This window comes from Odontesthes bonariensis, chromosome 18 (assembly GCF_027942865.1).
Source record: "Odontesthes bonariensis isolate fOdoBon6 chromosome 18, fOdoBon6.hap1, whole genome shotgun sequence".
Classification (NCBI taxonomy): Eukaryota; Metazoa; Chordata; class Actinopteri; order Atheriniformes; family Atherinopsidae; genus Odontesthes; species Odontesthes bonariensis.
The window spans coordinates 31,472,222-31,616,400 of record NC_134523.1 but is presented as its reverse complement, the minus strand read 5'-3'; the positions used below and the strand labels follow the sequence as shown (position 1 = coordinate 31,616,400).

At 43.8% G+C, this 144,179-nt stretch overlaps 4 protein-coding genes across 7 annotated transcripts; 3 read left to right on the top strand and 1 right to left on the bottom strand.

Moving 5' to 3' along the window:
• The first annotated feature begins 13,203 nt into the window (after positions 1–13,203).
• polr1h (RNA polymerase I subunit H) lies at positions 13,204–23,209 on the top strand. Of its 2 annotated transcripts, XM_075449632.1 has the most exons (5): positions 13,204–13,236; positions 13,414–13,547; positions 22,432–22,535; positions 22,651–22,760; positions 22,834–23,209. In XM_075449632.1, exons 2-5 carry the CDS (start codon positions 13,430–13,432, stop codon positions 22,856–22,858), a joined length of 357 nt encoding a protein of 118 aa, XP_075305747.1. In that variant the 5' UTR covers positions 13,204–13,236; positions 13,414–13,429; the 3' UTR covers positions 22,859–23,209. The 2 variants fall into 2 exon arrangements, with proteins under 2 accessions (XP_075305747.1, XP_075305746.1); XM_075449631.1 differs by lacking the exon at positions 13,204–13,236 and having other exon boundaries at positions 13,243–13,547.
• Positions 23,210–30,206: 6,997 nt separating this feature from the next.
• Positions 30,207–57,751, top strand: gtf2h4 (general transcription factor IIH, polypeptide 4). The gene is made up of 13 exons (XM_075449358.1): positions 30,207–30,409; positions 30,487–30,591; positions 31,320–31,451; positions 32,937–33,119; positions 36,799–36,907; positions 43,829–43,897; positions 44,003–44,086; positions 44,653–44,809; positions 47,130–47,260; positions 49,123–49,170; positions 49,267–49,345; positions 51,236–51,297; positions 57,486–57,751. Exons 1-13 carry the CDS (start codon positions 30,294–30,296, stop codon positions 57,594–57,596), a joined length of 1,386 nt encoding a protein of 461 aa, XP_075305473.1. The 5' UTR covers positions 30,207–30,293; the 3' UTR covers positions 57,597–57,751.
• Positions 57,752–59,368: 1,617 nt separating this feature from the next.
• On the top strand, positions 59,369–119,395 carry sh3bp5lb (SH3-binding domain protein 5-like, b). Of its 3 annotated transcripts, none has more exons than XM_075450471.1 (7): positions 59,369–59,457; positions 59,628–59,938; positions 60,239–60,301; positions 86,504–86,632; positions 88,835–88,996; positions 110,936–111,109; positions 117,894–119,395. In XM_075450471.1, the coding sequence occupies exons 2-7, from the start codon at positions 59,693–59,695 to the stop codon at positions 118,527–118,529; spliced, it is 1,410 nt and encodes a 469-aa protein (XP_075306586.1). In that variant the 5' UTR covers positions 59,369–59,457; positions 59,628–59,692; the 3' UTR covers positions 118,530–119,395. The 3 variants fall into 3 exon arrangements, with proteins under 3 accessions (XP_075306586.1, XP_075306585.1, XP_075306584.1); XM_075450470.1 differs by having other exon boundaries at positions 59,369–59,531; XM_075450469.1 differs by having other exon boundaries at positions 59,369–59,938.
• A 20,861-nt stretch (positions 119,396–140,256) lies between these two features.
• On the bottom strand, positions 140,257–141,835 carry tnfa (tumor necrosis factor a (TNF superfamily, member 2)). Its single transcript, XM_075449531.1, has 4 exons — positions 141,619–141,835; positions 141,482–141,512; positions 141,254–141,310; positions 140,257–140,851 (listed from the first exon to the last, which is right to left on the bottom strand). Exons 1-4 carry the CDS (start codon positions 141,793–141,795, stop codon positions 140,379–140,381), a joined length of 738 nt encoding a protein of 245 aa, XP_075305646.1. The 5' UTR covers positions 141,796–141,835; the 3' UTR covers positions 140,257–140,378.
• Between the last annotated feature and the right edge of the window lie 2,344 nt (positions 141,836–144,179).

Here is a 144,179-nt window from a genome sequence, read left to right as displayed (position 1 = left end):
CCATGGTACATCAAATTCCCATACACCGCTGTCCAACAAGTACAAATTATGAGGGACTTTCATGCCGTGGCTGGACTGCCAATCATAATTGGACCACTAGACTGCACAAATATATGCATCAGAGCACCCGTGCTGTGGTGGAGTGCACTGAGCTGAAGGCCAGGTGGGTGTGTCTCCATACAGCGGGGGGCAAACTGCTCTATACCCCAGAGAAGGCATGCCAGATTTGCACAATATTGCGCCATGAACGAGGGTCTCCACCTGAACCAGCCCAGGCAGACCAGAAGGTGTGGTACCAGAAGACCCCCCCTCATGGACCGCCCCATCAAAGAGCCATCATGATGAGGCAACAACTGATTGCACGGCTTTAGTTGCAGTCATCGAGTGCATTTTTAAGCCATTTTCATATCAAACCATTTCTTCTTTATTTCGGTGACATTACGAACTACAGGTGACACAGAATTAACAGCACTCGTAATTGCTTCCCATTTCTTAGCTTTAGAAGGTCCCGTAATTCCACTGCTGACACTGCTAAATGACAGATTTTCCTTTTTGGATCTCTGAAAGCAGAACTTCAGTCTCAGAACCCCTAAAGTTGTTCTTTTTGCGCCTTGATGCCGTTCTCAAACTCAACACTCAACACTTCCTGGCACAGCAGAGAGGAAGCACAGCCTTATATGGTATTATTTTGGGAGTGGAGTATGCAAATCTACTATCCTCGTGCACGTGCACTTAAATACGCACGAGTGGCATTCATCCTTTACGCAGGTCGTTTACACACTTTTTCCCAAGTTAAGAGCGTTTGTTGAATCTGACATGGCGTGTTCGTACGAGGCCTTACGAAAAAAGTGAGAGAAATTTAGAATAAAAATACGAAAATGTTCTTGCATGAGGCCCATTGTGTTGAAACACAGAGTGTGAGGCTTCTTCAGCTCCGCTGTAACATGAAGGGATACAGGAGGTCATGCCTGCCAGCAGTTCTGCAACAATATAATTCCCCTTTGAGACAAAAAAGCTTTTTTTTTATTCAATTTCATAACAAATGATAAGTAAAAGACATGATGTACAATTAATTCCTCATTATGACCACAGTGTTGTTTTTGACAACCATCTTAGATTTAGTCTTAGTCTTTTGGACTAAAATGCTTATTAGTTTTAGTCACATTTTAGTCACTTCTATATGTGATAGTTTTAGTCCAGTTTTAGTCGACGAAAAGTCAAAAAGGTTTTAGTCTAGTTTTAGTCAAAAAAAAAGAAAAAATAAGTATAGTCTACCGTGTTAAGAAAATAGTATTGTTATAAACTGGCTTTATTCTTAGACTTTATGTATTCATATTCTGTAGTTCTCTAGATAATCTATGTTCCTAGTTTGTACGTTACACTCTGATCATACAACGCAAATGTATGTCCAACACTTTAAGATGACGTAGCGGGATAAAATAACTGGGTCAGATAAAGCGTCTCTTAGGACAGATAGGTCTGGTGCAGTAGATGCACACCTGAAACAACACTCACACACACACATCGCTTATCACATCCAAAGAACATGACGAAGACGGTGGATGGCCTGCTCACAGCATGAGTAAATATTCAATGGCTGTGTTCGAAACCGCCTACTTCTCCTACTATTCCTACTAGTCCTACTTTTTTAAGTTCCCGGATGTACACTAGATGCATACTAGATTCGCCGAAATGTTGAGTATTCATCATGAGGTTACTTGTCACACTCAAACTACCCAAGATGCAACGTAACGTGACGTCGCCCATCGCCATTTGAACGGTCAAATTCCGTTAACGGGACGAGAGTAGTCAAAACGGCATAACCGGAAGTGCGTTGCTCACTGCGGCTAGCTTTAGCGCCGAATTCGTGGGAACAAAATTGTAAATAGCCGGTATTTTGTCAGATTTTCAACACCTTGGGGGTCTAAATGACTACTTTCTCGTCTGAAAATGTTTCAAATGTTGCTAAAGTTATATATTTACAGAGTTTATAGCTTAAGCGAAATCAGCTTTTCAGGCCGGCTGATTTCGGCTTGGGCAGGAGTGAAGTGCACTGTGTGTAAACGCTCTGCATACTGTCTGATAGATGAGAATGCCGTTTTCAAGTATGTAGTATGTAGTAGGCGGTTTCGAACACAGCCAATGATGCGTCGTCAAATGTAGGTACAACCTCTGAGATAAGGGTGAACATAAATATGAAATGTTTCCGGATCTCGGGGCTTGGCCAGACGGATTTCATGCGAGAACTCTGTCTCTCCAAGTCCAGCGCTGATACTTGACCTGTGACCTCCAATAAATACTTTGTTTAACTTAAGACTGCTCCAACTGGTTCTTGGGCTTCCAATATAAAGAATCGGATCTAACAGTATGGTCTTAACTATCAAACAAGCAGAACAAAAATACATAGCTTATTAACTGACCCTGTACTAAAGCTTTCTGATTTTTCATTCTGTACTGTGCGTGTGTCCCAACTTTACTGTAAGCGCACTAAACGCACAGGTCCTGGTTAGGGCTGCACAACGTCACTTGTGGCTTTTAGGCTAAAGCTAGCAGACTCTACGTATAACAGGAACTCGACCTGTTTAACATATCAAGTTACGTGATGACAGAACTGTAGTGTTCTTATAATAAAAGTAACCTATCGCGAGATTAGGTAGTGACACTCGCGAGATCATAACTACTGACTAGAATGATAGAGAGGCAACCATGTTGAACATGTATGTGTGCCGAGTTGAATGTGTTTAATAAAAGACCATCAAACGGATACTACTCGTGTGTGTGATCCCTAACACACCACAACTGGCGACGAGGATGGTCCCGACAGCATAGAAGGACGGAATTACAAGCCCTCTCAGCTGTTGACGGACCCGGAGGAAAAAAAAAATCTGCAAGTCACGACCTCGCATGGACATTGCAACAAACGTCGGAGCTACAATTCCGGATCCTCACTGGAAATTCGACGACACTCTTTCAGGGAAGTGAAATAAGTTTTCTGTGTGATGCCAAAACGTTTAATACCGTAAATCCTCTAATATAGGCCGGGGCCTTTATTCACTCACGTGCATCTTGGTCCCGGCCATTATTGGAAGGAGGCCAGAATTAGAGACAGGCCTCTATTTCTATTTGACCAAAACAGACTACCAGTGGAATGAATAAAAACGAGATTTTGTGTCTATTTGAACCTATAAAATAGACAAATACCGGCAATTCAGGCTAAATTCCAGTGTAGTACCGGTAATATGGTAACAGAAACGTAGCAAACATACCGGTACCAGTAGACTGCGGTCAAGTGAGCCGCCACTCGTTCATCCGCGGCTCACTTGACCGCAGTTACCAGTAGTGCATTGTCACTTAACCATGGTGATAATTAGGCTACCGGTATTTCATCTCCTCTTCATCTCTCCCCGTAATCTCCTCATCACTCGCGCCAGTCTCTACAACAAGTTCATTATTGTACAGTTCTTCTTCGTCCTCCTCATGTTCTGCTGCCTGTCTGTTCTCTTCCTCGTGCAGACGGGCAGCAGCGCAGGGCTGTAAAAAACGATATCGGTAGTTTGGCCATTATTGCAAGTCACAGTGGACAGGCTCACTCACGATCGTGATCGCATTCGAATGCGATAGTGATAGAAGTGAATGCTAATTTCAACATACCATATATCCTACTTATTTATTTTTTATTTTACTTAATTTTGCTTTAACTTTGTTGTTACCGGTAATCTGACTGTAAAGCGCATTGAGCTGCAAGTGTTGTATGTTACGATCACAAGTACCGGTATAATGTTGAGGCTGCCCAGAGAAATCGTTGGTTCTAATTATAGACCCGGCCTGTATAAGAGTCCGGCCAGTATTTACCTGCTCCGACAGCGAGACCGGCCAATATTAGAATCCCGGCCAGTAATGGAATACAGGCCAATATTAGAGGATTTACGGTAACCGGAATTGAGCGTGCATATGACAGAATTACTGCTCACGAAGCCTGTTAGAAGCCACGTTTGAAAACGAAAGTAAAGATGGCTCATGTTGCGCTGGGTGGACTCACGCCACCGAAACCGTTAGACACTGTTGGAGAGCCTGAAACTTTACATCAACGATGGGAAATGTGGAAGAGTGAGCTAGAAATATACATCATTGCGTCAGGAGTTGTAAATGCTGCACAAAAGCGAGCTGTCTTATTGCTAACAGGGGGAGAGGGACTGCGTGAGATATGGAAAAATTTCACTGACGAGCAGATAGCCCACCAACCCGCTGTTGATCAGCAACCTGCACGAGATGTGTTTCAAGTAGCCATCCGACTCTTCGACAACACTTTTGCATTAAGGGAGAATATACCAAAAGCCCGTACAAAATTCTGGGAAACAGAGCCCAATGCTGGTGAAACAATAAATAATTTCATCACTCGCCTTAAAGTACTAGTGAAAACATGCAACTTCAATGCTGAAGCTGATAACCATGTAAGAGATAAAGTACTACTGCACATTAAAAATTCAGAGTTAAAAGCCAAACTATACAGAGAAGATAATCTCACACTGGATCGCCTTATCCAAGTGATTGGCTCATACCACCACAAGGAGGCGTTAATTCTCAGTTCTCCATCCAATACAAACCAAGTCTCTGGCAGAGCAAGGCCCAAACCAAAGCCCAAATCAGCATCACAGTCAGGGTGCTACAAGTGTGGTGCACAAGGACACATGGCTCGCGAATGCATCCGATCCAAGAATCACAAGTGCAGCCACTGTGGCAAAAAGGGTCACTTCGATGATCTCTGCTTCCACAAAGACAAATACAAGCCAAACCAAGACGACACGCCGAGCTCACAGGGTCGCAGCAGAGCCTCAGGTCGCAGCAGGGATGATCCAAAGCAAAGCAAGGGTCGAAACAAAAAAGGCCAACATAGGGTAGAAGAAGGAGAAAGCAATGACTCACGGAGTGATTCTGAAGATCTCTACCTATTCAGAATATCTAAAACAGAGGACACCTTAGACCTGCGCCTGAACGGTTTCACCTTACCCATGGTGATAGACTCTGGTGCTCACCACAACACGCTGTCCGTGCATGATTTTAAAGGGTTACAGAAGGCCAGGCCTGAAGTCAGTCTGCAGCCTGCCTCTACAAAACTGTATCCTTATGCCAGCAAGCAAGCCCTCACGCTCCTAGGCAAATGCACACTTGAAGTTGAAGTCCCAAACACAACACGGCGTGCCACTGCTTCGTTCTTCGTGGTGCCACAAGCATCACTCCTGAGTAGCAGAACCAGCAAAGAGCTAGGACTGTGGAGAGTTGGCATCGACGCAAACATCCTGAGCTGTTCTGGAGCCGACTTGTGGTCAAGTCTACGCATCAAGTACCCACAAGTCTTCACTGGGCTGGGGAAACTCAAGAACTACCAGCTCAGACTGAAAATTGACCCAGACGTCACCCCAGTCATTCAGCCAGTGCGGAGAATTCCATTCAATAGACGGCAGCGCGTCATCGAGAAACTACAAGAGCTAGTGGACCTAGACGTCATTGAGGGAGTGTCAGAACCAGCTCATTGGGTGAATCCACTAGTCTCTGTGGAGAAAAGGCCGGAAAATGATCGCAAACATGGAGATGTGCGGATCTGCATTGACATGCGAAGAGCCAATGCGGCCATCGTCCGTGAGCGTCATCCGGTGCCTACCATCGACGAGACCATCCAGGAAATGGCCGGAGGGAAATACTTTTCCAAAATTGACCTCAACATGGCGTATCACCAAGTAGAGCTCCACCCTGATTCCAGAGAAATCACAACATTCGCTGCACCAGGAGGACTCTACAGATACAAAAGGCTCTTGTTCGGAGTGAACATGGCCTCAGAAAAATTCCAACAGATAATCAGCCAAGTTATCAAAGACTGCCCAGGTGCATACAACATGTCTGACGACATAGTCGTAGTTGGCAGCACAGAAGCTGAACATGACACAAGGCTGGCTACCGTGGTGCAACGGCTAGCTGAAAGAGGACTGACAATCAATGAGAAGAAATGCCAGATCAAACTGACCTCAATCAAGTACATGGGTCATGTCCTATCACAAGATGGCCTGAAAGTGTCAGACGAAAAGGTCAAAGCCATTGCGCATGCTCCCCCACCAATTGACGCGTCACAAATGCGTAGCTTCCTCGGATTGGCCCAGTTCTGTGCAAAGTTCGTCCCACAGTTCGCCACAATAACTGCGCCTCTCTGGGAACTCACTAAGCAAGATGCTGAGTGGAAATTGGAGAAGGAGGAACAGTGTGCGTTTGACCAGCTCAAAGACGCTTTGATCGAAGCCCCTGTCATGGCGTACTACTCAGTTGGAAGACCAACCAGAATCACCTGTGACGCTTCCCCCTTCGGCGTAGGCGCCATCTTAGAGCAACAACAGACAGACGGAGTCTGGAAGCCAGTTTACTACGCCAGCAGGAAGCTCACACCCACTGAGACACGCTACTCTTAGTTTGAAAGAGAAGCTCTCGGAGTATTCTGGGCCTGTCGAAAATTCAGCTTGTATCTCATCGGATGTGAATTCAAGATCCTCACAGATCACAAGGCGCTTGTGAAAGTGCTATCACCCAACTCGCTCCCTCCATCAGCCAGAGTGGAACGGTGGTTGCTGTACCTGCAACAGTTTACCTACCAAGTAGTCCACATCCCCGGCAAAACCAACAAGGCCGACCCCCTGAGTCGCCAACCCGTTGGTCATTGTGACAAATCTGAGGAGAGAGAAACAGATGAGTACATCTACAGCATCATCAAAGATTCCACACCTCATGCTCTAACCCCCCGTGAGATCGAGCAAGCTTCAAAGGATGATCCGACTATCTCCAAGCTACGTCAAGCCATACAGAAAAATGACTGGACCTACTTCAAAGGCACAGCATTCCAGGCGGTCAAAGATGAACTTTGGACGGCTGGACTGATGGTCATGCGAGGAAACAGGATCGTGATTCCCGAAGCCCTGCAAGAGCACGTGCTACAGTTAGGACATGAAGGACATCAAGGGATTGTGCGAACAAAGAACCGACTGCGAGCCAAAGTCTGGTGGCCTGAAATTGACAAAATGGTGGAAAAGCAAATCAAGCAATGCTACCCATGTCAAGTGATTGGCAAGAACGCTCCACCAGAAGAGTTAGAGCGCACGCCATTGCCAGACCAGCCCTGGACTTACCTGGCAGTTGACCTACTGAGCATCTCTGAAGGTAACTATCTGCTTGCTGTAGTTGACTACTACTCCAGGTGGCCCGAAGTTGCCTACATGAAGGTCACAAATGCAACCAATGTGATTAATGCTCTCGAAATGATGTTCCAAATTCATGGCTATCCCAAGTATCTGAGAAGCGACAACGGACAACCGTTTGCATCCAGAGAGTTCCATGATTACCTCACCGCGCATGGCATCATGCAACTGAAAGGAGTACCATATTGGCCTCAGTCAAACGGAGAAGTGGAAAGATTTAACAGAACAATTCTGAAATCAGTCAAAATAGCCAAGATTGAAAAGAAGGATTGGAAAGTTGCACTGAAAAGTTTTCTGTTCCACTACCGGACCACTCCTCATGCAGTCACAGGAGTGTCCCCGGCAAAGCTGTTGATGAACAGAGATCTCCGCGACAAACTGCCCAGCTTCACCAGTATGCCTGCTGACAGTGATGAACCCCATGCAGCTGCTTCAGAGGAAATTCATGACAAGGACGCTTTGCACAAGTTGAAACGCAACATTGCTGCTAATCAGAGAAGAGGAGCCAAGGATCAGGAAATACAACCAGGAGACACCATTCTTTGCAAGAACCTACACAAGTCCAACAAGCTAGACCCCAACTTCGAGTCACAGCCATATGAAGTCATCAGTAAACAAGGAAATGCAGTCATAATTCAACAACCCAACAGCCCACCCAAAATGAGAAATGCCGCTCATGTGAAGAGGTTCAGTGGTGATGCCAGTCTCAGCGCCCCCTCCATTCCAAACCCAGTTCTCACACCAGCTGAGTCTGTCCCTGTCACCATTCCCATAACCACCCATTCCTCCCCTTCCATAGGTCCAGGGCCCATGACAGCAGCACCTGATGTTCCTGTGAAGTCGACTCGTGTCAGGTCTCCACCTGCATGGCAGAAGGACTATGTGATGTCTACCTGAACTTTAACTTTGCTTAAAAAAAAAAAAAAAAAAAAAAAAAAAAAATGATTTTGTTGTTTAAAAAGAGGGAGGGGTGAAATACTCTTAAGTTTAGTTTAAAACAGAAGTTTATTTTTTCATTCTGATCTAAAGAAAGAACACTTATGTTAACAGTATAGCTACATTGAAGTAGATCTGATTTATTTTTTGTTTAAGTCTACCACCAGAAAGTTCATTATTAAAAAAAGAGGGAAGATGTAGTGTTCTTATAATAAAAGTAACCTATCGCGAGATTAGGTAGTGACACTCGCGAGATCATAACTACTGACTAGAATGATAGAGAGGCAACCATGTTGAACATGTATGTGTGCCGAGTTGAATGTGTTTAATAAAAGACCATCAAACGGATACTACTCGTGTGTGTGATCCCTAACACACCACAAGAACGTACACACAAAGAGATAACCACACCGTCACTGAATGTAAACATGGCTAAACATGCTGCTAAAGTAACACACACATAATGAATTGACGTTAGCGTAACAAAAGCTAACTTTAGCCGGAAGTTAGCAGCCCATTTGCGCCAGGAGTATGTGGAAAACGTACTATTGTATTAGCTTACTATGAAATTTATCGATTATGTTAACAGCATTTGTAACTTACCTTTGAAAAAATATCCCTGTGGCGAGCCTTAAGGTGCCGCAGCAGATACTTTTTAGGTTTTAATTGACACACACAATAAGCAGAAATGTCATGCATTTTAAACGTCTGACAGATCACCCACTAACATTTCGTTGACACCCATTCCCAACATCAACTCATTAGACATGTCAACTTTTGCATTAATCCAACTGGTTACAGTTGACTCCCCTCTCCCTCCCTCCTCCCTCACCCACTGCCTCTCTGAGATTAAATCCTGGTTCACCTCAAACTTCCTTAAACTCAACAGTGATAAAACGGAACTCCTCCTTGTTGGCACCAAATCCACCCTTTCCAAAGGTGACAGTTTGTCCCTCACCATAGACAGCTCCACCGTGTCCCCCTCCCCTCAGGTTCAGAGTCTGGGTGTCATCCTCGACAGCACACTTTCTTTCCACATCAGTAACTGGTCTGCATGTTTCCATCTACGTAACATTAATGGTCTCCGCCCCGCTTTCCCTCCTCACACCACTGCTGTCCTGGTCCACAGCCTCGTCACCTCCCCACATAGATTATTGTACTTTCCCTCACAAATCCCTTCATAAGCTCCAACTGGTCCCAAACTCTGCAGCCCGAAACTTCTCTTCAATCCCATCTCCATTATGGAATATCCAGTATCCATTGTGGAACATACCTGTGAGTTAACTCATACCATCTGCTCAGAATTCGTGAGGGGGATGAATTGAAGACAGCCTTCAACACACCATTAGGGCACATTGAGTATCGGGTCATGCCTTTCGGCCTCACAAATGCCCCTACAGTCTTCCAGGCCCTCATCACTGACATTCTCAGAGACTACCTAAATCTGTTTGTTTGTGTACCTTGATGACGTTTTTTTTTTCTAAATTCCCCCACAGAACACGTGCAACATGTCCGTAAGATTCTCCAGAGACTCCTGTGGAATCGCCTCCACGTTAAGGCTGAAAAGTGTGAATTCCACAGATCCTCAGTCCCAGAACTTAACCTCCAGTACACACCTGGTCAGCAGGTTTGGCCGGCAGCCAAGTCAATTCCTCTGTAATACACCTCTAAGAAACTGGCTCCGAAGTTCATTGGCCCCTTCAAAGTGGAGTCCATAATCAACCCCGCCGTCCGCCTCAAGCTTCTGGCCTCCCTGCGCCTCCGTCCTACTTTCCATGTTTAACTGGTTAAACCTGTTTCTTCCAGCCGTGATAGAAATGTTACGTAAACGTAATTTCAGTGATCATAATGTGCTTTTTGTGAAATAACAGAGTTGTTTTAAAATCTATATTCATTGACAACTGGTTGGAAAAAATTACAATAACAAAATTCCTAAAAAACCCAATTCCACCCAAACATGAAAAGAATCATTTCAAAGCTATTGATTACATCTATCAAATGAATGAATTCTGAAGTAAATTGAAACTTGTGGTTGATAACTGACTCCTATGCAGCGACAGCATGAACCAGCAGGGTGTCGGATGATTCCATACCAGTTCCAACATGACTGGCTGCGTTCAAACTCCATGAATGTAGACTTTTTTTAGACTAATCTCACTTCATTGGCATATTTCTTTATTTGATTTATGTCATTTTGATGTTCAGTACTTAGCCTACTTCTTCTTTTTTGTGGTGTTAGTGTGGACTCCTTTGTACGGATTCAGAGTTGCATGATGGTGAAATGTTTCTGGTGGGAAGGAGTGAATGTGAAGAATAATGACCTTGTTGGAATATATAATGTGAACAATGTGTGTATAATGAATGATTAGATAAGATCGATTCTTTCATTGGAAGTTCAAGAACAAGCCGGAGGAATCTCAAGTTAAATAAAGTCTTTATTGGTGCGCTGGGCTCAGTGGAACAGAGCTCCCGCAGGAACTCCGTCACACTGAGCCTCCACTTCCGGGTCTCTTTTGTATTTATAGCCTCATTATTTCACATAGGTTGGACTCACACTCGACCGAGTATGATTGGACATGAGTAGGTTCAACATGCTTCGTCATATTCTCTGGATCAGCCAAACAATGTGTGTGAATCTGCACCTGCTTTCCCAGGCTAATTGTTGTGTCTCCTCATTCCTGGATCACTTTAGGTCATCGTGGAAAAGTACAGAGACTATTTCCTTCCTAATGTCTAAGAACAAAGCCAATTTTAACAATATCATGCATCAGTATACCGTTGCTCTTTTGTTATAAAGTTTATTGAAAAAATGAATGAATATGCAGGAGCAGCATGTGTCATCACAGGAAGAGCTGCCGCCATTATCAGCTTCTTCAACTCTTTCTGCTATGTTGGCTCCTCAACATGCACACGCATGGTTGGCTCCACGGTCAACAAGCAAGTTATCTGATTTAAACATGTTCAATGCATGTTCAAATGCACAGTGGTGTGGTGGTCAGCATCGTCCCCTCACAGCACAGGGTTCCTGGTTCAACTCCCAGCTGGGGCCTTTCTGTGTGGAGTCTGCATGTTGGATGCGTGGGTTCTCTCTATTCTGAGGTCACTTAGCATTAATGGTGTCCACTTAAACAACATACTGTTCACAAACAGATTCATTGGAGAGGAGTTAACAGCTCATTACTCTCCTTATCAACTGAAAAGAAAACGCAGTCCTCAAAAAGAAGAGAAGACGAGGCTTGGACAAGGAGGAAATGATACTTGTCTTTTCCAGTTCCCTAAAACCAAAGCTATGTCATTTAAAATCCTGAATAAAATTGATCGATCTTATGACTTCATACATGAGAGATTCAGTTTATCAATAAATCATGTGACTCTGAAAGGGAGGTGCAACAACTGAACCCATGTTCTTTCAATGTGAATGTGTGTGTGCCTTTTGGACAGCACTTCACTGTGTTCACACCATTTTAAAAACTGAGAAAGCGAGTGTCATGTTGAAAGAGAGTGACTTGGATTTTCTTGTGAATAACTTTGATTCTGCTGGTCAAACATCTTATTCATGAAAAACTAAGTCCCATATCAGAGGATGGAAGAATAATTCCCTTAGACTTTTTCCCTGGTGGACTTCTGTGTGATTCTGGACTGACAGCCCTGCTTTGTTCGAATTATTTTCTAACTTTTATTTAATTATTTAATTTCTATTTTCTAACTTTGGTTCTGGTTACGAAGTTACCTCAACATTTGGAGAACATTCCGACTCTGATTACTCTGTTCAGATATATCCAGAGCGGCTCAGGATATATCTGAACAGATGAGGCTCAGCTCTGGCAGAGCCTCATCACAAATGTTACACCACAGATTCTATAATAGTATATTGGCTGTGGTTACACAACTCTGGATATACCTTTCTGTTGTACATTCATATGGACCAATAAAGTTATTTAAAAACACCAGCTACTGACTCATAATGACGTCTTAGCATGCGACAGTGGGACGTTATGCTTCGGACCCCACAGAGTGCACCGCTGCGGGTGTGTTAGGACCGGAAGTAACATTAAAACAGAAGACGGCTGTTTGTGGGTCTCCGTAACAGACGACGCTGAAGTTGGCCTCCGATTCGTAAATTAAAGGGGTGGGCATAAAGGGCCATTTCACTGCTTTTTTTGCATTTTGATCGACTAAAACAAGGTCCTGTATGGAAACTACATTACTTAGACTGCTCAAATCTGGATAGAATTATTCTAAAGAGGGTACAGAGTCTTTAAAACACATTTTATTTTTTGTGAAAACTTTATTTGGTCATTGAAAATTCAAAAAGTTCCTCTGAGCTTTCTTTCTTCTTTTCATTTGGACCATCCAAAACCAGAATAATCCAAATCCAAATAATTAAATATGGGTTTAATCATTCATCACATGATATAAATTATATCAAACACACTTTAGAATTTGTGAAACCTTTCTTTGTCACAAAATTCACAGAAGTCCTCGCCTCTCCATGTTCATTTTAATTTCCATGAGGATCTCCTGTCTATCACTACATAGGAAAAACATAAAGTTTTTATGCATTTTACGTCACTAACTACTTACGAGAGTCTTCTTCACTTGTTGACTTTATTGGGTCCAAATGAAAAGAAGAAAGAAAGCTCAGAGGAACTTTTCCTCTGATCAATTTTCAATGACCAAATAAAGTTTTCACAAAAAATAAAATGTGTTTTAAAGATTCTGTACCCTGTTTAGAATAATTATATCCAGATCTGAGCAGTCTAAGTAATGTAGTTTCTATACAGGACCCAGTTCAGGGTGATCGGAATACCAAAAATGCAGTGAAATGGCCCTGTTCTGCATTTTCACAAATCAGAAAAAGGTTTCACAAATCCCAGACAAGGTTTTAATGAATCTACAGCCTCTTTAGAATAATTCTATCCAGATTTGAGCAGTGTAACTAATGTAGTTTCCATACAGGACCCAGTTTTGGTCGATCAAAATGCAAAAAAAGCAGTGAAATGGCCCTTTATGCACACCCCTTTAATTCGCAAATCGGATGCCAACTTCAGCGTCGTCACAACAGGTAATAACTGAGGTCCGATGTTTGGCACGCGGCTGAAACCTGCTAGCTAAATGTATCTCTCACATGTTGAAGGGATTCTCTCTTAAATGTTAAACACGCTGCAAGTTTTAAGAAGGTGTTGGTGTAGAAAGTCTGATCCTAAATGGGAAAGCTGACACCGTGTGCTTATGCTAACAGATCATTTGAAGCAAAGATGTCGTGTTTTGGTGGGGACCCGAACTTCTGCCCTGAATGTGGGAACGTCCTCCCGCTCCCGGGAGCGTCCGACACCGTCCGCTGCCCTCGCTGCTCCTTCTGCATCCCTGTAACAGGTAACCGGGCAGGAACAGCCTCATGGTGGGGTGTAGCTTAGCGGACTGCGGCCATGTTAGCCCTCGCTTTATTTTGTTGTGCGCGCTGACGTTAGGAATTACGGTATTCACGGTTAGCAACTTTCAAAGTAAAAATAAGATTCCTCTGCAAGGTGTCTGACATTTGGTCAGTAGTTTTCACATTAAAACATGTTATGAATTGTAAAAAGTTTCCACACACCAGTTTAATTTCAGAGTACACATCCTCAAAGCCAATCAAACAATATCATCTCAATCTGGTGAAATATTTCAAAATGAAACTGAACTGTAGGCTCTCCTACTGGAGTACACCAGCTCCTCAGAGACCCTTCTATAGGCGTCGATTACGGTGGGGACATGTCCCCCCCACTATTTATGATTTGAATTTTGTCCCCACGACTTTTAAAAATGTGCTCTGATGCGACTGAAAAAAAATCCCCACATACTCAACCGAAATCGTCGAGTCTAAATCATGCGATAGGCGCGCACGAACATGTGAAAACCCCATTTTGGTATTTAGTCGTTTGATTTGCCGACTGTGAGCCACTGTAGAAACATGAAGTTGTAAAATGACAGCGGAGTCGGTGCATTCCAATGACGTCACACCAGAGGTCTCTCTCTCTCTCTCTCTCTTTCGGATTTTATATTGGCGGTTGGCAAACAACTTTTAGTAGCATTACCGCCACCTACTGATATGGAGTGTGGATCACATGACATTTATCTATATCCCTATATTTATATATACCCGTTCAATATATATATATATATATATATATATTCACACACCTATATATATATATATATATATATATATATATATATATATATATATATATATATATATATACATATATATTCACACACCTATATATATATATATATACCTATACGTCAACACTCATCTATACACCCATATATCTATTTATGCCTACACTTTTACATACTCCCTACTCATATACCCTCATTTATATACTTTATCTATACTATATTCTATTATATAACCTACACCGTTTTAAATAATAAAAAATTACCTGATAACATCTGTTTCCTGATTCTTTTTGCAATAAATCTACTATATCTAATTTCATTTTCATCCTACTAAGCTTTCTAATTAAATTATTTCTCTGAACCTGATAATTCCTACAATATATCATAACATGTTCTATTGTCTCATCTTCCCCACACTCACATTTCCCTGATTGATGTTTTCCTATCATATATAAGTTTTTATTTAATCCATTATGTCCAATTCTAAGTCTTGTTATAATGATCTCCTCTCTCCTACTTCTTTCTGTTCTTCTCATTTTCCCTATTTTCCTTTGTATTTTAAACAACCAACGTCCTTTTCTTTCTTCCTCCCATAACTTTTGCCATCTCTCTTCCATTTTTTGTTTTATAATACCCTTTACCTCTTTTACACTCATTCTTACATTAATATCAATCATTACTCTTTTTACACTCTGTTTTGCCATTCTATCTGCCATTTCATTTCCCTCAACTCCATAATGCGCTGGTACCCATATAAAATGAACTATAAGCCCCATCATATTAATTCTATATAGTGTTTGTTCTATTTCTATTAATACATCTGGTCTACTTTCTGACTTACTATTTTGAATACTAACTAATGAAGAACTTGAATCTGAACATATAATTGACTTTAATGGTTTAACCTCTTCTATCCATTGAACTGCTAAAAGTACCGCAATCATTTCTCCAGTATATACTGATACTCCATCACTTACCCTTTTCCCCACTTTAATTTTAAATTGCGGTACAATCATACCTATCCCTATCCTATCATCTAAAGTTTTTGATGCATCAGTATATATATGTACATAATTATAATATTGATTTATATGTTCCTGTACAATATATTTATTCAAACTAAAATTATTTCTATTCTTCTTTTCTAATAATGATAAATCTACTTTTGCTTCAGGTATTATCCATGGTGGAACTGTCTGTAATGGAATCGTTTGACTTATATCTATTTTATCTAAATATTTTTCCCTACTTTTAGCATTTACTATTGTTCCATAACTTTTAATTTTTCCTTTTTCCCACCCTGTTTCTAACACTTTTACTGTTGGATTATCTTTTTTCTGACCTTGTAATTTTGACCAGTAGTTTAAGGATAATTGTTCCCTTCTCATTTTTAGAGGCATTTCACCCATTTCCACCTGTATTGCTGCTATAGGAGATGTTTTAAAGGCACCTGTACATATTCTTAAAGCCTGATATTGTATAGTATTTAACTTTTTTAGATTTGTATCTGCAGCTGAATTATACACTATACTCCCATAATCCAATACTGACCTAATTAAACCTGTATAAATAGCTTTCAATGACCTTCTATCAGCCCCCCACTCAGTACCAACTAAACATCTCATTATATTCAAAACCTTCCTACATTTATCTATTATTTTCTTAATGTGTACACCCCAAGTCATTCTTTCATCCAACCATAACCCAAGAAATTTAAATTGCTTAACTCTTTCCAATTCCTGACCATATATTTTCAACTTAATTTCTCCATCCACTCTTTTCCTTGTAAAAAACATTATTTTAGTTTTTTCCACAGAAAACCTAAATCCCCATTTATATGACCACTTTTCCACCATTGAAATTGCTTCCTGTAGCTTCTTTACAATAAATTTTAAATTCCTTCCTCTTTTCCACATTGCTCCATCATCAGCAAACAGTGAACAACCCATTCCTCCTTCTGATTCCTTAAACATATCATTTACTATCACAGAAAATAATACTGGACTTACTATGCTTCCTTGTGGTGTCCCATTTTCTATATTAAAATTTTCAGAATATTCCTTCCCTATTCTCACTTGTATTTTTCTTTCTTCTAAAAATGTTTTAATCCATTTAAACATGTTACCACTTATACCCATTCTTCTAATTTTAACTAATAACCCTTCCCTCCACATCATATCATACGCTCTTTCAATATCAAAAAATACTGCTACTACACTCTCTTTATTTACTTGAGCCTTCCTAATTTCATGCTCTAAACCTATTATTGGATCCATTGTACTCCTCCCTTTTCTAAATCCACTTTGAACCTCTGTTATAAGTCCTTTACTTTCTATATAATATATCAATCTTTCATTTATCATTCTCTCCATTATTTTGCATATATTGGATGTTAACGCTATTGGTCTATAATTTTCTGGTTTTGATTCATCTTTCCCTGGCTTTCTAATTGGTATAACCACAGCTTCTTTCCAACTTTTTGGTATTTCTCCCTCCTCCCAAATTCGATTATACAATTCCAATAATATGTTTTTAGAAAATTCACTTAAATTACTTACCATTACATAACAAATCTGATCTTTCCCTGGTGCTGTTAATTTACATTTTTTAAGTGCCCTATTTAATTCCATTATTGTAAATGCCATATTCAATACATCATCCGATTCTACCATTTTTTCCAATAGCTCCTTATTTTCCAGAATTGTTTTTTCTCGCCCTTTTTTCCCGTCTACACTGATATTTTCAGAACTATGAATTTTAACAAACACTTTTGCTAACATCTCTGCCTTATCTTTATCTGTCACTGCTGCTATTTCTCCATTATTTAATACTGGATATCCATTCACTCTTTTAATTCCTTTCATTCTTTTAATCATTGTCCATACCTTAGATATTTCTGTCTCCCTCCCTATTGAGTTACAAAAACTCCTCCAATAATCTCTTTTTACATTTTTAACAGTTCTTCTTACCATCGCCTGTAATTTTTTGTATTCATTCAAATTCTGAGGGTTATGATTTTTCTTTAATACTTTAAACGCTTTATTTCGTTTCTTAATAGCTGCAGTACATTCTATTGTCCACCATGGTACCAACTTCCTTTCCTTTTTCCCTCCTTTTATCCTTATAGTTTGATGAGCCGCTTCTACTATAGCATTACATATATTAAAATTCAAATCCTCAATACTACTATTTACATCCACTTTTCGTATTTTTAATTCACTATTATTCCTAAAAATTTTCCAATTTGCAGATCTAAAACACCATTTTTTCATCTCATTTATACAATATTTCTCTATATGCATTTTAACTTCTATCATAATAGGGTAATGATCACTTCCTATAGTTGTTTTATTAAGTACTTTCCATAAACTTTTACCTGCTAAAGAATTTGACACTATTGTCAAATCAATGGCTGACTCTGTATTATTTCTAAAATTAATTCTTGTTCCACTCCCATCATTTAATACTACCAAATTTTTAACATCCATTATTTCTTCAATTACTTCCCCATTATAATCATTATAACTACCCCATAATGAGTTATGCCCATTAAAGTCCCCACACCAAATCACTTTACCCTCTAAATACTTCCCAAATTCCTCCATTACCTCTAAAGATAGTTTTTTACATGGATTATAAAAATTTATTATTTTAATGTTCCCATTTATTGTCCAAATTTCAATAATAATATATTCTAATTCTTTTCCTTTAGCTATTACTCTAAATTGAACTCCATTTTTTATAAATATTATACATCCTCCTCCAGCCCCTCCCTCTCTATCTCTTCTAACACTTTCATATCCTTTAATAACAAAATCTAAACTTGGTTTAAGCCAAGTTTCCTGAATACATATAATATCCAACTCTTTTTTAAATTCTTTAATAAATCCCTTAAACTCCTGTCCATTAGCAATTAAACTCCTGGCATTCCACTGCAGGATGAACATTATATTCTATCTTCCTGTCCTCCTGTCTTCCCTTCTCCCCCCAACTTTTTATTTATGTGCTCCCAAGATATGTCCTTTATCCCAAAGAATTTCTCTGCTCCTTTCACTATTATTTTGATTTTTTCTGTTTTATATTTTACTTGCTCTGTACAGTTAATTACATATGCAATGAACAACATAATCTTCTCAGCTGTCATCACTGTATCTGTTCTCATCTGTCTTTGTTCTGATGTTGTATTCCTCTCAGCTGTCATCACTGTATCTGTTCTCATCTGTCTTTGTTCTGATGTTGTATTCCTCTCAGCTGTCATCACTGTATCTGTTCTCATCTGTCTTTGTTCTGATGTTGTATTCCTCTCAGCTGTCATCACTGTATCTGTTCTCATCTGTCTTTGTTCTGATGTTGTATTTATAATAGTTTCCCCTGACACCTGTCTTGGCTTCTTCATTCTCTTTGCAGCTTCTGCATAGCTTATATTTTGAGTAACTTTAACCTGTTCTATTTCCACTGCTTTTCTTCTAACTTCGCATCCTCCATAAGTCACCCTGTGTTGCCCTCCACAGTTACAGCAAATATCCTTTTCATTTTTACACTCTTCATATCCATGCTCCCCTCCACACTTTGGACATCTTTGTTTCCCCTTGCATGCTGCTGCTACATGTCCATATCTCTGACATTTATAACATCTTAGCGGAGGAGAATTGTATGGCCTAACAGGAAAGACCATACATCCAACTCTTATCTTTTCTGGAAGAACTTCTCCTTGAAATTCTAACATCACTGACAGGCTTTCCTCTCTTTCCTTCCACTGTTCTCATTAATCTTTTAATGTTGCTTATCTCATTTCCACTAATACTACGTTTTAACTTTTCAAGATCTTCATCCACCGGTATTCCATAAATTACTCCTCTAGCTATTTTAGCTTCTCCCAAAATCTTTATCTCATTCACCATTTTTTTGCAAATGTTCTGACTATTCATCACTTTGTTTTTCTGCTCTTCACTCCCCACTATAATCAACAGATTTCCATCTCTTAGAATCTTAGCCAGAATCAACTCACCAAACTTCTTTTTTAGTTCCCTCGATAAATTTATTGGACTTAGTTGAATACCCTCATCTTCTTTCCTGAATTTTATAATTATTTTGGTTTCCTCCCTGACAACCTTCTTACACACTATTATTATTTTCGTCTGAGCTATTTCCTTCGAGACTTCGCTTACTACTTTGCGTTCCCCTCATATTATCTTCCTTTGTCCTTCTCTCTTTTCCTGACCTACCACTACCACATACATGACTCCAATCTCCATTATCCATTTCATCATCTCCCTCGTCTTCACCCTGAGACGCCATACAATCCAGTCACAAATCAGTTTATGCCAACCGCCACGTCACTCCAAACCTCCAACTCCTCCGAACTACGAATTCAAATCCCCACCACGTCACGTCCGTCGACCAGCTAGCTAGCTCTCCACACCAGAGGTCCGTTTCACGAAGCAGGTTTAGTGAAAACTCTGAGTTGATTAACCCTGAAATGAGGGAAACCTTTACTCAGTGAACCTGGAGTTTCTCTCTGTCTCCGCCCTCTTTCAGCCATTTGATTTCCTCATTCATTCAGTCAGCAGAGCGAGTTCTTCTACTTCTAGAAGTCCATCAGGCACAGCAGGAGGCGACTGTTTCCACCAACATGTCCTTTTGACAACGATCCCGTGGATGAAGGTGCAGCAATATTGTGCAGAGAATTAAATATTCATCAGGAGATGGTTATCAGACCGTGCATAGATTTTTGCATTTGCAGATAATTATCTTTTTGAGCGGCACCATCAGAATGTGTTGGGACAAAAGAAAAAAAGACATAAAAGACAAATAAATATTTGTATGAATAGGCTTAAAAAAAGAATTATATAGGCCTATTATATTTTATAAAGACACTCGTGTCCTGGGGGTGCACTCCCTCAGCCACTGCCCTCCCCAGCGGTGCTGGGCACCACCCGTTTTACGGGCATCTGCCTTCTTTCTGTTGGCTCAGTAGAAGTCTGTGTTAGTTTAAATAGGCATAAGTATTTAACAGAACATGATATAGATGAGAAGACATAGTTTATGTGTGTGAAAACAGCATTATGTTGGGAATAAAATAACTGCACAGTCAAATAGCCACTTAATATTTAAATATAGCACATTGAGTTGCCTGTAGTATGAAATGCGCTATATAAATAGATGCCTTGCCTTGCATTGCCTATTTACTTTACAGTGTAAAACATGATCAGAATGAGGTACCTCCATGCCGAGGTCTCACCTGTTTGAACAATGTTTTTATATTTCATCTTAAGCTGCTGCCAAGTGCGCTTCTCCCCTGCGGGATTGCACCTAAATGAAATAAATGAATGGGTTACCATTCAAGCAGTTTCCCTGTAATATTGTTGTGATTGCAAAGGACTACATTTAAACTTACACTTTTGCAGCAGCAGCGGTGTTGCACTTATTTCTAAAAACGTATTGAAACTCGCCGTATGAGCGCATTAAGATTTCCAATTCGAGGTTGGTGAAAAACGTAGCCCCTCCTCTTCCCCGTTGCCATGGTGACTCGTCAAATCGGGGCTCCATTGATGCTGGCTTTTTAAAGTTGTGGTGCTCACGCTAAACTCAAGATGAACCTACTCAGAGTTGATTAACCTCACTCAAATCAGCGTTTCTGGAACCGAAAAGTCAGAGTTTTCTATCTCAGAGTAGATCAACTCAGAGTTCAGGAACAGACTCAGAGTTTGTTGAACCTGCTTTGTGAAATGGACCCCTGGTAAACCGCTTTCCCGGCGAAACTCATTTAGCGCTACTTCTACACAAACAAAAATGCAGCGTTTCTTCGCAACTTCGCTGGAGGTTCTTCCAAGGATAACTTTTGAGGATATACAGGATCGTGGAGTCACACTCACCAACACCACAGTCCAGGCTGAGGAAAGGGTACAAGTTCTTTGTGGAGACTAGTATATACACAGTTATCAAGGTAAATTGTCTAACGTTTTATTTTTATCAGTAGGCTACTCAATAGCCTTGCACATTCATGTTTTGTAATGATAAGCAAATATACGATCCATAGAAATCATCTGAAATATTGTCTGTGTGTGAAATGTGTGTAAAATATTTGTTATTATGTGTAGACTATAATATTATGAATATAATTTGCCATGGTGGCTATGAAGTCTCCGTGTGCAGCGTTAGCATTTTAGGTTATCCAAGGAAACGTTAAGCTAGTTATTTGCTTGTTTTTTTTTTAGCAACTCCTGAAAATAACATTCTGTATATGCTCAGTGTCAAATGTAGTTGATGGAAAGGTGGTAGTGAGAGGCTCGATGAGGAGGAATGAGGAGCCCCACAGACTACAGGTTTCTGCTCAGTTATAGGGCCCGTTGGCCGAAGTCTGTGTTTGTTTTGATAGTCTGTCCGGACTAACAACTGCAGTTGCACTTTTCCCCTTTTTCTGTTGTTCAGATCATTTTCACTGTTCTTTCTTACAAACAGTACAGTAGCGTAATTAATTAACAGTAATTAATTCATGAATAAATACATAATTTCGAATCATATAATGATATGGAAACATGAAATTAAAGGATATATTTTATAAACTCTGTATGCGTTCATCAAAAAAAAGGGCCGCTTATTAAACATGACGCTGGAATAGATCTAGAATGCGTTACTTTTTAATGTGCTGGATGGTGGGTGGTCCGTGGGGGGCATAGAATGCATTACGTTTTTTTGTCCCCACCACTTCTAAAACCAAACTGACGCCCTTGCCCTTAACAAGGCCCTTTAACTTTGAAATCCAACAGGAGAATTGGGGTAACGCTTTTTGAGGGTCTCTCTGAGGAGGTCTGCTCTCAGTTTTTTTTCTAACTATGGCTCTGAAGATGAAAAATGGAGGTGAGATGTGACAATTCTGTTGGAGATTTGATGCTTTGTCTCAGAGACTTGATTCTAATTACAAAAGGTCCAATAAGGTCAGCAGGCCACAGTTGTCATGACAACTTAGTGTGAAAAGTTGGTAGCCTTAGACTTGGGATGAATATTGTTGTTTGTTTGGGAGCGGAACGCATCACAGATCATAGTGAGGCCTCTCTTCAACGTTTGGCTCGTGTTTTACTATCTTTTTACCTTCCAGAGTTTTCTGGCCAGGAGATCCGGTCAGCAGTCGTCTTCAACTCTGTGGAGCAGTCGTCCATGGCTGCTGAGGAGGAGGAGGGCTCTGAGCTGAAGGGGCCCGTGGTAAGACCGGCCGCCCGCTCGCCGCCCGCTCGCCGCCCGCTCGCCGCCCGCTCGCCGCCCGCTGCCTGCGGCGCTAACAGCTGATAACCAGCTCTTCTTCTTCTGCTTCCTCCAGATCGACAGGCGTTGCTCTCGCTGCAATAAAGAGGGGATGATTTACCACACCCGGCAGATGAGGTCTGCAGATGAAGGGCAGACGGTCTTCTTCACCTGTACACACTGCAGGTAGCTGACGGAGCGCTTCCCTTCTGGGCCGTGCCGCCGACTCTTTGCTGATGACTTCATCTTGTTGTTGTAGGTACCAAGAAAAGGAGGACTCCTGAGAGCCATTTTAGACCTGACAGTCCCAGGCCCCCTCCTCCTCCAGTGGGGCGTTCTGAACGTCTCAGTGACTGCTGTCTGAGATACGCCAGGACCACCACGCTGCCAGGACCACCACGCTGCCAGGACCACCACGCTGCCAGGACCACCACGCTGCCAGGACCACCACGCTGCCAGGACCACCACGCTGCCCTCCTGTTCTGGCAGTTTCCCTGGTTGCTGATGAGAGGAAAAGCTTGCAGATAAATCGGCTTCACTTGAATTAAACTGCTGAATGAACCTGAGCTTCATTGAAGCTTTTCTTTGTAAAGCTGAAGTTGTTTCTAATAAAAAAGAATAGATCTGAATATTTACAGTTTTGTAGTTGAACATCCTTCAGAACAGTTTGGGTTCCTGCAGCGCTGCGATGTCATCGGGCTTCTTTTCAGAGCAACTCCAGCAAGCTGGAAGCCTGTCCACGGTGTGCACGTGTGAGTGTGCATGTGTGTCGGCCTGTCCACGGTGTGCACGTGTGAGTGTGCACGTGTGTCTGACTGCTGTCGGCCTGTCCACGGTGTGCACGTGCAAGTGTGCACGTGCGTCTGACTGCTGTCGGCCTGTCCACGGTGTGCACGTGTGTCGGCCTGTCCAAGGTGTGCACGTGTGAGTGCACGTGTGTCTGGCTGCTGTCGGCCTGTCCACGGTGTGCACGTGTGAGTGCACGTGTGAGTGTGCACGTGTGTCGGCCTGTCCACGGTGTGCACGTATGAGTGCACGTGTGTCTGACTGCTGTTGGCCTGTGCACGTGTGAGTGTGCACGTGTGAGTGTGCACGTGTGTCGGCCTGTCCACGGTGTGAACGTGTGAGTGTGCACGTGTGTCTGGCTGCTGTCGGCCTGTCCACGGTGTGCACGTGTGAGTGTGCACGTGCGTCTGACTGCTGTCGGCCTGTACACGGTGTGCACGTGTGAGTGTGCACGTGTGTCGGCCTGTACACGGTGTGCACGTGTGAGTGTGCACGTGTGTCGGCCTGTACACGGTGTGCACGTGTGAGTGTGCACGTGCGTCTGACTGCTGGAAAAAGATCTTTGTTGTCACACAATAAAATCAAAAAGAAAGCAGCAACTTGTGCAGAAGTTTACAGCGTAGCTAACATGATGATGTTAGTTTGCATCGAACGGAAAACAGCCAAACACCAGACCTCTGCAGACAGAAGCTGCACTGGCTGATCCACTCAATGTTTTTACAAACATTCCATATAACACATGCCCCGGTGTCCCCTTTGTGCCATTAAAAAGCTTTTGGCTCATCTTATCTTAGTATTTAAGCATAAAGTGGACAGAGCTCATGTTGCTTCATCAGAGTGGACGTTAGTCATCAGGAAGGCCCAGTGTGTCATGGTAAGGCTAATACCATGCTTTCATTCTTTTTTTAGATCTCTGGGTCGGTTCCAGCATGTATCTGATATGTTGCCTCCTGAGGCCCCCCACCCTTCAGTCCTGACCTCTCACTCTGGGGGGTTTATAGCCCCCCCTCAGTGATACCAGCAGGACAGAAAAATACTATCAGCTCCCATTAGTGGAACACTCATAGGCAGCGTGTGAGCCCGACATTTGACACGGCACCAACGTTTTTAAAAAAAATACATTTTATTTTAAACCAAAAATGAGTTATTTAGCATAATTAATGACAACAACACAAGGATTCTGTTTAAAAATAATCAAAAAGGGGGACATGACGGTGACGGTGTGGAATTAATGTCCAAGACTAACAAGTGTCCTGACCATCTGTCAGCATTTAAGGATTTCTTTCTTTTTTCCACAACACAAGCCCATACATTCCACACACCCACAAGGCTGCGGCCAGCCACAACCACGCATCTCTCATTTAATAGGCTACCTGGCCTGTGCAAATTAAGCGTTCAAATGAAGGCATCCAATATGGCTCATCGCCTGTTCTTTCTGCCGATAAACAGTGTTGTGTTATCACCTGACCTGACTGCCACCAGGGGGCTGCAGCGACAACACCCCCACACACAATATAACAGCCTATATAACTTTCGCACATTTTATATATAATTTGCAAAATTCCCAGCATAACATTTGGGAAGGCACAGCCTACCCGAGCCTTCATCAGCCGCCGCCCATGCTAACACTCAGCTGTTCAGTACCTGCAGCAAGATGACCAGCGACTGCAGCACGGGACGTTTAAAACATTTGCAATATTAAGCTATTTGAAAGTTGTTTTTCAGTCTGTCTGGACTCCAAACTTTGTACGACCAATGGTGGTACTGCTGTTATGCAAGAACATGAATGACAAGAGCAAAAGAAGAACAAGATTTGTGTCACATGATCTTTCTGATTTCATTGAATTGTATCAAAACTTGTGAGGCAGTAAGAGCGATCCGGGTTCTGAGGATGTGCTATGATAAAATGTTCCCATGAAACATTCTCAAGATAAAGTCGCATGTTGAATGGTCCTCAGTGCTTGGGACAGGAGTGGGGAGCAAGTAGAACATCTCTCTAAAACATGTCCTGGGTCCTCATGAGATCCATTCCTAACTCTGGATGCTCTGCTCTTCCCTTTAACCTTTAATGTGCTGCCAGCTCAGAGCCGGAGCATTCAGAACATCTGAAGTATCTGCAGCGCAGGTAGAAATGGGAGAAATGGCATTTCTGATGGGAAGAGAAAAGACGATGCTTATATAGTGGGTAATCAGCAGGGTGATACTGTGATACGCATCCTGCCAGGAGCACTCCAACAGATCCAGACAGTGGCAGCAGCATGCGTTGCTGAGGCTGAGACTCAGTTCATTTCATGCATCCATCTGTACTTTACAGCTGTTCCATAGAAGTCAGAGGGATACGTAACACTTTCATCACTTCCAAGTATAAGAGCAGGCAGATCTTTTAAAACAGATGCTCTCCATAAAGTATACAATAGAATGTACAGAGCGCAAGTCCAGCATGGTCTGTTTGGGTTCCTGCTCATATTGGTGATGTAGGTTATGAAAAAAACTGCTAAGAGACAAAACAAACAGCAACAAAGTTCAGCCAAAGCAGAGGCATTCATCAGGATATGTGTGGCACAGCATCCAAAGACGGCGGGCCAGAAAACACTCAACGGGTCACACGGGTCACACGGGTCTCAGCCTTACTTCACATGAAACAGGCAAGCATCCAATCAGGAGGCGTGTGTGTCGTCAGCCAGAAGCTGTGGACTGCGTGGCATTTTGTTCCGGCGCTAAAGAAGGCACAGCAGCTTCCAACCAATGAGATCGCTTTCTATTAGACACTGGGGTGACCACATTTGAGTTTGTGAAAAAGACGACGCCTCGCTGGCGAGGGCTGGGACTGTAGTGTGTGCCATGTGGCATCGTGACCACGTGGTCATGGGAAGCTCGGTGCGCGGGTAAGAGGGGACATGTCCGGGTAAGACATGTCCGGGTAAGAGGGGACATGTCCGGGTAAGACATGTCCGGGTAAGACATGTCCGGGTAAGAGGGGACATGTCCGGGTAAAACATGTCCGGGTAAGAGGGGACATGTCCGGGTAAGAGGGGACATGTCCGGGTAAGACATGTCCGGGTAAGAGGGGACATGTCCGGGTAAGAGGGGACATGTCCGGGTAAGAGGGGACATGTCCGGGTAAGACATGTCCGGGTAAGACATGTCCGGGTAAGACATGTTCGGGTAAGAGGGGACATGTCCGGGTAAGACATGTCCGGGTAAGACATGTCCGGGTAAGAGGGGACATGTCCGGGTAAAACATGTCCGGGTAAGAGGGGACATGTCCGGGTAAGACATGTCCGGGTAAGAGGGGACATGTTCGGGTAAGAGGGGACATGTCCGGGTAAGACATGTCCGGGAGACATGTCCGGGTAAGAGGGGACATGTCCGGGTAAGACATGTTCGGGTAAGAGGGGACATGTCCAGGTAAGACATGTCCGGGTAAGAGGGGACATGTCCGGGTAAAACATGTCCGGGTAAAACATGTCCGGGTAAGAGGGGACATGTCCGGGTAAGACATGTTCGGGTAAGAGGGGACATGTCCGGGTAAGACATGTCCGGGTAAGAGGGGACATGTCCGGGTAAGAGGGGACATGTCCGGGTAAAACATGTCCGGGTAAGAGGGGACATGTCCGGGTAAGACATGTCTGGGTAAGACATGTCCGGGTAAGAGGGGACATGTCCGGGTAAGACATGTCTGGGTAAGAGGGGACATGTTCGGGTAAGAGGGGACATGTCCGGGTAAGAGGGGACATGTCCGGGTAAAACATGTCCGGGTAAGACATGTCCGGGTAAGACATGTTCGGGTAAGAGGGGACATGTCCGGGTAAGACATGTCCGGGTAAGAGGGGACATGTCCGGGTAAGACATGTCCGGGTAAAACATGTCCGGGTAAGAGGGGACATGTCCGGGTAAGACATGTCCGGGTAAGAGGGGACATGTCCGGGTAAGACATGTCCGGGTAAGAGGGGACATGTCCGGGTAAGAGGGGACATGTCCGGGTAAAACATGTCCGGGTAAGAGGGGACATGTCCGGGTAAGAGGGGACATGTCCGGGTAAGACATGTCCGGGTAAGAGGGGACATGTCCGGGTAAGACATGTCCGGGTAAAACATGTCCGGGTAAGAGGGGACATGTCCGGGTAAGACATGTCCGGGTAAAACATGTCCGGGTAAGAGGGGACATGTCCGGGTAAGAGGGGACATGTCCGGGTAAGACATGTCCGGGTAAGAGGGGACATGTTCGGGTAAGAGGGGACATGTCCGGGTAAGACATGTCCGGGTAAGACATGTCCGGGTAAGAGGGGACATGTCCGGGTAAGACATGTTCGGGTAAGAGGGGACATGTCCGGGTAAGACATGTCCGGGTAAGAGGGGACATGTCCGGGTAAAACATGTCCGGGTAAGAGGGGACATGTCCGGGTAAGACATGTCCGGGTAAGAGGGGACATGTCTGGGTAAGACATGTCCGGGTAAGAGGGGACATGTCCGGGTAAGAGGGGACATGTTCGGGTAAAACATGTCCGGGTAAGAGGGGACATGTCCGGGTAAGACATGTCCGGGTAAGAGGGGACATGTCCGGGTAAGAGGGGACATGTCCGGGTAAAACATGTCCGGGTAAGACATGTTCGGGTAAGAGGGGACATGTCCGGGTAAGACATGTCCGGGTAAGAGGGGACATGTCCGGGTAAGACATGTCCGGGTAAGACAGGGTTGCCACCCGTCCCATGAAATACGGAATCGTCCCTTATTTGGCAACAAAATGTTGCGTCCCGTATTGAACCAATACGGGACGCGATTTGTTCCGTATTTTCACAAATGTCCAATACACTTGTCTGTCCCACACACATCCACACAAAGCCCCGCCTCCCCTTCAGTGCACCTCTGTGAGTCTGAGTCTGGCTCCCTGCGCGCGGTGCTGTCACTCACAGTTGCTTAGAGACACACACACACACACCAGCGCGGCACAAAATCCGCGCATTTTTAATAATGTCCACTACGCCCGACGCTCGACAACAACCTCAAAAGCCAAAACGCTTACAAAAGTACAGGCGTGAATGGGAAGAGGCACATCTATGGCTGGGCAGAGTCAGTGCCGATGAGTATAAAGCCAATTGTAAAACGTGTCGGCGAGTGTTTCCTGTGGCTCACGGTGGGCTGTCTGATATCAGGCAACATGCATCAGGAGAGCAACACTGCAGACACATCAGAATGCAGACCCAAGCCTCAGTGGCACAGTTCTTCATACCCCAATCATCTGCTGAGTCTGATAAGGTCTGGAACAGTAAATAAATATATTTGTTCGGAGAAAACGTGTATGTGTATATATATATATATATTTATATATGAATAAATAAATAAATATATATATTTATATATAGACAAAGAGTCTGCTGCAAGGAGTAACAAAAAGTACACCTGGAAAAAAAAGTAACAGATTCTGATTAAGATGGTTGAGGGAATAAGTAACATTTTGCACTTCCTTTTTTCTAACTGAATGAGCAGAAAAGTTTACAAATGTTTTTTTTTTTTTTTTGTTCTGTTTTTTTTCCTCTATAAGTAAAAATGTCCTAGAGGTTCATATGGTTTTGCACTTAAAAAGTTACATTAAGTTATCAATTAATTTTTTTTATAATTTAAAAGTTCATTGTTCCACACTCCACACGGATTTAATTTAAGATTTAATTAACTGCACTTTATAAGAGAATGTGTTTATTGGTAATAAAGCATTTCAAGCTTTAAGTATCAATCAAGTTGCTTTTTTTTAATCACCACTGTACTAAAGACACTGGCACAAAATAACATATTACTGCTGCGAGCAGTGGCCAAAGAAGTCGGCGGTGGTGGCAGACATCCCAAGTCTCCCGGAAGCTCCGGGAGTCTCCCTGATATTGATAGTTAATCACGGATGCCCGCGAGTCGGATAAAATATCCCGGATTTTAGACCATTCGAGGGAGTTTTTTTTTTTTTTTTCAATGCGAGTGAGAGCGTGCAGGCAATAAAATAACTCGTGCACCATGCGTGTTTCGACTGCGCAGGCACGAGAGAGAGAGAGAGACAGAGTGGTGTGGGGAGAGGTTGCTTGTGAAACCTGTGCGTATCTGTCCAAAGCGACGCTCTGTTCAACGAGCGTCCAGGGCGAGGTAAGAGGGGACATGTCCGGGTAAGACATGTCTGGGTAAAACATGTCCGGGTAAGACATGTCTGGGTAAAACATGTCCGGGTAAGACATGTCTGGGTAAGACATGTCCGGGTAAGACATGTCTGGGTAAGACATGTCCGGGTAAGACATGTCTGGGTAAGACATGTCCGGGTAAGAGGGGACATGTCCGGGTAAGAGGGGACATGTCCGGGTAAAACATGTCCGGGTAAGAGGGGACATGTCCGGGTAAGACATGTCCGGGTAAGAGGGGACATGTCCGGGTAAGACATGTCCGGGTAAGACATGTCCGGGTAAGACATGTCTGGGTAAGACATGTCCGGGTAAGAGGGGACATGTCCGGGTAAGACATGTCCGGGTAAGAGGGGACATGTCCGGGTAAGACATGTCCGGGTAAGACATGTCCGGGTAAGACATGTCCGGGTAAGAGGGGACTGAGTCATCTCCCTGAAATGAGTTTTTGGAACTTGGGATGTCTGTGGTGGTCATAGCCCAGACGAGCCGTGGTGGGCGTCCCTTATTTTCATTTCTGAAAGGTGGCAACCCTAGGGTAAGACATGTCCGGGTAAGACATGGCGTCTGGTCAGCCTATTAAAGTAATTTAGTCAAAGTAACCGGTTTGTTTTTTCCGTCTCCACCCTCCACACCAGCTGGGGGCGGCAATGGGCCTTTGAGTTGGTCTCCTAAGAATAACACGAAGAAGAATATGAGGAAGAAAAAGGTCACGTGATGTCCAACATGGCGGCTTAAACAGCAGCAGAGCCGGGGATGCGCACAGCAGAAGTCAGAGCATGAAGCTGCGCGTGCAGCTGCAGTGTAAGAACCTGCACGAGTACCTGAGAGAGCTGAGTCCGGAGCTGCTGGACCGGCTCTACAACCACCCAGCAACATGTCTGGCAGTTTCCAGGTAGGAGCGCGTCTGACGCCCACACGGACACATGAGTGCGCAGCATGGCGTCATTTCCAGTGTTTCCTCTCCAACAGGGAGCTGCCCTTGCTGGCCAAGAACTACGTGATGCGGATGCTGTTCCTGGAGCAGCCGCTCCCGCAGGCGGCCGTGGCCCTGTGGGTGCGGAAGGACAGCGAGAGGTGAGCCGCCCCCTGAGCTGCTGTGTCAGCGACGGAACCGGGGGGACACCGGGGGGACACCGGGGGGACACCCCCCTGCAGGGCGGCTAACGGGCTTTTCTCAAAGTGTGATTATGTTGGGCTGTTTTAGCTGGCTTCAAGTCAATATTTCCTTTTCTCGTATTTATTTCATGGATTGCTGTTTTGCAAAGCACTTTGGTCACCTTGCTGTTTTTAACCTGGAACAGAAGCCGTGAGATGTGCGGTAGGAGGGGGCTCAGAGGTAATCTGCAGACAACATTGCAGATTACCTCTGAGCCCCCTCTTGTTTGCAGTGGTGATGGGCAGGCGAGCAGATGAGGTCAGGCAGGAGTCTCTGTGGCGTGGGATGTTTGCAGACAACATTAGGATCTGTGGTGAGATGGAAGGTGAAGGTGATGGAGTCAACCATCCAAAGCACAAGAGAAGTGAAGAAGAGAGTGGATGCAGGGTGGAGTGGCTGTAGACGGGTGCCGGGGGGGATTTGTGACAGAAGGATAGCAGCAAGCCTAGTGATCATAAGGGTCAGATGTTACAATGGATCCCATCAGTGACTGGGACAGTGGCTCCATCACAGCTGAATTCTTCACAGCAGAGGCTTGTTGAAAGTAAAGAGGTCACAGAACAGTGAATCTAATCTCAGCAGAAACCTGGTCAGCTGCTCATGTCAGTGCTCACCAGTTCAGCTCACTGTGTTTGTCTCTCTGCAGGGATCACGATGAATGCGTCTCAGTGTTAGCGGGTCTTCGACTGTGGCACAGTCAGCAGCTGCAGGGTGGTCTGCAGGGATACATTTTAAACCCAGTGTTCAAGGACAACCTGAGAACTGCTCTGCTGGGAGGGTAAGTCTGCCCCTGTGAAACGGGCTTCATCACACAGCTTTAGGCTCTCCCCTTTCAGTCCACAATGTCAATGAAGATGTGGGTTCAGCACATAGAAATATACTGAAAATATTCAGCATCTAAGCCCCTCACAAAGGACTAAAAGAAATTTAAAAGAAAAGCATGTGTAAGATGTCACAGACATTTACAAGCTAGCTCCAACATCACACTTAATATCCTATGTTAATCCTATGATCTATTCACCTGCAGTACATATTCTGGAATCTCATTATGATGTTTTATTCCCCTAAAACACACTTCATTAGAAAGATCTGTGAACCTTAAACTATGCTCTTCTGATTCATTCTGAAGTACATTCCTGGGTCTGAAAGTGCCCTGGGATGCCATGGGACGGCGATACTGCGGTCCATGTTGGTTTCTGTACTGCTTTTTGGTCCAACTTAACACACAAACAATGGGATAAGAATATATTACTGCCATAATTAAGTTTTAATAGATGGAAAATACAACGCTGTCAGCGTCTCTTTGTGAGCATGTTTGCAGTCTTGTTAGGGCGTATAACATTCCCCTACTTCTGGAGGTGTTCTGTGAGCCTCTAAAGCATGTCAATAAAATCCCGTGTATAGCTGTGCATGTAGGGTTCAGAATAGAGCCTGGCTCGGGCCGGATTTTTCTGTCCGAGCCCGGCCCTCAACCGACAGAAAAGTTCTCAAATCCGACCCGAGCCCGAGATTAATTAAAATATTTGTGTCCGAGCCCGCCGGAAGCCCGAGACCAGTGACCAACGCAAAACGGCGCACTCTAATCAGTAAATACACATTGGTGACAGCGCACCATTATCCACCATAATCCATTATAGCTTAAAGCGTTTGCACACAGTGGATTTCCCCCTCTCATTTTCCACAACTTTCAGTTCTTCAGAAGCTATTTTTCTTTTAATGTCCTTCATAGCGCTTCCAGCCAACTGAGCTCGGCTGCACTGATCGCACGTGTTTAATGTAAAGTTGTTCGAATGTTCGATATGCGTGCGTGCGCACCGAGCATGCACAGACCACAGATGCACACAGATGCGTGCTGCACGGCATGAGGCACGAATAGCCTACCAACATTTTCATTTATGCATATTCAATTATTTATGTTTATCACAAAAACTGATGTTTGCAATGAACTGAAACCTGTCCTCTGGCTGTTTATCATTTTCACGATGTCTGCTTGCTTTCGAGCCCGACCCGAGTCCGACAAGACATTCTAATTTTTTGTCCGAGTCCGGCCCGGCCCGTCGGGTTCCGACCGGGCCCGTCGGGCTTCGGTCGGGTTGCCATACTCTAGTTCAGAGGTACGTTGGTTTTAATGACAACGGTGTTACATCCCACAACTGTAGGGGGAGCCAAAGAGCAAAAAACTGCTCAAAGCATCAATGGAGAGTCTCAGTTTTTTTTGTTTCAATGGAGACCAATTCTAAAGCTCCGTCATGTTGTTACACAGGGGCACAGCGTGGGCAGATGAGGGCAGCACTCTGGGTCCTGATCGCCACGCTCGGGACATTGAGAGCCTGGATCGCTATGCTATGGAGCGGTGGGAGGTCATCCTGCAGTTCATGGTGGGCTCTCCCAGTGCTGTCAGCCAGGACCTGGCTCAGCTGTTGGTGCAAGCCGGCCTCATGAGAAGGTACACAGCAGTGTTCAGCTTGTTTGACCTTTTTCCCAGAGGGGAAAACAGGTTGACCTTTTCACTCGTTCCAACAGGGAATCTGTGCCTGTTGGACATTTTCTGGCAGAAGAGTGGGTAGCCTCCACCATCTCTGCCACTCACACAGACACACATGGGTTTTACATGAATTTGCTGGTGTCATTGTTTTTTTAAGTATGAGCAGTTCAGTGGCTCAAACCCAGTACATGGCTAACTAGCGTGACAAACCAAGGCAGCTCAGACACTCTGACTGATCGTCTTCATTATTATTTTAAAAGCTGAACAGAAGTCGTGTTTTATCAGACTGAAGGGTCCAAAGGCCAGGATGTTAGGTTAGGTTAGGTTACAGGAGACAGGGAGGTTACAGCACCATAAAACACATAAGAGGACAACACCAACAGACAACAATAAAATGTAAGGTACAGGCTCAGAAACATTGGATGTCCTAACCCACTGACATGTCCCATCCAGTCCATACCATGTTCTGGCTAGTTGACATCACCGTGACATTAACATTGGCAGCCTACCAGTTAAAGGATTTTTTTTCAAACATTTGCCCTAAATATCATATTGTTATAACCCGTACCAATGTTAATGGAGGAGCTAATGTGTTTGTCATCATCTCTCCCTGTGCATGGAAATGTCTTCCTAAAATGGGCTTGAATGTAAAAACCATTGGAAAAAAAACGAGACAATTAACTATTTAAAAGATAACGTTTGGAGGGATATGTGAGAAATTACAATACCTTTTAAAGGAGAGCTCCAGACTGTAACCTTTTTTTTTTTTTTTTTTTTTTTTTTGTTAGTTTAAACTTCACATGGAGTGCAGTGATTGAAAGAATGAGGTCAAAGGTACGAGCAGCTGAAATTAGTTTTCCAGGGTGACTAATGCCCCTTTTCCACCGCCGAGCTAGCCTTACTCTACTCGGTTCGATATAGCGCGACACTACACGGCACGACACGGCACCAGTAACATTTCCTTTTCCACACAAACCGTGACCTGGAAGTGGGCGGAGTCGGCCCGTTCACCACTAACGTGACGTCGGTTTCAGGTGACTACAAAGTGTCACGCCGCGGTTAGTCAAAAGTAAACACAACGATGGAGTGTAATGTGTAATGCAGTTGACAATTCATATTGTTTAGTTAAACCAAGCTCTTTATTAAAAAAGACAGTACAAAAGTAAACAGCAGGAGTTGTCTCAGATACAGGCGGTGACGCCAGTGTTGGTGCTGGTGGAATGCAGATAGCAGCTGAGGGGAAAAAAATAAAAAGTGTGAACATACAAAACGCATACACGTAACCACATAGGTGAGACACTGTGCTAGCCTTCCAAAACAGCGTTGTTTGCTAGCTCACTCAGAACAACTTACATGAGACACCTGTGTAACTTTTTACACAAGTTAAAGACTGAACATGTATTTGTTACGATATAAAACATGCATTTGTCATGGGGATTAGAACAACACTTACCATTTTCCATCGCCTCCAACAAAGACGTCGCCGTATCCACGCCACTCTCCTTGCCCCGGTTCGCCGGGCGGTGCCCGTAAATGCCGTCCATTTGGTCGAACCACTTCCAAGTCTTTCGGTTTGACCCACTTTGGCTGTTGTGGTCCTTTACCTGCCGGTAATCGCTCTTCAGCTTGTCTCGGCACTGCTGAGAATTCCGGTGATAGCCATGGTTAGCCATCAGCTTGGCTATCTCCTGGAACACCTTCTCATTTCGTGTCGCTCCGTCCAGTTCCTTCTGTATGCGGTCCTCGGCCACCACACACAGAAAGGTCTGCACCTCGCTCATCGTCCATGGGTTGGCTTTCCTTCTCTGGTCTTCCATCTTCGCAATTCTGTTTATTCTCTGTTGCTCTCGCAGGTGTGTTTTCGTACATGGCGGGTGATTATTTAGTATGACGTAATTTCACCTGACCAATCAGTGGACAGCACTGATCACGTTAGGGCTGAACGATATGGACAAAATTTCATATCTCGATATTCATGCCAGATATCTCGATTACGATGTGACTACGGGTTCGGTGAAAACCAAGCATTTTTCAGAAAAATAAAAACATAAAACAAAAGAGTGCAGTTTTATTGATTAATTTTCGCCAAGCACGACCTGCACAACACCTCGCTCTGGTCGACATCATCCTTTCTAAATCCAAAATACCTCCAAATAATGGAGGATGATTTATGTTTTGGCACAAAATTAGATTCTGCACTGCCACCGGCCGAATTATCATCCGCGCTCATGTCACTTTTCTTTCGTTTCTTTCGTTTTGATTTCGCCGTGAATTCCCCGTGAATGTGTGTGGCTGTGTGCGTCTCAGTCTACTTCTCCCTCACTCCCACCCTCCTATGTTTGTCATTGGTTGGCTTCAGCTGTCGATCCACAGCAAGCGTGAAATAAGCTTTGTGGTTGGCTGGCGGTGGGGTGCGTTCAAGCGCAATCTTAAAAGTAATGTTTATGGTGACTGCCGGAGCTGTATAAGCAGGGCGAGCGTGGGGGAAATATATCGTTGCCTTTTCGAAATTACTTTCTTGAATGTTCATATCTCGATATAGATACGATAACGATATATCGTTCAGCCTTAGATCACGTGACGTTTTAGTACCGACTAGACCCACCTCTGAAGCAGGTACTAGCCGGTGCTAAAAATCGTAACGGGTCCCACCTTCAACCCGCGATGGAAAAGCTCCCAATCAGGGTAGAGTCGTTCCGTGTAGAGCTGTACCGGTACAAAAATGTTCGGGGCACAAGAGATAGGGTGACAAGCTCGACCATCTGGAGGGCGCTCAGAGTAGAGCCTTCCAAATCAAAAGTAGATAGTTGAGGTGGTTCAGACATCTGGTTAGGATGCCTCCTGGTCACTTCATGTCCAACTGGGAGGAGGCCCTGGGGCAGAGCCAGAACACACTGGAGGGATTATATATCCCCTCTGGCCTGGTTTCCCTCCTGGATTTGACCTAATGGACCTAATACGCGCTCACTACATGGGTCAATTTAGAATGGCCGGTAACCTTAACATGCATGTTTTTAAACCGTGGGATGAAGCAGGAGTACTTGGGAGAGAACCCACACAAGCATGCAAACTCCACACAGAAAGAACCAGCTGCGATTTGAAATGGAAGGCTAGCCACCACACCACTGAGCAACCTCCTTTTAGTTTGCAAACCATGTTTGTAGCAGCAAATGTGTAGGAGAAGCGGCAAAAAAAGGGAGAAAAAAAACACATGACAAAGGAAAAATAAATGTCAGAAGAGAGTTTAGCGCAAAGATCACAACAGAATTAACAAATGGGCACAAAAATAGTGTTGGCAGCTAAGAAAATGGATCGGACAAATTCTGCTGGCTTTATAAGAAAGGCAGATAGGGTCTGATATCTGAGCAGAAGCCATCACAGGGGGTTCTGCTCAGATATAACTATGAAAATGAAACTTTAGCTTCACTACTTTGATACAGGGCGACTGTAGCTCTGGAAGAAGAGCAGTCATCTGCCAATCAGAAGGTCAGTGGGTCAGGTGGGATATAGAAGAAGTAGACCTGTGAGAGCTGTCATGTTAAAACAGCAGAGAAGGCTTTTTCCTTTACCATTGAACTATCGTTGTGTGGAAGGTTTGAACTGTACCTCATGTTGTGCCAACATCTTGTCTGATTGTTAGTGAGGCAGGAGAGGCGCCATACATCACCTCAGCTGGTTTTCAGTTCCTCCTGCTGGACACAGCCTCTCAGCTTTGGTACTTCACCCTGCAGTATCTCAAAACTGCTCAGGTAAAAGTTAACTTCATCCCCATTGGCTTTGAAATGTTGTATGTGGTTAGTGGTTGTCTAACTTCTACATTAAACAAACACTTGAAGTGTGGGATCCTTTATACTATGTGTTTGTGACTTGTTTACTGACTTGGACACTTGTGGACCCGTTACTGCCTTTGAGGGCCCAGGCTTAGAAACTAACAGCACCGGGCTTTAGTTTCCAGGCTAGCACCACAGCAGTTAGCTTGAAGTTACCACTTTGTGCACCAACGACTAAATAACAACACGTTTGTCATAACCAATAAAGTTTAAAGGAAAACTGAAGACAACGCTGTGGCAGATGCAGCACAGAAAACATTATTGGAGGAAGAAGTGACAAAGTGTTAGAGGAGGACACGGGACAAGAATGGGAGGCCGTGGCTCAGCGGTTAGTCGGTCGTCCAATAACCGGAAGGTTGGCAGGTTCCATTCCCACTCTCGCCACTCAAAAAGATTGGAACTGACAGCTGGAGGGGTGTCAGTCCACCTCCTTGTCACGGCTGAGGTGCCCTTGAGCAAGGCACCGTGCCCACATGCTCCCCGGGTGCTGTGAATGGCTGCCCACCGCTCCAGGTTGGCATCTGTCTCTGAGTGTGTGAACCTGTGCATGTGTGTGTCAACAGGTGCCAACCTGGATGGGTTAAAAGCCGAGGACAAATTTCGTGTGTATGCATGACCAATAAAGCTGATCTTAATCTTAGTCTTAATAAAGATCAGGTTGGGTTTTACTGCTTGAGAGATCTCAGAGAAGACAGGACGACACACAGGAACAGAGCTGGACTCATTGGGCCTCATGCAACAACCGTTCGTACGCACAGATTTGTTCTTAAATCGTCCGTACGAGTAATTTAAGAGAATTTGCGCATTCACCAATCTTTTCGTATTTTACGTTTTCTTTCAGGTACGAACAGAATTTACGAGTGATCCAGACCTGTCGTAGGAGTTTCATAAAATAGTCCGCTGTTATTCAAATCAAGTTTGTTTGACTAATGGATTGTATATTTAATTACTTTGAAGCAAACATAAATAATTATATACATTATACCCCATAATGATGCTGACATTATTCTGTTTGACTTAAAATATGCACTAATCGAAGGTTCATTTGAATCTGTATATAACGGGAAGCGTAACCAGCGGCTGTCTTGCTACTTTTGGATGCCTTAGTGCGTCAGGCTCTTGGAAGAGAGCGTGTGGAGACAGACGAATGGCTGACATCGCGATTAAGATTCCCAAGGACTGCTGCTGCTAATATGATGTTTGTTAGAGCCACAACTCCAGAGAAAAACACGCCGATCAAACCCAATTCCACCACACGTCCAGGTCCTCACCACCCTTGGATTTTGGCCACTGGAACCTTTCAGAGGGAGATTGGAGACAGATCGGGGGTGTCCCAGTCCTCTGTGAGCCGTGCGCTCCCCTTGGTCATCAAAGCTCTTATCAGTTTATCACCCATGGTACATCAGATTCCCATACACCGCTGTCCAACAAGTACAAATTAAGAGGGACTTTCATCCCGTGGCTGGACTGCCAAACATAATTGGAGCACGAGACACATACACATCAAAGCCCCCGTGCTGTGGTGGAGCGCACTGAGCTGAAGGCCGGGTGGGGGTGTCTCGATACCTCGTTCATGGCGCAATATTGCCATGAACGAGGGTCTCCACCTGAACCAGCCCAGGCAGACCAGAAGGTGTGGTGCCAGAAGACCCCCCCTCATGGACCACCCCAACAAAGAGCCATCATGGTGAGGCAACAACTGATTGCATGGCTTTAGTTGCAGTCATCGATTGCCTGCCCATGGCGAGACATTTTTTTTTTTTTTTTTTTTTTTTAAGCCATTTTCATATCAAACCTTTTTTTTTTTTTTTCGGTGACATGGTATTAACAGCACTCGTAATAACTTCCCATTTCTTGGCTTTAGCAGGTCCCGTAATTCCACTGCTGACACTGCTAAAAATGACAGATTTTCCTTTTTGGATCTCTGAAAGCAGAACTTCAGTCTCAGAGCCCCTAAAGTTGTTCTTTTTGCGCCTTGATGTCATTCTCATGACTCAACACTTCCTGGCACAGGAGAGAGGAAGCACAGCCTTATATGGTATTATTTAGGGCGTGGAGTATGCAAATCTACTATCCTCGTGCACGTGAACTTAGATACGCACGGGTGTGATTCATCATTTACGCAGGTCGTTTACACACTTTTCCCGAAGTTAAGAGCGTTTGAATCTGACGTGCCGTGTTCGTACGAGACCTTACGAAAAAAGTGAGAGAAATTTAGAATAAAAATACAAAAATGTTCTTGCATGAGGCCCATTGTTGCCATCAGTCAGTAATAACTGGGCAGCTCTCTGTTCTGAGCCGTGTGCTTTGCTTGGTTCTGTCAGTGAAGATGTCGACGTGCAGGTTTAAATTCATGGCACAATCTGATCCTGATCATATCTCCCTCTGCTCTGTGTGGGCTGTAAATCAGAGGAGCTCAAAGTTTTTTTTCAGTACGTGGTACAGTTAGACTTCTCTTCAATGCTTCGTTTTCTATGAGAGACGGTATCCCCTTGCTATGGGCAGGATCAGCTGTTTATCATCACAGTATGTGAAGCTAGGCGACCCGTTTCTGTGTTTGTTACTTTGATTCAGCTGATGCTTTTATCCAAATTTACAAATGAAAATAGAGCAGCTACTGCAATGAGTAAGTTTGTGTCAGGCTTTTTCTTTAGAAGGGCTTGAGTATCCTTTGGGACAGATCATAATTTATTGAGCACTGCAGAGCTCACCTCTGGTCAGCAGAGAAATAAAGACTGATCTCTGAATCCATATTTGGGATTAACAAACCTGGACATATTCATTAGTCATGCACACAATATGCGATCTCTGCATAAAAATGAGATCTCTGTGATTTATGTTGTAAGGGTTAATTCTTAAACAATATCAGCCACATCAGTTGTGTTTCAGAGGTGCTGCCAAATACATTTTTGCAAATTTAACATCAAATATCTTTGAAGTTTTCACCCCTTAAAATATTCTCTGCTGTCTTTGATTTAAATTCTTTGACCCATGAAAATATTTTTAGATATTATTGGCACATGGCAAATAACAACTAACTTTCAATGCAGATGATCCATCCTGCACTTCCAGGGAAAAAGACTCGGTAGACAGTAGCATGAATGGGCCTCTGCTGGAAGGGATGCCAAAAGCCTGTGTGTGTCATCTGGAGGGCCGCGGTCACGGAATTAGCCGACTAAAACAGAATCTACTTTTAACGTGGAATTTGACATAACTTGACTGAAATGCTGTTTTCTTGTGGAAGAGGAATGTATGTCTGGATAAAACTGCACAGAGGGAAGCAAATCTGGGTGGCACAACAAGCCCCCTCCACAGACTGAGCCCCTCCCCCTTCCAAACGATGTAAGCATGGTGAGGCGGCTGCCCACGGCGAAAAAACTCAGGTCCCCAGGGCTGTGTGTTGAGCCCCTCCTGTTCACCCTCTCAGCACCGGCGTCCCCCAGGGCTGTGTGTTGAGCCCCTCCTGTTCACCCTCTCAGCACCGGCGTCCCCCAGGGCTGTGTGTTGAGCCCCTCCTGTTCACTCTCTCAGCACCGGCGTCCCCCAGGGCTGTGTGTTGAACCCCTCCTGATCACCCTGCTCACACACGACTGCTCAGCGAAACATCGGAGCTGTCTGACTGAAGTTTGCAGACGACACGGCTGTGGTTGGACGCATCAGGAGCAACGATGAGTCCGACTGCAGGCAGGAGGTGGAACACCTGGAGGGTTGGTGCAGAGAGAACAACCTCTGCATCAACGTGAAGAAGACCAGCGAGATGATCGTGGACTTCAGGAGGGGCAGACACCCCCCCTCTGCACATCAGAGAGACCACGGTGGGAGTGGCCCTCAGCTATAGGTACCTGGGTGTAGGGGTGGGCGGTATGCACGGTATCATACCTTATGCGGTATTTTTCACCAACGGTAGAGATTTTTTTGCCATACCTTATACCGCAATAGCTCATGAGTCCTGTAGATCGGAGTAATGCAAAGTTTTGAACATCCGCTTGGATATGCCAGGCGACAGTAATCGCAAGACAAGGTAACACGAGTAATTTGTTTTACCACCTGCGGGCTAATCATGCTCCAGAAGATGAAACGAGTCAAAGCCGGTGTTCTGTCGATTTCTGCTACTTGTCGAGATTTGCTACTTTGTGGTTTTGTGTATGCGCCGAGCCGATTTTCTAAGTTTCGTTTTCACGCCCATAATGTTTTGCTGCCCTGCGTCTCAGCTGGTGTGTAACGGTAACATCCTCAAAATCCTGATTGTTTTCTCTTTTGGAAGACATGCAAAGTAACAAAACACTTATCGTATTAACAAGCAGTTTAACATGCACAAATGGGGCGTCTGAAACATGACGCATATTTGAGCATGTTGAATAAGTGGAAGGCGCCTATGAAAGTTACGTTATCCAAGAGGCAGCGGCTTTTCTCTCTCAGAGTTTATTCGAAGAAATGTACCTTTTCTTATTTTTTAAATATAAATTTAACGTATATATTTTTTATATTTCCTGTGTTTTCTGTTTTGCACAATACATTTAATTTAATATTGCTGCAAACATCCTGATTGAAAGTGTTTATTTGGTGCTATGGTAACCACTGAGAAACTGTTCTGTTGTAATTTATATACAAAAGTACCATACCGCGATATATACCGTCAGTGGCTCAAATTTTACCGGGGTATACATTTTAGGCCATACCGCCCAGCCCTACCTGGGTGTACACATCACTAACGCTCTCACCTGGAGCAAAAACCCTTCCTGCCTGATTAGAAGGCACAGCAGCGCCTCTGCTTCCTCAGGAGGTCGAGGCGCCGGACTTGGGAGCTCAGTCCTGACATCGTTCTATAGCTGTGCGGTGGAGAGCGTCCTCTGCTCCTGCATCACCGTGTGGTACGGCAGCTGAAGAAGGTGCTGCAGAGGGTGGTGAAAGCTGTGGGACACAGTCTATCCACCACCACGGACATTTACACTTCCAGATGCAGGAAGCGGGCCTCCCGCATCATGAGGGATCCCATTCACCCCGCACACACACATGTCCCCCTCCACTCAGGCAGGAGGCTGCAAGGATTAAGAGCAGGACCACCGGACTGAGGAACAGCTTCTACCTGGAAGCTGTGAGACTGTTGAACTCTGGTGGACCCCTGTACCCCCCCCCCCCCCAAAAAAAAAAAAAAAAACTTGCACAACTCTGAACACTACAATGGTCACTTTATTCCTAATTACACACTATCTCAATGGTACAGGACTGTTTCATTTCCACTTATTGGGCATATTTGATTTATCTTGCTTTGTGTATATCCTTAGTTAGCTCTTTCTTTTTTTATTCTATTTGTTTTTTATTGGGTGTGCACCGGGACCAGAGAAAGTAATTTCGTTTCACCCTGTTTTTAACATGTCGAAATGACAATAAAGAATCTTTGAATCTTAATCGGTGCCCAAAAAGCAAAGCAAAGCAAAAGTGGGAAAACCAATTTGAAAATGAATGGAAAGACCACTTGGTATGATGATAATAATCTCATTATGTAATGATAATTTGTTGATAACATGAAATTTTGCTGATGATAAAATGGTCACATAAATGTGGTAATAACCTAGTAATTATGATGTAATAAAGGATACTTTCAAAATAGTTTGCGTAGCAATCAGCAGACCTGCTGTGAAAGAAGTTCACAGAAGAAGACTGGTAATAACCATTATATAGAACCAATGTTGGTTAATACTGTAGAAGGTAGATAATTTTGGCTGCAACCTGTTACATGGAAACGTCTCTGGTAATTTATATGGAAAAACTATGGCCAATTATCTGTTCCCATTTAATTTATTGTTAATATCACAGCAAACTAGAGCCCTGTGATTATGCTTGTTACCAGGAAAATCGTGGTAGTTTCCATGTTATGACCATGAATCAGGTCAGCAAACTGGGCAATTACCTGTTTACTTCATTTTCACCATCTGGAGAGCAAAAGGAGCACACTTTCAATTCATTTTTATTTATATAGCGCCAAATACAATAGATATCATCTCAAGGCACTTAGATAATAAAGTCCAATTCAAGCCAATTGGAATTCAATTACTTGTAATCATAATTATTCATAAAATAATCCAATTCGTTCATATAGAGCCAATTCAAAACAGTTTCCTAGCTAAGGAAGCCAACAGATTGCACTGAAACTTGTCTTCAGTCCAATCTCCCGGCCTGAGCGTGCCTGAGGCGACTGTGGAGAGAAACGACTCCCTTTGAACAGGAAGAAACCTCTGGCAGAACCAGAACCAGGAAGGGTGGCCATCCGCCTCGACCAGCTGGGGTTTGAGAAGACAGGAAAGAGGGGACAACAAACACTGTAACACCATTCAAAGGATATCTGTTGGAACAGGGAAACACAAGTTAATGACCACAATAATGTTACATATACATAATATCATTTGAGAAATTAAACAGGGGAAGAAGAGAGTAAGTGAGGAAAGGTGTGACAGATGAGGCCCCCCAGCAGGCTGGGCCTATAGCAGCTTAACTATGGGATGTTTCAGGATCACCTGAGCCATCCCTAACTATAAGCTTTATCAGAAAGGAAAGTTTTAAGCCTGGTCTTAGAAGTGGAAAGGGTGTCTTCCACTTCATTTTTCATTTTTTTTTTTTTTTCTTTTTTTTGGCCTAAGAAGTAGACCTAACTGAGTGATTTTATACAGACTGATCAGACCCCCGTCATTCTTTGACCTGGTCGTGTGAAAAGGACTTCTGCCCCAGCCTCAGAGAGGGCTGGGTAGAAGTCCTGTAGAAAATAATGACTTGTATATCTTCTGAGCTGGCTCTTACTTGAGAAGGTCTGATGAAATAAATGTTGTGCTCTGTCCTTGGCAGTCCCGAGGGATGGAACTGGTGGAAATCTTATCCTTCTTGTTCCAGCTCAGTTTCTCCACACTTGGCAGAGTGAGTATAAGAAACTGAGCTGACTGTTGAGTCTTCTGAATGGTTTGTGTGCAGTGGTCTGAGCTTCTGGACTTTTACTGATCATGCGCTTCCTGTGTGCCTCAGGATTACTCGGTGGAGGGTATGAGTGAATCCCTGCTCACGTTCCTGCAGCATCTGCGGGAGTTTGGACTGGTCTTTCAGAGGAAGGTGAAGAGCTGAGAAGAGAAAGGAAGATCACATCTATCTATATCAAAAGCAGTGATACAATATATATTAGTCACTGAAACATGGTTGCATCAATTTAATTGTTTTAAATCTAATGGCAGTTCTCAAAGAGCTATGTAGCTAAAGACACCTATTGGTTGTATTGAATCTTAAATTCCATCTATCACTGTTTAGCTTTAGTTATGTTCAAAAGGAAAGGGACAAATGTGGAGTTGTGTAGATGACAGTAATTAGAGGTTTTACATCACAGCGGCAGTATATAATCTGTATTCCATAGTCCTATCAAGAGTTTGTGTTCATGTTTCTACCAAAAAAGATGAAGTTCACCATAACTTCTAAGAAAATACACACTTAATTAGTATTAAAGGTAAAAATGTAAGGATATTAGCTTTAGAGCTTTAGAGAGAATATACGTGGAGTCAGACTCTAAGATATTTGTAGGTGTGGTAGCTGAAGATTGATTTTATTTCTCTTTGAGCACAAAGTGTGGTTCCACATGGGATTGTTTCAGTGTAAAATAATTTGATTCCTTGGTCATGTGTCATCAGAGAAAGTCGAGGCGATACTATCCCACCAGACTGGCAATCACCCTGGCTGCTGGAGTCACCACCACGTCCTCCCCGTCCAGCTCGGCTTCCACTCCTGGAGCTGGAGATGCAGGCTTCATTGTTGTAGACACCAATTACCGTATCTACGCCTACACAAGTATGTGTGAACGCTGAGAGGATTTGATGCTGCATGTTAACACAGAAAAACACTGAAAGCCCCTTTTTCAGATCTGAGAAATGTAACCTGAGGACATGAAGATGGTCTGCAACACTTTGGTGTGGATGCTCCTCACTGCATCCACACGCCTGTGAGCGGGACAGAATGCTGCTCGGGATGTTTCACACCAAACTCCACAGCACATAGTCAAGTCCAACAGCTTTTACAGAGTCAGGGGTTTCTGCCAGGGTTGCACTGAGGGTTTAAGTGTACGACAGTAGCAGCGGAGGTGTTGTTGAAGTTTTCCTTCCCCTGAGGACACCGTCTGCACCATCACTGTGTGTCAGCTGCAGCTGCACAGGCTGTCAGGCCTTCTGCACTCACGCTTCTCTCACAGCAACATGTTGAGCTCACAGCAAGATGAAAGACACGCAGCATTGTGTTGAAGTAAAGTTGGTGGATGGAGCAGCTGGAGATATTGATCTCTAATCAGAGGGAGAGCAGAAGCTGCAGCTCAAACAGGTGAAAGCAGTTTTCTCTGGTTCATGTGGTTCAGACGCTGAGAAAAAAGCACCCGGTGCTGCAGCTGATTATTGTAAGGAAACCATGGAGGAGGAACGTTTGAGCAGTGCCCTCATTTATCTGATAACTGGACCAGGTGGATCCACCTCTGCTGTATGTGTTAATGTGAGTGCAGCAGCTCACTCCTGTGTGAAAGAGAGAGTCACTGAGGCAGCACACAGACATGTTCAGGTGCTGCCAGAGTGCTGGAGGTCAGGGCAGCTCTGACAGAGGCTGTACCCGTTCAGACCTGAGGGGCACCTGGGGTCACGCCAGCATGTGTTGCATCAGCTCTGAAAGGGGAAGAGTGCTGTTGACTGGGCTTGATGGCTCTTCTAATGGAAAACTGTTAATGTTGGTTCCTTTCTCACTGTTATAATTCTGCTGAAACTTTAATCAGACAGCACTGTGCTATACTGACTGTGGGCAGCGCTGTCTTCAACATGTGAAGCATAGAAAAAGGCTTATTGGCAGTGTTTCTAACAGTCAGAATATTTCTACTGCGCTGATTACAATGTGTTTCTCATTTATACACACTCGTATAATGCTTCTTATTGTACATGATGTATACATATATATATATATATACACACACACACACTTGTACATACATATCTCAAAATGATAGAGATGAGCATATCAGGCATAATGTGGAGTTTAGGGTCTTTCCCAAGATGACTTCTGCATGTGGAGAGCTGGGGACTGACAGCTTTATCACCTGAGTCCCAGCTGCCCCATGTAGTTAGCTCCAAGGACTCAGGTCAGCTGGTCCAGTCCAGAGTCCAGACTAAACATGGAGAAGCAGCATTTAGCTGTTATGCTGCAAACAAGTGGAACAAACTGCCAGTGGAGATTAAACTTTCACCAAATGGAGACATTTTTAAATCCAGGTTAAAAACATTTCTGTTCTCATGTGTCTCTTTATGTATATGTGATATTATTGTGGTCATTAACTCGTGTTTCCTTGTTCCAACAGATATCCTTTGAATGGTGTTACAGTGCCGCCGTCGCGGTGGCCCCCTGCCCCCCCCCCCCCCCCCCCCCCTTTTCTGTCTTCTCAAACCCCAGCTGGTCGAGGCGGATGGCCACCCTTCCTGAGTCTGGTTCTGCCAGAGGTTTCTTCCTGTTAAAAGGGAGTCGTTTCTCTCCACAGTCGCCTCAGGCACGCCGCTCAGGCCGGGAGATTGGACCGAAAAACAAAAAGTTTTCAGTGCAATCTGTTGGTTTTCTTAGCTAGGAAATTGTTTTTGAATTGGCTCTATATGAACGAATTGGATTATTTTATGAATTATGATTATTATTAATTAATTGAATTCCAATTGGCTTGAATTGGACTTTCTATCTAAGTGCCTTGAGATGACATTTGTTGTATTTGGCGCTATATAAATAAAAATGAATTGAATTGAATGTGTCTATGCATGAAATCTGCACGATATCTTTGAACTTATCTGGACTGTTGCTGGTTTTTAAATTCATTTAAATTATTTTATTTGTTCTTTTATGAATTTTAATGCTTCTTCCAATCCCTGCTGCAATGCTTTTATTTTATGTAAAGCACTTTAAATTGTTTTGTACATGAAATGTGCTATACAAATAGATTTGATTTGATTTTGATGTCTGTGAGCCACAGAACTGAAGTAAACCTCTGAGCTGGTTCTTTGTGACATTCAGAAGCACAGCAGCATCCCCAACATTTCCCACAGCCTTTCAGGATGCATGACTTCCCCTTAACATCTGTGGGTTTGTGTACCCCTGCCAGGTTCCGAACTTCAGATCGCTCTGGTGGCTCTCTTCAGTGAAATGCTGTATCGCTTTCCCAATGTTGTGGTGGCTCAGCTTACAAGAGAGTCAGTGCAACAGGCCATTGCCAATGGCATCACTGCACAACAGGTAATCCCAAACTGCACACAGTTAAGTGTCATACTGCTTAGAGAACTGTGGAACTGTACCAACAGCCTATGAGTGGCCCTAATATTTATTATTTATCCTCCATTCAAATGTTGTTATATTTGTATTTAATTGCCCTCTTGCTACCCAAAACATTCTTCTAACTCAGGGATGTCCACATCCGGTCCTGGAGGGCCGCGGTCCTGCAGGTTGGAGATGTTTCCCTGCTTCAGCACACCTGATTCAGATCAGTGCATCATCAGCAGGCTGCTGCAGAACTTAACAATCTGTTGAAGAGATCCATTTCATGTGAATCAGGTGTGTTGAAGCAGGGAAACACCTAAAACCTGCAGGATGGCCCCGCTGCGGGACGGCGGCCCCCTGCTGCGGGACGGCGGCCCCCCGCAGCGGGACGGCGGCCCCCCGCAGCGGGACGGCGGCCCCCCGCTGCGGGACGGCGGCCCCCTGCAGCGGGACTGTGGACATCCCTGTTCTGACTCATTGTTGCTGGGGTCATGATAACATGTGTAACTGCATGTCTGCATACGGCTGTGACCAGGGGGAACTCGCAGTACTTTCTGAGGTTCCATTATCGAACTCTGGAGTTTCGGTGCAATCTGTTGGTTTCCTTAGCTTTTGAATTGGCTCTATATGAACAAATTGGATTATTTTAAAATAATTATGATTACAATGAATTGAATTCCAATTGGCTTGAATTGGACTTTATTATCTAAGTGCCTTGAGATGACATTTGTTGTATTTGGCGCTATATAAATAAAAATGAATTTAAATTGAATTGAATTGATTATACTCGTGCTGCAACAGTATTTTGACTGTCCCAGTTTTGTTCATTGCAGCTGTCTGAGCAAAACATATTCTGTGCCTCCATTCAGACAGGTGCTGGAAAACATTGTTTTTGTCTTCTTCCCTCTGTCTCATCCCTTAGTCTGTGTTCTAACAGGAAATATGCTGCTCCTTTTGCTTGCAGGTGACAGAACTGCTTGGAATGAATTCAGGCTCCCTTTAAATGAGGCGGCTAACCAGTTCTGTGCTCGACTTTTGGTGCCCCTGTTTTCACCTGCAGTAAATGGGACTATTAATCGTGTTATTTTATTTCTATTAAGGCTGTTTAATTGGTTAAACAGCCAATTGTTTGTTGGTTATTGAAGTTCCAGTCACACTATGACTGTAAACTGTCAGCTTAAATTTGAGTGTATTCACATTCAAACTGGTGGGAGTGTTTTGGAATTCCAGCTCTAGAAGTCATAGAATACTTTTCCAGGGGTCCTGGTTTGTAATGGGACTATTTAAAAAAAAAAGAAAAAAGAAAGAAAATTAAATTAAATTAGAAAAAAATTGACTTCCATGCTGCTTAAATGATCTTATGTTGTTTTCACAATTACTTTTAAAGTCTCTGAATCCATGTAACTCTGGTATATAAGGTGTATAGATACTTCTGATTACGTGGGAGCGGTTCAGCTTTGCCAGCACTCCTGACATACTTGTGTCAGAGGATGCAACCGCTGTAAAAGCACAATGAAAAGCATGAACATGCCCAGTGAAGTTTGAAGGATTCACAGGTTCCCCAGTCCTTTTTAAAACAAGGCACCTGGAATTCTCTCTTAATTCCCTCTACTGCCAAAACTAATAGAATATGATCACAAGGAGTCTTTTACTGGCCAGCACTCATGTAGACTGTTTTCAGTAAATCAGAAATATTTACCCATGAGCTGTGTTTTTAAATGTTTTTAATTTACAGAGTCTACAATGAACAATGCATAGATTTAATCCCCAAAAGTTAGTTAGTCCAACGTGAATACCATGTCACTGTCTGTATTATATTCCTGTTATTCTGTGTTATTCAGATCATCCACTTTCTGAGGACCAGAGCTCACCCTGTCATGCTCACACAGGTATAAAGTCACATGTAATTCTAATGAATTTGGAAACAGCTGATTGGCCTTTTAGGGCTCCATACAATGTGCTCATCAGGCGTGTTTGTGCTTCAGACTCCTGTGCTGCCTCCAACCATAACGGATCAGATCAGACTGTGGGAGCTGGAGAGGGATCGGCTTCAGTTCACAGAAGGTGAGCATGTTTTTTTTGTGTGTGCGCACATGCAAACATACAAGCCTGGGGAAACAAAGTGTCTGGAGCTGTAACGCCCCGAAGTGACTACTGCTTTTTTTGACTTTTCAAAAACAAAAGAAAGCAGAACAGCATGGTGGGGAATACGAGCTGATCATATTTTTTTTTATTAGACGTTAGTCATTTTTACACATCCACCGGAGAGCTGAAACTACGGAAGCGTATTGGTGCCACTCTATGAAAAAAAAAAGAGGCTCAGTATCATGTAATTACGTGAAAAGTTTATTATCATAACAATATCTTTTTCACATTGTAACAATATATTTATCACGTTATGAGGTGAAAGGGTCGTATCTTGAAATAACGGGATAGTTTCACGTTATGAGGTGAAAAGCCCCGGCTGTGCGCCTGTACATTGGGGTTTGCTCCGGTGGACGAGAGGTTAGCCTCCCTCCGCTTTAGGGTGGGGGGACGGGTCCTGACTGTTGTTTGTGCTTATGCACCGAACAGCAGATCAGAGTACCCACCCTTTTTGGAGTCCCTGGAGGAGGCACTGGAGAGTGCTCCTCCGGGAGACTCCCTCGTCCTGCTGGGGGACTTCAATGCTCACGTGGGCAATGACAGTGAGACCTGGAGGGGCGTGATTGGGAGGAACGGCCCCCCCGATCTGAATCAGAGTGGTGTTTTGTTGTTGGACTTCTGTGCTCGTCACGGATTGTCCATAACGAACACCATGTTCAGGCATAAGGGTGTCCATATGTGCACTTGGCACCAGGACACCCTAGGCCGCAGCTCGATGATCGACTTTGTGGTCGTATCGTCGGACTTGCGGCCGTATGTCCTGGACACTCGGGTGAAGAGAGGGGCGGAGCTGTCAACTGATCACCACCTGGTGGTGAGTTGGCTCCGCTGGTGGGGGAGGAAGCCGGTCAGACCTGGCAGGCCCAAACGTATTGTGAGGGTCTGCTGGGAACGGCTGGCGGAATCCCCTGTAAGGAGGAGTTTCAACTCCCACCTCCGGCAGAGCTTCAACCATGTCCCGAGGGAGGTGGGGGACATTGAGCCCGAATGGGCCATGTTCCGTGCCTCCAATGTTAAGGCGGCCGACTGGAGCTGCGGCCGTAAGGTGGTCGGTGCCTGTCGTGGCGGCAACCCCCGAACCCACTGGTGGACACTAGTGGTGAGGGAAGCCGTCAAGCTGAAGAAGGAGTCCTATCGGGCCTTTTTGGCCAGTGGGACTCTGGAAGCAGCTGATGGGTACCGACAGGCCAAGCAGAACGCGGATAATGGATGGATGGATGGATGGAGGTGAAAAGGTCGTATCTTGAAATAACGGGATGGTTTCACGTTATGACGTGAAAAATATATTGTTAAAACGTGAAAAAAGACAGCAATAGACTTCCGTATGAAACGTTCTGAAACAGTGGAATTGGAACCTCTAGAACAACAGCACACAGATACTTGAACATTTACTGCCCAAGTGGGTGCTGGTGCTTCTCCTTTCTGCTCACACTGTGCTGCTTTCCACTCGCTTCTCTCTCTTGTCGATCATAAAGATAGTCCTGGTATTGATATCAACACAACAAATTGTAAAGACAACACAGCAGTTCCAAAGCCTCATTTCTGCATCATGTCCAGCCTCCTATGTGCTTCAGATGTTTCCCTGCTACCTCTCCTTCACATATCCAGCATGTCAGTACGTTATTGAAAATCTCTGGAGTTTATGTGGGAAAATAGCTATGTGACTCAGCAATTCATGGTTCTGTGGCAGACATTTCTGAATGAAAGAGTTTCCTGCTGTCAGAGGTATTGTACAGTGTAATAGAGAGGATGAGAGCGGTTTTCTACTGTCTTTCCTGTGTGTGATGTAGGTGTTTATGTCTCTTTCAGGTGTGCTCTATAACCAGTTCCTGTCCCAGGCAGACTTTGAGGTGCTGCGAGACAGAGCTCAGGTTGGATTTTGTTTCCTAACAAATAACAGAATAATCTATTGAATAATCTTTTCTTTGGACATACAAACCAGCCTCGATATTAAAACCACTGGCAAGTAAACATTGATAATCTCAATGTTTTGCTGGGAATCAGGGGTCCTGGCAATGACTTGGATGTTACCTTCACACATACCATCCACTGAAACACTGTTGGAATTCAGGCGATGCTTCTCCCCCAGCAGACCGCTCCATAAAAGATGGCTGATGCCACCACAGAGTCATAGAAGGTCTTCAGGAGAGCCCCCTGCACTCCAAAGACCTCAGTCTCCTGAGCAGATAGTCTGCTCTGACCTTTCTTTGTGTTGTGAGTCCAGTCCAGTTTATTGTTCAGATGAACACCCAGGTACTATATAAGATGTCACCATCTCGATGTCCGTTCCCTGGATGTTCTCTGGTGGCGGGGGGCCTGGGGAAATCCACCACCTGCTCTTTAGTTTTCCCCTCGCTGATCTGGAGGCGGTTCCACTGGCACCAGTCCACAAAGTCCTGCGTAAGTTCTCTGTACTCCTTGTCGTCCTCATTAGTGATGAGGCAGACGATTGCAGAGTCATTGGAGAACCTCTGCAGGTGGCAAGTGGTGGTGTTGTAGGAAAAGTCTGGAGTATAAAGGGTGAAGAGGAACGGAGCCAGGAGTGTTCCCTGCAGGGCCCCTGTACTGCAGACTGCTACATCGGACACAAGTGCAGGTTGTATGGTGTTGAAAGCACTGGAGAAATGAAAGAACATGATCCTCACAGTGCTTCCAGCTTTCTCCAGGTGAGAGAGAGCTCGATGTTGGAGGAAGATCACAGCGTCGTCCACTCCAATGCCAGGCTGGTAGGTAAACTGCAGTGGATCCGACGATGGGCTCACCAGGGGACGGAGATGGACCAGGACCAGCCGCTCCAAGGTCTTCATCAGATGTCATATGTACATGGAAAGTATAGAGAGCAGAGGGAGGAGAGGTGCATCATGGGATGTGCCAGAACAAACCAGATCAATAGAGGTCCCAGCCATTTGAACACAAAGAATCTGCTCCAGTTTTCTCTTTTCAGACCCAACAGGACACCCGTAGATGTGCAGGGTCAGTGCTCCAACATACCAGAAAACATAGACAATATTAAAGCGATACTCCGGAATTTTCGACATTGGACCTCATTTCCGAGTCAACCAGAGTGTAAGAAATGTGTACAGATGTTTTTTTTTTTTAAATTCCATGCAGCCCTTGTAAAACCACTGGTCGCTGTTGCTAAGCTAGCGCAAGTGATCCACTTTTGGTAGCCTGCCACAAGAGAACAGTCTTGCCCAATTCAATAAACACTCAAAGCACATCAATTGTCTTGCCAGGCTATCGATGCAAATATCTATGTTGATAGAGAGATTTAGGGAGTAAAACCAACCTTACAATTATATTTTATCACCCGCAGCCATTCGTTTGGCTGCCGCGGACTAATATCTAGCACCAATCTTACCGGCTCTCGCTGCCAATAGTTTGTTTAGTGAAGAATGATCCTGTCACAACTACTTGAGCATACAAAAACTTGATCAAAGAATGGCAATGTTCGGAGAACCCGGTGCTTTTGATGATGAGGACGAGCCATTTAATTTTTCCAATGAAGCATACCTGTACGAGCCGGAATATACTGAGGAAGAGTTGAGAGAGAACGAGAGAGGGCCGAACGAGAGAGCGCGTCTGTAGAGACAGCCGCAGCTCGAATAACCGGGGATTGGTGGTGTCGGTGCCGAAATTGCAAAGCAATGGAGACGGAGGAAGAATGCTTTTGCTGCCGAGAGTGGGACTTAGTTATCCCACAGATGGAAGAGCTGGAGCTTGATACATCATGGCCATAGCACATCTCGAGATGTTTGCATAACGGAGCACCAGGACTTCTTACCACATCTCAACCACGGAGTGCTAGAAACATTCTTCTCAGTCGATAAGATAAACTGGAAAAAACGACCCAGACCTGCTGGACCCAATGGCCAGTTGTCATTGCGGTAAGTTACCAAAACAAAATTTTGTTGAGATTTGTTATCTATTGGTTGAATGAAAAAACGTACCGTGTAAGCTATAATAACTAATAGTCCACAGTGTAACTATTATAATGTGCACTTATAATAATGTGACCCAGATACGCAGCGTCTCCATCGGAGTTTGTATGTCTAATCCTGCAGCTAGGAGCCAGAGTTTTGTTCTTTCCGGATCTTTTATTGGAAAATAATGGAAACTTTTCGGAACCCATCTATGGGCTCTATTGTTGCAATTAGCAAAGGCACACTGGTTTACCATGTTGGCACGTTGTTGGTTTATAATCCGCTCGCAGCAAACTCGCTCGATCCAAACGCAGCAGAACTAGCTTGGAACTAGCAGCTGAGTTAGTTACATCACAACTGCCGAGAGTATAGGGCTGTCGCAATAACCGCAAAAATGAAATATCGCGATATGATGACGCCCACCGCGCTTCATGATGGGTCACCGCGATCACCGCACGTATTTTCGATAGTGTCCGTGCAGGTTTCAATCTACATGCGCACGGTCCTATTAGCAACATTAAACGTTCGTTTTGCAAAGCTTTGAAACTTACCGAGTGGTCACTGTTGTTCATAGATGTTCCACAAAAAAAATTAGAGCAAAATATGCTTTCCAGCAGAAGTTTGACGATCGTTTTGACGAACTACTTTTTCATCACCACACGTGACCTGATCTCGCCACAACTTAACACACTTTAGAAAGAGAAAATGGAAGCCGCACTAGTATCGAAAGCAAATGTTACTTCGCCCCTTTGGGAGCATTTCGGCTTTCAACCAAATGAAAAGGGTGAACCAGCCAATTTAAACGAGGCGATTTGTAAAATCTGCCGAAAAACGGTTCAAGTGAAACGAGGGAACACAACCAATTTAAAGGCTCACCTAGCAAGCTATCATCTGGCTATTGCGGCACGGTTGCCGCCGCCTCCTGCCACACAGAGTCGCGGAGCAGCTCATGTTGGGGCGAGCCGACAACTTGGAGTCGGCGAAGCCTTTGCTCGAGTCGCCAAAAACAGCAGAGACAGTGACAGACATAAACGCCTAACAGGTGCTGTTACACGGTATCTGGTTGAGGAGATGGTGCCTTCTCCTGAATTCTGTTTTTAAGTTCAATCAGTAGGAGAAACAACTTGCATCTCGCATCTGTGCCGTTACCGCCCTTTGTTCTGCTTTCAATAAAATAAAGTGTTATAAAGTTGCCATGTCTTTTTATAACCTTTTTTAAATGTGTAAGTGCTATGTTTCAGAGGAAATATTGCAATGAGTTTAGTAATTTAGTAATTAACAAACGAATTTGCTAGATAGATAGATAAAAAAAAAAAAAAAGATGGCGCAATAATATCGCATATCGCAACATTGAGCCGCCCTGACTCACCGCAGGGGGAATTCCTCAACCGCGACAGCCCTACGAGAGTAAGGTAAAATTCCGCTGACCACTATAAACTAGTCCCTCATATGATAAAAATCCATGTAATGCAAGGTCAGTTTTATTTCAAACATTACTCTATCACCACAAACCTTTACATCCACTGCCTGACATAATAATTGATGTGCTTTGAGTGTTTATTGAATTGGGCAAGACTGTTTTCTTGTGGCAGGCTACCAAAAGTGGATCACTTGCGCTAGCTTAGCAACAGCGACCAGTGGTTTTACAAGGGCTGCATGGAATTTAAAAAAAAAAACATCTGTACACATTTCTTACACTCTGGTTGACTCGGAAATGAGGTCCAATGTCGAAAATTCCGGAGTATCGCTTTAAGCAGTTTTAATGTTGTGGCTGGTCTTTGTATTCCATATTCATTGTTTTGTTATATGTGTGTCATCCAGCACAATGTTTAAAGTACTGCATTTCAATAGGAAGTTTGGTTCATACTGTTTTGTGTTTAGCTGAGACTCTGCATCCAGTGCATGCAGGAAGAGAACATTTTATTACAGTGTCTGTTTCAATGCGAGCCATGTTCTGCTAACCTTAACCACCTTGTTTTTAATACCTAATAGTAATGTAAATATTAGTAAATTATTAATTAAAATCTTTCATTTCAGGGCACCACCTAGAAACCAGAAACCGATAACTAAACGATCAGTCCCAAGTGTCTGTTGGTCTGTCTGTTAGGTGTCAATCTGAGACGGATATGACACAAATACAGCAGAAAAGATGGATGAATGCAAGCATTGACCTTTGCCTCAGCGATTATCACATTCAAATAAAGGAAAGTAGAATTGATTGAAGTCAGGGTAGTCATCATAAATCACTAATAGTTCATTTGATAACTGTCTACTATGCTACCACACTTTGCAGAAAATTTACAGGCAGCTAGAATACATCAAGGCTGCCGATCATGGACTTGGGTTTTTGTGAGTGTGGATGTGAGAATGGTTGACGGTATGCTAATTGAAGGGTGTCTGTTGTGTCTGGGATGTCCTCTTTGATGTGTGACATGAATATCCTCTCAAAACACTTCATTACAACTGAGTGAGTGCAAGTGGGCGATAGTCATTCAGGCATGTTATATTGTTTTCCTTTGGGAGGGGCACTATGGTGGTGGTCTTGAAGCATGTGGGCACAGACGACATGGAGAGGGACAAGTTGAAAATGTCTGTGAAGACCTCTGCTAGCTCTGAGCAGCAGGCCCTCAAAGCACGGCCGGGGATGATGTCGGGGCCTGCTGCTTTTTGGGGGTTAGTTCTCCTAAAGACCTGGCTCACCTCAGCTAAGGGCAGTGGGTCACAGCTTGGTATCCGTTCCTCCAGTTTCTGTAGACCTGGTCCAGGATGTTGTTGTCCCTCGTCGGAAAGCTCACGTGTTGGTGGTACTTCGGTAGCACAGTCCTGAGGTTGAAATTGTTGAAATCCTCGGCCACCGCGAACACAGCATCGGGGTGTGTGGTCTCGTGTTTGCCGATGATGTCGTCCTAGCGCTGTAGTCCGGTCGACCCGTAAATGTGAACAGCCAGCATTAACACAGCACTGAATGAGCCTGGTGGTGTTGGACCTGCCAGCTGGTGTCAGCGTGGTGAAAAGCTACAGTCCAGAAGGACTGGACTGGGCCAATGTCCAGAAGTATGTCTGTGCTGTAGGTGATCCTTGTGTACAAGCACTGAGCACTTGTCCTAAAATAAACATTAAAAACGTCCGGTGTCAGGATCGCCTCACAAACACGTTGGCCACGGAGGGCGCCATGATGTACAACTGTTGTGCGCAGAGATCTCTCCACTTTCTCTCAATCTTTTAATGACATTATGCAGTGTAGATGATGATAATAATAACTGTATTCAATGTCATTATTCTGAAATGGTTTCGTAATAATTCGATGAAGTATTTTTCAGATTTCTAAAAGTCTGCCCATCTTTACTTCTGAGACTCTGCCTCTGTAAGGTGCTCTTCTTTTAGCCTTCTAGTTTCCCTAATTATTGCAACATACTGCTGCTGCTGTTTCTTCTTGGCACCATTTACTTTTACAGCCAACCATGTCTTGACTTTTTGAGACGTGTCGCTGCCATCAAATGAGCTGATATTTTTCATGAAAGAGAAAAGGCTTTCACTATCAACATCCTTTATTTCTTTTTTTATATTCTGTTTTGCAGAAAATGTTTGATATAAGATTGTAAAATCATTGCGTTCTGTTTTCATTTACATTTTACACTGCATCTTGAGTTTTATTGTACCTGTCCAATCCAACGTCCTCACCCCAGATGTTCATGGGCTTGTCCTCCTAACCTGACTACCATCTCCCTGATCTTGGCATGTAGGACCTTGTGGAGTGCTTGCATTTTCAATGAAATCTATAAAACTGTGTAAATAATGTTCAGATCATTGCATCCTATTTTTATGTTGAGGTTAAACATGGTTGTATTGTAACTGCATTACTCAGTCGTAAATGATTCTGCACGCTTAGCTGGTCTGTCTGCAATCCAGAGCTGTCAGACATTTATCATCAGTTAATTTCTGAAAAACGACTTGTTGTGAACAGGTTTAGGAACAGCTGTCTCATCGACCTTTCCAACTCACTGCTGATCTTTTGCCATTTACTGACATGATCATCAATGCTTGGCTGTTAATGCTGTCCATGTAGGATAGCCTTCATCATTTTTAGTGAAGTTGCTGTTAATGAAATACTCAGATTGTCCCGATGTCTGCTGCAGGGATTGGGCTGTCTGGTGTGGCAAGATGTGGCCCACAGGGTTCTGGTGGTGACGCCGCAGGGCCACAGCGAGGTCAAGAGGTTCTGGAAGCGACAGAGACCTCACCCATAGCCAGAGGGAGGGATGATGATGCACCAGGGGACGCTCCCTTTGGGCTCACCAGTGTTCGTTACTGTCAGTGGTCGAATAAAATTCCGACAATTGTGTATGTTTTTATAAAGTGCTGATTTCCATGTATTTTGGATTAAATAAATAAATCCTGCTTATTCTGTCTGTTTTTTTTTGTTTTTTTTTCTGATCATTTGGGTAATGTGCAGAACAGCCTGTAAGGCTTACTATTTGCCTGTTAAACTATTATTACATCACTATGAAAATGCTGTGTGGAGTTATTGGCCACCAGTAGGGCTACGAAGCATTGATATTGGAACAGTTAAGTTTAAATAAACCGATGGCAGACATTATGGAAGTGTAAGTATCATTCAAAAAAGGCTAGTTATCAAAGCAGCGAAACACATTCTGCCATCACCCATAGTTGGGTCAAATGTTGAGTAGTATCTGATCGACTGATCATGAGGGGCTGAAGAGAGAGAGAAGGGTCAGAAATCATTAGCCGTGGGGACCTTGCTGTATTGCATTTCTTCTACATAAACTTTGTCAAGAACCAACAATTCTGAATTAAAGCAATTTGACACCCATCTGTACTTGGGGGCTGTTAACAGTTCTGTTGTTTCGTGCTACATAAAGACTGGGCCGGATGCCAGAGGTACTTTTAATGGTACCCGACTCACTCCATGAAAGTAGTCTATATCTTATGCACAACTAAATGAGCATATTTGAAGCATGTCTTGTGACTTTGTTTTTACCAAAACTAGTTAACACCCAGGTAGTTTGCCATTTTTGCACGACATCTCTGAAAGAAACTCCTTAGCAACAGATGGAGCTGACACCTGAAAACCCTTGTGGTATTTCACTTAAAGTTCCCACTGCATTGCCTCCTTTCACACACAGTGGGTTCAGCCATCTTTTAGCTATGCTAATGCAATATCCACTTACTGTACCAGTACTTGCCAATACAAACTATTTTTACCTACATAATAATCGTTGCCATGAAAAACTGACATTTTTTCTCAATTTTGCCAGGAATACAAAGACATACAGTAGACTGAACAGTAAACAGTTACAGGCAAGTGCTTCGTTAAGCGAATGCAGTGTTCAAACTTAGCCAGAAACCAGTTAAAGCAGAGGTGGTAAATCTGCAGAAACGTAAGCCATCGCAGCTGTGGTACGGTGGACATGAGAGGGATTGTTCTTGAATATCCTGCTTAGTCTCCCTTTAATGTGTTAGGTAAATATTCAGGAGTCCGACTAATAGGGCCTTGCCTACTATATCATAATAACAGATTTAATTAAAAAGACACTGTATAAATAACTGACTCCTATGGGTCAGACCTGTGTTCCTAAGAAATTAGTTACTGCCATCCTAAAAAAGCTTGGCCCATGACATCACTGACGGGTGTTTTTCTGAGAAGCTACTTTGCTCTGGAGCTATCTGTGGACCCTCTGTATGAGACCCTAATGAACCATTGGAATTTCCTTGTATTTGTTGTATTATTTGTGATCATTTTTCAACATTTCTTTGAAAAGTTATTCTTTTATGTGATCTTGTTTGACAGTTGAGTCATGAGCATTCTCTCCATAAAAAGTTGCATTGACAGATGCAGCTGTTTCCTCCTGGAATCCGGAGCCGTGCTGGGAGCTTATTGGGATCCCAGGGGAGGGAGATGGGAGGAGTGGGCAGCTTCTTGCTTTGTCCAGGATCTTCCCAGTTCCTTCCTTCCTCAGTTTCAGCCTGGTGGTCCTGACACGGATGCTGCTGGTGCTGCTGGTGCTGCTGGTGCTGCGGTCTGCTGTTCTGTTGGACCTTTAAGGATGGGAAGAGGACGCCGAAGACTTCACAGAAAGCAGAAAAAAGGTACAGAGACTTGGACCAGCGCTGGACACGAACGGCATTCAATACGGAATAAACCTAAACTACCTACATTGCTTGTAAGAAATGAGAGAAGCTGCAGGATTAGTGGGGGGCTACAGAAAAGCAGAGTAAGGAGGTTGAAGCAATGAAACAGTCTTTTCCATTTTTTTCAGTGACAGAAACCCTGACAACTTAGAAACGTATCGATATTAAATGGATACTAAGGGACAGGCCGCAAATGGAGCCCGACACCTCGCGTGAAATTCAAGCTTTTGCGGGATGCCCTCAGCCGCGCTGTGGACGGGAGAAAGCCCCGGGTGAGGAGGCAGGAGGCGGGATGCTGAAGCCCGTGGGTGGGAGCGCGGAGCCCGGGGAGGACATGAGAGCGCAGCGCGGGGATGATGGAGAGGCTGGGAAACAGAGCAAGACCGCAGACAAAGAGGAAATGGCTAAATACGAGGAGGAATTAGACCCACGAATTCAGGTATGTCAGTAAAGTGCATTTATTTCTCAAATGGTAAAATAGCTGATGTCGCATATTATCGCGTCATCTTATTGACCAAAAGAGCCTTGAACAAACCCAGTTTGTCGGCCGGCTCCATCACAGCCCAGTACCGGGGATGGGCAGCCTCCAGCCGGCATGCCGAGCCGGGACAGCTGTCCCTGCTGAACATGGCTCTGTTTTATTCTGTTTTATTTTATTTAATATCCTGTCCCTGCTGAACGGCTCTGTTTTAGTCTGTTTTGTTAGATTTAATATCCCAGCTGCCCCGTGTGTTTGCAGGAGGAGCTGGAGCAGCTGAACCAGGCCAGCAACGACATCAACAAGCTGGAGCTGCAACTTAATGTGAGAAACATGTTTCAGCCTAACGTGGTGCCCCAACATGATATCTGATCACCACTGTATATTACTGAAGCACATTCAATTGATATACAGTGTGACCTGTTTAAATAGTACCTCTACATATTCACCTTACGTACTGGATGCTAATTGATTATCATAGTTTGAATCTCACACTGGGTTATAATGACACTTGGAATTCAGTAAATGACAGAAACAAAGTCTTCTTCTGCCTCTGAGGTGCCGTTATTTACAGTAATGTCATTTCACAGAAAAATATTGACCATGTTTTGGGATTTCTGGTGGATTTAATTTTTTTATATTTTAAATGATTTAAATTTGGCAAAGTAAATCTGTGTTAAAACCAGATGGTTCACAGCTCTGCTTCATATACAGACTTTTTTCAGATACTGCAGTATTTTCCACCTATGAGCAACAGTTATTTTCTTTGTTATTATTGATCATCATAGTAATTTACATTTGTCCAACTTACCTCGTACATATAGCTCGAGACTGTACATTCATATTGTCGGTATCCCAGAAAAGATCATATCAGTGTTATAAAGATGCTTATTAGTCATACTTAATTCATACACAGCAGTGACTTGCTGAGTTAAAAAGTTTGAAGCAACTATCCTTTTCATTACTGCGTGTCAGACGCTGTTAACTTGTGTCTTGGCTGGTTTGGGTGCAATCTGTTAGTTTCCTTAGCTTGGCAACTTTTTTTTAAAATTGTATGAATTGGACAAATTTGGAATTTGAATGAATTGGATTGTAATTGACTTGAATTGGACTGTATCTGTGAAGTGCCTTGAGGGGACATTTATTGTGATTTGGCGCTTTATAAATCAAATGGAATTGAATTGAATTCAGCTTCACTACAACAGAATGGTGTTGCCAGCGACAACAACTAGACTCAATGACAGACAAGTAATGAAAAAAAGATTTTATTTGGGATTGATTTTCAGATTGTTTAATATAATCTCAGTTCCTCCCTCTGTATGCAAACAATGATGTAGCCTGCATTAAACAGTCAGCTGAATAAAAAACAGGTCCTCTGCAGGTGCACTGATGTCGCTGTTAGTTACATTCTCCCTAAACCACCGAAACTATTTTATCACTCAGACATCAGCATGTTATATTAAGTTGTATTTACTGTGGAATTGTGTACAAAACATTCTGTACCTTCTGATATGTATCAGACAGAATACGATATAAGTAAAGGAGCATGATTAAATGATTGATAAAGTTTTAGAGCTCTGTCAGCTTCCTCCTACTAACCCCTGACCTTCTGTCTGCTCACCTGACCATCCGCTGACCATCAGATATTTTCTACAAAACATTGCTTTGTATAAGTAAATACCAATGACAATCATAAGAAACACAGGCTACTTACCCATAAAGCCTCCAGATAAGCCACTTCATTTTCCGAACAATCATTCAGTATTTTCATTGAGAGCTTCTAACAATCTCTCTGAGTAAAACCTTTTTTTACAATGGGAATACATGTTAGAATGAGCATATATTCCCACAGATTTCTGTGCCTAATTTTCCACAGGCTATTCTCTATGTGAACATTGACCCATGGATTTTAAACTATGGCTAGTGCTTTTAATTGACACGTCACTTTAGCCAGTAAGAGTTTGTGTTTCTACCATGCAGTAAACAGAACTTGTTCAGTTTGAGGCCCATGGCTCCCAGGAACTGCACTCATTCACTGTCATTTCAGAAAGTGACATAAGATACGAGCAGGGGCTTTCTATGAATAATTCACCCTTTGAGTTTTAATGCTGCATGTAGTGTTACTCCTCAGTTGGCTTATCAGAGACGAGTAGAAGCTGGTCAAACCTCTTCAGGACTCTGCAGTTCTGAATCCTGCTCGATGTGTGTTGGCAGGTAAGACATTATTGACAGAAACTCACAGCCAGGGGTGCAGAGATGTAACATTTCCAGGATTACACCATCTGTTGTTTACGAGCACTGCAGTTCCTCCCCCTTTACTGTTCTCTCTCTGTCTGCAGTCTCTGTCTGACTGGATGGTCTTAAAACTGAGTAAATGCATGTTTGTCATTCCTTCAGCTATGTCTCAGTGGAACAAATAATAATGTCTCCCTAATATTCCTGTTGGGTCATCAATGCTCAAAACTCTTACATTTTATTCGCTAGGCAATGGGCCACATGCAAGAACATTTTCGTATTCTTAGCCAGGAAGTGTTGAGTGCTGAGTCATGAGAATGACATCAAGGCGCAAAAAGAACAACTTTAGGGGCTCTGAGACTGAAGTTCTGCTTTCAGAGATCCAGAAAGGAAAATCTGTCATTTTTAGCAGAGTCAGCAGTGGAATTACGGGACCTGCTAAAGCCAAGAAATGGGAAGTTATTACGAGTGCTGTTAGTTCTGTGTCACCTGTAGTTCGTAATGTCACTGAAATAAAGAAGAAATGGTTTGATATGAAAATGGCTTAAAAAAATGTCTCTCCATGGCCAGGCGCTCGATGACTGCAACTAAAGCTGTGCAATCAGTTGTTGCCTCATCATGATGGCACTTTGATGGGGCGGTCCATGAGGGGGGGTCTTCTGGGATGTTGTCTGCTTGGGCTGGTTCAGATAGTGGGCGACCCTCGTTAATGGCAATATTGTGCAAAACGCACCTTCTCTGGGCTACAGAGGCAAGGCAAGGCAATTTTATTAATAGAGCACAATTCGTACACAAGGTAATTCAAAGTGCTTTACAGCTACATAAAATCACAAGAAGGCAATAAAATCATTCCAAAAAAAATAATAATAATCATTAATTAATTAATTTCAAGTGAAGAGAGCAGATAAAATACTTTCAGGTGTCATATGCACAGCTACACAGAACTGTTTTCAGCCTGGATTTAAACATTGTCAGAGTTGAGGCCTGTCTCACATCTTCTGGAAGGCTGTTCCAGATGTTAGGAGCATAAAACTGAAACGCAGCCTCACCTTGTTTAGTCCTGACTCTGGGCACCAGCAGGAGACCCCTCCCTGAGGCAGGAGGCCCCTCCCTGAAGTTCTCAGAGCCCGAGTTGGTTCATATGGCTCTAACATGTCAGAGATGTACTTTGGCGCTTGACCATGAAGAGACTTGTACACATGCAGAGCTGTTTTAAAGTCTATTCTCTGAGCGACAGGAAGTCAGTGCAGAGACCTGAGCACTGGACTAATATGGTCGTATTTCCTGGTTCTAGTCAGGACTCGAGCAGCAGCGTTCTGGATGTACTGCAGCTGTCTTACAGCCCGTTTAGAGAGCCCAGTGAGCAGGCCGTTACAGCAGTCTAACCTGCTGGAGACAAACGCATGGATCAGTCTCTCTAAGTCTGCTTTAGACACTATTCCTTTGATTCTGGCAATGTTTTTTAGATGGTAAAAAGCTGCTGATGTTACTGATTTAATGTGGCTGTTAAAGTTCAGGTCTGAGTCCAATATTACCCCGAGATTTCTAACCTGATTATTAGGTTTTAGAGAGAGAGTCTCAAGGTGACTGATAACACTTTCTCTTTGTTTCTGTGGGCCACAGACAATGATTTCAGTTTTGTCTGAGTTTAGCTGGAGAAAATTGTTTTGCCTCCACACACTGATCTGTTCGATGCAGCGACACAATGTATCTACAGGCCCGTGTTCTCCTGCCGTCAGTGACACGTAGATCTGAGTGCCATCTGCATAGTTGTGGTAGGACACATTATAGCTGCGTATTAGCTGGCCTAATGGAAGCATGTACAGATTGAACAATACGGGTCCCAGGATTGACCCCTGGGGAACCCCACAGGTCATAGCCATTTGGTCTGAGACACAGTTACCAATTTCAACAAAATATTTCCTGTCCTCCAGATAGGACTTGAACCAGTTTAAAGCACGACCAGAGATTCCCACCCAGTCTTCTAACCTCTGTAATAAGATCGCATGGTCAACTGTCAAAGGCAGCACTCAGGTCCAGCAGAACTAAGACTGAGACTTTACTTGCATCTGTGTTCAGGCGGATGTCATTTGTCACCTTGATCAGAGCTGTCTCAGTGCTGTGGTGGGGCCTAAAGCCTGATTGGAAAGTATCAAAAGCATTGTTAGACAGGAGAAAGTCACTAAGCTGTTGGTATACAACTTTTTCTAGGACTTTGCCTAAGAATGGCAGGTGTGATATGGGCCGGTAGTTGTTCAGTACTGTGGCATCAGATTGCTCTTCTTTAGAAGAGGCTTAATGACAGCAGTTTTTAAGGCTTTTGGAAATGTTCCAGTCTGGAGTGAGATGTTGACTAGATGAGCGAGTTGTGGTAACAAACTGCTCAGCACAGACTTTAGGAATCTAGTGGGCAACTCATCAAGGCAGCACGTTGATGAACTCAGACTGCAGATGGTCTCTTCGACTGTTTTGTCAGTAACAGGTGTGAAATGTGTCAGCTCTAGGTGTCCAGCTGGCTGCAGAGTAGTTATTTGTGTTGTGGAAATTAATGCATTTTTAATGCTTTGAACTTTGTCATTAAAGAACATTCCAAACTCATTCCACTAAGATGTAGAAATGAGTTCTAAAGGCAGTGAAACTGGAGGGTTTGTTAATCTGTTTACTGTAGCAAACAGGACACGAGAGTTGTTACTGCAGTTTTTGATGATTTCAGAAAAATAACTCTCCCTTGTTCTACGCAAAGTCTGGTTGAACACACATAGCTTTTCTTTGTAAGTCTCATAATGAACCTGGAGCTTTGACTCGGCTCTCCGGCACTCCCTTTTCTGAGCCCTGACCGACTCTTCTTTCCTCCATGGCGCCCTTTGCCTACTTTTAACCATTCTAACCTTGACAGGAGCAATGGTGTTTGATGTGTAAGAGTTCAACAGATCATCAACATCAGAACACAGGGTGTTCTCAAACCTAATCATTTCCATAAACTGTGTCCCTGTTCTGTCATTTATGAGTCTTCCCTGAACAACTGCAGACCCAGCTGGTGTTTTGGGTGTAACAGACAGGTCGAAGAAAACACAGAAATGATCAGATAAAGCAACATCGACAACATCCACGTTTGAAATAACAACACCCTTTGAAATGAGCACATCTAAAGCAGTTTCCCCCCGCTGTATCAAGACACACCCACCTGGCCTTCTTTCTGTACTTCCCTCTATGCCTGCACTCTATCGCTACACTGTCACCTCTGACAGAGTCTGACTCGTGCTCTCCTTCTACGTAGCTTATTGTTAGCTGTAATGTTATATCCTCATTTGTAAGTCACTTTAGTTAAAAGCGTCCGCTTAATGCAGAAACATAAACACCAGTGCGCTTCACAACAGCACGGGTGCTCTGATGCGTATATGTGTGCAGTCTATTGCTCCCATTATGTTTGTTAGTCCAGCCATGGCATGAAAGTCCCTCTTAAAGTGATACTCCGGAGTAGATTCAACCTGGGGTCATTTGAACCGTGATATCCAGCCAAGTAGCCCACCCGCACTTTTTTCGATATTGGCTGAACATCAGCTGAGTTACTGAGTTATCCCTAATAGTTTCGTACAAGGGTTAATGGAACCTGGCAGTATCTCCAAAATTCCCACACTAAAATCACATGCCATGACACCAAACTTCTACAGTAGTACATATATGGTCTGTACTCACAAAGCGATGCATTTGGAAGTTTGAAAATAGTCCAGGAGTTTATTATTATCAACACAAGCCTGATAGCTTCTCTGCAGCTAAAGCTGCGTTGACGTCACTTCCTTGATGTGGGAGCTTCAAAGTAAGATGAGGGTTGATCTACTACTGTAGACAACAAAGTATATGCTATATTCTACATGTTTTTTTATGAATTTTTTATGTTGTAGAGTTGTGAAATTATTTTATCAATGGAGAAATTGAGCAGCCTTGCTTTGTTGTCTACAGTAGTAGATCAACCCTCATCTTACTTTGAAGCTCCCAGCTCCCTGAAGTGACGTCGACGCAGCTTTAGCTGCAGAGAAGCTATCAGGCTTGTGTTGATAATAATAAACTCCTGGACTATTTTCAAACTTCCAAATGCATCGTTTGGTGAGTACAGACCATATTTGTACTACTGTAGAAGTTTGGTGTCATGGCATGTGATTTTAGTGTGGTAATTTTGGAGATACGGACCAGGGTCCATTAACCCTTGTAGAAGCTATTCGGGATAACTCAGTAACTCAGCTGATGTTCAGCCAAGATCGAAAAAACTGCGGGTGGGCTACTTGTCTGGATATCTCGGTTCAAATGACCCCAGGTTGAATCTACTCCGGAGTATCACTCTAATTTGTACTTGTTGGACAGCGGTGTATGGGAATCTGATGTACCATGGGTGATAAACTGATGAGAGCTTTGATGACCAAGGGGAGCGCACGACTCACAGAGGACTGGGACACCCCCGATCTGTCTCCAATCTCCCTCTGAAAGGTTCCAGTGGCCAAAATCCAAGGGTGGTGAGGACCTGGACGTGTGGTGGAATTGGGTTTGATCGGCGTGTTTCTCTTGGCAGTCTTAATCGCGATGTCAGCCATATCCTTTGAGATAAGTAAAGATTTGTTTTCAGTTAATTTATGCTCACTATAGTGTTCCTGTTTTTCTTAATTATTATATTTTCCATGCATTTTTCACCCTGTAACTACCCCATACTTTCAGCAAATTCAACAATTTACATATGAAAACATTCAGCACATTTGGGAAATGGGTGGTATCTTTCCTTGTTTTTAACTTTCATACTTTTTTAAATATTAAGCTTTTAATGTTATTTTCCCATCATTGATGTCAGGGTGTGGTGTGGGGAAGGACACGGATGCGGACTTATAAAGGAAAACTTGGTTTATTAACAAAAAACAATAACAAAGTTCAAACTAAAAGCGCGGCTGAGCTGGATTCAAAAAACATAACTGGGAAAAACAAACAAAAGACTTTCATGGCATGGAATAAATAAATACTTAACTTTGGTCAGAACAGGTTGTGGCATGGCATGAAGGGCAGGTGACAAACATGGCAGGCAGGGAAGACAAGCAAAGAACCAACAAACTGAGAGGGGAGGCAGGAAACTAAATAGGGAGTGAGTGGTTGGGGACAAGGTGCAGCTGGTGGGGAATAACACAGGTGAAGTGAGTGAACTAATTAACAGAGTACAGGGAAACTAAGGCCACATTTACACATAGCCGGGTATTTAGAGAAACAAATATTCCCCCCCCTCCGTTTTCAATAATAACATCGTCCACACAACATCGTTTTCAAAAAACTTGTCATTTACATCAACCCGCATAAATACGCCGTCAAGCGCCATAATAACTGTGCCAAACCTATTGGTGGCAGTGTAGGGAAAGGAATAAAGCCATGCAAGCCAATCAAAATCCTCAGAATCGAGACTTTCCTCATGTGAAGGAGGAGATAACGCGAGCAAATATCACAACAAAACTGAAGGCAATAAGAGGGAAATATAGACAGTCAGTGCATACTGGACGCAGGAGCGGCCACGGAAGAGTGGTGCTCCTTTTGAACTGTGCGAGCAGGTTTGGGCTGGCAAATGCAATAAGGCCAGAATCGTTTGCACAAACGTAAAAATTAGTAGAACTTTAACATCATCCATGATAATCCTGATCAGTAGCCAAACAAACTGTAAACAAGGCGCTCGCATGACGTTAAGCATTTTCTGGCGCACAATGTGACGTTTAAGAACCTAAAACGCCGTTTCTCCCAGTTGGCACGGCAACACATAACCGGCGTAATCAGAAATCTCCACTTTGGCCGGAGGTTTTAGAAATAATCGTTTTCTGTGATAAAAATGGGGTTTTGGTGTAAATGAGAGGCCAAACCGCAGGAAAATATCTGCGTCTTCCTATCGTGTAAACGGGGCCTGAGGCATGACTAAACTAAAAACTAAACATGGACTGAAACTCAAAACCGTGACCTAAAACATGAAACTAAAAACACAAGTCCATGGGCGTGACAATTGAAATGAATATAAAAAGCTTTACATCCTTAAAAGACTTTCAGCTCTTTCAATTTCAATTCAATTTTTTCAATTCAGTTTATTTATATAGCGCCAAATGACAACAAATGTCATCTCTGGGCACTTAAACAATATCGTCCAATTCAAGCCAATTGGAGCTCAATTCATTTCAAAATAATCCAATTCATTCATATAGAGCCAATTCAAAAACAGTTTCCTAGCTAAGGAAACCAACAGAAACTTGTCTTCAGTCCAATCTCCCGGCCTGAGCGTGCCTGAGGCGACTGTGGAGAGAAACGACTCCCTTTGAACAGGAAGAAACCTCTGGCAGAACCAGAACCAGGAAGGGTGGCCATCCGCCTCCACCAGCTGGGGTTTGAGAAGACAGGAAAGAGGGGACAACAAACACTGTAACACCATTCAAAGGATATCTGTTGGAACAGGGAAACACGAGTTAATGACCACAATAATGTCACATATACATAATATTATTTTAGAAATTAAATTGAATTAAATTTTTAAAAAAGTGAGGAAAGGTGTGACAGATGAGGCCCCCCAGCAGGCTGGGCCTATAGCAGCTTAACTATGGGATGTTTCAGGATCACAGAGAGGGGCCTGATAACTGAAGGCTCTGCCTCCCAAACTGGCAGCTGGTTCCACAGAGAGGGGCCTGATAACTGAAGGCTCTGCCTCCCATTCTACTTTTAGAAACTCTGGGAACCTCAAGTAAACCTGCAGTTTGGGAACGAAGTGCTCTGTTAGGAAAATATCTTACAATGAGATCTTTAAGATATGATGGAGCTCGGTCATTAAGAGCTTTATATGTGAGGAGAAGAATCTTAAATTCTATTCTGAATTTAACAGGGAGCCAATGAAGAGAAGCTAAAACTGGAGAAATATGATCTCTCCTGTTAGTTCTCATCAGAACTCTGCCTGCAGCATTTTGGATCAGCTGAAGGCTTTTCAGAGAATATGTGGGACAGCCCAATAATAAAGAATTACAGCAGTCCAATCTTGAAGTAACAGATGCATGGAGCAGTTTTTCTGCATCACTCTGAGACAAGATGTTGTTTTTTTTTTTTGTTTTTTTTTTTGTTTTTTTTTCTAAACCCATCCACCCCACATTTCATTATTACCTCCATATGTCATCCCACATTCAATTTTACAATATAGTTTAACATAATTCATAAACCTTTTGATATTTAATCTATTCTTATATTTTGAACCAAAAATAAACATTTTCCCAAGTAGAAGGATTATATTTTGTATGCCTTCTGCCTCTGCCAGGTTACCAAATAGCACCGTAAACAGATCTGTATGTAGTTGGATGCTGTGTACAGACAACCAATTTCAACCTCAAACCAAAACACCCCAGAGTTTGCACAGTACCAAAAAAGATGTTCCACTGTCTCCTCCTCTTCTTGACAGAATCGACAGTTCGGGGATGGTTCTATTTCCCACACATACAACATTTTTTTTGTTTCCAAAAATTTATAAAACATTTTGTATTGGAAATATCTTATTTTATTATCTAGTGTTGCTTTGTATAGTGTTTTAAAAACAAAGTTATACATCTCTTTATTTATTTTTATTTTTGTGATCCACTTACCCAATTTTATATAGGGCCTGCATACCCATTGTGATACAGAGAGACTTTTTATTTTTATTTTCCAAGTTCGAGGTATCGATCCTACCAGCTGGTTACTGATGCAGTGTGCCTACATCTACTTCCTTATAGAAGGATTCTGCAGGTGTTGGAAGGGAGAGCATTAGAAATGTAAACTGTGACACGACCAGTGTATTTACAAGTGTTGTTTTGCCAAAAATAGTGAGTTTATTTCCTTGCCAAGGTTGTAATACTTTGCTGAGGCGTTTTAATTTGATGTTAAAATTCAAAGTCGATATTTCTTTGACGTTCTCTGGTATGTGGATTCCTAAAACGTCGATGCCACCATCCGTCCATTCCACTGGCATTTGGCATGGAAGAGTAAAATTTGTGTGTTTGAGTGAACCTAGTCTCATAATGTGACATTTTTCATAGTTGGGTTTCAAGCCTGATATTTTGGTAAATTGGTCCAGATCGTCTATGAGATTTTTCAAGGATAGTATGTCTGCTTTGATCATAAATGTTGTGTCATCCGCATACATTAATATTTTCGAGTGTATACCGTTTAGTCCCAATCCTCTTATGTTTCCGTTAGATCGTATTCTTTCTGCCAATATTTCAATGGATAAAATAAACAAATATGGAGAAAGAGGACAACCTTGTTTCACTCCTCTCTCCAACTTAATTGGTTTTGAAAGGTGTCCATTGTTAATAACTTTACTGGAAGCTCCCCTGTACATGACTTTAAACCAATTTATAAAGGACTCCCCAAAGCCAAAATATTGTAAGCATCTGATGATAAAAGTCCAATAAATTTTATCAAAACCCTTCTCAAAGTCAGCAACAAAAATAAGACCTTCCTTTTCTTTTGTGTCACAGTGCTCCATAGTCTCCAGTAGCTGCCTAATGCTGTTAGATATATTTCTGCCTTCTAAAAACCCGGTTTGGTCATGATGTATCAATGTTGGTAGCACCTTTTTAATCCTTTTTGCTATACACTTAGCTAAAATCTTTGAATCATAGCCCTAAAGTGTCAGCGGTCTCCAATTCTTTAGGTGAACAGGATCTTTACTTTTTCCACAGGAATCTTGTTTTAACAGTACAGAAATTGCACTTTCTCTTTGAGTTCTTATAAGAATACCTTCCTCATATGAGAAGTTTAGACAATCAAGAAGAGGCTTTTTAAGATGTTCATAAAATACCTGATACACTTCAAAAGGAAGGCCATCCAGGCCAGGTGTTTTCCCTTTTTTAAAAGACATTATTGATGTATAAAGCTCATCCTCTGTTATTAGGCCCTCACAGGATTGTTTCTGGCCCTCTGTTAACTTTACATGTTTACTGGGGAAAAAGATATTTTCATCAACCTCTTCATGATCTTCCTCTGTATACATTTGTGTATAATAATTTTCTATTTCGTTCATAATTTCATCTGGTGTAATTAGTATTTTCCCATCATTAAGTTTTAATCTTTGTATATTCTTTTTTGAACTGTTTCTTCGCTGTAGGGTTAAGAAAAACTTGTTACATCTCTCGCACTTTTCCATCCACTGTGCTTTGTGTTTATAGTATGAAATGTTTGACCTTTCATGAATTAACTGTTCAAATTCTTTTTGTTTTTGCTCAAGTTTATCAAGAGTATCCTGGCTAGCGTCCTGTTTCTCCACAAACTCTGTCAAGACTTCAATTTCTGTTTTTAATTCCTGTTCCATTGATTTAAATCTTTTTTGTCTGTAAGATGCCATCTCAATTGTGTGACCTCTTAAAGCACATTTAAAGGCTTCCCAAACTATATGCGGGTTAGCAGTACCTATATTATAGAAAAAAAACTCCTTAATAAATTAATTTGTTTTCTCCACGAATGTCTGATCTTCTAGCAACTTTTGATTAAATTTCCAGTACCCCCTACCTCTGGGAAATTCTGTCATGTCAAGATGTAGGGAAATTAGTTGGTGATCAGATCTTAATTTATCTTCAATCATTACTCGTTTAACTTTACCTACCAGTGAAAAGGAAGTAAGAAAATAATCTATTCGGCTAGCCTGATTCTGCCTTCTCCATGTATACCTTTTCGATTTTGGGTTTTTTAATCTCCATATGTCCACCAGATCCTTTTCATCCATTATTGTTCTAAGTTCTTTAAGTGCACGTGGGTGATAATTAATTACATTTGATCCTTTACGATCCATTTCATTGTTCTGGACTATATTGTAATCCCCTACCATTATGTACCCGTCACCTACAGACTCTGTACCATTTATAGCCTTATTAATATCCACAAAAAAGGAAGGTTCATCGCCATTTGGCCCGTAAAGATTAATCAAACACAAACTTTTATCTTCAATTTTAAACTTTAAAATAATCCATCTTCCCTGAGGATGCACTTCTACATTCTCTATCTTCAAATTATAATCGTTATTCAGTAAAATCATCACTCCTCGTGTGTTTTTAAGGCCATGGGAAAACAAAATTGAACCACCCCACTTCTCTCCAGAAATCTTCATCAGAAGGAACTGAGTGAGTTTCTTGCAAGCAAATTATAGTATGTTTTTTTCCTTAAGCCACGTAAATATTTGTAATCTTTTACTCTTGTTTGCTAATCCGTTAACATTATAGCTAGCTATTTGTATGTTAGTTCCCATATCTATCTAGATAGATTGATTTTTTTAAAGATTCCAAGTAAAAAGAAAAAATACAAAAAGGAAAAGTAGATACCAGGAATACTGATTTTCTTTCTGCAACCACGTCTTTGGCCTCCCCCACCCCCACCCCTTTCCTTAACCACCCCCCACCCAAACAATTTCATCATCATACACGAACACATATCTATCAAAACAGAAAAGAGAGAAATAAAAGAATAAAAGGAAAAAGAGAAAAAAAGAAAAGAAGTCTATTCAATCGAAAGAAAAAAGAGAGTAATAAAAATAAAATAAGAGAAATAAAAGAACAAAACAGCAAAAGGAAAATAGAAAAGAGAAAAGAAAAAGCCGCTTGACGCTGAGCCATATCCATTTTTGAAATTAACCCATCACATAGGCTATGTTAGGTTAGCCTGACTATGTCATACTCACGATTCTAGTCAGAATGTGAGTCTGATACCGCTCAATAGAGATTTGAGTATGGGGCGTGTTTCAACCGAACCAGGAGAAAAAATGCCTCTTCGCTCAATTGGATAGACCTACAACCAATCAGAGCATCGTAGTATGTGACGTAGATTAAGCAACACACACTTGTTGTAGGAAGGACGGGAAAAACATCTTTTCTATCGATAAAAGCCTTTATCACGTTCCTCTGTTCGTCTTTCAAAATGAATGCAATGTGGAGATCCTGTAGAACAGACTCGATGGCAGAATCTACACACCCTAGCTCTCCAGCGGCAGCCATGTTTGTTTCAAACAAATTCAAACCAAGCGCTCTTTAGTGACGTAGTCGATAATGTCCCAGTTGATCATCTGTCCATCATCGTTTAAAGCCCGCCCTGGCAATCTGATTGGGTCGACCGATTCTTGGTCGGGCATAATGATTTCCCAACTGAGCAGAGCCAGACCCAACTTCCCGACCAAAACTTTTATGGGCGGGGCCAAGTTCGGCTGGTACCCAGGCTAATGTTAGGTTGTAATGGGTTAGAATCAGTTCCACAGTTCACTTTTCATTCTTGTGGCCGTCATCATCCAGAATAATTTGTAAATGTCACTTACCAGCGCTGTTATGACGCAGAAGCTTTAGAGTAGGCTACTCACAACAACCATGGCGTGACTTCGGGATCTCTGAACAGCTGGTTATTGATATATAGTTTGTCCACGACCAGGTGCGTCTTTGCTCTGCGGGCTTTGTGGTTCTTCATGATTGGCACCAACACGCGTCTTCTGTCCACGATTTCCTGAGGGAATTGTTCAAACATGGAATAGTGTGACCCTTTGAGCTTGTTACCCTGGCCTAACACCTCTTGTTTCTTTTGGAAAGTCGCAAACTTCACCACCACTGCCCTAGGTTTTCCATCGTCTCTCACCTGGCCAACACGATGGGTGGTTTCAATTGTGACTTCAGCTAATTGATCCTCGGCCATCTTCAAATCTTCGTTCATGAAGGCCTTGACAATATTTTCGGTCACCGCATATGTTTCGTTTTCTTGTTCTTTCAGGCCCATGATAATAATATTGTTCTTCATGCTTCTGCATTGTATGTCAAGGATATCTTCTTTCAGAGCCCTGTTTTCATTTGACAGCCTACCAACCTCCACCTGTCATACATCCACGTTGGACTTCAGAGTAGCGTTTTCCGACTTTAGATCCTTAATTAGTTTGTTTGTGAATTCTTCTGATGTTTTCAGTTCGTGAATGTCTTTACTCATATCTTGTAGCAAATCGAGTTTTTTAAGTTGTTCAAGTTGCTCGTGAATGTTGTTCAGCAGGAGGCGGTCAGCTGAAGTTATCTCATCCCATTTCTGGTTCGCTTGCGCTTGAAAATTCAGCACGCGCTCTCTTGTTTTCGGATTTTTTCCTTGTTGACATTTCTTTGTAATACTTGTCGATAAAACTTTCCAACTCCTCTAACTCCGCCAGTATGATATTATATGATATGCAATTTAAACTATGCAACTGTCATGGACAGCGTCTCGCACCACTCTATCAACCTGCCACGCGCATGCTCCTCCTCAACAGGAAGTCTTTGAAGATACAAGATGTTCCTGATTTTAACAATATTACGAAGATGAAAGAAGGCAGTCCTAGAAACCTGTTTTATATGTGAGTCAAATGATAAATTCTGGTCAGAAATAACTCCAAGGTTCCTCACTGTAGAACTAGAAGCCAAGGAAATACCATCTAGAGTAACTATATAGCTAGACAATTTCTCCCTGAAGCGCTCAGGTCCAAAGATAACGACTTCAGTTTGTCTGAATTTAGAAGCAGACAGTTCTGAGTCATCCAGTTTTCTGCTTTCATTTTGCTCTTGGTCCTTCCACAAATATTTTTCAGTCCTCCTAATACTTCAGTAGCTGGTTTTCTGCTAAATTGAACTGTTTTCAGTTTCTTTAGCATCTTGAGTTTAGGCACTTTATCACCTTTATTTAGTTTATGAGGATCCTTACTGCTGTAAGGGGAACAGCTTTTTGATTTCAAATGGTTGCAGTATCGTCCTTTTTTTACCCTATTTTTCTCCTGCCCTGCATCCTCGACGTCTGGTCCTGAACTCAATGGGATTTGGGCTCTTACTGCAGACATTCCTTTGGCTTTGGAAAGCTTAATCAGCTGTGCCCACATGTAAACAACTTTGCCATTGCCATGGTTATACATCATGATATATGTCAAAAGGTACCACAATCACCATGAGAAATAATATTTAAAAGATCTGTATTCTAAACCAGGTCAAAAACAATGATATAAGAATAACAATGATACAACTATAATGTAGATGACTCTACAAAAAGACAAATGTGACATTTACACAGAAAAGAATAAGTGGAAAATCAGGAAAAGTTAGAGAAACACAAATTGAAGGGAGAAAAAGATAGCACAAGAGAACAAGAGCTGGGTTCTTCTCCACCTATCAGAACGCAGCCTCTCCCGTCTGTGACTCATATAACCTGAGCTCTGTTTGCTGCCGTCAGCTATCTGTTTCAACTACCAAAGTACCAAAAATACAACTCTTTTCCCTCTCCACACTTTCACATAGTTTCTTAACAACAATATGTGACATGTATGAATTATTTTGTAAACTTTGTAAAACAAGAGAACATAACATTTCAAGTTACCAACTCATCTTGTATGCATATAATTGTTTTCTACATTAATTGTAAGAAAATGTAATGTGAGCAATCAAATCAACTTTCTAACATCAACTCTACACTAATGTAAGATCTAATTGATTTATTCTGTGTTCGGATCTGTGGGTTATCTGTTTTTGGCGGCTGCTTCTGATTTTTCTTCAGTGTGGCTGAGTGCTCTGATTCAGGTGCTGAGACTGGTTTCATTGATTCAGACATTGCTATGACATTGCTATGAGCTTTTCCTATCCCCAGTCCGTTAAAGGTCTGGACGGCCAAATCATTTTTAACGTCACTCCCCTGTCAATTTTACTAACAGAAAATCCTGAAGAGATTGTGCTATATCTTCTTCCATCACCAGGTTTCAACTTTGGTGTTAGGTTTTGGATGGTTTAGGATAACCCTCATAACCCTCACATAGGTTAGTAGTCAGGAAGGGTTCTAGCTAGGAGTCAGTCTTGTTACTCATCCCGTTTATGTTCAGCTATTCCTCCTTGCTCAAATCCAGACTCCTAGTCTTCTTTGGCACCCAATCTTTCTCAAGTCCCAGTGTTTATCAGGACTTAGGTGAGGTATTTAGTAAGGAGAAGGCCCTCTCTCAGTAGCCGCTTTCGGACAGAGTAGTAATAGGAACGTAGTTATCAGAACTGTCCTACTCGAATTTCGTTCTGATAACTGTCCTTCTGTTTTAGTCTGCATTCGCACATGAGTCGGGACCTGATAGGGACTGATGCGCCGCGCGCAGCCGTCTGCGTCAGTGACGTGTTATGTTAGCCGTTTAGCTACATTCAAAAACAAAACAAAACAGAAAGTAAGGAGAGAAGAAAAAAACACCACCAAGAAGCTAATATGGAGAGCGGGGAGGCCACCGTGTTTATGGTCTGCATGATGGTGATATTAATCATGGACAATCACATCAGGCGTCTAACATCGAGGCTGGAAAAGCTCACAGAGAGAGTCAGGAGACGATACTTTTTCATTTCATGAAGGAAGAAAGGAGAGCAGAGCTCTGCAGACAAAGGAGACCAGTGTAAGTTTAACTTATTAAACACCCGCCTGTTCTGTCTGTGTGGTATGATGAAACATTTCAGCCGTGATAGCATGACATGGGGCGTAGCTACCGACCACCACACACCTCCGTCACATGCGTTCTATAGAACCATGAAAAGACCCGACCTCGGAGAAGGAGCTAAATAGTTATAGGAACTGAGGGAGAAAGCCCCGAGTTCCTGTATGTCCGAACACGGGAGAAAACGGCCCCGCGGATTAAAAGGTTATTAGAACTGCCAAAGGTTCCTCCAGTCCGAAAGCGGCTAATGATTGATCTCTTATCTGGCACCATCAAGTTGTTTGTGTAACCTCACTCGTTCTGAGCAGACCACGATGGAGAAATACATCACTGACTCTCTGGTGGTCTCATTCATCCATCGTCATCTCCTCTGGGGGCCGGATTCTTCTTTGTAGATTAGGATGGTTCCCTACAACTGTGTATTTACTTCAGAGGACCCAACAACATCATGGTCAAAAATAAATATCCTCTCCCACTTCTGAGTTCTACTATTGAGGTTTTGGATGGGGCCCAGATATTTACTAAACTCTACATCAGAAATGCAAACCACCTAGTTCGTATCCCTGAAGGGGACGAGTGGAAGACCGCTTTTAGTACACCTCTTGGATATTTTAAATACCTTGTCATGCCCTTTGGATTAACAAATGCACCTATTGTTTTTAAAGCTCTTGTGAAGGACATCCAAAGAGATTTTTTTAAACCACTTTGTATCTTGAAAATATTGTGATTTTCTCATGCAATGAGACTGAACAAGAGACACAAGTTGTTCAGTTCTTCAGTGTCTACTCGAGAACAATTTGTTTTTCAAAGCTGAGAAATGTGAATTCCACGTAGACGCTGTCAGTTTTTCATCATCCAATGGGGATAAATCAAAGCAGATCCGGCTAAGGTTGAAGTGGTTGCACAGTGGCCAACACCTAAGAATTGTAAACAACTCCAGAGTTTCCTTGGATTTGGTCATTTCTACAGACTGTTCATCAACAACTACAGTGGCATCGCTTCTCCCCTCAATAAGTCAACTTCAACTGAATTAGTTTTTTCTTGGTCAAAGGAGGCAGAACAGGCATTCCAGATTTTTAAGAACTGTTTTGTCACAGCTCCTATTTTAACCCAGCCAAACCCTGCAAAACAATTAATTGTGGAGGTAGATGCTTCCGACGTTGGTGTTGGAGCTGTTCTGTCCCAATGAGCTGAGTCTTTTTTAATACAAGAACCGAGAGCTATTAGCAATCAAATTAGCTCTAGAAGAATGTTGTCATTGATTGGAGGTGGAAAACCACCCTTTCATTGTTTGGACTGACCATAAGAATCTGGCCTGTCTTCAGACAGCTAAATGCCTAAACTCCCGTCAAGCCCGGTGGTCTTTTTTTTTGTTTGCTTCGACTTTACCATCACTTATCGTCCCGGATTGCACAACATCAAACCTGATGCTCTGTCCCGACAGTACACTTTAGCTGAGACACTGGTTTCTTACACTTTCTTGCCCACTTCTTGAGTTGTTGCCACGCTCACATGGGAGATCAAAACCAAGGTTAAACAGGCCCACAAGGATGAACCAGATCCGGGAGGGGGACCCCCTGATAAACTGTTTGTTCCCACGGTTATGAGATCTCAAGTTCTTATAGGCTTGCTACTCATAACTCACCTGTCACCCTGGTATTTACCAAACCTTAGCCTTTGTACAGAACTCCTTTTGGTGGCTTACCATGGTAGCTGATATCTGTGCTTTGGTATTTGCTTGTTCTATATTCAACAGTCTAAAGCCTCCCATCAATCCCGTGCTGGACATCTCGGATAACTTCCAGTTAATAGTCGTCCCTGGTCCCACATAGCTCTGGACTTTTTTTGACTATCATTGACAGTTTTTCCAAGGCTGCCCATTTTATTGCTATACCTAGACTCCCTTCTGCCTCTGAAACCACAGCTCTTTTGGTTTACCATGTTTTCAGAGAATTCCTCATGATAATCTTTTGTCCGGTTTTCACCCTGTCCAATGGTCTGACAGAGCATCTAAACCAGGAAGTGGAAGCGGCAATCCATGGATTAAATATGCTTATAACTCTCATCAGTACTGCCTCAGGAAAATCACCTTTTGAAAGTTCTCTTGGCTATGAACCTCCATTATCCCCATTATCAAGAACGTGATCTCACTGTTCCTTACGTTCAGCAGCACTTAAGCCAGTGTTCCAAGATATGGAAAGAAACTCGTGCTGCTTTGTTTAAATCTATGGAAAAGGCTGAAGCTTATGCCGACAGACACCGTTTTCAGGCACCTGAGTATAAGGTTGGTGACAAGGTCTGGTTGTCTTCACAGAACATTCCATTCAGAACTGAATAAAAAAAACTCTCTCCCCTGTTTATTGGCCCATTTGTTATTAAAAGAGTCATCAACCCTTCATCTGTCCGTTTGAAACTTCCTTAAACCATGAGGATCCATCCTATCTTTTATATTTCCCAGATTAAACCTGTTTCCACGTCTGACCTGAATCATCCTTCTGGACCCCCTCCACTTGCCAGACTCATTGCCCAAGGGCCTGCATTCACTGTGTGCTGTCTACTGGATGTCCTTTCCTCGCAGACGGGGCTTACAGTTTTTGGTTGATTGGGAGAGTTATGGACCTGAAGAGAGGTCGTGGGTCCTTCTGGGTTTTATTTTGGACCCTGACCAAATCGGCCCATCCTGATAAACTGCTGGGATCTGTAGGTTTTCTGTTGTTTTTGGTGGCTGCTCCGGTTTTTTCCTCAGGCGGTGCTCAGTGCTACACCTGCCTGATTGCCTCCTGTTTATTAGTTTGGGTATGCTCTCCAGCCGGTGTGAGTTCATCTGCTTTCCAGCAGTATTGTTCAGCCAAACTTTATTTGTCAAGTGTTCAGTGAAGACTTCTAATAATGTTTTCTTTTTCTTCACTTCCAGCAAAGGGATATCTTGGAGTTACCTTCATTCGAGTTTTTGCCTGGATGGACTGGGAGCAAACAAGCAGACTTGCATAAGGAGCATTCAGCGTGTCTCATGCCACTTATCTGTTTAAAAGGCACTCTTCACAGTCGCCACATCTACCTCAGGAGCACAGCCATTCTAACCCTGCAAAGATAACCGAACCCGGGAAAAGTCGCTCTCTCCCAGTTTGGACCTGCTTACCTTTTTGGGACATTCTTCAGTACAATTACGTTTTGTAAATAAATCCCTTTTAATCAATCTTGGCTTTGAAGTTTTGTCTTAAGTGTTTGTTCTGCGCTTTGGTACCAGTTTCTGCTTTGTCTTAAAACATGTTGACATGGCTATATGATATTATATTTGCATTCCAGTTACAACAAAGAATGTAATTCACTTCCTTTGGATGTAAACATGAACCAGTTGTAAAGGAACACAAATCTTGCTCATACTCTCCTGGCTTAAGCCACAACCTTACTATATTCCATAGTATTCACTGCACACTTTTTACACTTCAGGTTTTTCCAGAAGCTGAGAACACTGTGCTGTATCTGTGCTGCTTGTGTGAAGCACATGGTCCATGTGGCCATGGACACATTTCATTACCTCCGCCAAGGAGGTTATGTGATCGCCCGAGTTTGTCTGTTGGTTTGTCTGGATGTTCGTCTGTTCGTGCTGCAATCTTGCGACCTGCCACAAGGTGGCGGGGCTTGGTTGTTTCGTTGTCGTTGAGGGAGGGGTAGGAGGGGGTGCGCAGGGGGAAACCTAACTGCGCAGGGGGGAAGGTAAACAGTAGTCCCTTTCACACTGCCGAATAACCCGCGTTTAATTCGCAAATTTAGCGTGTCCGCTGTTGTGTTCACACTGCCGACCCGGGCTGCCGCGTCAACTCGACTCGCCTTTCGACCCGCGTCGGACCCTAGTCTTTTTGCCGAGCCGAGTTTGGTGTGAACGCAATTGACGCGGGTCGGACGTGGGCGTGGCGTGACGTGAGGAGTTTAAAAGACAGAATGGACAGCTGATTCAGAACAACAGCGACAGGTGAGGACAAGTTTCACTCTGTTTTAGCCTACATCAAGTTGGAGACATTTTTTAATATGGCCAACTGGGGAGACAAGGAGGTCCGCAATTTGGACCCGCTAAGGTAGCGGGTCGCAGTGTGAAAGCCGTCTTTGCCGTTTCTGAGAAGTCGCATCTGAAAGATAGCATCTTAACTTTGTAAACCTTTTCAATCGGAACACGAGCCAGCTGAATCTATGCACAAGTTTAAGCAAACGCATCGCTTTCTCTCGGACGTGGTGGATTACGACCTTAATCGTTTCAGACCATTCACTACAATATATGGGTGGATAAAAAAAATGCGCTTATAAAACAAAGCTTCATTGGCGGAGGTCTGCACTCTCTGAGTGCATTTCTAGTTTAGACTGCGAAACAAATGTGCTGAACTGCCCCCTGTTGTCATTTTTTAAAGTGAATTAAATCAAATTTTTAAAAAAGCTCTAAATTTTCCCTGAGGGAATCGATAAAGTATTCATATCTATCCTAAAGGAAAATGATATTGTTGAAGTATACTTTTTTCATGATGCATAGTTATTGCTACTGGCAGGGATGACCTGTATTGTTTTGCGTTGGAGCAGAGCTGAAGAAGTCAGTTACTGAACATACTCCTTTGTTTCAGCAACATGCTGAGAGACTATGTCCCATCCTGTAGTCCAACATATTTTCTTTTAATTTAAACCTGGCCATGTGTTGAAATGTACGAGTTTGAATTTGACTTGATGAGCCAATAACAGTGGATCTAGAACCATTATGTCAGAGCCAGTGTTGGTCAAGTTACCTGGAAATAGTAATTAGTTACTGATTACTTCTCCAAGAAAGTAATCCAGTTACTTTACTGATTACTTATTTTCAAAAGTAATTAGTTACTTTACTGATTACTTTACTTGGTTACTTTTCAAAAACATGATGCACAACCTGAGTAGCTATAAAGCAATAGACCTTTCAGCCTAATTCTATTCTTTCTGCATATTCCATCATATAGAATTGACATGATAGCTTAATAATAAGCATAATAACCATTATGTTGTATTCTATCTCAATTGAGAGTTATTAAGGTATCCTTAAGGTATCCTGCAAATGACTTTCTCTGCAGTAGCGTGACACCGCTTTTGGTCGGTATGTTTTCTACGATGCATCGGAATGATTCAGAGTCTCCAGTGGAAATGGGCAATATGTCCTCCCCAATATAGCCGGTGACTACGGCTGGGTATCACCGCCAAGTTCCTGGATCGATTCGATTTCAATTCTTAGGGCTTTAAATCGATTAATCACGATTTGATTCGATTCGATTCGATTCGATCCGAATCGGTTCCATCTGCTTCTCTTGGCGCCAGGATTTAACCTCAAAATGTTGCATTTTTACATCAATATTTCAAAGGGCTGTGGCTTGACAGTGTTAACAGATTACATTATATTAGTAACACCTGAAGCCACCCAGTGGAAAGAAGTATTAGCAAGATTTTACACTATATTCAACGTGACAGCCTACTTAATTAAATACATTTGTAGGAGCCATTTTAGTCTCACCTATAGGTAGATTTTAGTGTAGTTTTAGATTTAGCCACTTGGGGGAGCACTTCTTTTATGGTAGCTAACTTAGTTCTAGGTATAATTACAGGTGCCCAGAATTAGTGGGTTGATGACTGCTTGGACTGGGGAACACATGGTTCTTACCGTAGCCGTGTGGATTGGAACCAGTAACTTCATGAAAAAAATCATTCATAAAAAAAAAAAAAAAAAAAAAAAATCGATCTCATGCCCTACAAATCGATTATGCAAATTTTAAATGAAATCGATCCAAAATCGATTTAATCGATTTTTTTACCCAGCCCTGCCGGTGACTAGCTTCTTCAGTTCAGCGGCACCAAGTTGGGCGCTCTTCAGTCTGTTTTCACCTGTTCAGCAACAGAGGGGCCGTTGGTTTGCCCGGTGGAGTTGGATGTGGTGGCAGCAGCGGTCATGTCAGTGGGGGGTCCGGGGGGCTGCACAGTCCTGTGCCGGCTTGCTAGGTGCTTGCTCAGATTTGAGGCGGAATTTTTCGCTGTAGATAAAAATGTTCTTCCTACGCAGAGGGTACAGCGGACGCTAATGTTTTCGTCACTTTTTACCGAGTCAAACTCAAAGTAATGTGGGTACTTCCGAGCATTAAACGCTGCCGGGCCCTGCTCTCTCCCGCTCTCTCCCGCTCCGTGTTATCTCTTGTTGATCTACACGCGCACCGACGTCGGACCGCTCATACGTGATCATCATGAGACGCTCTCACAAACAAAATCACGGTTGAGTAACGCAGTAACGCAGCCTGCTTGTGGGAAAGTAACAGTAATCTAATTACTGTTTTTGCACTTGTAATCCCTTACTTTACCCGTTACTTGAAAAAAGTAATTGGATTATAGTAACGCGTTACTGCCCATCACTGGTCAGAACAACTGGTCTGTAGTCCCTGAGGGCAGATGCATTAGGATTCTACTGGTCCTGGTACTGAAGTACTGGAACAAAGCAGGATGTCTTTCACAGATCTGGAACTTTCTCCTGACTCAGGCTAAAGTTAAAGATGTGCTGTAAAATTCCCACATAGCTGTTCAGCAGCGGTCTTTAAGACCCTGGGGCTGACACCATCTAGACCTGCAACATTTTTTTGACTCAGCCTCTTAAGGCTCTAGCATGGTTGCCGTGTCTGCTAGCGCGAGCGGTGTTGATGACGTCACGATTTCGTGCCGGCCATGTATAGTGGCGCAAGTCGATGCGCCAGTTGTTGCAATTTTCTCCGTCACAGAGGTGGCGCTGCTACGTTAAGGTTAGCGCTCTACAACCACGAAAGTGGAGAAGAAACAATGCCGCTGTCAAGAGCAAGAATACTGTAATTAATGATACTGCTGCAGTTTTTGGATCATTTTAATTTTTTAATTCAGTTAATAGAGGTGAAGGTCTGAAGCCCCCGGCATCAACAGAGTCTCTGCCCTCTTCTTTGCCTTTACGTATCTGTCCCGTAGCTTCCTCCACACATTCTTACAGAACTCTCCCTCTTTCCCCAAAGTTCTGCCCATCTCTGTGCACCAGTTTGGGGAGTTTACGAGCTCCCTGTGCTGTTTCACTGCAGTTTCGTACAGCTGCCTGTACAAACGCACCTCCTGACTGAGCCTGGTCTCACATCGGTCCATCCGGTTCGTTGTTCTCGGCGCCGCCAAGTTACAAAAATCAACTGGTGCACGACAACGCGCTGCGCCGTCTTTTCAAGGGAAGCGCCATGCCTGAAACGTCATTTTGACGTCACGGTCCGCCACCGCCGTGACAGACGCGGCAACCATGCTACCGCCTTTAAGCTGCCTCTTCACCTTACTTTGAGGTGAAGTGGAGGTATCACTTTGTATAAATGGAGGGTAACACTGTAGAGTTGTGACAACAGTGGGTCCAAGGAGAGTTTGAAGTATGTTGCTGGGGGCAGGGGAAGAGAATGTTGAGTATCATCCTGAGTTAAACCTTTTAAAAAACATGTCCAATTCATTGATTTTGTCTAGACTTCCATTTGTGTGACCCATCTTCTTGAAGCCGGTGATCTTTTGTATCATTGACCACACATCCCTCATATTTTTCTGCTGGAGCTTGTTTCCCAGCTTTTTTTCTGTTCACATCTTTACTCTCTTTTAGCTTCTTTTTCAGCTGTTTCTGAAAACTTGTCAGTAACTCCCTGCCCCCCTCTTTGAAAGTTATCTTCTTCATCTTTAACAGCTTTTCCAGCTCATTGGTGAACCCAGGCTTGTTATTGGGACAGCCCCTCATCTAGTGGGGATGATAGTCTCCAGGCTTGGTACAGGAGTCAACTCAGTTCAGTCCTTTCTTTTATTTGACTTTTATCACTTTTTGTTGAATCATAAGCAGGTTGATAACCTTAAAGAGAAAACAAACAGAAATTAGTTTCACTGTGAATCATAGTCATGCATGCAATCATGTTTAGTACTCTGTCTTGGCCTTAATCTTAGCAAATTAAACAGATTCAGATCCATCATCAAACTCATAGTATCATGCTTTACGGGAACATAAGTGGAGAAGTGAAGTGAGATACATACCAATCTGACTCAAACCGCAGCCAGGGCAGACCATACATACCAACCTGTGGTCTCAAAGCACCCCTTCAGCTTTCTATGACCATATTTTCACAGTTGTTTTGGTCACAGGTTGCCACTGAACAGTTGGGGGTTAGGTGGAGATGAGAAGAACCAGATTATGACCTGACTTTCTTAATGGAGGACAGGCAGAGGAGCCCTATAAACATTTGCAAAGAACAAGTCCAACTTTTTTCTCTGGTGGACTAGTTTATAAACTGTTGGCCAATTCGACATGTGGCAGAGATGGAGATGTGGTTTGAGCCATGAATGTGTTTTCTGTGTTGTGTTTGTAACCTGGAAACAACTGAGCTTATGTAATGACATGCAACATCTGCAGCACTACAGGGCTACCAGAATAACACTAGGGAATAATGTTGCATAATTTCCAATTTCCAAGCTGACAGTTCAATGTCCTGGGCATAGATCCTCTCCTTCACAGTGACATTTGACAGTGACGTCACAGTAAAGAGGTGTTGTAGTCTAAGTGCTCCTGCAGCCATGTCTTGGTAAAACACATACTTCATTCCTATTCTTCCTCCTGTGTCCTTGTCCGCACTCTAAACTTATTCATTTTATTTGCTGCAGTCTCACATTGCCTATGATGATCTGTGGAAGAAATCTTTAAAACTTTCTTGGTTTTCCCTTTGTCTTGCTCTGACTCTCCACCCACTGCATCTCATCTTCATCTCATTGGGTGTTTGGGTCTTATTCTGGGCATTAGTTGGGTTTTTAAGGCTCTAGCATGGTTGCCGCGTCTGCTCGCGCGCGCGGTGTTGATGACGTCACGAGTTTGTGCCCGCCATAGGACCCTATATAGTGGCGCAAGTCGTTGCGCGCCAGTAGTTGCAATTTTCTCCGTCACAGAGGTGGCGCTGCTACGTTAAGGTTACTCTACAACCACGAAAGTGGAGAAGAAAACAATGCCGCTGTCAAGAGCAGGAATACTGTAATTAATGATACTGCTGCAGTTTTCGGATCATTTTAATTTTTTAATTCAGTTAAAAGAGGTGAAGGTTTGAAGCCCCCGGCATCAACAGAGTCTCTGCCCTCTTCTTTGCCTTCACGTATCTGTCCCGTAGCTTCTTCCACACATTCTTACAGAACTCTCCCTCTTTCCCCAAAGTTCTGCCCATCTCTGTGCACCAGTTTGGGGAGTTTACGTGCTCCCTGTGCTGTTTCACTGCAGTTTCGTACAGCTGTCTGTACAAACGCACCTCCTCACTGAGCCTGGTCTCACAACGGTCCATCCGGTTCGTTGTGCTCAGCGCCGCCAAGTTACAAAAATCGACTGGTGCACGACAACGCGCTGCGCCGTCTTTTCAAGGGAAGCGCCAGGCCTAAAACGTCATTTTGACGTCACGGTGCGACACCGCCGTGACAGACGCGGCAACCATGCTACCGCCTTTACACTCATAGAGTTCCTCCTTTGGCATTCTAACTCATCATAAAAGAATCAAATCACGTTTTTTACTACTATAGAAATCACTCAATCAGCACAGCTTCCAAACCAGGCTGAAAAGTCTCAGCAGAAAAACTCAACAAGAGCAATGAACTGTTAACTAGTGCAGGGTGTTCTAGAAGAGAGAGAGAAAAAATGACTTTGGCACCTCCTTTACCTGGTGCCTTATCAGACAACTGTGTAACCCACCCATGCCTCAAAACAGACCACTGCGTCCTGTTATCACAGTCTCAGCTTTTACATCATTTCATGGCAAGTTTTTCCATGTCTGTTTTCCCCTTAGGATGCCAGATCCAGCTACAGGAAGATTCTCACTGACTCTGCGAGGAAGCTCAATGCTCAGGGCTCTCAGCTTGGTGCCTGCATTGAGAAAGCAAGGCCTTACTATGAAGCTCGCAGACTAGCAAAAGAAGTAAGTATTGTAGCTACTCTTGAATATCCACAGATCATTGAGAAAGGAATTTGGTATACCAAACATAATCCGTTGCAGTTATTCATCTTTGTTCAGCTTAATAGGATGAACAAAATATTGATGTTGAGTACAGTGAGCGACTCTCAGCTTTGGGGGAGTTAAAGGGGCATATAATGCTTTTATTTTGTGTCACATACATCAGTGTTTGATAGTTTCTGAACTCTTTGGAATTTACTGTGATAGTATCATCGACAAAAACACAACTATAATAAAATACATAATAAACTAAAATAGAAAATAAAATACTAAAAAGGGGGCGGCGGCACTGTAACACCATTCAAAGGATATCTGTTGGAACAGGGAAACACGAGTTAATGACCACAATAATGTCACATATACATAAAGAGAGTAAAGTGAGGAAAGGTGTGACAGATGAGGCCCCCCAGCAGGCTGGGCCTATAGCAGCTTAACTATGGGATGTTTCAGGATCACCTGAGCCATCCCTAACTATAAGCTTTATCAGAAAGGAAAGTTTTAAGCCTGGTCTTAGAAGTGGAAAGGGTGTCTGCTTCCTGAAGCCAAACTGGCAGCTAGTTCCACAGAGAGGGGCCTGATAACTGAAGGCTCTGCCTCCCAAACTGGCAGCTGGTTCCACAGAGAGGGGCCTGATAACTGAAGGCTCTGCCTCCCAAACTGGCAGCTGGTTCCACAGAGAGGGGCCTGATAACTGAAGGCTCTGCCTCCCATTCTACTTTTAGAAACTCTGGGAACCTCAAGCAAACCTGCAGTTTGAGAGCAAAGTGCTCTGTTAGGAAAATATCTTACAATGAGATCTTTAAGATATGATGGAGCTCGGTCATTAAGAGCTTTATATGTAAGGAGAAGAATCTTAAATTCTATTCTGAATTTAACAGGGAGCCAATGAAGAGAAGCTAAAACTGGAGAAATATGATCTCTCCTGTTAGTTCTCATCAGAACTCTGGCTGCAGCATTTTGGATCAACTGAAGGCTTTTCAGAGAATATGTGGGACAGCCCAATAATAAAGAATTACAGTAGTCCAATCTTGAAGTAACAAATGCATGGAGCAGTTTTTCTGCATCACTCTGAGACAAGATGTTCCTGATTTTAACAATATTACGAAGATGAAAGAAGGCAGTCCTAGAAACCTGTTTTATATGCGAGTCAAATGATAAATTCTGGTCAAAAATAACTCCAAGGTTCCTCACTGTAGAACTAGAAGCCAAGGAAATACCATCTAGAGTAACTATATAGCTAGACAATTTCTCCCTGAAGCGCTCAGGTCCAAAGATAACGACTTCAGTTTTGTCTGAATTTAGAAGCAGACAGTTCTGAGTCATCCAGGTCTTTATGTCTTTAAGACATGCTTGTAGTCTGACCAACCTATTGGGTTCATCTGGTTTTATAGATAAGTACAGCTGAGTATCATCAGCATAGCAATGGAAATTTATGCCATGCTGTCTAATAATGTTACCTAATGGAAGCATGTATAAAGTGAAAAGAATCGGTCCAAGCACAGAACCCTGGGGAACTCCATGACTTACTCTGGTGTGTGAGGAAGATTCTTCATTTACAAGAACAAACTGAAATCTATCAGATAAATATGACTTAAACGGGCCTAATGCAGTTCCTTTAATCCCAATAACATGTTCAAGTCTGTGTAATAAGATACTGTGATCGACCGTATCAAATGTAGCACTGAGATCCAACAGGACAAGCACAGACACAAGTCCGCTATCAGAGGCTAAGAGGAGATCATTGGTAACTTTCAGCAGTGCAGTTTCTGTGCTATGATGCACTCTGAATCCTGACTGAAACTCTTCAAACAGATTATTTCTGTGGAAATGATCACAAAGCTGAGCTGCAACTATTTTTTCAAGAACTTTAGACATAAAAGGGAGATTGGATATAGGTCTATAATGAGCTAACACTTCTGAGTCAAGAGTAGGTTTTTTAAGTAAAGGTTTAATTACAGCAACCTTAAAAGTCTGAGGTACATATCCTGTCAACAAAGACAGATTGATCAAATCCAATATGGAACTGTCAATATGGACAACATTTAAATTGTAAGGTTCTGAAATGCATAGATAGGACAGAAGCCTGAAGTTTGAAAGGCCACCATCAATGCTTGTTTTCTTCACATTGTTCACAGTGGATCGTTTTCATTTTGTTTGTTTCCACAGGCTCAACAGGAAACCCAGAAGGCAGCTCTTAGATATGAGAGGGCTGTGTCCATGCACTCTGCTGCCAGAGAGATGGTTTATGTGGCAGAGCAGGGCCTACTGGCTGACAAGAACACCATGGACCCAACCTGGCAGGAAATGCTTAACCATGCCACAGCCAAGGTATCACCCTGCCATCTCAATGATGCTGTGGTGCAGTTTAAATAAACAGAATGGATATGCAGCATGTTTAACCACTTGATTATAGTAAGTGGAGTGCTTAAGTTGATGAGGAACTTGTGTACTTCATTTGTACATTTGGATGGAGTGGTTGCTGGTAGTGAATCTTTCCTGGAGTCATACTCAGAATCACACTGACAATTAAATAGTTTAGATATTTAACAATGCTGTATTGTTGAACTACATACCATGCCATTAAATCCTGTGTCAGTTTAGCTAAACAGGGATTAAACATTTTACATAATCATTTTTTGGGGCTTTTTATGCCTTATTGGATAGGACCAGGGATGTCCCGATCAGGTTTTTTTGCTTCCGAGTCCGAGTCATTTGATTTTGAGTATCTGACGATACCGAGTCCCGATCCGATACTTCTACAGTACATGAAAAAAATGAAGAACGGCAAAGAAACAGATCCAGGATGTCCCTGATTCTTTATTTTATTTACTTATTTTATCATTAAACACTTATAAACAGAGCACTTCTGTGGGGTAGCTTGAACAAAAAAGTAATAAAGTAATAAACAAATTCTTCACATTGTAGTTTAGTGCAACAATGTCTGATATAAAAACCAGCAGCAGCTCAACCTGAAATACCTGCAGGTATGGAAACAAATAAGCAAATAAAAGTGCCACAGTGTTATAAAGTATGGCAGTAATGTGCTTTAACAGCACTCCTAATTCTTCCTCTCCTCCTCTGGCTGCACAGAAGGAAATGTACTTTTCTCTTGATGAAAACCAACATCTCTGCATTGTCAGGTGTGAGCCTGTTCCTGTTCTCATCAAGGATGTTAGCCATGTCCTCGCCACCTCTTGAAAACCCAAGTTTGCATATCTCATAGTTTGCAATCGCAACGTTTTTGTCATCCACTTTAAAATACCTCCACACCACAGACATTCGGCCCCCAGCTTCAAGCTGCTGCCGTGTTCTGCTTCGCTTTACGGCAGCAAAGTGACGTCATGCTGCATGTTTCTGTGTGGAGCTGAGACCGTAGACATAAAAATTCTGGGAGTTGTGATTATTGTAGTTGGGGATATTCACCTTCCTCAGTCGAAATAAATGTAATGTGGGGGCAGTGGAGACCCATCCAAGATGGCGGCCGCGCTGAAACGTCAGCTCCAATAGGCCGCGCCAGTCTATGAGGCGTCTACGTATATTATGTCTATGGTTGAGATGCTCTGACTTTACCACCACATAACAGGAAATACTAAGCTGTTATTTTTTTCACATTTGTTTTGAGATATTGTAGTTCTGATAAAAAAAATAATGAGAATAAATATATACAGTGGAAACCGCTTATAGTGATCACGTTGGTCCAGAGCCAATTTGAACACTATAAGCGGTTGATTACTAAAACCGAATTTGTATTACAGTACAGGTATTTCACTTATTTTTTTATGCAGAATATCATCTAAATGCGATTTGTATCGTTTTTCAATGAGAAAAATTAAATGAAACGGATAGCTTCAGCATTTACTGAATTTTATTATCATGCAAGTTTAATTACAGTACTGCGCACTGCGCAGACATACTGTAGGCTAACTCAAATACAGTGTCATGTCAGCGTGTTGGTCGTGTCTATGTTGAATAAACAAGCGCATTAGAAATATAAAGTCGTCCGCCTCGCGTTACTTGGAAATGTAAACGCCACATGGTGTCAGGAGTCAACTGGATTTGAGCCGAGAAACGTCGGACGTGAGTGGGAAGAACCGGAGTGTGCATCCCCATGGCGAAGTTTACCCCACCGGAGCAGTTTGACTTCTCAAAGCCCGAAGCATGGCCTGACTGGAAGCTAAGATTCGGCAGGTATCGTATAGCTTCACTGCTTACGGAGGAGGAGGAAAAAGTGCAGGTAAATGCATTGATTTATTCCATGGGAGCCGAGGCTGAGCACATTTTCAAGGCATTCACGTTTAATAGAGCAACGGATGCGGATAAATACGACGTTGTGATGGCTAAATTTGATGAACATTTCATTCCGAGACGAAACGTGATCTATGAGCGTGCTAAGTTTCACTCAAGAGTTCAACAACCAGGCGAGAGTGTGGAAGCATTCGTCAGGCAACTGTATGAACTAGCTGAAAACTGTGATTTTGGAGCACTAAAAGAGGAACAAATGCGGGATCGCATAGTGATCGGAATTAGAGATAAACAAGTGTCGCTGAAACTGCAAATGAAAAGTGATTTAACATTGAAGACTGCCATTGAAACAGCCAGGCATTGTGAGCTGATCAAGTCACAGAATACAGAGAGAGGGCACGGCGCAGAGCACGTGGACAATGTAAAATCGGAGTGGAAAACTGAACATAAGAGATATGGAAACATGGCAAAGATAAACAAGAAGACGAAAAAGGGAGCATGCACGAGATGTGGGCGTAGTCATACGGAGGCGGAGCAGTGCAAAGCAAGAGGAAAAAGATGCATGAAGTGCAACAAAATTGGGCACTTTGCTGCTGTGTGCTATTCAAAAGCTGTTCAAGAGGTAACCGAAGCTGAAGAGGATGACACAGTGTTCCTAGGCTCAGTAGAGCTAAAACAAAAAGATGCACCACTAGCAGAGGATGAGCCACCATGGCGCGCCACTTTAGATGTAGCAGATACGCCAGTGTCATTTAAGATAGATTCCGGTGCAGATACCTCAATCATGTCTGAAGCCACATATGAAACACTGCGGAGAAAGCCTAAACTCAGTGAAGTGAAGAACACCCTTCAGAGTCCAGGTGGCACTGTGGCCACAAGGGGGCAGTTTTTAGCTAAATTAAAAGCTAATATCAGTGGGAAACTGCGGAATTGCTGCTTCAGAGTAGTTGTAGTTAAAACTAATGGGGAAAATCTCCTGAGCAGAACAGTGGCAACCAGACTGGGCCTAATTAAGCACATAGAGGAGATCAGCACATTCAGTGGCTTAGGCACACTGAAAGGAGAACCAGTGAGAATCATACTCAAAGAAGGCGCAGAGCCATACAGCATCGCTACGCCACGGCGAGTTCCAATTCCACTACTCCGTAAGGTCGAAGAGGAGTTAAAGAGAATGGAGTCGTTGGGCATAATAGAAAAAGTTACTGATCCGACCGAATGGTGCGCGCCCATGGTACTTGTAATGAAAAAGAATGGAAAAATAAGAATTTGCGTGGACCTGAAAAGGCTAAATGAAAATGTAAAACGTGAAAAGTTTATCTTACCTACCTTGGATGACATCATGCCCAAGCTAGCGAAGTGTACTGTGTTCTCCAGCCTCGACGCCGAGAGCGGATTCTGGCAAATTCCTCTAGAAGAGGAAAGTGCACGTCTGACCACCTTCATCACGCCCCAAGGCAGATACTGTTTTAAGCGCCTACCGTTTGGGATCACATCGGCGCCCGAGATCTTTCAGCGAAAGATGTCTGAGCTACTGCATGGGCACGAGGGGACAGTCGTGTACATGGACGACATATTGGTCTGCGGAGAAACACAGGAAATACACGACCAGAGGCTAAAGCGAGTCATGGAGACAATCACCGCCGCAGGTTTACGACTCAACAAAGACAAATGCAGGCTTAGCCAACCAGAGCTGAACTTCCTGGGACAGGTCGTGACCAAGGACGGCATAGCCCCTAATCCAGAGAGGGTTAAAGCCATAACAACAATGGGACCACCTCAGAATGTGAGTGAGCTGAGAAGGCTGCTTGGTATGGTGAACTACATTGGCCGTTACCTACCAAACCTCTCCACAGTGGTACAGCCGCTCAACGAGCTGCTCAAGACTGAGCGTGACTGGTGCTGGGGTCCTCAGCAAGACAGAGCGTTCACAGAAGTGAAACGGTTAATCTCATCAGCACCAGTCTTGGAGTTCTTTGATCCAGCGAAGCCAACCGTCGTCAGTGCAGACGCAAGCAGTTACGGGCTCGGAGGAGTCCTCCTGCAGAGCCATGAAGGGGTCCTGAAGCCTGTTGCGTTCTGTTCGCGTACGTTGACTGATGCCGAGAAGAGATACGCTCAGATCGAAAAAGAGTGCCTTGCTGGAGTGTGGGCCTCTGAGCGTTTCTACCAGTATCTTTGTGGCTTAGAAAGCTACAAGCTGCTTACAGACCACAAGCCACTGACAACTCTAATAAACACAAAAGACCTCGACACCACACCGATTCAGTGTCAGCGCCTGCTTATCAGGTTAATGAAGTTTAACCCAGTCGCAGAATATGTTCCAGGCAAACACTTAATCGTCGCAGACGCCCTATCTAGGCAACCCATGGCGGACACCAATCCAGGTGACCTAGAAGGGGAGGTGAAAGCGTACGTGGACTCAGTGGAGGATGACCTGAGAGTGAGGAAGCCGATCATCGAGCAGATAAAAGATCAGGCAAGAACAGATGGTGAGCTCCAGAGTGTCCTCAAGTATGTCCAAAATGGGTGGCCGGAACACTCAAAGAGTGTAGCTGTCAGAGCAAGCACCTACTTCAGAGAGCGCGGCTCACTCAGTGAGGCCAATGGATTGCTGCGACGTGGCAAGCAGATTGTGATTCCTAGCAGTATGAGAGACTACATGTTGCAGAAGATTCACGAGGGCCACCAAGGCCTTACCAAGTGCCGAGAACGGTACAATGGCGCTGTGTGGTGGCCGGGCATCGCCAGTGATGTGAAAAAGCTTGTGATGTCATGTAAACATTGCAGCATCTACAGACCGAGTCAAAACAGAGAACCGTTGATCTCTACACCATTGCCAGATCTACCATGGCAAAAGCTCGCAGCTGACCTGTGCGAGTTCAAAGGTCGTCACTACTTGATCGTGATCGACTACTTCTCCAGATGGCTCGAGATCCTAGACTTACCAAAGACAAACTCAGAAACCGTCATACAAAAGCTACACCAAGCCTCTACTACCACTCTCCATCGGCGATAAAGTCAGATTGAAGATTGACGGAGAAAAGGCTTGGACAACATCAGCGACTGTGCAGCGCCAAGAGGCTGCGCCATGTTCCTTTACACTGGAGACGGAGCGAGGCGACACACCGCGACGGAATCGGCGCCACATCCGGCTGGTCAACCAGGAGCTGTCATCACCGCGAAAGATGGATGTTCCTCAGCCGACGGATCAAGATGGACAGCGTGAGCCAGCTGAGCAGGGCTTAACCACCGCCAGTGCTCCTGCTGACACGCCTGGTTCCTCTGGACACCCAACTTCAGTCGTCACCAGGTTTGGTCGGACTGTTAAACCAAACCCCAGGTATGCAAGTTAGTTGGGATGATGGACAAAAGGGCAGAATAAATCCCTTCTCATCTCAAGGGACTGTGGCAGTCTACCCACACCCTTAGTTACTGTTGAGGAAAAAAAACAAAAAAAAAAACAGGAGAAACTTTGTAAGAATGTTTTTCCTGTTGGGCATGACTGAGATAATGTGGGTGTACAAGATTAAACGTATAGTTAAAGTTAACAGTCCATGTTGGTATAGTGTTTTGCCTACTATACTTGAAAAGGGGGGGAGATGTCATGTCAGCGTGTTGGTCGTGTCTATGTTGAATAAACAAGCGCATTAGAAATATAAAGTCGTCCGCCTCGCGTTACTTGGAAATGTAAACGCCACATACAGTACGTAACTTATTCTCTGCTGTGCCGCCGGTGCATTTTTTTTCTTACAAGTCTGAAAATAAAGTTTGAAACAAATGCCTAATCACAGCACAGTACTGCGCAGTGCGCAGACATAACTCAAATACAGTAGGCCTAAGTAACTTATTCTGTGCGTCGGCTCTGCTGTGCCTTTGGTGCATTTTTTAACATGTCTGAAAATAAAGTTTGAAACGAACTGTTTCATAGAACAACAACATAGAAGATAACTGCATCAAGAAAATTAAAGCTACCTCTGTCTTGTGTTGCGCTTGCTGCCCGGTGTCAACTCGTTACGTTAGCTAGCGAGGCAGAAGCAGACGTCCAGAAAGGAATCAAGGAAGTAAAAAATAAAATAGCTACACGTCGTTTTAAAATTATTTTTGCACATGTTTACATTCATAAAATGGCCAAAAATGAACATTATAAGCGGATTTCTTGATTACTATAAACAAATTATTTAAACAGCATTTGTATAGAAATGATTCTGTCCCAAGCCTTTTGATCTATATAAGCGGTTGATTACTATATCCGTGACCACTATAAGCTGTTTCCACTGTATATATATATAGATAGGCTATATATCTGATCCCTGATTGGGATGAAACGTCCGATTCCGATCGAGTCTGAAACCATGTGATCGGCCCCGATTTCTGATCACGTGATTGGATCGGGACATCCCTAGATAGGACAATTGGAGAGAAAGACAGGAAATAGGAAGCATAGAGAGGGGGAATGACATGCAGCAAAGGCTATCTGATGCGGGACTTGAGCCGGGTCAGACTGTATCCTCTGTACATGGGGTGCCTGCACAACCCACTAAGCCATCAACCACCCCTTGTATTATCATTTTTGTTCACACTTGTGTTTTAGGACCTTTGAGCAGCAGCAGCATTTTTATTATACACTCGTTGAATACAGAGCATACAGTTTTCATAGAAGGAAAATAATGCAAACGATATTATGTTGCTGTTCATTTCAATTCAGTTTATTTATATAGCCAAATCACAAAAAATGTCATCTCAAAGCACTTCAATGATACAGTCCAATTCAAGCCAATTAGAGTCCAATTAATTGTAATCATAATCCAATCAAATCCATCCATCCATCCATTTTCTATACCCGCTGAGTCCATTGGTCGGGTTGGGGGGCTGGAACCTATCCCAGCTGTCATCGGGAGAGAGCCAGGGTACACCCTGGACAGACAAAAAACCCAATCAAATCCATTTAATTAAATTTTAAATTAGTGTAATTGATACATATAGAGCCAATTCAAAAACAGTTTCCTAGCTAAGGAAACCAACAAATTACACCGAAACTTGTCTTCAGTCCAATCTCCCGTCCTGAGCGTGCCTGAGGCGACTGTGGAGAGAAACGACTCCCTTTGAACAGGAAGAAACCTCTGGCAGAACCAGAACCAGGAAGGGTGGCCATCAGAACCAGAACCAGGAAGGGTGGCCATCAGAACCAGAACCAGGAAGGGTGGCCATCCGCCTCCACCAGCTGGGGTTTGAGCAGACAGAAAAGCGGGGACAACAAACACTGTAACACCATTCAAAGGATACCTGTTGAGACAGGAAAACACAAGTTAAAGGAGGATATATATATATATATATATACATACACACATACCATATCCATCTATCTATCTATATATATATATATAGATGGATGGATACACAATATTCATTCACCCATCCAAATAATTAAATTAAAGTGTTCCATATGTATACAGTATATACACACATATATAGACATATGCATATGTCTCTTTATGCATATATGTATATGTATATATATCAGAGGTTGCGCTAGACTTTTTCGTTGTCCGTCATTTTGACTGACAGGGTCGTAAAAATCCCGTCCTAATCTATTTTTACCCGTCGCTTTAATTTTAAAAATGATATAAAATATAAGTGCTGAGGTTTAAATGGTCTTGTTTCAAGTTGTATTTGTCTTGTGATAATAATGACATATTCAATAGCATTTCATTTTCATTAATTTTTAATTAATATTCAGTCGGAACAAGCTGCACAGAGAATCCGCACCGTGCCATCACACATCAAGCAGATGTATAGCAGACAAAACCACTGACTGTGGCCCCAGTAGCTCCACATGAACAATGAAATGAAACGATTGTACTTAGAATATGAACAGTTCACCTGCTGTGGCCTGAACGCAGTCTCACACCTTCCCAGGGTGGCCGCGGGTCCTTAAAAAGTCTTAAAAAGTCGTAAATCAATTTTCCTGAAAATAAGACCTTAAAAAGTATTAAATTGTCTTAAATTCAGATTGCATGGGTCTTAAATATTTGTGTATTTTTCTTTTTGCTCTAAAGGAACAGTATTTTTTTTTTTAAATATATTTACTTGATTTTATAAGCATTTGTTAATGGGAATTAAATGTTCTGAAAATATTGTGATAAATTTAATTTAGGACAGTAATGACATTTTTGTGGAATAACGAATCTTCTCTAATACCAAATGGTGCAGAAGGTCGTTGATCCACATTTTAAAGGTTGGGGGAAGTTTCTCCTTCCACTTAAACAGTATCAGTCGCCTGGCTATGAGAGTTGCAAAGGCTATCATGCTCTTCGTCTTATGATTAAGGTGAGCGTCATAAGGAGTTGTTCCAAATATGGCTGTAATGGCAGAAGGCTCTATAGGTATTCGCAAAACATCTGAAAAAGTTTTAAATATTGATTGCCAGAAGTTGTCTAATTTCGAACAAGACCAAAACATGTGTGAGAGGGTGGCTGGCATCTGTCTGCATCGATCACAAATGGGGTCAATAGTAGGTGTGAATTTTGCTAACCTTACTTTAGACCAATGAAGGCGATGTACAACTTTGAACTGGATAACTATATGTCGTAGGCAGATTGAGGACGAATGTATTCTATCTAAGGCTCTTTCCCAGATATTGTCAGGAAGTTCAGACCCCAAGTCAGCCTCCCACTGAGTCTTTAGTGATGTCAACGGCTCCAAATTATATGAATTTAGTAGGGAGTATATGCTCCCAATCACCCCTTTGGAGCCTGCTTTAAACTTCAAAATGTGATTTAAGAGGGAGTCAGGCGGCTGGGATGGGAAATGTGTAAGTGTTTTTGATATGAAATTACGGAGCTGCAAAAATCTGAAAAACTGAGAGTTTGGGATTTTGAATTTGAGCTTTAACTGATCAAAGGTTGCAAAGATATTATCTATGAATAGGTTCTTTATTGTGGCAACCCCTCTATTAGTCCATTCATAAAAAGCACCGTCCATAACTGATGGCGTGAACTGGTGGTTTTTTATTATAGGGGCACAAGTGGGCAAATCCTTAAAGCTATGGTAGGTAATCCTAGAGAGCTAGCAAGAGAGCTAGCAAGATTCGAAAGTGTCCCCTCCTCTAAGCTCCACCCCCCCCTCCCCATTCCGTCAGTGCTTCATCCAAAGCCGGTGGAACCGCATGCGCACATGGAGCAGGGAGCCGGCAGAGGGGGGCGTAGGCAGAAAGCAGAGGCATCTGATTGGTTTTTTGTAGGCGTCAGCTTTTTCTCAGTCCTGCAGCTGCCACAGAGGTCTGATTATTTTCGTCCCTTTTTCTAAATACATCTTGTATAGATTTCTCTCAGGATAGACGGACCATTTCACCCAGTATTACAAAATGTGTTTCTGAACAGGATTACCTACCATGTCTTTAAGAGAAAAGCTTCGTCTGAATTGTGTCAGTATTTTAAAGGAATGCTTCACAATCGGATTCGAGGTGTATTTAGATATCGGTTCCCAGAGGGGGAGTTTTGAGCATAGAAGTGAATGTAAGGAGGTATGAAGACACGAGGAGGTTTCCATTCGTAACCACTCAGGGTTAGTGGCAGATGGAGGATCTTTCCAAAACAGCATAGTCCTTATGTTAGCTGCCCAATAGTAAAACTGAAAGTTAGGGAGGGATAATCCTCCATAACGGCGATGTTGTTGTAAGATTCTTTTCCGTATACGGGGGGTTTTCTTGTTCCATATAAATCCTGACACCAAATTGTTCAATGACATAAAAAAAGATTTGGATAGATATAAGGGGATGCACTGAAATACATATAAAAATTTGGGCAAAACATTCATTTTAATTACGTTAATTCTGCCACCCAGAGACGGGGAGAAAATTCCAGCGTTCTAAGTCTTGCTTAAGGTGGTTTAATAGCGGTGAAAAATTGGTTTTGAATATGTCTTTTAAGTCATGTGTTATCCAGATTCCTAGGTATTTGAATTTGTGTGAACTGACTTTAAGTGGGAACAAACCAAAGTCAATTTGTTTTGCTGCTGCATTTACTGGCATAATTTCAGACTTTTGTAGATTGATTTTGTATCCTGATATTTTGCCGAATTCTTCAAGAAGGTTCAGAGTAATAGGTAGACTACTCAAAGGTTGAGACAGATATAGAAGCGTGTCGTCAGCATACAAGGACACCTTATTATCTGAGTCATATCTCTGTATTCCCTTTATATTTTCTTCACCACGTATAGCTAAGGCTAGTGGCTCGATCGCAATGGCGAACAGGAGGGGTGACAGGTGACAACCCTACCGGGTGCCGCGGTGGAGAGGGAAGTAGGAGGAGAGGTTGTTGTTCGTACAGACGGCTGCTAGTGGGGAGGAGTACAGAATTTTAATCCAGGAGATAAATTTTTCACTAAAGCCAAATTGTCTGAGAGTGTAGAAAAGGTAATCCCACTCCACCCGGTCAAACGCCTTCTCTGCATCAAGTGATAGTAATATTTCTGGAAAGTCGGGTGGAGTGGGACCATAAAGAATATTAAATAGGCGTCTAATGTTAAAGAAGGAATGGCGACCTTTAATAAAGCCAGTTTGATCATCGGCTACAATTGAGGGCAACACTGTCTCTAAGCGGCAAGCCAGGATTTTGGAGATAATTTTACGATCCACATTTAAGAGTGAGATGGGACGGTATGAACCACAATCTAAAAGGTTTCTATCTTTTTCGGAATAAGGGAGATAATAGCTTGTCGCATTGTTAGAGGAAGGGAGCCAGTGGCATATGACTCCTCAAATACAGAGAGCAGGATGGGAGAGAGTTGGTCTGCAAATTTCTGAAAGAATTCACTTGGAAACCCATCGGGTCCTGGGGATTTTCCGGTTTGCATGAGCCTAATCGCTTTAATAAGTTCCTCTACAGAAAGTGATTTGTCTAGCTCGGATACAATTTTGTCATCAATTGTAGGAACCTTTATTTTCCTAAAAAAAGAGTCAAACAAAGCGTGGTCACTAAGGGATTCACTATCATACAGCTTCGAGTAAAATTTGTGGAAACAAGAATTAATCTCGGAATGGTCAGTATGTTTGATGCCAGATTCGTCGTTTATCTCAGCTATTGTCCTATCCACAGTTTTCTGGTGGAGTTGTTGGGCAAGAATCCTCCCTGTCTTTTCACCACTTTCGTATATTTTACTCTGTGACTTATTTATTAGGTTTTCAATGTGTCTCGTTGATAGTAGGTTGAACTCAGTTTGAAAAGTTAGTCGTAGTTTGAATAAATCATCGGATGGGGTAACAGCAAGGGTAGCATCATTTGTTAGCTGTTCAAGTCTCATATTGTGACGTTTCCTTTGTTGTGCGCTATACGATATTATTTGTCCTCTCAAATACGCCTTCATGGATTCCCACACTGTCAAAGAGGACATTCCTGGAGTCTGGTTATGTCCAGGAAGAAGGTTATTTCAGAGGAGATGAATTTGATAAAGTCTTCATCTGAAAGAAGTAAAGTGTTAAGACGCCAGGGGTGATAATTGGCTTTGGAAATCGGTATGCATAGCGTCATCAACAAGGGTGCGTGGTCCGAGATAACTATGGCCTGATATTCACATTTTTTAATTAGTGAGAGAAGTTTTTTATCCAAAAACAAATAGTCTATGCGTGAGTATGTTTTGTGGACTGGAGAAAAGAAGGAGTAACTTCTAGCTGTAGGGTTTTGAAAGCGCCACACATCAACTACACCATACGTATCAAGAAAAAGCTGCAGTTGAGAAGCTGCACTGGATTTGGACGCAGTCTTAGATGAACTACGGTCCAAAGTAGGTTATAGCGTGCAATTCATATCACCTCCAAGGATGAGATGATGCGTGTCCATATTGGGGATGTGCGCAAAGAAATTTATAAAGAAGGAGTTGTCATCCCAGTGTGGTGCATATACATTGGCCAGGACAACCGGTGTGTTGTACAGTCTGCCTACTACAATTATGTAGCGGCCTGAGGAGTCCGTTTCAACCTTTGACATAACAAATGGGATGTTCTTATTAATAAGGATGGCCACACCTCTAGATTTAGAATGAAAATTAGAGTGATATGATTGTCCGATCCATCCTCCCCTGAGTCGAAAATGATCAAAAGTTCGGAGGTGTGTCTCCTGGAGAAAGGCGATTCCCACCTTTAATTTACTCAGATGAGTTAATATTTTTTTTCGTTTGGTGGGGTGGTTCAAGGACTTTACATTCCAGCTTACAAAGGCCACCTCGCAATCAGCTGAACTATCCGAAAAACCGGTCTTAGTTATAGCCATAATCAAGAGTGAGAAGGATTGATATTCTGTTTAAGTTTCCTATATTTATTTTGTTGGAAAGGACCTTTAAAAAAATTAAAGTTGAACAAGGAACCAAGGGAAAAAAAAGAAAAAAAGAAAAAAAAAAGACAAGAAAAATAAAGGTTGATCAGGTACTGCAACTCCCCGACCCTCACCTATCAGAACAAGGTGAATCCCAAACCCCTCGCAAAAACATCTAGACATTTAAATGCTTGTTGGGTTACACTAGTCCTAAAAGAACAAGCACATTACAGTAATCTGACAAATCAGATTGTTATATCTGCTGTAAATAAAATAAAAGCATGAGAAACAGGAGTTTTAACTTTAACTGACTTCACTCCCTTCAGTCAGGGTGATATGTATGGGTGATAGAGTGTAAAGTACCAACCTTATACATGCGCAGCATTTAGACAAATCACCCGTTTTAAATCGCAGTCAGTCCGGTAAGATTTCGGCTTTCACGTAAGCCATGGCTTCTCCCAGGCTTTGAAACCGTTTCTCAGTTCCGTTATACGTGATCCGGAGTCGCGCTGGGTAAAGGAGACCGTATTTAACACCGTCTCGACCACGAAGCAGTCGTCGCACCTCGTTGAAGGCAGATCTGGCCTGTACGATGCTCAGGGCATAGTCCGGGAAAATTAAAACATCTGTCCCGTTGAATCAGAGCGGTCCGGACTCCCTGGCGCGGCGGAGGATGTCCACGCAATCCTGGTAGTAATGAACTTTCGCCACGATGACCCGGGGTTTTCCGTCTTGGCTTCTCGGCTGCAGACCTCTGTGAGACCGGTCGATCAGGATGTCTTTATCCAGTTTCGGCGCTTCTCTTAGCAGTTTGGAGACAGCCGTTGTTGAGCTTGAGCCTGGGGTTTCTGGGACGTTTAATATTCGGATGTTGGAGCGTCTCATTCTTCCTTCCATGTCAAGACACTTCTCCCGCAAACTGCCGACCTCCGTCTCAAGTTTCCCCACTTTCGTTAGCAACGAGGTAACGTCGTCTGAACAGGATGACAGCCCCTGCTCCATGTGCGACACCGTTGTTTTCATCACCTCCACTTCGGAGCGGATCGCGGCGGTGTTGTTAGCCAGCTCCAACTTTACTGCCTGTAGCTCGGATTTGATGTTTTCAAAATCTTCAGATAGAGCGGCTTTAAGCTCCGACCTGAGCAGCGTGGCTATTTCTGATTTCAACGCCGCGAGGATTTCGGTCTTCAGGTCCGCCACGTCCATTTGGTCAGCAAGCTGAGGTGTACTACACTTGGGTGGCGGCTCACTCGAGCTCGAGGTTTTTGGCCCAGTTGCAGAGGCTCCTCCGGTGAACTCGAATTTCCGCAAATTGTAGGCCATGTATCACAGAAAAAATAATGTATAATGATAAAAAATAGTGACTGAGGCGATGTGTCGCAGGTTCCTATTGAATACTGTGCCTAGAAAAGAAATTTAAAACGAAATTCAGCAGAGCATGTCACTTGTGCTGCCTACTCCATCGGCTGCTCGCTAGCGCCCCCGTAATGACATTTTTGTGATCTTTTCGCATGACACACATTTAGTCGATGTTCTTCAACTCAATTGTCATTTTACCATACTGTCAGTGTGTTTACTTGGAAATACTTGGTATTTCCATCGTACGTTTGGTCTTAAATTTCATTTAGAAGTGGTATTAAAAGGTCTTAAAAAGTCTTAAATTTAACTTGTTTATACCTGTATACACCCTGCCTTCCTCCTGGTCCGCATGGACTTGAATTGCGCTTCCGCTTGTGCGTAATCAAATGTCTCAAGTGGGAATGCTGCAGAAGTTATTGTCATGAGTTTTTGGACTTTTGCCTCCGACAGACGATTTCTCATGGCTGTTTTGATGTTGTTGTGGAGACTGAACATCATTGTTATTGGGCTTTTTGAAGAAACTTCGGACACAGTGAAGCCAACGAGGTCATGCATCGTGAAAGACAAAAGCTCATTACAGTTTTTCTCTATTGGTTTGGCTCATTTCTTGAAACAGAAATTACATTCTCAAAACTCTAAGATCATTTGGCATAACACTCTTATAGTTCAGCACAACACCATAGCTAACCTGCAAAAGCACATATCTCTCCCAAAACTGTTCACCCATGCTTCAGAGCTGATTTCTTTCCCATGTAAAGAGTCAGTGCCACCCAAATTGCAAAGATCTTTCTCAATTGCCTAGGCTCATTTCTTGAAACAGACCGGACGTTTTCAACACTCTTTAGTACTTTTTGCAAAACTAAACTGAAAGGTTTCACCAGCAAAAGCTCATATCTCCCCCTAAACAGTTCACCCATGTGTCAAAATGAAGTTTCTTTCTCATTCAAATAGTCAGTGCCCCCAAAATGCATTGTCCTTTTGGCATTGTGTGAGCACTACAAGTCAAAATGTTTAGATGTTTTGTCACTATGGCATAGGACTACCTAACAGAATACAATAGTGTATAAAACTGAAGGAAAAAAGTTTCACAGTAAGAGTAGCCTCAAAGCACACACAATACACTCATACCCACCATTTTTTTTCACACAAATACTGTGAAGTACCTAACTTCCATACAGTATAGTATTGTAGAAGGAAAATAAAAATATACATAGCACACATATACTGTAATATAAACACAAACAAAAAACAAGCAAAATGATGTGGCTTACAGCACTGTAAATAAATCTGCAGCTTACAGAAAACACTATAGCAACACTTTACTGGTCGCTGTCGTCCCCCTCACCCTCACCCTCCCCCGCCCCCGCCCCTCCCTCATGACCACTGTCCTCACCCTCCTGGCCGTCCAGATGTTGCTGTCTGTCTGGCCACAGATTCTCATCAACATCGCAACGTATATTTTTCCTTGCAATGCAACGCAGGAAGAAACGCCGTGCATGCCGCAACCATCCCCTACACTGATCTCCTGTAATGTCTAAACATGCAGCGTCCATTGCATGGAGCAGGGATCTTTGGTCTTGAGCATGATGCTCATACACTCTCCACCTCCAAGCAGAGAAAAACTCCTCAATAGGATTAAGGAAAGGGGAATAATGTGGGAGCAACTCCATCAACCAAGCCCTGATGAGTGGACCACGATGGAAGTTGACATTGTCCCACACAATCATGTAGCGTGGTGGGTGAGACTCAAGAAGACCTCGCTCATATTCAGGGACCAAATCAGTATAAAGGTGGTCCAAGAAGAAGAGGAGCTTCTGTGTGTTGTATGGGCCAAGAGTGGGGATGTGAGTGGCCACACCATTCTCAGAAATGGCAGCACACATAGTTATATTGCCCCCTCGCTGGCCTGGAACACCCACTGTGGCCCGGTGGCCAATAATGTTGCGGCCACGTCTTCGCCCCTTGGCCAGGTTGAAGCCGGCTTCATCTACAAACACGAGGATGTGAGGGGTCTCATTTGCTTCCAATCCCATTATTATCTGCAAAAGTTAGAGTAAAAAAAATTACATGTACCCATCATGTGCTTTTTAGCTGTTTTCACACACTGTTTTTATTTACTTATTTTACTCTGTAAAGCACACTGAACTGCTTCTAAGCATGAAATCAATTACTCAATTACTGTAATGAATTTATCAAATGTTACATGAGATTCTATATGGTATTGATGGTATCATGTTCTTGGCCCATTTTGACAATTGAACAGATTATTGTGCATGTGATGACTTATACAATGAAATCATGCTGACATATTTTGGATAGAAGAACCATTAGACCAAGAATCAACTAATCAGTTCAGATCACCAAAATCTATTCACTTGGAAAATGTGCTAAATGTAGGCAAACTGTGCAAACTGTAGGCTACTTAAACATAATCTTTTGCAGAGATGCACTGAAACAATTAACACATGTTGTAGCAGCCAATTTGCTACTGCCAAGGTGTAATGTTTGAACTTGTACACTGGGTGTCGCTATGGAGGTTCAGGTATAAAGGTAGGAGCATTGTTGTTGATGTTAGGTGTTGACCCGGAAGGGCAAATGGCTTTTGACCGTTACCTGTCTGTGGTATAGCAGCCTGATTTTAATGGATAGCGTTTTAATGGAATAAACAAAACAACACTTTCGCATAGAAGATGCCTTTGTGGACTTCGTTATTAACGCGTCAGCCAGGTCATTCCTGGGTCACACAATAGCTCAAGGTGAGCTCCTATAACATAGTCAAAAGCCTAGCTGCCGATTGGAATCTTTCGCCTTGGTGGGTACTGGAGTTCCAGCGCGTTGGAGGCTACGAGTGGATGTTAACGGGAGTCGCTTGGATTATGGATTTGAATCTTCTACCGAAGCTGGCATGAAGTATTCCTGGACATGGCGCCCAACGAGGTAAAAGTAGCGCTACATTGCTAAAATGGCCATTTATTGTGTGCACACTTAAGCTAATCTAAAACCAATGCATTGGTATTTGGGGGGACCTTTTTTTTTGCGTCGTTTTTCACTTGGATGAACTTTGCGTTTCGTATTCGGATTACGGTTGATGGACTATTCGTTCGGTTGATTACGTTTGATGAACTATTTGTTCGATTGACTGATCATGCAATCTGTTGATACGGTAAAGAATGGGACTGATGTGGCGGAAACTTTACAAACTGCCGAAGCTGCACGTACTGACATTGTTGGTGGCGTCGCTAGTGGCGGCGTTTCTAAAACACGGACTCAAAAGCGTGTTGTCAAACTTACCCCTCGAGGATATGCGGCGAAATTGGAAACATTACAAGCTGATAGAAAGGCTAAATTAAATAAAGCCGCTTCGGTAAGAAAGGCAATGCATATCTCAATGGTCAATAACAACAAAATGCAAGTTGAAAATGCTCTTAAAAATTTGACAGAAGTGTGTGCTGATGTAAACGCTGTGCATGAGTCATTTTTTAATTTATTGCCATGTGATGTCAAAGAAAAACATGAAACGTGGTTCAAAGCAAAAATGTTGTTTAATAATGAGTCAATACGTGATGCAAGGTTGTGGGTTTCATGTAATAATGATGAAGGTATTGAACAAACTGACATTGTTTTTCATCATGTACGACCATCTGATACTTTTGAGAAATTAAGTTTGCCCACTGTTGCACCTAATGTTATACAACAGAGTGCTGATGATGAAGTCAATCCAGATGAAAGCATCTCAAATGTTGGTAGCCAGTGCTCAGGTCACAGGAGTCACAGGAGTGGTATGAGCAAATTGAGTACCCCTTCCTTTCTCAGGAAACAAGCGGAGGCAGAGAGAGCTGCGCTATTAACTCGTGCATCATCATTAAAGGAAAGGCATGCACTGGAGGAAAAGGAACAACAGTTGAGAAGAAGAAGAGAAGAACTTGACCTTGAAACTGAATTGGCTGCATCAGCTGCTAAGTTAAACATACTACATGCCCCAGAAGCGAGAAGCTGTTCTCGGGCACCATCGGATGGTATGAACTCATACTTGGCAAAGGCGAGACTAAAACAGTCCATTGTGCTAGATCCAACAGCAAGGGAGTTCAATCCAGAACCAACTAAGATAATGCAACAGACCAGTTTGCTACTCAGTTATCCACCTGTGGCAGATGAACGGAGAAAGGCAACCGAACAGTGGTGTGAAGCTGCCTCTGAGCAGTGGAATAAACCCATGGACCTAAGGAAAAGTGGATGGACCACTACCATGCAGCCAGCCAGCCAAACACCACTGCCATGGGATAAACCACAATTGTCACAAAAGGGATGGAAACCAGAAATGGAACAGGGCTGCGAGGCAGCATCCAAACAATGGCATAATTTACAGGGACAACAAGCGAACTACCAATGTCATGAAATCATTACAACCAACTTGTCTGTCAACCGTGGCACCAGTGAATAAGGTGCATCCACCATCTTTCCCTCCACAAGGAGGCAGACACACACCTACTGATCTCCTCAACGTAATACATCGGCAAACCGAAATCACAGCAACTTTAGTACAGCAACAGAGTATGTTGACCTTGCCACCTCGAGAAATTCCTGCATTTGGAGGAGACCCATTACAGTACAGGGCATTTATAAAGGCCTTTGAACAAGGAATAGCACAAAAGGCAGAAAAGGCGGACTGCTTGTATTATTTAGAGCAGTTTACAAGAGGACGACCACAAGAGTTGGTGCACAGCTGTCAGCACAAGGCTCCTGATCGAGGCTACATGGTAGCAAGAGAACTCTTGAAGGAACACTTTGGAAATCCATACAAAGTAGCAACTTCCTATATGGAAAGAGCCTTGGCATGGCAAAATATAAAATCTGAGGATGCGGATTCACTCCAAAATACTCCTTATTTCTCCGTGGATGCTGCAATGTCATGGAGGAGTTACCATATGTACAAGAACTGAATATGCCAGTGAATATGAGAACCATAATTTCAAAGTTACCCTTTAAGATGAGAGAGCAATGGCGGCCTAAAGCACATGACATAATGGAAACGACTGGTGACAGAGCTCATTTCGGCAGTTTGGTTGCATTTATTGACAGACGAGTGAAGATACTTTCTGATCCCTTGTTTGGTGATATTCAAGATTCATCAGGCGTAGGGGGAAAGGACAACATCAAATTCAAGTTGCAACCCCGAGAACGAGCCAAGGGAAATGTAGTAGCCACCACAGTCGCCTTTATGGATCCACCTGAGGGTGATCTTGTAGAAACAGCAGATTTAGCTACCATCAAAGAACAACAATGCATTTGCTGTGGGCTCAGCCATGCTTTGGAGAAATGCAAGCAATTTCAGAGAAAGGGCCATAAAGAAAAAATGACTCTTTTGAAGGAAAGGGGAGTTTGCTTTGCATGCCTGAGTTTTGGACATCTGAGCCGCCATTGCCACCAGCGTCTGAAGTGTACAGTGTGTGGTCAGCATCACCCTACAGTGCTTCATATTCAAAGGCATCCTACAACCACAGAGCAGGCAAAGGGTCAACCAAGTGAAGAGTTGACCTCGTTGAAAGCATGTTGCCTAACAGGGGCCGGCAAGGAAAGATGCGCTCTATCTATCCTGCCTGTTAAAGTGAAATCAGCAAAGGGGAATAGAGTCATTCACACCTATGCCTTTCTGGATTCAGGTAGCTCTGCTACATTCTGCTCAGAAGATCTAATGCAGAAATTGAATGTTACAGGCAGGAAAACTAACCTCTTGTTACGAACTATGAGCCAAGAGAAAACCGTATCTGCACATTCATTAACTGACTTGGAGATAACTGGCCTGGACAATAACGACTTCCATATGCTTCCAGAGGTGTTTACACAGAAAGAGATGCCAGTGACAGTAGAAGACATGGTAACACCTGGAGACTTGACTAAATGGCCATATCTGTCCAAAGTACACATTCCAAGTATAGAGGCAAATGTCGACCTGTTAATTGGCACTAATGCTCCTAAGATAATGGAACCCTGGGAGGTCATTAATAGTCGTAGAAATGGACCTTATGCCATCAAGACTGTTTTGGGATGGGTCATCAATGGTCCAATGGCCAGAGCCAATGGTGATGAAGAATTCGAGCCGAAGCGATCTCCTGTCACAGTAAACAGGATCTCCTTATGCAAGCTGGAAAGAATGTTGACGGAGCAGTATAACCACGAATCCAATGACAAGGCCAGTGAGGAAAGGGAACTGTCAAGAGAAGATCACAGATTCCTGGAAATAGTAGAACAGTCAGCCACATGGCAGGAGGGGAGATACTCCTTGAAATTGCCCTTTAAGAAGAAGGACCTCCTTTTTCCTAACAACTTTGCAATTGCAAGGCAAAGGATGCAAGGTTTAAAGAGAAAGTTCTTGAACAATTCAGACCTTCATCAAGAGTACACAGAATACATGAATAAGATTATCAGTAAAGGTTACGCCGAGCAGTTGACTCCTCAGCAGCTGTCTGGAACAAAGGGCAAGCTGTGGTATATCCCACATCATGCGGTCTGCCATCCAAGAAAGGGCTCACTCCGTGTGGTGTTCGATTGTGGAGCAGAAAGAGATTTGAAGCTGGCCGTTGCTGCCTTAAACCGTGCCCAAGTTCAAAGGAACCTTTCTCAAGTTGGAATTAATTGGAGCTTCAATCCACCATCAGCCTCGCACCATGGAGGTGTATGGGAACGAATGATCAGACTGATTCGAAAGGTTCTGAGCTCTGTTCTGCGCAGCAGACTCTGGACGAGGATGGATTATATACAGTGCTCTGTGAAGTGGAGGCCATTTTAAATGACCGTCCAGTCACTCAGCTCTCAGATGATCCATGTGATCTAGAGCCACTCACTCCTAACAATCTTCTGTTGTTGAAAGGGAAACCAGCGCTACCACCTGGAATGTTTGGACCTCACGATCAGTACGTGAAAAGACGATGGAGGCAGGTTCAGTACGTTGCCAACATCTTCTGGAAACGATGGGTACGAGAGTACTTACCCCTGCTTCAAGAGACACAAAAGTGGAATCAGAAGAAAAGGAATCTGACCATCGGAGATATTGTGGTGGTGATGGATGTAGCAGCGCCTCGGTTCATGGCCTTTGGGCAGAGTTCTGGTTTTTTTTCTAGACAAATGGGGTCATGTGCGCTCTGTGAAATTGCAAACCAAATCTAACATAATTGAGAGGCCTATTACAAAACTGTGTTTGGTACATGAAGTGCAGTAATATTTGTTTTTTGTTTCGTTTTTGCTTTTGTTTTGTGAATTGTTATGTTTGCTTACCATAACAATTAGGGGCCGGCGTGTAGCAGCCAATTTGCTACTGCCAAGGTGTAATGTTTGAACTTGTACACTGGGTGTCGCTATGGAGGTTCAGGTATAAAGGTAGGAGCATTGTTGTTGATGTTAGGTGTTGACCCGGAAGGGCAAATGGCTTTTGACCGTTACCTGTCTGTGGTATAGCAGCCTGATTTTAATGGATAGCGTTTTAATGGAATAAACAAAACAACACTTTCGCATAGAAGATGCCTTTGTGGACTTCGTTATTAACGCGTCAGCCAGGTCATTCCTGGGTCACACAATAGCTCAAGGTGAGCTCCTATAACACATGTATTAAGACAATTGCAATTTGATGAAAGCAATGAGAAATGCCATTCTGTTGTGAACAATTGCGAGGTGGTTTGGAGATTTGTCAATTTTATTTTGATAATGTAATTTCTGTTTCAAGAAATGAGCCAAACCAATAGAGAAAAACTGTAATATGCTCACTCGCCACCAAGTGGTCAGGGTGTGAATTGCAATCTGTCAAAATGACAGATGACCTTCAGATTTTTCCGTCATCGTTTTAAAAAGCCGGTCAATGACGGAAACTATTAGGTTAACGCGACCCCTGGTCTATATGTGTATATGTTAAGATGTGTAAATATGTATATATATGTATAATAAAGAACACCAAGGGATACCTGCTATGGCAAAGAAGAATCACAAAATGAACACCAAGTACATACGTATAGTATACATACATAGCTGTAAAACTTAAAAACCTCCCACTTAATTCAAAAGATCCCTATCTAAACAGGGACAGCGTGTATGTATTGTTGTGTTGGAAGGTGGGTTGTGGGGAGAGGGCTTGAAGGATGGTGGGGATGCAGGCATGGGGTTAATTTGGTCAAACATTCAAATTTTTCAATCTGTTGTTTTTATTTTACTTTTTGTTTGAATGAAAATAATAATAATTTTTATTGATGAGTTTATGTAAACTTCTAACCACAACTGTATGTCCTCTTCTTGGGGAATGGGTAGTTTGTAAAATCTAAATGATGTGATCATGTAGCATTACAGCTTTCATTCATAATTCCTGTCTGATCAGGTGAATGAGGCAGAGGAGGAGCGCCTTCGCAGTGAGCAGGAACATCAACGAGTCACTCAGCTCTGCCAAGATGCCGAAGCTCGAGTCCAGACCCTCCAGAAAGCCCTAAGGAAGGTCATCATCAAGTCCAAATCTTACTTTGAACTGAAGGCTCAGTTCAATCATATTTTGGAGGTGTGTAAAATTAGTTTTCTAAATGAGCACCACACCATGCTTTGTGTACTTTTTATGCTGGAAGTTGCAGACTGTTTCAGCTTTTCTAACAAAGACTAAGCAGTGTCACAGGCTGTGGTGTGCATGGTAGTTTATTTGTTCAATAAACTTTTGCAAGGGTCAGATTGAGACATTTAAACCAGGCTAAATGAGTTGATTTACAACAGCTTTGAATGTTGTGATGTCCTGATGTAGACTCACTGAGTTCTTATTAGGAACACCAGTGGATTCAAATTCAAAAGCTTTGCCATAAATTATACTTTTACATAATAGTTTTAATAATAGTCGGAAAAAAAATCATTCATATTTATAATTTAGGTTGTCGTGTATGGTGGTAATCGAGGCGGTTTTCCCACAGTGTTACGGTGGTTATGACATTTCTAGACGGTTTCAGCTGCTCTCTATGTCACTGTCCAATCAGCGTAAGGCCTTGCCCCATGTGGTACCGCCCCTTTGGGGCAATTTCGGTCAGGTTGAAAATCGCCCCAACTGCTCCCATGACTAATGTAAAATCTGGCGTTACAGTACTGTGGGCTTAAATTTGTCTCCAGAATAACTGCAAATGCACAGAGGGCGATCCACAAATATGCCTTGAGCTGTACACGTGTTCAGATTGACTGAACACAACACAAAGGTGGCTGAAATAAAACTAAAACTTTAAATCTACAGACTAGCAACAAACACCATCCATAAATGTTATCACATCCAACTGACACGTCCATGTCGTTACTGCTAATCAGCGATCTTCTTTCTTCGTCATTCTTAAGCCGAGCCATAGATACATCGGTGAACAACAGTGCCATCCACCGGATGGTGCTTTGGGAATCACAAGCTATTTGTTTGTGGATCTGTGTGAATTTGTGGAAAGAATGGGCCTCATGCAACAACCGTTCGTACGCACAGATTTGTTCTTAAGTCGTCCGTACGAGTGATTTAAGAGAATTTGCGCATTCACCAATCTTTTCGTATTTTACGTTTTCTTTCAGGTACGAACAGAATTTACGAGTGATCCAGACCTGTCGTAGGAGTTTCCTAAAATAGTCCGCTGTTATTCCAATCCAGTTTGCTTGACTAATGGATTGTATATTTAATTACTTTGAAGCAAACATAAATAATTAAATACATTATACCCCATAATGATGCTGACATTATTCTGTTTGACTTGAATTATGCACTAATTGAAGGTTAATTTAACTCTGTATATAACAAGGTCAATGGGAAGCGTAACCAGCGGCTGACTTGTTACATTTTGATGTCTTAGCGGGTCAGGCTCTTGGAAGAGAGCGTGTGCTCCGAGACCGTGTAGATATCCTTGCGGAGACAGACGAATGGCTGACATCGCGATTTAGATCATCAAGCACTGTGCTGCTGTAAATATGCAGCTTGCTAGAGCCACAACTCCAGAGAGAAACACGCCGATCAAACCCAATTCCACCACACGTCCAGGTCCTCACCACCCTTGGATTTTTGGCCACTGGAACCTTTCAGAGGGAGATTGGAGACAGATCGGGGGTGTCCCAGTCCTCTGTGAGCCGTGCGCTCCCCTTGGTCATCAAAGCTCTCATCAGTTTATCACCCATGGTACATCAAATTCCCATACACCGCTGTCCAACAAGTACAGATTAAGAGGGACTTTCATGCCTTGGCTGGACTGCCAATCATAATCGGAGCAATAGACTGCACACATATACGCATCAAAGCACCCGTGAGCTGAAGGCCAGGTGGGTGTGTCTCCATACAGCGGGGGACAAATTGCTCTATAGCCCAGAGAAGGCATGCCAGATTTGCACAATATTGCCATGAACGAGGGTCTCCTACTACCTGAACCAGCCCAGGCAGACCAGAAGGTGTGGTGCCAGAAGACCCCCCCTCATGGACCGCCCCATCAAAGAGCCATCATGATGAGGCAACAACTGATTGCACGGCTTTAGTTGCAGTCATCGAGCGCCTGGCCATGGAGAGACGTTTTTTTAAGCCATTTGATGTGACGTGGCGTGTTCGTACGAGACCTTCGTACGAAATAAGTAAGAGAAATTTAAAATAAAAATACAAAAATGTTCTTGCATGAGGCCCAATGTCTCAAAAATATGAACGTGTGATTGGTGATCCACAAATGCTGAGTCACGATTCACAAACAGAATTTTCAGTTTCACAAATGGCTTTTTGTTTTACAAATAGAAAATTATATATTTACAAATACATATATATTTTTAAAAACCAACACACAAGTTACAAATAGGAAATTTGTATTTGTGGATAGCAAAATACTTGTGCAACTCAAGGCATATTTGTAGATCACCATCTGTGCATTCGCAGTTATTTTTGAGACAAATTGAAGCCCACACAATACAATCTCTATGGGTTCCGGGAGCACTTGCCCCAAAGTGCCTTTGTCATACATAACGATGGATGTATTATACATGGATACCATATTGCAACAAAAAAATCCCCTGTGGCCCAAAAAGCATTTTTCCCAGAGACCGCATTAGTAAAAGAGATGCCTGTAATTATTTACTAATCTTTGTCTTCTATATTTTCAAGTCATGGACTTTTTATCTGTCAAAAAGTTTTGTGACGACCAGAAAAGTCTCAGAAAAGTCTCTTTTCTCAGCATGACGTCACAGCTGTTTACGTGCACGTCCTTATCACCCCGGGGCATGATGGGAGGCCCCAGAGCATCATGGGGGGCGACTCTACTGCGCATGCTCTATGGGCCACATAACGCGGAAGTAAACTTCAAACGTCAGAAACTTGCCAGGCGAGCAACTCCATTGAAATCAACGGCGGCCATTTTGCAGTCCATTATCCAGTTAATATAATACATCCATGTACATAACCTGAAGATAGCTAGCGTAGCCACCACGCGCTAGTCCTTTTCAAGGTCAGCATGGCGAGTGTACGGAGTAACTCAAATGTTTTATTGAAAGAAATCCCCTTCAGTCGGCGCAGCAATGAGGATAAATTGGCAACCAAACAATCAGGACCTCCCAGACCAAATTTGAATATAAAACAAATTTCTACGAAGGGAGGGAAATCATATAACCAAGGATTTTTTGTGGAGCTGGTATGAGCTGAAAACTTGGAAAACTAGCGGGCTGTGAAACAGCCAACGCTTTATTCTGCTACCCCGGCACATTTTTTCACCCTGATGGCAGCACGGCAGACGCCACAGCTTGGACAACTACGGGACTCACGGACATGCACCATCTGTCAGAAAAGGTCAAGAAACATCAATCATCTCAGACCTCCATGGACAGTTGTCTCAAGTTTTCTGTGTTTGGGCGGGTGAACATCGTAACGCAGCTGGATGAGAGCTACAGGCGAGCGGTTTGTCATCACAACGAGGTCGACAAGAACCGGCACATCCTAGCCCGCCTCATCGACTGTGTCAAGTTCTGCGGCATGTTTTGAAATTAGTACCTTCTTCACTTTTGTAAATGCTACCAGGCACTGGTATTAACAAACACTGGTGGTCCCCTTGCTCCCAGGGACTCATGTCAACAGCAGCAGGAAGTACTGACAGGATGCACAGGACCAAGGAGAGGCAGAGGCTGTCTAAAGCTGGATTTACAGTCACAGATACGTGAAGGAAAGAAGAGGACAGAGACTCCAAGTGGTGATGCCGGGGGCTTCAGACCTTCACCTCTACTGACTGAATTATCTTGGCTCATGAACTTCGTGAAACACAGAGAAGACGCATCCCATCTTCTCTTTCGTCTTCTTTTCGCCGGCAAGGTTCTAAGCATTTCATCTTCCAGATACTGCAGCAGCATCAGTGATGGCAGTATTCCTGCTCTGGACAGGGGCATTGTTTTCTTCTCCACTTGCGTGGTTGTAGAGTAGTTAGCGGTAACCTTCACGTAGCAGCGACACCTCTGTGACGGAGAAAATTGCAACTACTGGCGCAACGACTCGCCACTACAAATGGCCGGCACGACACCGTGATGTCATCAACACGCTCGCGCGAGCCGACGCACCAACCGGCTGAAGCTGAGAGGTGTTTCTCTACACTGAAGAGAATCAATGCAAGAGGTTAGGAACGTCTGAAAGCCCCGCCATGCTCTCCATGGAGAGGGAGCTGCTCAGGAAAATGGTTGATTTCAATGAAAGTTATTGATTCTTTGAAAGAGACAAAGTAATACAGTTTAAATGGTGACTCTCTCTCTCACACACTCATGCACATAATCTTTTTACTGTAGGTGTTATTTTTTCATTCAAATGTTCAAATGTTTTTCAGGCAATATGTGTTCATGTTTGTTCATGTTTACTCTGGGATTTCTTAATCCTGCTTTTTTAATGTAAGTAGTCTGCTGGTGTCTTTGATTAACAACAGAAATTGTAACTATTTGTAATGGGAAATCAATGCTAATAGAAAGTCAAGAACTGTAAATAAATACTACAAATGTTTCCAACTTGTATCTAGCCCTGGTCTTAATTAATGGTGAAGCAGATATCTCTCTCCATCTCTTCAGGGAAACTGATTACCTACGAAAGGGAAAATCTTTATCTGGCCATTTCGTGCTTAAATGCGGCGTTGGTAATGTGAGTTGACAAAAAAAAAAAAAAAAAAATTGACAGCTGACTTGTTACTTATTAATTTACCCATTGAAGGGGTACCTTTAGTCATGATCACTACTATTACCCCCCCTGAGAAATTTGTCAGGAGCTGCCACTGGTGGTAATATAGTGAACTGCATTACATTGAAAAAAAGCTCAGCGTGATGTGACCCAGCTAGTGCAGTGACATGTAAAAGTTTGGCACTTTTTTGTTACTGTGCTTGTGGAACTGTTATTTAGTGAGAGGTCCACACACTCTTTGCTGCACTGCACTGCATATATTTGGATTCCCCCAAAGGACCGAACACCCAAACACAAACTGAGTGGTGCGGTGTATATGAGCCGAGGAAGCCTCAGGTATCAGCTTCCCAGCACCTCCATGCAGCATTGGCAGGGAGAAAGGTCGACAGTTCAGAGGTGATGATGACTCCAACAACATGCACATTGGTCAGGGGGGGCAGTGACACAGGTGACTGGAATCACCCTCTCTGCTTATAAGCTGACACTCCCCACCATCCAGCTCAGAACTGAAGAAGCCTTTCAGATGAGGTGAAACGTCTTCAAGTCCAGTTGCCCTTATTAAGGCTGGTAGGATTACCATGAGCTGGATGACAGAGAATCTTCATCAACATACTCCTCCTGAGCATTACAGTCTCTCAGTTGTGCATCTCTTATCAGAAGTTCTTTTTCTGGTTCTCACAGAATCAGGCACAGCTGATTTGTGAGGTGGAGCAACACAGGCTTTGTTTTTATGTCCCAGCTCTTAAGCCTCGTTCCCACTATGCAGTCTGGTACGGGTCACTCCGTATCGGTCCGGTACAGGTCGCGTCTCTTTGGGGTCAGCTTGCGTTCCCACTGTACATAGGGGACCCTCAGGGGTGGGCGGAGTGCGTGCCGAAGCCTACATAGCATCCATAATTTGGAACCACCTCCAGTGCTTTCGGTCCATTCCGCTCCTGCTGTTGTGGTCCTTGAGCCGGTAATCGCTCCAAGCTTCTTCAGCTTAATGCCACACTGGCTCGCGGTCCGGTTGAAACCACTCTCTGACATTTTTACAATCAGCTGGAAAACTTGATGGTTTGGCACAGCGCCATCGAGCTCCCGCTGCACAGCCTCCTCACCAACAATGGAGAGCAGAGCCTGGAACCGGTCCTGTGTGCCAGGTACCCCAAGCAGAAGGGTTACAGACATGGGACCGGGTTCCATGGTAACAGGTTCCATGGGACCGGGTTCCATGGGACCGGTACGCTTTGGTGGTAGTGGAAACACTGAAATAAGTGAACCGTTCTGAACCGACCCGTACCGGACTGCATAGTGGAAACGGGGCTTTAGTAGCTGTTAGCTTGGCTCCCCATGAGAATTCCTGCTCTGCCTGCTGCAGGTACGGGGCCAACTCATTCCACTCATCGGTACATCATACAACCCTACTTAAAAAAAAAACTTTCCTTTTTTAACTTTTTCTCCCCACACAGTGGGCCAAATTTAAAAAGTCAGCCTTGATATTTATTAAAATCACATGTCAAATAAAAGACACATCTGTGGCATTCATTCCTTCGATAATATTTTTTTAAATATCCTATGCCCCTTTCTCTATTTGTAGCCTTAAATTTAGAGTTCAATTTCAATGGTAACCTTTTTTCACAGGCTAACAACAATAATAATCTTAATATTTTTGGGGGACAGATTTCCTGCTTCCCATCTGTCCAGAAAGCTCCTGTTTTCCACCTTTCGTTTGGGCTTGTTTGGGAGCGGTGGCCCGACGCAACTGGTAGCATGAGGTCGCTAATAACAACCAGAGGAGGGGGCTTTTGTGTGTCCTGATTGATGCGCCAACGCACCAGCAGAGCATTCTGGGATTTGTAGTATTAGCGGTGCATGTGCTGCCTACATTTGGTATTATCTGGTAGGCCAAATCTAAATACACTGTGGGCCAAATCTATGGCTTACAAGTTCACAACTACAACTTTATTTGATGTCTTCAATGTGCTTTTGTTCTGGTTCCCTCATGTGGTCATGTGGTTACAGGATCAGTAAATAACAGTGTGACATAACCCTCAGTGGATGGTGCGCTTAGTTTTACATCAACAAGATAATAAAGTCAGTAATCAATGACAAGGCCTGGTATTTTTCTCAGGCTTTGATATCATGAACTAAGAAGTGGAATGTTTTGCTGTTAAATGTTTTTCAGGAACACAAGGCTAAAGTAATGCAGCTGGAGGAGCAGGTGGCCAAAGTGAAAGCACGTTACTCTGTGGCCCTGCGGAATCTGGAGCAGATCAGCGAGCAGATCCACGCACAGAGGAGGCAAAGCGTGGCCAACAGAGGGCGTCCGGCAGTCTGCGGGGGGCGGAGCTCCCCTGTGGGCGCTGAGGCCGAGGTCAGAGGGGCCACTGGGGTTCATGTTGGTGACTGTGTGGAGTTCAGCGGGATAGAGAGTGACTGGGCCGACGGGGAGAAGACCAGGCTGTGGGTGGAAAGGCACCGAGAGAGTGGCTGGGGCCAGAGAGAGCGTCTGCAGGCAGGGCGGGCAGGGCGGGCAGGGCGGGCAGGGCGGGCAGGGCGGGCCAGCTCAGACTGCATGTCGGTCATCAGCCTGCAAACCATCGCCTCAGACCTGGAGAAGTGTGACTCGGTGGAACACTTGGGTGAACTGAGTGATGCCGGGAGCGTTTGGGCGGAGCAGTGGGACAGCGAAAGAAAGCGTGACATGAGGTCAGTCAGCAGGGAGCTGGTGCCTGAGGTGCCTCAGAAGGAGAAGGGAGTCGTCTGCAAAAGGAAGCAGGAGAGTTTCATCAAACAGCATCACAGAAGCGTTAGTCTGTGACAGTCAGCAGGATGAGGGAGTATCAGATGAGGAATGATGGAAGAGATGGACAGACAAAGTGACCTGGCAGAGACATGAGCCAGCAGGCTGGTAGTGATGACAGCTTTGCTAACAGCCACACACTGATGGATCTTTACCTGACAGCAATAACAGGATGTTGCTCCATCATCAGGGAAAACAAATCCCTGGAACGTGCAACCAAGCAGTGGGTTGGTTCCATGGGTCTGATTTTGTCCCACCCTCTGCCGGTTTGATGTATCACCTTTAGATTAAAGTTCAGTTTCTCTGAGTTCACTTTAGCAATTCTTTTTGCTAACTTCAGCTTTCAGTAACAGTAACGTTGAGTTTACTAAATGAACTATGACCTGGGAGCAACCAAAGTGTCTCCATTCGCTCAGTGCTCAGAGAGATGGCCTAACGGGATGGAATGTCTGTGATAGTTTGAGTTGAACCTGCAACTCTGTTTCCTGTGATGTACGTTTGCTGTACGAAAAGGGAGTCATTTTCAAACTCCCTACTTTAGTATGGCACCTGTGTGCATCCTGCAGGGTCTGTGGTCTGCCTGTAGCAAACTGCAGCCCCCTGCTTAACTGAACATTCACAAAGTCAAAGCCCACTTTCATCTGCTGCCACTCCATATGTTCCATGGACATCAGCTCAATCGAAGGCCAGTGTTTGACCAGTTGTCAGGACTGGCATGTCGGTTCTCTGTCTATAAACCATCAGCCTTCAGAAAGTGTGACTGCTTCTTTATATGTAAGGCTCCTTTAAAATTATGTTTCAAATGTAGAAATCCGCTCAGTTTGAGATATTCTATTACCATACCAGTATATGTATTTCAAATCCTTGTGCCCAAATAAATGACTGCAGACCTTTGGCCTTCTGAGTGTGTCTTTATAATAAGATCTCATCAGCTAAGTGCAGTTCACCTGTAGACCAGGAGCCCAGAGGGGTCAGCCTAGCTGGGAAGGTTACTAATTTTTATGGGTACTATGCTGTCTGGCATGGTCCCCAGATAGAGGAACGGCACGTCTGCCGGGTTCCCTCTGGTGGGTGTGGCAAGGGGGGGTGTAAAACTGGCACCCAAAAAATGGGCTAGGTTAGCTGGTGAGGTTACCACTTGAAACTTGTTGCAAATTGTTTGTCATGGGCCCCTGATAGAGAAATGACCACTGCCAGACATTTTTAGTGGTGGGCGGGGCTTGCCAGACATCATTAACTGGGCGGGGGGGGCTAGGTTAGCTGGTGAGGTTACCACTTGAAACCTGTTGTAAATTGCTCATCATAGTCCCCTGATAGAGAAATGACCACTGCCAGACATTTTTAGTGGTGGGTTACCCCCGGCAGACAACGCCGTACAATGACACCCCCAAAAATGGGCTATATCAGCTGGTGGGGTTACTGATTGAAACCTGTTAACAATTGTTTGTCCCCTGATCCCCTGATTGAGGAATGGCCACTTCCATACATTTTTGTTGGTGGACGGGGCTCACCAGACATCAATTACAATGGGTTAAAAATGGGAAAGATCAACTGGTGGGGTTACCAGTTGAATCCTGTTGTCAATTATGGTTCTCTGACATTTCCAGTAGTGGAGTACCCCTGCCCTCGTGACCACTAGGGAGTTTGTAGTTACATCACCCAAAGTACGTCTTGACAAATGAACACACCAATGAAATGTTATTTTGCTGTTAAATTTATTGATCCTGTTCAGTTTATTAATCTTAGAGCTGTTTTCTGTAAATTGCTTAACCATAGAAATTAAAACTAACCTACAGTTTAAAAATACAACATGTAACATAACAGTACAGCAGAACATAGAACAATAAAAATTTACCTCGAAACCGAGGTGTGTGAGACAAACAGTGAACTGTAGTGTTAGTCCTCCTGGTCTGAGTCTTCAGACTCCTCACTCCAAGGCTCATCTGAGGACTCAGTGTTGTCCTCCTGACTGTGTGACTCGGTACTCGCTGAGAATAAGTGGTGTGGAATAGATGGACCATTGAACCAGTTTGGCTGCAATATTCCGTCTTTCACACACCACCCATAGTCGGTCACTGACAAGCCATCAACTGAATGAGTTTCTAAGATCCTAAGCCTATATCTGGAAGAATGGGTTTGCAGGCAGTGATTTTGCAACCTTCAGATATACAGATATATGTACACACATACAGTACGTACATACATACATACATACATACATGCATATGCAAATAGTGAACTCAACAAGGAGGGGCAAATACTGATAGGGCTACATTTATAAAGAAATTGGAAAATTCATGAATATTAATATTACATGATAATAGAAAATGTTTGAACCAACCTTCAGCAGTCTTCTGCTTGATCCAAATAACAGTCCGTTCCCATTGATTGAATGAACACAGAAATTTGAGATTTTAAAAAATGTGAAAAATCTGGAAAATGAGGACGGTGATCTGAAGCCTTCAGATGATGGGATATTACTGTGCATGTGGCAAGGATCAGCTCCTTTATCCCTTACGTTGTGTTAGAAAAAAAAAGTAACACTCAAGGTGTTAGTTGTCGAAAATACTATTAGTAATTGACTCGGTAGACAAAGTGACATGGACTTATGTTGATTCAAATTTCAGGACATTATTCAGCGCGCAATTAAGATTTTATGTTTTTTGCTGGCAACTACCACAAATATTTCGAGTAAATGCTGTAACTTGGACGGATCTTCACCAAATTTTGTGTGGTAATGCTCTATGATTGGTACATGAAAAGATTTGATTTCGCAGGGCAAGGCTTTTAAGACGACCGACTTTTAACACGAGCGACTTTATGTTTGGCCCATTACTTTTGAACAAGTGCTTGGATTTGCTCCAGTCCTTGTATATTGCCAACACTCCATATTAAGTGCAGGTTACATCTTGAGACCTACTCTGAATCTCAAATGGTGCACTTGTGCACTGAAGTGTTCATGTTTTAGTGCGTATGGCATATTAATTACGCACTAAAACATAGTGCCCGAAGTGCACAAGTGCGCCATCTGAGATTCAGCCCAATACTTTCTAGATGGCCAACCTTTTTGCAATAAATCTTGTGTGCTTACACTATAATACATGAACTGATTATATTTGGGTCACATGGTCAAGATGGCAGTTGCTTTGTGTGCAGGCGACTTCACAAGAAGGTGCATTCACAATGGGGTGTCTGGCGTGGGTATAACCCACCAACAAAAATGTATGGAAGAGACCATTCCTCAATCAGGGGACAAACAATTGTTAACAGGTTTCAATCAGTAACCCCACCAGCTGATCTAGCCCATTTTTGGGGGTGTCATCATACGGGGACGTCTGCCGGGGGTAACCCACCACTAAAAATGTCTGGCAGTGGTCATTTCTCTATCAGGGGCCCATGACAAACAATTTGCAACAAGTTTCAAGTGGTAACCTCACCAGCTAACCTAGCCCATTTTTTGGGTGCCAGTTTTACACCCCCCCTTGCCACACCCACCAGAGGGAACCCGGCAGACGTGCCGTTCCTCTATCTGGGGACCATGCCAGACAGCATAGTACCCATAAAAATTGGTAACCTTCCCAGCTAGGCTGACCCCTCTGGGCTCCTGGTCTGCTGTTCTTCCTGCAGCTGTAACACACTGCAGGAAGTTTCATTCACTGCTTGTTTGTTGTCTTAACATTTCCACAAAGCATCTTTTTCAAGGATCTGGTTGAATCACAGCACAAATGTCTAAATGACTGTTCAGTTTAACAGATGATAATCAGAACTAATAAACTTTCCAAGCGTTAAATTTAATGCAAGATTTTTGTATGAACACTTTACCCAACAGTTGGACATGACAGTGTCATAAAGATGGTAGCATGTGAAAAAATTGTTGGATTGAATAATCGGCTTGTTGAAACTAATAAAATCTGTGGGGTGGCCACGAGGCATTCAGCTTCCTCCATTCTGACTTTCGATTGAATCTTTTCTTCAGTCTGGGAGTAAACAGAGGACAAACAGCTCCGTCAGAAGCTGGTTGTTCACAGAGTGCTGTATCCAAGCATATTCTGAGAAAGTTGAGTGGAAGGAAAAGTTTGCACCAGCAACAGGGATAACATAGCCTGGCTCTCACGCAGACCCTTCGTGCTTCGTGCATCTTCGTTACACTTCGTGAGCTTGCACGAGGGTCTGGGCGCGCCTTGTTGAGCCCGAAGTCTTCGGTTACCCCATAAACGGGCCCGCCTCTATGCCTAGATCCAATCACAATCGTGGGGCGGGGTGTTAACAGATTAGCTGCTGCTAGCTCCTGCTTTGCTCGCTGCTGTTGTGTTTTGTTTATTTTCCACCACAGACCGAGAGACTGGTCGCGCTCCAACGCGTCACGTCCGCTTTCGATATGATTGGTCGAAGTAGTACGTGACACACACATTGAATTCTCCAATCAGGTTCGATAGGTTTGAATACAACCCCGCCTACAGCAGAGAACAGCTAGGCAACCGACAAAATTCCAGATGGATGAGAAACATCCATCTGCGTGAGAACCAGGTTAGGGATAACAGCAGCCTCGAGAGGATTGTCAAGCAAAACCCATCCAGCACAGACCCATCCAGCACACACCCATCCAGCACAGACCCATCCAGCACAGACCAATCCAGCACAGACCCATCCAGCACAGACCCATCCAGCACACACCCATCCAGCACACACCCATCCAGCACAGACCCATCCAGCACAGACCAATCCAGCACAGACCCATCCAGCACACACCCATCCAGCACAGACCCATCCAGCACAGACCCATCCAGCACAGACCCATCCAGCACACACCAATCCAGCACACACCCATCCAGCACAGACCCATCCAGCACAGACCCATCCAGCACACACCCATCCAGCACAGACCCATCCAGCACACACCCATCCAGCACAGACCCATCCAGCACAGACCCATCCAGCACAGACCCATCCAGCACAGACCAATCCAGCACACACCCATCCAGCACAGACCCATCCAGCACAGACCAATCCAGCACACACCCATCCAGCACAGACCAATCCAGCACACACCCATCCAGCAAAGACCCATCCAGCACAGACCAATCCAGCACACACCCATCCAGCACAGACCCATCCAGCACAGACCCATCCAGCACAGACCCATCCAGCACACACCCATCCAGCACACACCCATCCAGCACACACCCATCCAGCACAGACCCATCCAGCACACACCCATCCAGCACACACCCATCCAGCACAGACCCATCCAGCACAGACCCATCCAGCACAGACCAATCCAGCACACACCCATCCAGCACAGACCCATCCAGCACACACCCATCCAGCACACACCCATCCAGCACAGACCCATCCAGCACAGACCAATCCAGCACAGACCCATCCAGCACAGACCCATCCAGCACAGACCCATCCAGCACAGACCCATCCAGCACACACCCATCCAGCAAAGACCCATCCAGCACAGACCCATCCAGCACAGACCCATCCAGCACACACCCATCCAGCACACACCCATCCAGCACAGACCCATCCAGCACAGACCAATCCAGCACAGACCCATCCAGCACACACCCATCCAGCACACACCCATCCAGCACAGACCCATCCAGCACAGACCCATCCAGCACACACCCATCCAGCACACACCCATCCAGCACAGACCAATCCAGCACAGACCCATCCAGCACAGACCCATCCAGCACACACCCATCCAGCACACACCCATCCAGCACAGACCCATCCAGCACAGACCAATCCAGCACACACCCATCCAGCAAAGACCCATCCAGCACACACCCATCCAGCACACACCCATCCAGCACAGACCCATCCAGCACAGACCAATCCAGCACACACCCATCCAGCACAGACCAATCCAGCACACACCCATCCAGCACAGACCCATCCAGCACACACCCATCCAGCACACACCCATCCAGCACAGACCCATCCAGCACAGACCCATCCAGCACAGACCAATCCAGCACACACCCATCCAGCACAGACCCATCCAGCACACACCCATCCAGCACAGACCCATCCAGCACACACCCATCCAGCACACACCCATCCAGCACAGACCCATCCAGCACAGACCCATCCAGCACACACCCATCCAGCACAGACCCATCCAGCACAGACCCATCCAGCACACACCCATCCAGCACACACCCATCCAGCACAGACCAATCCAGCACAGACCCATCCAGCACACACCCATCCAGCACAGACCCATCCAGCACAGACCCATCCAGCACACACCAATCCAGCACACACCCATCCAGCACACACCCATCCAGCACAGACCAATCCAGCACACACCCATCCAGCACAGACCCATCCAGCACAGACCCATCCAGCACACACCCATCCAGCACAGACCAATCCAGCACACACCCATCCAGCACAGACCCATCCAGCACAGACCCATCCAGCACACACCCATCCAGCAAAGACCCATCCAGCACACACCCATCCAGCACACACCCATCCAGCACAGACCCATCCAGCACACACCCATCCAGCACACACCCATCCAGCACACACCCATCCAGCAAAGACCCATCCAGCACACACCCATCCAGCACACACCCATCCAGCAAAGACCCATCCAGCACACACCCATCCAGCACACACCCATCCAGCAAAGACCCATCCAGCACACACCCATCCAGCACACACCCATCCAGCACAGACCCATCCAGCAAAGACCCATCCAGCACAGACCCATCCAGCACACACCCATCCAGCACACACCCATCCAGCACACACCCATCCAGCACACACCCATCCAGCAAAGACCCATCCAGCACACACCCATCCAGCACACACCCATCCAGCAAAGACCCATCCAGCACACACCCATCCAGCACACACCCATCCAGCACAGACCCATCCAGCACAGACCCATCCAGCACACACCCATCCAGCACACACCCATCCAGCACAGACCCATCCAGCACAGACCCATCCAGCACGCACCCATCCAGCACACACCCATCCAGCACAGACCCATCCAGCACAGACCCATCCAGCACAGACCAATCCAGCACACACCCATCCAGCACACACCCATCCAGCACACACCCATCCGGGACACGGGCTACAAATGTCGCATTGTCAAGCCACTCCTGAACCAGAGACAACGTCAGAAGCGTCTTACCTGGGCTAAGGAGAAAGAGAAGTGGACTGTAGCTCAGTGGTCCAACGGCATCTTTTCAGATAAAAGTACATTTTGCACTTCATTTGGAAATGAAGGTCCCAGAGTGGAGGGGCACAGAATCCACGTTGCTCAAAGTCCAGTGGGAAGTTTCCACAGTCGGTGATGGTTTGGGGGCCACGTCCTCTGCTGGTGTTGGTCCACTGTGTTTCCTGAAGTCCACAGTAGTCCTGAAGTCCATCTACCAGCAAACTTTAGAGCACTGCATGCTGAAGGCCGCTATCAAACAACCTGGGCTTCCATCCCACCTGAGCAGTGCCACAGGCCTCCATGCCACGCAGCATGGATGCAGTCATTCATGCAAAAGGAGGCACAACCAACTACTGGGTGCATAGAAATGAACATGCTTGTCAGAAGCCTCACATTTCTGTTTGAAATATCTTTTTTCTATTGATCTTATGTAATATTCAAATTTTCTGAGACATCAAATTTTGGGTTTTCATTATCTGTAAGCTATAATCATCAAAAAGACAAGAATTAAAGGCTGCGTAATGAATCTATATAAAACAGTGACGAAACATATTGAACTTTATTATATATTATATCTGATATTCAGATTTCTGAGCTGGACCTGGAACTATTACAATACTAAGTTGTTTTCACTCCCATGACAGGTTTTTTACTAGAATATTTATGATATTGTATCACATCAAACCCCTCGGTTGCATTTGTGGAAAAGGGAGAAAAAACAAAAAGTATGGTAATCGGTCATGGAATAATTCATGTCAAAAACACCTCTTAACCAAATTGAGAGCACCGTCATTTTATGACCGCACTGTCCTACATCTCAGATGTGCAACTTCAATTCAGTTTATTTATATAGCCCCAAATTACAACAAATGTCATTTCAAGGCACTTCAATAATACAGTCCAATTCAAGCCAATTGGAGTTCAATTCATTGTAATCATAATCTAATCAAATCCAATTAATTAATTAAAAAAATAATCCAATTCATTCATACAGAGCCAATTCAAAAACAGTTTCCTAGCTAAGGAAACCAACAGATTGCACTGAAACTTGTCTTCAGTCCAATCTCCCGTCCTGAGCGTGCCTGAGGCGACTGTGGAGAGAAACGACTCCCTTTGAACAGGAAGAAACCTCTGGCAGAACCAGAACCAGGAAGGGTTTGAGAAGACAGGAAAGAGGGGACAACAAACACTGTAACACCATTCAAAGGATATCTGTTGGAACAGGGAAACACGAGTTAATGACCACAATAATGTCACATATACATAAAGAGAGTAAAGTGAGGAAAGGTGTGACAGATGAAGCCCCCCAGCAGTCTAGGCCTATAGCAGCTTAACTATGGGATGTTTCAGGATCACCTGAGCCATCCCTAACTATAAGCTTTATCAGAAAGGAAAGTTTTAAGCCTGGTCTTAAAAGTGGAAAGGGTGTCTGCTTCCCGGACATTTACTGGCAGCTTATTCCACAAGAGAGGGGCCTGATAACTGAAGGCTCTGCCTCCCAAACTGGCAGCTGGTTCCACAGAGAGGGGCCTGATAACTGAAGGCTCTGCCTCCCAAACTGGCAGCTGGTTCCACAGAGAGGGGCCTGATAACTGAAGGCTCTGCCTCCCATTCTACTTTTAGAAACTCTGGGAACCTCAAGTAAACCTGCAGTTTGGGAACGAAGTGCTCTGTTAGGAAAATATCTTACAATGAGATCTTTAAGATATGATGGAGCTCGGTCATTAAGAGCTTTATATGTAAGGAGAAGAATCTTAAATTCTATTCTGAATTTACAAATATTTTCTTTGTTTTGAATTTCTACTTTTAGAATTTCCCAAATTGGGATTAATAAAGTATTTATCTATCTATCTATCTATCTATCTATCTATCTATCTATCTATCTATCTATCTATCTATCTATCTATCTATCTATAAATCTATGGTATCAGCAAGCAAAAGTTTAGGAGCTTCTCCAGGTTTCTGAAGATGCCAGACAAAGTGTGCTCTGACAGAGACAGTCTGTCCTGGAGCAACAGACTGAGATCCAGGAGTCTGAGTCAGGGAGATTTCTGACTCAGAACCTGGAAAAAGAGGAGATGAATTATTGCAACAAATCTAACCAGAAGAAAAGCCATCAGTTTAAAAACAGAGAATGAACTTCTCTAATATTGCAACAGATGAATGATGATAAACGCTGCTCATTTCTCCCCCTGAACAAGGAGCCCCAGGGTGGTCAGCAGTGGAGTCGGTGACATCATCATCATTGTGCTGCTGGTGCGTCGGTGTCTCTGAAAGGCCTGGACAGCCGCTGGACAGCCGCTGGACAGCCGCTGGACAGCCGCTGGACAGCCGCTGGACAGCCGCTGGACAGCCGCTGGACAGCCGCTGGACAGCCGCTGATCAGCACCGACCTCCTAACATCTGGGAGCAGAGAGGCAGGACACATATGCAAACACACAGTCAGAGGTCCCAAGTCGTGGCTGTTTCTCTCCACCAGAGGGCAACTCCTGGGGCTTGCTGCAGGTGGAGCAGCTGTCGCAGCTGCAGGTGCAGGTGGAGCAGCTGCTGGTGGAGCAGGTGCAGCTGGTCCAGCCCAGCAGCTGCAGGTGCAGGTGGAGCAGCTGTAGCAGCTGCACCAGCTGTAGCAGCTGCAGGTGGAGCAGGTGCAGGTGCACCAGGTGTAGCAGCTGCAGGTGCAGGTGGAGCAGGTGCAGGTGGTCCAGCTGCAGGTGCAGGTGGAGCAGGTGCAGCAGCTACAGGTGGAGCAGCTGCAGGTGGAGCAGGTGCAGGTGTTTTTACTGTTCTTACTGTAATTTGATGTGTGTTCTGTACAGCACTTTGTGATTTTATATCTGTGAAAGGTGCTATATAAATAAAGATTACTTACTTACTTACTTACAGGTGGAGCAGGTCCAGCAGCTGCAGGTGGAGCAGGTCTAGCAGCTGCAGGTGGAGGTGGAGCAGCTGCAGGTGGAGCAGCTGCAGGTGGAGCAGATGCAGGTCATCTGTCTCATTACCTGAGCTGCATAAGAGGAGCAGGACTCCACTCCTCTTCCCGGAGTGTTACTCTCAGATGGTAACTTCCAGCCTCTCACGAGCAGTTCAACATTAGCCGTGTGTCTTATTCATTTGTGCACATTGTTCTCCAGATCATCTCTTAAGGAAGACTCACGTGCATTCTCCCGAGCCAGAATTCACTTTTCTATAAACCGTCCTGGGAAGACTCACTTGAGAAAGCTGGAGTCGCTCTTCGTTGCACAAACTGCCCACCCAACAGCTACAGTTGTCCTTCCGAGACCACCCGCCCAGGAAGTACACCACACCGCAACTTCAGATCTCGCTCGCTCCTCCCTGGCGGCTTGCATTGTCTTTCAGAGAACCCGTTTCCCGTGCTGCAGTTCCTGATCTGCCCTTTTCATAATAAACTTGTTTATCTGATTTCCTGGTCTCCTGAGAGGCTCTATCTGCATGTGGGTTACAGTCCGTCAGCTGGAGCTGATGTTTCCTCCTCTCTGCTCAGATTATTACTCCACATTCTTTTAGTTTTCTACTTAAAATGATCCTTTTTACAATGGTTTGTATTTGGGGTATTTTCATTCGGACTTAAAATTTAAGCCTGAACATTTTGGATCAAAGCATACAGGCCACTTAGAAGTGTTTGAGTTCAACTGAATTTTCATTGATATCCGTCATCATGCAACATTCATTATATAGCATAATCTGAATATCCATCATTCAGACACAAATATCCAAATGCTAAGGAACTTCTTCATCTTACTGAAAACTGAACACTGAAACACAGACTGTTATGAGTGAACACACAGTGTTTAACTGTGACATAAAACCGCTTGGACCTGGTGTTTAAAAAAAAAAAAAAGAGAGAAATTGTGTCATATTTTCCCTCATGTGCTCCTTTGCTTGTGCTCTATCATAAAAATTTCCAATGCATATATATATAAATATATATATATGTATATACATATAGTTCTATATGTCTGCAGAAAATATCTGTGGAATCAAAGCTTTCATTTGTTTTAAATCATTGTCATGTTGAGTTTTTTCTAAACTAAATAAATGTTATAGAAATCTTATGGTATTGAGAGGATGTGCAGATTTCTTCTTGCATTTTCAATTTTTTTTTTTAAACCACACATAGTAGAGACGATTGAGAGACACAATTATCCTGAGGTCAAAGGTCATGGGGCTTGTATATTTCATGAACTGTCACTCATTGACTCCTTATTGGTTTTATATATAAATCTATCAGAAAAACAAGATTAATAAGGAATCTGCCTGCTGAATGAAGCTTTAAGTGTTTAATAAGCTGTAATGTGTGCGTCCTCAGTGAACTGCAGCTGTCGGTTCAGCTTGTGTTCAGTCTGACTGAGGGAGGTGTGTCACAGTGGGAACTCTGACAGTCATAACCTGCAGCAGCATCAGCCTGAACTCCCCTGATGGTCAGAGCTGGACCCCCTGCCTGTAAAAGCACCTGATGCTCCATCCCTCTGTTGGTAGCAGGAGTAACGGCTGGAGCCCCGTACCCTCTGCCTGCTTTTCCATGCGATGGTGCCGGAGCCTCCCACAGAGTCACTGTGACCTGACCTCTGACCTCTGAGGACACAGACAGAAACAGAAAGCAGCTTCCTTTCAGAGGGACGGACGTTCATGGAGGAGAGTTTGATTCTCTGGCCTGTACCTGTGGAGCAGCAGCAGAGGAGTCCAGATGAGGACGCAGATCAAAGGATTTGTGTGGCAGCTGGCAGTCATCCAGTGTTGGGCCCTCAGGACCCTAAAGTCTCCCAGAGCACTGGAGCATGGTGCTCTGCCTGACTCCAACAGGGAGGTGTCTCATCAATCAGGATATTGTTCAGTGTTTTTCTGAATGTATCGGGTTTCTTTATTTTCTTATTTTTGGTCAAAATGACATTTTTAATCAATCGTCATAATTTGTTGTTATTTTTTTCATTGATCAACAATTGTTAATAATCCTGCTGAATGTTTCTCGGATAGACTTTACCACTTTATCTGTTGAATAGGTCTGTCATTTACATTCAGAAACTGATTCTTTGAGAACGGATTTAAACATCCTGGTTATTGCTGAATGTGACATTAACTTTGTATTTCACAAACATTTAAAAGGTTCTGCAGTCAGAGAGCCTGCTGAAACCAGGCAACCATGATGCTGTGGACACGTCCTTACCTGCAGAGCAGCTTGGAAAAGCTCAGAAAAAGCTTGCCGGTCTCCTGGATGATATCAGACGAGCTGCAGTGGAAGGACTCGCTGTTCGCCACCGTCAAATCCGGCTCTGTCCAGCCGGCTGGAGACACCGCAGAGCGGGGAACTACAGCAGCAGAACGCTGCCGCTGCACCGGGGGGCACCGGGGGACACCGAGGGGCACCGAGGGGCACCGAGGGGCACCGGGGGGCACCGGGGGACACCGGGGGACACCGGGGGACACCGGGGTCTGGGAGCCCGGCCTCCTCCACCTGTCAGCGGCCGTCCTGCTCTACTCCGAGCAAGGCCACTCCTTGGTCCGAGGGGGCTGTCCGTCGTCAAACGAGGGCTCCTGCTCCTGGCAGGGCTCCTGCCGGGGCTCCTGCCGGGGCTCCTGCCGGGGCTCCTGCTCCTGGCGGGGCTCCTGGCGGGGCTCCTGCTCCTGGCGGGGCTCCTGCCGGGGCTCCTGCCGGGGCTCCTGCCGGGGCTCCTGCTCCTGGCGGGGCTCCTGGCGGGGCTCCTGGCGGGGCTCCTGGCGGGGCTCCTGCTCCTGGCGGGGCTCCTGCTCCTGGCGGGGCTCCTGCCGGAGCTCCTGCCGGGGCTCCTGCTCCTGGCGGGATCGCCTGGCGGGGCAATGAGGCCACTGGATTGGCCACTTCCACCGGACAACAGGCCACGACCCTCGTCATCGGGGACTCCATCCTCCGGAACGTCCGTCTGAGGGGGCGTTCACCCTGTCCTTCCCCGGCGCCACCGTTACATACCAGAGAAAACACAGGGATGATCAGACAGGCCCACATCAGACACAGTAACCTTTGAAATGCTCAGACCCTCAGAGATCAGTAAGTCCAGAGTGCGCCCCCTATTGTGCGTGGCCTCTGTTACATGCTGAGTCAGCCCAAAGTTGTCCAGAGTGTGATTCAGGTCTTTAGTCCCTTTGTCCTGGGGGTTGTCCACATGGGGGGCCTGTAAACATTCAGAAACAGGACTCTGGATGAGGCCTTCAGCTGTACAGCCACATATTCTCATATGATGAGAACTACCAGCAGAGATCATATTTCTCCAGTTTTAGCTTCTCTTCAGGCAGAGCCTTCATGAGAAAGTTGTATTTAACCAGCTCAACGACTTTCTGAATGAAAGTGGAAGTCTTGATAACTTTCAATCAGGCTTCAGACGTCATCACAGCACTGAAACAGCTCTGGTCAAAGTGTTAAACGACATTAGGTTGAATACTGATTCTGGTAATGTTTCAGTCCTGGTTCTGTTGGACCTCAGCGCTGCGTTTGATACTGTAGATCATAGAATCCTGTTGCACAGGCTGGAAAACTGGGTTGGACTTTCTGGAGCGGTCCTTAACTGGTTCAGGTCCTATTTAGAAGGCCGGAGTTATTTTGTTACTATTGGCAGCTATGAATCTGAGCGAGTGGCCATGACTTGTGGAGTCCCCCAGGGGTCAATTCTTGGACCTCTTCTGTTTAACTTGTATATGCTCCCTTTGGGTCAGATATTGCAGAATTTTAACATCAATTATCACAGTTATGCAGACGATACACAGCTTTATGTGTCTCTGTCACCGGACGACTGCAGCCCAGCAGACGTACTGTGTCAGTGTCTGGAGGAAGTAAACACCTGGATGAGAGAGAATTTTCTACAATTAAATGAAGACAAAACTGAGATCATTCTGTTTGGTAGCAAAGAGAAGAGGGTCAGCGTTGGTAAATATCTTGAGACTCGGGACCTTATAATCACTGACCAAGTTCGTAACCTCGGAGTGTTGATGGACTCAGATCTGACTTTCAGCAGCCACATCAAAGCTGTCACCAAGGCAGCTTTTTACCATCTCAGAAACATCAACAGAATTAAAGGTTTCCTCTCCCAAAAAGACCAGGAGAAACTCATCCATGCATTCATCTCCAGTAGACTCGATTACTGTAATGCTCTTTTAACTGGACTTCCCAAAAAGAGCATTAAACATCTGCAGCTCATCCAGAAAGCTGCTGCTGGAGTTTTAACCCGGACTAAGAGATCTGAACACATCACACCAGTTTTAAAATCTTTACACTGGCTTCCAGTCAGTCACAGAATAGATTTTAAAAGCCTGCTGATGGTTTACAAATCCCAGAACGGTTTAGGCCCAAAATACATCTGTGATATGTTCAGAGAATATAAAGCCAGCAGAGCTCTTAGATCCAAGGACTCAGGTCAGCTGGTCCAGTCCAGAGTCCAGACTAAAAATGGAGAAGCAGCATTTAGCTGTTATGCTGCAAATAAGTGGAACAAACTGCCAGTGGAGATTAAACTTTCACCAAATGTAGACATTTTTAAATCCAGGTTAAAAACATTTCTTTTCTCATGTGTCTATGCATGAAATATCTTTTAACTTATCTAGACTGTTGCCTGATTTTAAATTCATTTAAATGATTTTATTTGTTTCTCTTTATATTATTTTATGTATTTTTAATGCTTCTTGCACTCCCTGCTGCAATGCTTTTATTTTATGTAAAGCACTTTGAACTGTTTGTACATGAAATGTGCTATACAAATAAATTTGATTTGATTTGATTTGATTCATTGGCTCCCTGTTAAATTCAGAATAGAATTTAAGATTCTTCTCCTTACATATAAAGCTCTTAATGACCGAGCTCCATCATATCTTAAAGATCTCATTGTAAGATATTTTCCTAACAGAGCACTTCGTTCCCAAACTGCAGGTTTACTTGAGGTTCCCAGAGTTTCTAAAAGTAGAATGGGAGGCAGAGCCTTCAGTTATCAGGCCCCTCTCTGTGGAACCAGCTGCCAGTTTGGGAGGCAGAGCCTTCAGTTATCAGGCCCCTCTCTGTGGAACCAGCTGCCAGTTTGGGAGGCAGAGCCTTCAGTTATCAGGCCCCTCTCTTGTGGAATAAGCTGCCAGTAAATGTCCGGGAAGCAGACACCCTTTCCACTTTTAAGACCAGGCTTAAAACTTTCCTTTCTGATAAAGCTTATAGTTAGGGATGGCTCAGGTGATCCTGAAACATCCCATAGTTAAGCTGCTATAGGCCCAGCCTGCTGGGGGGCCTCATCTGTCACACCTTTCCTCACTTTACTCTCTTTATGTATATGTGATATTATTGTGGTCATTAACTCGTGTTTCCCTGTTCCAACAGATATCCTTTGAATGGTGTTACAGTGCCGCCGCGGCCCCCCCCCCCCCCCCTTCTGTCTTCTCAAACCCCAGCTGGTCGAGGCGGATGGCCACCCTTCCTGGGTCTGGTTCTGCCAGAGGTTTCTTCCTGTTCAAAGGGAGTCGTTTCTCTCCACAGTCGCCTCAGGCACGCTCAGGACAGGAGATTGGACCGAAAAACAAAAAGTTTTCAGTGTAATCTGTTGGTTTCCTTAGCAAGGAAATTGTTTTTGAATTGGCTCTATATGAACGAATTGGATTATTTTATGAATAATTCTGATTACAATGAATTGAATTCCAATTGGCTTGAATTGGACTTTATTATCTAAGTGCCTTGAGATGACATTTGTTGTATTTGGCGCTATATAAATAAAAATGAATTGAATTGAATCAGTCTGACCAATAACGATTTTGAATTTGATGGACGATACTTCCTACAGATTAAAGGCACAGCCATGGGCAAGAATTTTGCCCCTGCATATGCAGATATTTTTCTGGCTGAATGGGAAACTGCTGCACTGGAGAAATGTGAGAAGAAGCCCCTGCCACTATTACAGATACCTGGATGACATCTGGGCCATCTGGACCCACTCCCAGGACGAGTTTAATGTATTTTTAGACACTCTTAATAATCATAACCCCTCTATCAAACTAAAATCCACAACAGACAACAATTCAATTAATTTTTTAGATACAACCACATTTAAAGGACCAAATTTCACTCAAAACAATCAATTGGCAGCAAAGGTACTTCAAAGACACAGACACACATGCATTTTTATATAAAACTAGTTTCCACCCAAAGCACACATTTGCAGCCTGCACTAGGGTGTTGTTCCTTTCTTTGTCCACCAGAGGGTACTCAAGGACCTTTCTCCAGTCTAATCCCATCTTGGTCTCACCTGCTCCCGTTCGTCACCACCTTCTCACCGTCCACTGTAACCCTGGTGGGAAAAATTAAACAGAATTTCAAAACCCTTAGAACAGATAAGCAACCTCAAAATGATTGTAGAATTATTGCTGCCTTCAGAAAAAACAAAAACCTCAGAGATCACCTGGTGAGGGCAAAGGTCCAGCCTCGGGAGGTGAACAGCTCTGGGTCCAGGGACAGCTAACCTGGATCCACAACTCCCAGACGCAGAGGGTTTTTAAGATTTCCCCACGGGGCAGGGTCACCTCCAGGAACTGTGTTTATGTGATTGTATATAGGTTCTAAATATGTGGGTGAGACGGGGAGAACAATCCATTTGAGGTTCCAGGGCCACAGACAAAATATAACTAAAAGAATAAACACTGACCATCATGTGGTCCAGCACTTTGTCTGCCACGCTGGGAGTCGGTCCAGCCCTCCGTCCTGGAGGGCAACCCACACTGGACTGAGGCCCAGAGGAAGAGAGCAGAGAGGGACTGGATCAATAAGCTGAGCACGACTCACCACAGGGCCTGAATGAGACGATGATCCAGTCTCTCAACTCCCACCTGCAATTTAAATAAATAAATAATTCCCATTCAGCATAGTACCTCCTATTTATTCAATTTTGGCACTAATTATAACTAATATTCATTACCTAACCCTAACCATCTATATTATTTATTTGCCTAACCCTAAGCACAATAATTCTTATTATTGGGGGGGGTCCTGGGTTTTGGTAGGGGTCAGATGGAGTGTGCATTGACTCCAAACATTCAATTGTTCTAAGTAGGACCTGAACCAGTTAAGGACCGCTCCAGAAAGTCCAACCCAGTTTTCCAGCCTGTGCAACAGGATTCTGTGATCTACAGTATCAAACGCAGCGCTGAGGTCCAACAGAACCAGGACTGAAACATTACCAGAATCAGTATTCAACCTGATGTCGTTTAACACTTTGACCAGAGCTGTTTCAGTGCTGTGATGACGTCTGAAGCCTGATTGAAAGTTATCAAGACTTCCACTTTCATTCAGAAAGTCGTTGAGCTGGTTAAATACAACTTTCTCAATAATCTTAGATATAAAAGAGAGATTAGAGACAGGTCTGTAGTTGTTCATCACAGAGGCATAACATCAGAGTTATTTCTAGGTTTTAGACACAGATAAGTTTTTTTTTTGGGGCTTTTTTTTTATGCCTTTAATGATAGGACAGTTGGAGAGAGACAGGAAGCAGAGAGAGGGGGGAGACATGCAGCAAAGGGCCGTCCGGTGCGGGACTGGAACCAGGGCCAGCTGCAGCGAGGACTGTAGCCTCTGTACATGGGGCGGGTGCTTAACCCACTATGCCACCGACCGCTCCAGACACAGATTAGTTAATTGTTTTGATTTTTTGGCTAAAAAAGTTGGAAAATTCGTTGCATCTCTCTGTGGAGAGGAGGTCTGAGTTTGACTGTTTAGGAGGATTTCAGAGCGGTAGAACAGTGGCCTTCCCCAGCCACTCGTAAACAATTACAAAGGTTTCTGGGATTTGCTCATTTTTATAGACGGTTTATTTGCAACTACAGTCGCCTTGCTGCTCCTCTCACCCAGTTAATCTCAGTAAAACTAAAATTTGTATGGTCACCAGATGCACAGGCAGCTTTTGAGAGGCTGAAAACAAAGTTTACTGCAGCCCCAGTGTTAATTCATCCTGATCCAGGCCTCCAGTTCATCGTGGAGGTTGACGCCTCAGATTCTGGGCTCGGGGCTGTCCTCTCCCAGCGCTCGCCTGCAGACCACAAACTTCACCCATGTGCTTTTTTCTCCAGACGCCTGACTCCAGCAGAGAAAAACTATGATGTGGGAAACCGAGAGTTGCTTGCGGTGTTCTTGGCCCTTCACGAGTGGCGGCACTGGTTGGAGGGGGCGGCCCCGACGTTCATCGTCCGGACAGACCATAAAAATCTGGCCTATCTCCGTTCTGCTCGCCTACTGAAGCCAGGTGGGCCCTCTTCTTAGGAAGGTTTGACTTCACCCTCTCCCATCGCCCAGGCTCGAGAAACACCAAGCCCGATGCCCTGTCGGCAGGAAGCTTTGGAGGAACCTATCCTACCATCATCCTGTGTGATCGGCGCAGCCAGGTGGGAAATCGAACAGAGGGTCCAAGAGGCTCAAAATGGAGGAATGGTACCAGATGGGCTTCCACTTGGACGACTGTATGTTCCCCAGTCCATGAGAGGCCCTGTGCTCCCGTGGGGGGATGCACCCCGGAATTCCCCGCACCCTTTTCTTGCTCCGGCAGCGCTTCTGGTGGCCGACCATGAGCACAGACCCTGCCACCTGATCTCCTGCCTTTTGGCTCCACCCTGCTCATCACAGCCGTGTTCCTGCGGGCTGCAGCAGTTGCTTTCATTGCTCAGTTCTTTAACAGCCTTGAATGTCGAAGCAGTATAAGGCTTAAAGGGTCAGGCAAAGTTGATTGGATGGCGAAGTTGTTGAAAAGTTGGGACAAGCAGACAGCGCTCAGAAAAGATGATGCACCCGGTTCGCCTTTTCATATATACGTCATATATATGATGTATACGATATACGTCATTTTGACGTGACGCATCAACTATAAAACAAGCTTTAGACTCTCCTGCGTCATGCAGTTGCTCAAGGCTGAGAAAGAGCGCAGCAGATCTGTCTGTCAGGGCCAGACAGAGCTCATGAGCTGCTCCACCTCCTACGGCATGGAGCAGGTTTGGGTTGCGAGGTTTGCAGGATGGACACAACATCCTGGATGGTGCTAACTTCTCATCCCCTACATACATCCCTCAGTATCTCCAGCTCAAGGCTTAGCTGCTCTCGTGGAAAGGGGGTCAGTTCCGGGGAACCCACATCCACTCGTTTCCCCTCAAGAACTGCCTGCTCTCGCCCTGAGCTACTGTATGTAGTCAGGCAGGCTGCATATCACAAAAGCATAGAGCTATGCATTAATTATATGAAAGAGATAAATGTAAGTCAGACAAAGTTAGTTTAAATTCAGATTCTTTATTTTTTTAAAGCGTAATGCAGTGGGTAGGGAGGCACCCTTAGTCTATGCCTCTGACTCTGAGCGAGTTTCTCTGACTCTGAGCGAGTTTCTCTGACTCTGAGGGTGTCCTGATATGCACACCATACACCTGAATCATTTCCGCAGGTGGTATCTGGTGTTGCTGTGTAGGCTGCTGGAGGAGGAACTAGGGGGAGTACCAGGCTATCAGGGAGTTCCCCTTCTCGCTTCCACTCCGTGTAACTGCTGAGGAACTGTGACTCCATCGGAAACTTTTACTCTAGATAGTAAGAAATGCATTGTGCATGAAAAGAACACAGAGCCAGGTCATGTTTGCTTATAATACCAGTTGTCCACTGTCACTGATGGCAATATGACACAAGCACTTGTTAGCTGTTTCCTTGACAATATTGCAGTGTCATCTTGGGTGCAATGAATAATCCAACCAATAAAAAATAGGTGCTGCCTTTGATTTATATATATTTTCTAATATCCACCAACTGTATCAACATAAATAAAATGATAGGCTCAAACAAAACAGATTCACCATAAAGTTGAAGAACTTGATTTCATTGGTGTGAAAAGGAGAACAATCCCATTTGAGTTTAATACTTAAAACCATTGCTGGTTACTGGTGCCAGTAGATCTAATGTTGGAATCCAGCAGCCTCAAAGGGATAGTTCGCCTCTTTTGACATGAAGCTGTATGACATCCCATATCAGCAACATCATTTATGAACATCTTCTTACCCCCTGCTGCATCCTGTGAGCAGAGTTCCAGCCTCGTTTTGGTGTTGATGAAGGTAGTCCGGCTAGTTGCCTGGGGTTTAAAAAATAAAGCGTCTTGCTTCTCAAAACAATATGCGTTCAAAAGAGTAATACATTTGCATCACAAAATGGTTCTCCAGGAAAAGTCAGACCTCACATTGCTTGGCCCTATTTTCTCTCCCTTCGTATCACTGCCTGCTGTGTAAACTGTGCAGAGCCAGCAGTCCCCTGCTTCCCAGCAGTAAACACCGTAACAGGCGCGGCAGGCGGCAGCACGCAGCAGGCAGTGATACAAAGGGAGAGAAAATAGGGCCAAGCAATGTGAGGTCTGACTTTTCCTGCACGATATTGCTAATATGGGATGTCATACAACTTCATGTCAAAAGAGGCGAACTGTCCTTTTAATACTCTACCTCTCTTTGAGGAAATCTGGTAATGCCAATTCAGAAAATGTTTCTCAGTAAACATCAAAACTTCTCTTCCAACCCATCCCCCGTCCTGAGCTGCACGAGGTGACTGTGGAGAGAAAAAAACTCCCTTTCAACAGCAAGAAACCTCCATCAGAACCAGAACCAGAACCAGAACCAGGAAGAAACCTCCGGCAGAACCAGCCATCCCTAACTATAAGCTTTATCAGAAAGGAAAGTTTTAAGCCTGGTCTGAAAGGGAGAGAGACTTTAAAAGTATTTAAGCATGCGGTTAGTGAAGGCTTCCCATGCAGCAGCAGTGATGTGATGCTGCCCTGCTGGTGTTGGAATGATGTGACGTTTCTGGGGTTAGTGATAACAAAGTGGATATTCTTCCACAGTGCTCTCTGAGGTCATGCTTTGTGGTTAACATCAGAACCACAGAACATCTATTAAACTGCAGCTTCCTGCCCACCAGCATTAGCTGATGCTTCTGTTTTTCACAGCAGTTGCAGCTCAGTTGGGCACACAGGATGTTTCACAGAGGTTTACATTCTGAATTTCAAAACTCTAATTTTAATACAATGGACACAGTTCTTGAAGACATATATTTATTTGCCAAATACTTTTTATTTGAACATTTAAATAGCACCACGGATTGTTTTTTCTTTTTGTAAGTCTACTTAAATGATACAGATAAAACTCTGAACAGACTGGTAGTTTGTTTTTAATTCAATAAATTATACAAATACTTTGCATCTGAAAAACTATTAAATATAAAGAGAAATAAATAATTCATAAATATCTCAATAAATACAATAAATATGAAGTGAAGTTAAATAGATACTCTAAAACCTAGCAACCCTGATCCCTGTCAGCCTGTAGTGAAACAACAACTTTGCAGCAGTAACAGCACATTCACACTAATGAGGCTGAGAAATGCAGCACAACAAATGCTGCTGAGAGTACATGGTACACAACATTAAAGACCCACAGAGATATCTCAGGTCATATCATTTGTTCATTACTACAGTTACAGTAGCTTTGTTCAAAGTCAAATAACTTAACTTAATTTAAGCACATTCAGCAGTGTAAGTGAGGAGCAGCGGGGGGCTGCAGCGGGGGGCAGGCAGCAGCTGAGCCACAGTGAAGCCTCATGGCTCTTGGATGGCTCTTGGTGTACATGCATGTTCTCATTTGTGGGCCTCGGTCCCCTGTTCTCACAAAGAAAACACACCAAAGAAAGTCTTCCCTGGATCGTCCTCCAGCTGCTCCAACATCTTTTCCTCCATCACCGTCCTCAGTCTGTCCCCTTTCCTCAAATTAAACACCGCTCCCATGTACACAGCAGAGAACCAGCTGCCGTTTGCATCTGTGTTCCCGCCGGCCGTCCTCTGGCAGGCAGTACGGACAGAGTGCAGGATGGTCTGATAGGACCTGTGGTCATCACTCCCATAAGAGCTGGACCAGCGCTTCACAGTGTGGCTGAGGTGCACCATGGGCTCTGAGGTGGTGTCAGCAGCATCATGGCTGCTGCAGCTGACCCGGAAAGATGCCTGACTGTAAACAAAGTAGAGGCCGTTTCCAGGAATCACGATCTCATTGTTGTTGAGTTCCAGACCTCCTTGAGAATGGGACTGGTCCACCTGAGTCCTCCATTCCACCGAGTTCATTCTGTTGGGGTTGTGTTCTCCTGTTCAAGAGATGATGATGTGGTGATCATGAATATCTGAATAACTCAACAAACTCAGCAACATTCTAGTGAAATAAACCCATATCCCATTTTGCTTTAGAGCCTGTATCCTTCAGCATATTTGGATCCAAAGTAGACACCTTAATGACCCCTGGAACCTAATAACACAATCCCTCAAATATCCCCTAGAGCTTCAAAACACCTCCTTAACCTTCCTCCACCATCCTGAGAACTTCTTCCCTCTGACCAACTAAATATCCCAAAGCCAGCCTCAGAGTAGCCTACCAGGAAAGTCAGAGTGGAAGATTCTACAAAGACAGCACCAATATGTCTGTTTTCCCACACTGACCACATGATACAATGATTTGTTTCTCTGTGTTGAATACATAGGTTGGTTTTTACCTTCTAAATGAATGGCTGCTCTCACGTTTGAAATCTGCCTCATTGCGAGATGAATATCTGAAAAGAAGAGAAGAAAGAAGGTTCATCGGTGTAAAGGTTTCTGTGTTCTGGTGAATGCAGAGAACATGTGTGGAAGGCCAGATGAGATCAGCTCATCGTTACTTTGTGAAGGTCACGAGTGTTGACCCTAAAAATACATTCGGATGGAATTAGAGGAGAACTACTCACTGGAGAGGTCTTCATCTGCTCCTGGGCTCCACTGAAAGATGAGAGTGAGAAAGAGATGGTTATAGAACGACTGGGTTCAGGTCAGCTGGGCCATTCACTCATCTGGACCCCTCTGGTGGGGGTCTCTGAGGACCTACCTTTGCATGAGTGTTGCTGAGGAGGACGGCAGCAGCAGCAGCAGCGAGGCAGAGCGTGAGCACCAGCAGTGCCGCGGTTAGTCTGGAGCTTCGGTGTTCTCTTCCACTCACTGCTGCGTGTTCTCCAGCCTCTGCGCTGACAGAAGCTTCCACTGCTACCTTACATTCACCGTCCATGTTCTGAAGTCGACTGAATCACTGCTGAGGGAGCCTCTTCTGTTCGCTTTGATGGGCTGACACTGTGAGCGCTCTTTTAAGATAGTTTCCTCCTTTGGGGAAACTCCAGTGATGTCACTGGTTGTGAGTGAGTGGAGGTTTGATGAGGAAGAAAGACCCAGAGCCTGGGAGGATCTGACACCACACACTCTCACACACACGCCTCCATGACTGACTTATCCCTGCAGCCCCAACCCAAAAGCACCTGTGGAGAAATCCCTGTTTCACATCAAAGCAGACACACACACACACACACACACACATTCTGTTGTTTACATGATGACCAAAACGTACAAATAAAAACTACATAAAAGTTCATTCATTTTAAATACAAAACGTGTCTTTTAGCCTGGCAGCTATGTAAGTTGTGGTTTAATGTTCATCTTTATTTGGGTCGAATCTATTTTCAATTGCGGCGGGTAACAAGCCACAGAAACACCATCCAAATATGCATCATGACATTTACCAATAAGCACCCTTAGAGTAGTCTTAGAGTATGATAATGCCCATAAAAGTAAAAAATACAGTGACTGATGTGTCATTTATAATATATGCATAGTGCACAATGTGTCACTTCCCCTCTGTTTAAAAATAGTTCCATCTTTATGGTTCATTATATTAAAAGTACCTGGGATAATTTACTGAAAATCTGTGGGATGTCTGAGCCTAAATCAGTCTTAATGTTGACCAAATAATCTCGCATCATCATCATCAACATAAACGCTGCCCAGGATAGAAATTCAAACCTCTTTTTCAGAGTAGTTTCGCAGTAACTTTCAAAGAAAATACCCAGTTTAATTCTGCTAATAAAGTTTATTTTTTACAGACTGAGAGGTTTATTCTTCCTGTATGCTAGGAGGTGTTTGACCAAAAGGTGTCACCACTCAGGTAAGACCAGTGGTGGGCTCCTCAGAGTGACGAGGGTTTATCATTTCTGGAACATCTGAAACAATCTGTGACTGCTTCAAGCCGTTTTCAAACTTCCTGAACAGGTCATAGAAGGAGCTGGAACATTTCCATCCCACATTTAAACAGCCAACAGCATTTATCCCTCAGTGTGTTAGCAAAATACTGAAAGTGAACTAATCAAACAGTGTATTATAGCACACAGAGATGTTCTCCAGTAGATTTCAGATATCTACTGCTGCCCGTCTTTTAACCAACACCAACAGACGTGTGCACATCACTCCTGTTCTGAACTCCCTCCATTGGCTTCCTGTCCTTTAGAGCAGGGGTCCCCAACCACCGGGACATTCCAAACCGGGCCGTGAGATTGGGGAAAAAAAAAAAAAAAAAAAAAATTATTTTTTTAAAAAGACATGGAAATCGGGAATTCTTTCATTTCACTCGCTAGATTCTATACTTGGAAACTGCATAGATTGCATTATAGGAGGCCGATTGTGCACGTTTATTTTTTTCAATGATGACTGTCTGTCTGTCATCATATCCTAATTTGTAAAAGCATCTGCTAAATGTAATGTCTGTTGAACGTAAAGTACAAAAAAAAAAAAAAAGTATCTCTCCCCCCCCCCCCCCCCTCGACCGGGCCGCGGGAACAAATTGCAGAGCCAAACCGGTCCTTGGTGCTGAAAAGGTTGGGGACCCCTGCTTTATAGAACTGATTTTAAACTTTTAATGTTTGTTTTAAAGCTCTTAACGGCCTCGCCCCATCGTATTTATCTGAGCTTTTAACAGTCCTGGTAGAGCTCTGAGGTCAACAGATCAGTTTCTGCTGGAAGTGCCCAGGTCAGAATACAAACCCTGGGGTGAGCGAGCCTTTTCCCAAAGCTGCCCCCAGGCTCTGGAATAAGCCCCCCGTCCAGCTGCGTCTTATTTCTGACCTGGGCCTCTTCAGATCTAGGCTAAAAACCTACTTATTTAGGATTGCTTTTATTACACAGTAGTATGATGACACTTTTATCTTATTTGATCTTATTCGATTTTATTGCTTTCACTGTTTTATTTGTATTTGTTTTTACTTCTTCTTCTCTTTATTTATTACCTGCTGTAAAGCACTTTGGTACACCGTAAGGATTGTCTGTAAAGGGCTGTAGAAATAAAGTCCATTTACATTTACTGAGCTATCTGCAAGCAGTACAAAGCTAAGGGGCAAGTATGTCAGTAAGGTGCTAACAGTCCAAGTCAAGACACTGAGAAGTTGTTATTCTGTCTTACTGCAGTATTACTACAATAACTTGTGTTCCTTTGAAATCCTGTTCAAGCACAACTATAGTGACTTAACTTTAAAGGACAAAACCTGGTCATGCATGTTTTATATTCAGAAAAGTGATGGGTAAAACATGGCCACACACACATGGGTGAGAAGCCCAAAACTGTCCTTAAAC

What these genes read in the sequence shown, in the direction of transcription:
- polr1h (XM_075449631.1), top strand. Translation starts at nt 13,379, where the DNA reads ATGGGAAAGCTGACACCGTGTGCTTATGCTAACAGATCATTTGAAGCA. An exon ending in CTTCTGCATCCCTGTAACAG is followed by an intron (nt 13,548 to 22,431) that starts GTAACCGGGCAG and finishes TTTACCTTCCAG; the next exon opens with AGTTTTCTGGCCAGGAGATC. An exon ending in TTCACCTGTACACACTGCAG is followed by an intron (nt 22,761 to 22,833) that starts GTAGCTGACGGA and finishes TTGTTGTTGTAG; the next exon opens with GTACCAAGAAAAGGAGGACT.
- gtf2h4 (XM_075449358.1), top strand. Translation starts at nt 30,294, where the DNA reads ATGAAGCTGCGCGTGCAGCTGCAGTGTAAGAACCTGCACGAGTACCTG. An exon ending in AGAACTGCTCTGCTGGGAGG is followed by an intron (nt 31,452 to 32,936) that starts GTAAGTCTGCCC and finishes GTTGTTACACAG; the next exon opens with GGGCACAGCGTGGGCAGATG. An exon ending in TGCTGCGAGACAGAGCTCAG is followed by an intron (nt 51,298 to 57,485) that starts GTTGGATTTTGT and finishes TGTCTGCTGCAG; the next exon opens with GGATTGGGCTGTCTGGTGTG.
- sh3bp5lb (XM_075450471.1), top strand. Translation starts at nt 59,693, where the DNA reads ATGGAGCCCGACACCTCGCGTGAAATTCAAGCTTTTGCGGGATGCCCT. An exon ending in AATTAGACCCACGAATTCAG is followed by an intron (nt 59,939 to 60,238) that starts GTATGTCAGTAA and finishes GTGTGTTTGCAG; the next exon opens with GAGGAGCTGGAGCAGCTGAA. An exon ending in CTCGCAGACTAGCAAAAGAA is followed by an intron (nt 86,633 to 88,834) that starts GTAAGTATTGTA and finishes TTGTTTCCACAG; the next exon opens with GCTCAACAGGAAACCCAGAA.
- tnfa (XM_075449531.1), bottom strand. Translation starts at nt 141,795, where the DNA reads ATGGACGGTGAATGTAAGGTAGCAGTGGAAGCTTCTGTCAGCGCAGAG. An exon ending in AGCAGATGAAGACCTCTCCA is followed by an intron (nt 141,311 to 141,481) that starts GTGAGTAGTTCT and finishes TCTTCTTTTCAG; the next exon opens with ATATTCATCTCGCAATGAGG. An exon ending in AGCAGCCATTCATTTAGAAG is followed by an intron (nt 140,852 to 141,253) that starts GTAAAAACCAAC and finishes TCTCTTGAACAG; the next exon opens with GAGAACACAACCCCAACAGA.